Source organism: Pecten maximus, chromosome 4 (assembly GCF_902652985.1).
Source record: "Pecten maximus chromosome 4, xPecMax1.1, whole genome shotgun sequence".
In the NCBI taxonomy this organism is placed as follows: Eukaryota; Metazoa; Mollusca; class Bivalvia; order Pectinida; family Pectinidae; genus Pecten; species Pecten maximus.
This window is the reverse complement of record NC_047018.1, coordinates 45,161,924-45,303,584: the sequence shown is the minus strand read 5'-3', so window position 1 is coordinate 45,303,584 and position 141,661 is coordinate 45,161,924. Positions and strand designations below refer to the sequence as shown.

The following is a 141,661-nucleotide window of genomic DNA, read 5'->3' as shown; positions in this document are numbered from 1 at the left end:
CATTATCGATGATTATTTCTATTTAGATTATTTTATTAATTTATATGTAGGAGGGGAAAACATCAAAAATTAATTTATACGGAGACATGGCTTACGAAAGAATTATCTACAAAATGACTAAGCCTATCCCATCGTTGTCTGGTTTGACTCCTGAATCCAGACTTATATATATATATATATAGCTGAATGGAATAATCTTATTTTTGGATTTTCTTCACAATATTTTCATATTAAAACACATGTAATTATATCATAGCATCATGTTTGGAATATGTTACTTTGTATTGAAGCCATCTTTTAAGTTTTGTACAAAATATTCAATGTCTTATAATTAGTGGCTTTGTGTGTTTCTGAACAAGATAGCAGTGTTAACATGCCAAACAAAATACTTTTTTTCTTTCTTTTTTAATACTTTTAAAACAAATATATTTATATTGTTATTTATTAATTATGTCTTGACATTTTATAATATTTATGATTTACAATTTCATGTTTTAAAGTGGCTGAAATAAATTAATCTTGTTTTGTCGAAATATGTTTCGATTCAACTAATGTAATACTTTAGTTGGGTTTTTTTTGGTTTTTTTGGTGTTTATTTTTTTTTTTTTCATGATGCAAAAATGTCCGAATTGTAACAAGTTTATATCTAGATATAAAAGGAAGGATAAAATATATCACATTTTAAAACTGGAAACTTAACACATGTAAAATATCATGACAACCTTAGATAGAAGAAATCGACATTGACTCGGACGACAATATCAATTTAGACTGGAAATTTGTTTTGACCAGGAAGACGACTATTACTAATATTAAAGAATCCTAAAAATTAAAAAATAATTTGAATAATAAAAAGATCATATTACATGAAATGTGTAAATAAGCATTTATTGATATACAACTGATATAACGAATACATCTGTATGTGTATGAACGATTAGTTGACACGAATTCATTGAAATGTTTTAACATTTTTTACAAATGTAAACATATGCTTACTTTTTGACTATTTTAAGTTTTATTTTTGCGATATTGTTATCTTTTTGGTAATTCTTTTCATATATAGATATGTTACGACTCATGCTAATTTTGTAGCTATTTTCTTACATCTTTGTTACATTACACAATTGTTTATTTCACTTTTCCAGCAAATATTAAAAGGCATTTATTTCTTTCGTCTGTGAATGTTTTGGAAAAAATATAAAGACAACCTGTTATAATCTCGTTTTGTAGATCGAAAGTATTTTAGTACTAAGGGAAATGTGGTGCAGCCATGACAAATATCGATATTACACGTTAAATATTATCTATATTAATCAGGGAAAAATCAATTATATCTTCTGTATAAACTTTAAACTTTTATCATTTTATAGCAATTGGGAAACAAATGTTTTCATCTTACATTCATCACGCCAGGGTGGAGACCAGCGAGGGGTTTTACTGCAGGAGGAAACCGGAGTACCCAATGTAAACCTACGTGGTCGGTGAGGTAACCTCATGACTTTCTACCGGAGTCGAACCAAGATCGCTTAGGTGAAAGACGAGTACGTTACCATTACGACATAGTGTCATCCGAATTATCTGTATGAAATAATGTTACAAAATACAAAGAAAAAATAATATACCACAACATTATCACACAATAACAATATATACAACATTATCACACAATAACAATATATACAACAGTCATCACACAATAACAATATATACAACAGGGTCATCACAATAACAATATATACAACAGGGTCATCACACAATAACAATATATACAACAGTCATCACACAATAACAATATATACAACAGTCATCACACAATAACAATATATACAACAGTGTCATCACACAATAACAATATATACAACAGTGTCATCACACAATAACAATATATACAACAGTCATCACACAATAACAATATATACAACAGTGTCATCACACAATAACAATATATACAACAGGGTCATGACACAATAACAATATATACAACAGTCATCACACAATAACAATATATACAACAACGTCATCACAAAATAACAATATATACAACAGTCATCACACAATAACAATATATACAACAGGTCATCACACAATAACAATATATACAACAGGGTCATCACACAATAACAATATATACAACAGTCATCACACAATAACAATATATACAACAGTGTCATGACACAATAACAATATATACAACAGTCATCACACAATAACAATATATACAACAACGTCATCACAAAATAACAATATATACAACAGTCATCACACAATAACAATATATACAACAGTCATCACACAATAACAATATATACAACAGGGTCATCACACAATAACAATATATACAACAGTCATCACACAATAACAATATATACAACAGTGTCATCACACAATAACAATATATACAACAGTCATCACACAATAACAATATATACAACAGTGTCATCACACAATAACAATATATACAACAGGGTCATCACACCATAACAATATATACAACAGTCATCACACAATAACAATATATACAACAGTCATCACACAATAACAATATATACAACAGTGTCATCACACAATAACAATATATACAACAGTCATCACACAATAACAATAAATACAACAGTCATCACACAATAACAATATATACAACAGTCATCACACAATAACAATAAATACAACAGTCATCACACAATAACAATATATACAACAGTCATCACACAATAACAATATATACAACAGTCATCACACAATAACAATAGATACAACAGTCATCACACAATAACAATATATACAACAGTCATCACACAATAACAATATATACAACAGTCATCACACAATAACAATATATACAACAGTGTCATCACACAATAACAATATATACAACAGTGTCATCACACAATAACAATATATACAACAGGGTCATCACACCATAACAATATATACAACAGTCATCACACAATAACAATATATACAACAGTCATCACACAATAACAATATATACAACAGTCATCACACAATAACAATAGATACAACAGTCATCACACAATAACAATATAGACAACAGTCATCACACAATAACAATATATACAACAGTGTCATCACACAATAACAATATATACAACAGTGTCATCACACAATAACAATATATACAACAGTGTCATCACACAATAACAATATATACAACAGTGTCATCACACAATAACAATATACACAACAGTGTCATCACACAATAACAATATCTACAACAGTGTCATCACACAATAACAATATATACAACAGTCATCACACAATAACAATATATACAACAGTCATCACACAATAACAATATATACAAGTCATCACACAATAACAATATATACAACAGTCATCACAATAACAATATATACAACAGTCATCACACAATAACAATATATACATCAGGGTCATCACAATAACAATATATACAACAGTCATCACACAATAGCAATATATACAACAGTCATCACACAATAACAATATATACAACAGTCATCACACAATAACAATATATACAACAGTGTCATCACACAATAACAATATATACAACAGTGTCATCACACAATAACAATATATACAACAGTGTCATCACACAATAACAATATATATAACAGTGTCATCACACAATAACAATATATACAACAGTCATCACACAATAACAATATATACAACACTCATCACAATAACAATATATACAACAGTGTCATCACACAATAACAATATATACAACAGTCATCACACAATAACAATATATACAACAACGTCATCATACAATAACAATATATACAACAGTGTCATAACACAAAAACAATATATACAACAGTCATCACACAATAACAATATATAGAACAGTCATCACACAATAACAATATATACAACAGTCATCACACAATAACAATATATACAACAGTCATCACACAATAACAATATATACAACAGTCATCACACAATAACAATATATACAAGTCATCACACAGTAACAATATATACAACAGTCATCACACAATAACAATATATACAACAGTCATCACACAATAACAATATATACAAGTCATCACACAGTAACAATATATACAACAGTCATCACACAATAACAATATACACAACAGTCATCACACAATAACAATATATACAGCAGTCATCACACAATAACAATATATACAAGTCATCACACAGTAACAATATATACAACAGTCATCACACAATAACAATATATACAACAGTCATCACACAATAACAATATATACAACAGTCATCACACAATAACAATATATACAACAGTGTCATCACACAATAACAATATATACAACAGTCATCACACAAAAACAATATATACAAGTGTCATCACACAATAACAATAAATACAACAGTCATCACACAATAACAATATATACAACAGTGTCATCACACAATAACAATATATACAACAGTCACCACACAATAACAATATATACAACAGTGTCACCACACAATAACAATATATTCAACAGTCATCACACAATAACAATATATACAACAGTCATCACACAATAACAATATATACAACAGTTTCATCAAACAATAACAATATAAACAACAGTCATCACACAATAACAATATATACAACAGTGTCATCACACAATAACAATATATACAACAGTCACCACACAATAACAATATATACAACAACGTCATCACACAATAACAATATATACAACAACGTCATCACACAATAACAATATATACAACAGTCATCACACAATAACAATATATACAACAGTGTCACCACACAATAACAATATATTCAACAGTCATCACACAATAACAATATATACAACAGTCATCACACAATAACAATATATACAACAGTGTCATCACACAATAACAATATATACAACAGTCACCACACAATAACAATATATACAACAACGTCATCACACAATAACAATATATACAACAACGTCATCACACAATAATAATTTGTTATACCTCAGACTTGTATCACAGCTTCTGATTAGTGAAAACCATGTCACGTGATTAAAAACATTCGTTATGTCACCCTCTCGTGAGCCCTCCAAAATCGTTATGTCACCCTCTCGTGAGCCCCAACTCGGAACTCTCTTCCGTAACGTCTTCAAAAGTAGTCGAATCAGAGAAGTTCCGAGTATTCTGCTTGACAACAACAATGGCTGCCGGCGGACGCTATCGTCTGCCAACAGAGGAGGAATTGGCGAAATTATTGCAAGAAAAGGATTCTAAAAACACCAAAAGGGTCATTAATGTGGCCGTGGATTCCTTTAGACATTTCCTATCTGCAACAGGTAGGCCTAGACCAAAGGATTGTGAAAACTTCGACGTCCATACATTGAAAGTTCAACTGGGAGAATTTTATGCCGGGTCCAGAAAGACGATGGGGTACCTCTTAAAAACTTTTCTTAAAAACTGTTGATAGTAATAAATAAACTTATTGATACCAAAATTAATTCACTTATGTTTTTTTCGGTATAATAAAACAATTACTGCCCTTGTTCCGAGTTGACATGAATATTTGCCCACCCTTGAGGTGTCATGTCACCCTCGGGCTACGCCCTCGGGTGACATGACACCTCTCGGGTGGTCAAATATTCATGTCAACCCGGAACAAGGGCAATAATTGTATAATATACAACAGTCATCACACAATAACAATATATACAACAGCGTCATCACACAATAACAATATATACAACAGTGTCATCACAATAACAATATATACAACAGGGTCATCACACAATAACAATAGATACAACAGTCATCACACAATAACAATATATACAACAGTGTCATCACACAATAACAATATATACAACAGTCATCACACAATAACAATATATACAACAGTCATCACACAATAACAATATATACAACAGTGTCACCACAAAATAACAATATATACAACAGTCATCACAGAATACAATATATACAATAGTCATCACAATAACAATATATACAACAGCGTCATCACAATAACAATATATACAACAGCGTCATCACAATAACAATATATACAACAGTCATCACAGAATACAATATATACAACAGTCATCACAATAACAATATATACAACAGGGTCATCACACAATAACAATATATACAACAGTCATCACACAATAACAATATCTACAACAGTGTCATCACACAATAACAATATATACAACAGTCATCACACAATAACAATATATACAACAGGGTCATCACACAATAACAATATATACAACAGTCATCACACAATAACAATATATACAACAGTGTCATCACACAATAACAATATATACAACAGTCATCACAGAATAACAATATATACAACAGTGTTATCACACAATAACAATATATACAACAGTGTCATCACACAATAACAATATATATAACAGTGTCATCACAATAACAATATCTACAACAGTCATCACACAATAACAATATATACAACAGCGTCATCACAATAACAATATATACAACAGTCATCACACAATAACAATATATACAACAGTCATCACACAATAACAATATATACAACAGGGTCATCACACAATAACAATATATACAACAGTGTCATCACACAATTACAATATATACAACAGTCATCACACAATAACAATATATACAACAGTGTCATCACAATAACAATATATACAACAGCGTCATCACACAATAACAATATATACAACAGTGTCATCACACAATAACAATATATACAACAGTCATCACACAATAACAATATATACAACAGTGTCATCACACAATAACAATATATACAACAGTCATCACACAATAACAATATATACAACAGTCATCACACAATAACAATATATACAACAGTCATCACACAATAACAATATATACAACAGTCACCACACAATAACAATATATACAACAGTGTCACCACACAATAACAATATATACAACAGTCATCACACAATAACTATATATACAACAGTCATCACACAATAACAATATATACAACAGTCATCACACAATAACAATATATACAACAGTGTCATCACACAATAACAATATATACAACAGTCATCACACAATAACAATATATACAACAGTCATCACACAATAACAATATATACAACAGTGTCATCACACAATAACAATATATACAACAGTGTCATCACACAATAACAATATATACAACAGTCATCACACAATAACAATATATACAACAGTGTCATCACACAATAACAATATATACAACAGTGTCATCACACAATAACAATATATACAACAGTGTCATCACACAATAACAATATATACAACAGTCATCACACAATAACAATATATATAACAGACATCACACAATAACAATATATACAACAGTCATCACACAATAACAATATATACAACAGTGTCATTACAATAACAATATATACAACAGTCATCACACAATAACAATATATACAGCAGTCATCACACAATAACAATATATACAACAGTCATAACACAATAACAATATATACAACAGTCATTACACAATAACAATATCTACAACAGTATCATCACACAATAACAACATATACAATAGTCATCACACAATAACAATATATACAACAGGATCACCACACCATAACAATATATACAACAGTCATCACACAATAACAATATATACAACAGTCATCACACAATAACAATATATACAACAGTCATCACATAATAACAATTTATACAACAGTCATCACACATTAACAATATATACAACAGTGTCATCACACAATAACAATATATACAACAGCGTCATCACACAATAACAATATATACAACAGCGTCATCACACAATAACAATATATACAACAGTGTCATCACACAATAACAATATATACAACAGTCATCACAGAATAACAATATATACAACAGTGTCATCACACAATAACAATATATACAACAGTGTCATCACACAATAACAATATATACAACAGTGTCACCACACAATAACAATATATACAACAGTGTCATCACACAATAACAATATATACAACAGTCATCACACAATAACAATATATACAACAGTCATCACACAATAACAATATATACAACAGTGTCATCACACAATAACAATATATACAACAGTCTCATTACAATAACAATATATACAACAGTCATCACACAATAACAATATATACAACAGGGTCATCACAATAATAACAATATATACAACAGTCACCACACAATAACAATATATACAACAGTGTCATCACACAATAACAATATATAAAACAGTGTCATCACACAATAACAATATATACAACAGTCATCACACAATAACAATATACACAACAGTCATCACACAATAACAATATATACAACAGCGTCATCACACAATAACAATATATACAACAGGGCCATCACAATAACAATATATACAACAGTCATCACACAATAACAATATATACAACAGGGCCATCACAATAACAATATATACAACAGTGTCATCACATAATAACAATATATACAACAGTGTCATCACACAATAACAATATATATAACAGTGTCATCACAATAACAATATCTACAACAGTCATCACACAATAACAATATATACAACAGCGTCATCACAATAACAATATATACAACAGTCATCACACAATAACAATATATACAACAGTCATCACACAATAACAATATATACAACAGGGTCATCACACAATAACAATATATACAACAGTGTCATCACACAATTACAATATATACAACAGTGTCATCACACAATAACAATATATACAACAGTGTCATCACACAATAACAATATATTCAACAGTCATCACACAATAACAATATATACAACAGTGTCATCACAATAACAATATATACAACAGCGTCATCACACAATAACAATATATACAACAGTGTCATCACACAATAACAATATATACAACAGTCATCACACAATAACAATATATACCACAGTGTCATCACACAATAACAATATATACAACAGTCATCACACAATAACAATATATACAACAGTCATCACACAATAACAATATATACAACAGTCATCACACAATAACAATATATACAACAGTCACCACACAATAACAATATATACAACAGTGTCACCACACAATAACAATATATTCAACAGTCATCACACAATAACTATATATACAACAGTCATCACACAATAACAATATATACAACAGTCATCACACAATAACTATATATACAACAGTGTCATCACACAATAACAATATATACAACAGTCATCACACAATAACAATATATACAACAGTCATCACACAATAACAATATATACAACAGTGTCATCACACAATAACAATATATACAATAGTGTCATCACACAATAACAATATATACAACAGTCATCACACAATAACAATATATACAACAGTGTCATCACACAATAACAATATATACAACAGTGTCATCACACAATAACAATATATACAACGGTGTCATCACACAATAACAATATATACAACAGTCATCACACAATAACAATATATATAACAGACATCACACAATAACAATATATACAACAGTCATCACACAATAACAATATATACAACAGTGTCATTACAATAACAATATATACAACAGTCATCACACAATAACAATATATACAGCAGTCATCACACAATAACAATATATATAACAGTCATCACATAATAACAATATATACAACAGTCATCACACAATAACAATATATACAACAGTCATAACACAATAACAATATATACAACAGTCATTACACAATAACAATATCTACAACAGTATCATCACACAATAACAACATATACAATAGTCATCACACAATAACAATATATACAACAGGATCACCACACCATAACAATATATACAACAGTCATCACACAATAACAATATATACAACAGTCATCACACAATAACAATATATACAACAGTCATCACATAATAACAATTTATACAACAGTCATCACACATTAACAATATATACAACAGTGTCATCACACAATAACAATATATACAACAGCGTCATCACACAATAACAATATATACAACAGCGTCATCACACAATAACAATATATACAACAGTGTCATCACACAATAACAATATATACAACAGTCATCACACAATAACAATATATACAACAGTGTCATCACACAATAACAATATATACAACAGTGTCATCACACAATAACAATATATACAACAGTGTCACCACACAATAACAATATATACAACAGTGTCATCACACAATAACAATATATACAACAGTCATCACACAATAACAATATATACAACAGTCATCACACAATAACAATATATACAACAGTGTCATCACACAATAACAATATATACAACAGTCTCATTACAATAACAATATATACAACAGTCATCACACAATAACAATATATACAACAGGGTCATCACAATAATAACAATATATACAACAGTCACCACACAATAACAATATATACAACAGTGTCATCACACAATAACAATATATAAAACAGTGTCATCACACAATAACAATATATACAACAGTCATCACACAATAACAATATACACAACAGTCATCACACAATAACAATATATACAACAGCGTCATCACACAATAACAATATATACAACAGGGCCATCACAATAACAATATATACAACAGTCATCACACAATAACAATATATACAACAGGGCCATCACAATAACAATATATACAACAGTGTCATCACATAATAACAATATATACAACAGTGTCATCACACAATAACAATATACACAACAGTCATCACACAATAACAATATATACAACAGTCATCACACAATAACAATATATACAACAGGGCCATCACAATAACAATATATACAACAGTGTCATCACATAATAACAATATATACAACAGTGTCATCACACAATAACAATATATACAACAGTGTCATCACACAATAACAATATATACAACAGTGTCATCACAATAACAATATATACAACAGTCATCACACAATAACAATATATACAACAGTCATCACACAATAACAATATATACAACAGTGTCATCACACAATAACAATATATACAACAGCGTCATCACAATAACAATATATACAACAGGGTCATTACAATAACAATATATACAACAGGGTCATCACAATAACAATATATACAAGTCATCACACAGTAACAATATATACAACAGTCATAACACAATAACAATATATACAACAGTCATTACACAATAACAATATCTACAACAGTATCATCACACGATAACAACATATACAATAGTCATCACACAATAACAATATATACAACAGTGTCATCACACAATAACAATATATACAACAGTCTCATTACAATAACAATATATACAACAGTCATCACACAATAACAATATATACAACAGGGTCATCACAATAATAACAATATATACAACAGTCACCACACAATAACAATATATACAACAGTGTCATCACACAATAACAATATATAAAACAGTGTCATCACACAATAACAATATATACAACAGTCATCACACAATAACAATATACACAACAGTCATCACACAATAACAATATATACAACAGTGTCATCACACAATAACAATATATACAACAGTGTCATCACACAATAACAATATATACAACAGTGTCATCACACAATAACAATATATACAACAGTCATCACACAATAACAATATATACAACAGTCATCACACAATAACAATATATACAACAGTGTCATCACACAATAACAATATATAAAACAGTGTCATCACACAATAACAATATATACAACAGTCATCACACAATAACAATATATACAACAGTCATCACACAATAACAATATATACAACAGTGTCATCACACAATAACAATATATACAACAGTGTCATCACACAATAACAATATATACAACAGTCATCACACAATAACAATATATACAACAGTCATCACACAATAACAATATATATAACAGTCATCACACAATAACAATATATACAACAGTGTCATCACACAATAACAATATATACAACAGTGTCATCACACAATAACAATATATACAACAGTCATCACACAATAACAATATATACAACAGTGTCATCACACAATAACAATATATACAACAGGGTCATCACAATAACAATATATACAACAGAGACATCACACAATAACAATATATACCACAGGGTCATCACACAATAACAATATATACAACAGTGTCATTACAATAACAATATATACAACAGTCATCACACAATAACAATATATACAACACTCGTGAAAAATATCAAAATATTAGCCACACGAGTGAAATATATTTGGTATTACTGAAGACACTGTTAGATATTCTGTTTATTACATTTTTTATCAACGAAAAACCAACCCCGTATGCTAACTAGGCCTACAGCGATAATTTGTAAACAAAAAAAGTAGTTCCCCATGTCCAGGTGCTGACATATATGTCGGGCTTTCTGATTGGTCAATTATTTTGGTATTTTCTAATCATTAATTTGATTGGTCAAATCAGCAAAAGTGATATTTTTCACTAGTGAAAAATATCACGTTTATAGAATGAATAATTTTTGATATTTCACTGGTAAAAATGTAATAAATGCAACAATGTCATCACACAATAACAATATACACAACAGTGTCATCAAACGGTAACAATATAAAAGTTCGTCAACAATATACAATATATACAAGATACTTGAAACACAAAACAAAATCAACATACAAACATAAAACAATGCCATAGCGTCAACACAAGAACATGAGAAGCTATAAACAATATATATATATACAGTTTGGTTGTTAAAAACTACATTACTGTACACTTCTTAATGCTTATATACTCTATATTGTTATGTTGATGATTAAGACTGAATTCACTTTCTCTGATATAAAAGTATTATGAAAATCTAGAGTAAACTTTAATATTATCATTTACTCAAAACAATATCACTTATATAAATCACTGCATATTCCGTATCTCGTATATGCTGTATAAGGACATGTGTGAAATTATCGGGCGGACTTTTTAGAATACTTGTCATATTTGGCGTCATCTAGCTGTATGTTTATAAACTACGTGCAATCTCTCCAATTCCAAAAGGTTAAGGCGTTAATGCTCCAGCTTTCAGTATCATAAAGTTGTGAAATTAACAGTTTGGTGAATTCTATTTCACAAATTTTGAATTTCTTCCTAAAGTCCGGATCACCTCGTTTTGAAAATCTTCGCCTAATGAAACTGAAGTCCAGACAATTGTCTGGTTAGAGTCTATTTATCTGAAAGGTTTTTAACTTTTTCTTTTATTAGTCATTTTTAACTTTTAACAATGGTGTACTCTTTTTCAAAAATCTCGCTAAAACGGTATTATACCTCTTAGCAATTTATAAAGGTGCGACATCTTTGGGTCATCAGAGGACAGAAACTCGACGACATCACCTTAAAAAGGTGCAAATTCTCCCCCCATTCTTCTTTGAGAAAAAGGATCATAGAATCATTCGACATTTTTTAAATGTCTGTACCGTGGTATTTGACATATAACCAGTTCATTTTGTCGGTAATGATATAATTATAATTGGGTACATTCGCTGTAGAGCCCGATGTTCTGCAGGTTTTAGGCAAAATGTAAAAGCATGTAAATTACATTGACGAACTTGCGAGCAATCTAGGAAACTGTGAAACTGGAGGAATCAACCGGAGTAAGTGAGATAGAAGGGGAAGTATGGGGCCTAGTCCAGACTCGGTGTCTCCGGCTGTCAACACATGCCCCGTACATTATGGATTTTTGTGCAAATTGCGTCAGGTCTCTTAAGACTCACAGTAGTCTCCGCCACATCTAAATTAGAGGAGTCACAACCTACCCTTCCAGTAGTTTTTAGATGGATCTATAGGATAATGAATTTAAAGACTTCGATTTTTTTTTCGGGAAAGACAGATTGAGAGACTGAGAGAGACAGAAAGACAAGATTGGCAGATCCAACGCATGTGGACAAATACACACACTTAGGAAGGCACCCCCACACACAACACACATGTAAAAGCATTCATTACTACAACGATTTATGGCACATAAAATAATAATGATGGTGTTGAATAGCTGCGATTGTATTCCCTGATTTATCTTAGACATAGCAAGTATTGGCACATACATTCAATCTATTTAGATAACCGTTATGTAGGGATAAAAAAAAGGATCAAACGAAAGTACAGCTACTTTAAAGCTAATCTGATCGAGTTCCAATTTTAACCCTAGCAATGGCATTGCAACCATTCGCGTCAATGGTACTAAGATTAGAACGAAATAGCATTTTCGGTGTTTACCTTTTGAAATCAGAAGGTTTCCCGTGTTATGACGTCAGAGTATATCTCATGTTGTTTCGTCAGAATGTTTCTCGTGCTGTGACGTCAGAGTGATTCTTATGCTGTTTCGTCAGAGTGTTTCTCATGTTGTCACGACAGAGTGTTTCTTATATTGCCACGTCATACTGTCTCACTTTATGACGTCAGAGTGTTTTCCGTGATGTGAAATCAGAGGCTGCCGAACGTTGCAATGTCAAAGGGTAAAACATGTTGTGACGTCAATTGTTTCTCGTGCTACGGGAACATTTCTCAGCATAATTTAGATAAGTTTCTAATGTATTACGTGTTGTTCACATCAATATATATATTTTATTTTATTAGGGTTTTTTTGTCTTAATTGTTTTTATAAAGAATTACAAATTACTCGGTGATCCAAAATATCAAAAGTAAAAAAATACCGAAAGTGGCAAAAAGATCACCGCGCAGGCGTCACACCAGAAAAGAAACTGAGTGTGGGACGTTTTATTTGCACAAATATGAATTATTTTCTCCTATCTTCCCCAAGCATTTGATAAACCCCGCGTGTCGTATCCTGACAATTGTCCTCATAAGTCAATGTCCGAATATATAGACCAGAAACATATTAACCGAACTGTAAATTTGACTTTTTGAGACACCTGTGTGTCGTAATTAATTGAATGATCTAGTTAATATCAATACACCTAGTCATAACCTATATCCCATTTAGAGACGCCAGGTGAAGGTGCAAGTGACCATAATTGTTACACAATTGTGTTGTTTATTTATTTCATAAACAACACCGATATCAATTATAATTATTGTTTTCAACATGGTATTTTTACTGATTACACTTTCTTTAAGTCACATTTTACGTCCTTTAATGTTGCCATAAACAGCAAGATGACAAGATGACGTAACCGACTACAATGAACGCACCTGGCCGATGGCGACTTGGCTGTTTGACCTTTTACGACTAATTCATGAGACAGCCGATGGCTGGGTCATGTTACTATGTAACTTAAGCCATATTACACCGCGAATTTTCTTTGGAAAGAGATGATGCATCGACAGGCGGAGACAGGGGATGAACAACAGAAGAATGAAACAGATATTTCGTTCCATCATTTTAAAGAAATAGTGTAAAATAAAGAAACAAAAAAGCAAGTACATTGTTTTAGTTATGAAAAATATGTTAATAGAACTTCGTCATAATTCTGCATTCCCAATCACTTTTTTTTCCCAACATAACTCAGTTTCATTTAGCTGTTTGACATTGCTGTGCGTGTGTTCCATATCCAGGACCACGCATAATTTCGGAGATTTGATCTTCTGATGTTCAAACATTTGCATAAAATTTGAAAATTATCTTCTTAAAACAATATTTTACGGGAGTTATACAGTACAAATCACGGATGTACTGTGTATCATGTCGTAAATGTAGTAAAATGTTGTTGTTTTTTTAAATACAAATCAAGATTCAGTTAAAAGTAAACATAAATGTTGTGTATGATAAAGTGTTTTTTTCTGAATAGATATTTTAATTGAATAAATGCTTAATTTCTGTTATGGGATCTAAGCTGTTTAATCTTTTAAGACTGATTTATCACACAGCCGACAACTTTTTTATTCCATTAATATATCATTTTTGCTTTGTTTTGCTCTCAAATGCGAAGTTTTATACAATAGTATTCAATTTTAGACATTTTCACAATACAAATTTGTGCTGGTTGAACAATGTAGCCATATGTGCATTTCTGATCTTAGCCAATAGATTCCTTTGTGCGGATACTTTCCTGTGATATGGCCGGCTTTGGTGGTCAGAAAACATAAACATTAGAAGGTTTCCATGGGAATCTGATGACGTCAGGGAAAGGGTCACACCAACCACACATCGTTTGAACATAATGCTCTTTACTCCGGGACATTTATTTTCAATTTGCCCTGTCGACAAAGTCTTGAACTATGATTTAAAATTCAGCATCAAATATTCTATCTGAAAATTGCTGTGGGTAAAAATGGGATTAGTGGTCATTGGTATTGAAAACTAATTAAAGCTTAAATAGTAACTCGCTATATGTGTCTGTAATATTAACATAGCCAGCAAGTTAGCGACTCAATCATTGATAACCCTTATAGAAGATTCGGCTCAAAACAAAATAACCTTAATCAGTATCTAGTAACTAGTGCTGACGGAAGTCGTCAAAAATCTTCCCCAAAAAGACATTTACTGGCTGTAAAATTGTAATAAAATGTCCTACCAACCCCAAAACATGTCAATCTATCGAACGAGAACGATGAGTTGCTAGGATTAGCTTTGCCCAGTTTACCCATGGACGCCTTGAGAGCTAATCGTTCTTGCTCAAGACCAAAGCAAGCGGTCTGGCGCCGCTCTATTTACGGCTTGCGTCACCAGCTAGCTAATATTGTCTCCGAGAAATAAGATGGGAGATTCGTTTGAATTTGCATCAGGTGCCTTCGTAATTTGAGTGGAAATGTGTTTAAATCAAAATATATTCGTCTTCTGTAATTAGCTGGGATAGGATTGGAGGAAAAAGGAGTTAATTACTGTAGTTCGTTTTCTTTCCCCCTGTTAAATGATTGTGTAACCAATAAATTAATACATTCTCGGAAGATTTAAATTCACGAGACTATTGCCTATCCTACTGTAGGTAACTTCATGATATAAATTCGGTACTAAAAACATATACTTATATAGGAAATGGCAAAGTATGAATTTGGCAAAAGGGTAAACGTTTTTATATTTTTACGTCAATGCCAATATAGAAAAATGTCAAAAATTGTAAACTGACATTAAACGAAACGCCGTTATTTTGACTCGAAACCAATCAAACGAAGTATGGACACAAGAGTATACAGATCTGCATGGAGATCCTTGAAAAAGAAAAACAAACAGACCAGGCGTTCCAGAAAGGTATGCGTCTTGTGCTTACCCGACAACACCCGCCAAAATCCGAGTTAAGTCAAATTATTGAAATGACAGTGTGATGACAATGGAACCACGTGGTATATCAACAAGCATACACCACTTGCTCGACCATAAAACTTTCCCTTGTTCTTCAGACTGCGGAGAATCAACCTGTATTCAATACATGTAACCCTGGTAAATACTAGCCGCAATATACGCTCCGCTGGAGAGATCTTATTTTTAGCTCGATCGGTTGAGCGTAAGACTAGTAAGCCAGAGGTCCTGGGTTCGATCCCCTAGCGGAGGCAGTGATTTAAATTTAATAAATCTTGCGCTCTGTTACATACACATGACAAACTACATGGAGATCGAGACCAGATACTTGTGTAACAACACTGGAGGCATTAATCCTTAACACAGGGAAGCTTAAGGTTGCCTTTAATTTTGTGACGTAATCGTATAGTATTCTGTGACGTCATATCTGGATTACGATACCAATTTCACTAACACTCAATCAAACTTCCTGGATATGTGACGTCATCGAAGATTTTGGATTTTGCTAGTATTCATATCCTGGCGGTGCGTTATTTTTGCGACTTTTTAAATGCCAGTATTCATATTTTAGCGGTACGTTATTTTTGCGACAAATTTAGTGCTATAATTCATATTTTGGCGGTGCATTATTTTGCGACTATTTAAGTAACTAAACAGTACAAGCTAGAACGTTGTTTCGTATTATTCTATGTATATTGAACCTCAAGATACTTAGTTAAGATATCATGGTTTAAACATGTCTTAATACAATATTATATACCTCACCAGCTACATACATGTATATATCCATTGTCTAGTGACCATAATGCACACGTTTGATTCCGCGGCGACATGATGCCCAGTCTGGCACTATCTCCTTGTTCAATCTCCGGAGGGCAGAGTAATTTTCTTTGAATGTGATTTCCTCGTCGTGTTTCGGTGATTACTTGTGAAAGGCACATCGCTGTAATTTAATACTCTTCAGTCAATGACCACTGCGCTTTAGACCCTGAAGTAAAAGCCATAACGATGTTGCTATGTAAACAAAAATTGCATTTTGGGTTCTGACACCTAGCGTTAAATTTCCTTGTACAGTCAATGTAGTGCTTTTCACAGTATCATAACTCCCTTATTCCCGCCGAATGCCATTTTGGAGAGCAATTCACAGTCTATATAGGGGCATTAACAGCAGGATGACCGCCAGATAAAATCTTCCTATGGCTGCACATCAAAAGTGGTACTTCTAAAATGTTTCCATTTAGTTTTGTATAACTCAATATAGCTTGAACATAAATATTTTAATATGTCTATATCAATATTTGCCTAAGAGCGTCATGCTTGTTTTAGCAGAATAATGCCCGATTAATCACGTATTACGTCAGGTTTGTAGACAGACCAATCAGGGACTGGTCTGACCTTGCCATGATACGGCTAACGCTGGACCACATGGTCGTAACTTCCGTGGTTTTGTTCCAAAATAAAAAGTCGAATGGATATTTTTACTTTTGAGAGAGAGAGAGAGAGAGAGAGAGAGAGAGAGAGAGAGAGAGAGAGAGAGAGAACGATAGAATGAGAGAGAGATAAAGAGAGAGTGAGAGAGAAAGATAGAGAGAGCACTCGCAATACCATGCTTATGGGGAGTATAATTAGACATTTGACCAACATTGTGGGGAATAATCGGTTTTATGGGGATTCCTCTGATTCCCCATAAATCCAAGCACTATTTGAAAAGAATCCGGATGCGAAAATGTGTAAGTTGCCGCTAAAAGTTGAAAATGTGCTATTTTTAGAATAACTAGCAAATTTCATTCTCTCACACTGCCATAGAAGTGGGCTTGAAGAATTATGGGTAATATTTCCCACAAGACGACTTTATAGAGAGATAATAGCGACTTCCTCGCAAACTTAAGAGCAGTGATAGTTATTCCCCATAAATAGGCATATTAACAGAGAAACATAAGTCTACATTCATATTCAAGCAAAGAATGAGAATATTTAAATATACCATCCCCCCCCCTCACCCCCTCACCCCCCCCCCCCCCCCCCCACCCCCACCCCCTCCCCCTCCCCCAACGTGAATATGCCGGGCTGCGAGGGGGAGGGGGTCGTTCTCTTCCTTCGAGCAGTGATTTGACCTGAGAACTTGAGAGAGAGAGAGGGGGAGAGAGAGAGACAGAGAGAGGGGGGGGGGGGGGCTCTCTCTCTAGATTTTCATCTAAAAAGTAAAAACGGTCACAGACAGATACGCACATCAACAGAAAAGCAGACAGACGCACAGAAACACAGAAAGGGAGAGTTATTTCCAAGTAGAGTACAAAATGAAAAAAAAAGATGTTTCAGATTTAATCTAGTCATACCCACTCGTGTCATGACTCGTAGCGAAATTTTAGGAAAATATACGGACGACAGAACTGATGCGCAACGCACGCCGCGACATGACAAAATGAAAAAAAAAGATGTTTCAGATTTAATCTAGTCATACCCACTCGTGTCATGACTCGTAGCGAAATTTTAGGAAAAATATACGGACGACAGAATTAAATATTCCCGCGTTTCGTCAGTATAGCGGGAATAATTTGTCTTTAACGACATCGTATTACTCGTGCTAGGCGCACGCTCCGCGGGAGCGGGTACACGTGTACATACTCGGGTACACGTGGTCGTGAGGTCACTTTCTAGCTGCCATCTCAGCAGGGCGGACACAGCTAAATTCGCTCCTATATACATGTACTCTAGAACATCATGGATCCAGGAATTAACAGACATATACAATCTACTGTCGATGAGGCACAATCAGCGTTGTTCTCTCGTTTGGACGTATTAATGTCAGAGAAGTTGGGTGAATTAGAGGCCAAAATCCATGCAAAACAGGTTGACATTTCCAATGTTCAGCGAGCGCAAATACGACAGGATATTATCGGTGTGGACAATCATAAATTCACTAAAAAGAGCTGCGAAGAGCAATTCAAGTTCAACCGGAAGGTCGCTTCTAAGTTACAAGAAGCCGATGAAATATCTCTACACGACCCTCAGGCCACCAAATCCCTTATTGCCGAAGGTATGGACTTGATTAATCATCGGCAGAAGCTTATCAAACTGGCCGACACGTCGGAGGCTGGATGGAAAGCCGTCGAGGAGTATATTTCTAATCCCCTCGCCTCCGACTCGGACGACGAGAAACGGATGGACCGGGCCCGGTCAAGAGCGGACCGTAAAATCAAGGCGGCTAAGCAAAAATCTACTAAATGGAGATCTCGACATTCGCCTTACCAACGTAGTACCTACTCAACCCCAGCTGAACACTCGGGACAATCGGACAAAGTGATCCCCGTCAGGACCCCTAGGCCTGGGGTGTGCTATGGTTGTGGAAGGGCCGGACATTGGAGGTCAGAGTGCCCAGCCATGTCAGCCGGTGGACCCAGCAACGGTCAAAAGATAAGTAGTATTTTTGATACTAAGCATGTTGAGCTTAACGATATTTCTACCGTCTCGGCGGTTAGAGTAAAAAGGGCGATTTCGCCGTTTGGTAGATTGAATAAGTGTTTAGCTTATTGGAAAGGTACTGGCGCTAGCGATAGTGTTTTATCGGTAATAGCCGACGGTTATAAGTTGCCTTTTAAAGAAATCCCTCCAAATGTTCGTTTGAGAAACAATAAGTCTGCTCGTGACAATCTTCAGTTTGTTAACACGGAGGTTGAGAATTTACTGAGCATTGGCTGTATATCTGAGGTCAAAGTTCAGCCACGTGTTGTCAATCCTCTGACAGTAGCGTACAACCGGGCAGGTAAACCGCGTCTTGTCTTAGATTGTCGCCACATAAATGTGTTTCTCCACAAGTTCAAATTTAAATACGAGGATGCGAGGGTTGCTCGAGATTTGTTTCATCAAGGCGATTTTTTGTTCACTTTTGATTTAAAGTCAGCCTATCATCACATTGAAATTTATCCCGAGCATAGGAATTTCTTAGGTTTCGAGGTCGAAATGGGCGGAGTCGGCCGATTCTTTGTATTTAACGTTCTCCCGTTTGGTATCTCTACGGCGGGTTATATATTCACGAAGGTCTTACGACAGGTAGTCAAGCACGTGCGTGGTCAAGGTCACAAACTAGTTATGTTTTTGGACGACGGCATTGGTGGTCATGGTACGGTAGGCGGGGCTAACGTAGCCAGTCAATGCGTAAAGAGATGTTTGAGAGATTACGGTTTCCTTATCGCGGACGAAAAGTGCCAATGGGAGCCATCCCAGGATGTCACGTGGCTCGGGTACACGTGGGCAATGATAGAAGGCGTGCTTAGAGTTTCCACCGACAGGGTTGACAGATTGGTGTCATTGTTGAAACACACTATGTCGTTAGTCTGTAGCAGAGGTCAACTGTTGTTCTCGGCCAGGTATATCGCCAGCATTGTAGGGCTGGTCATATCAATGCACAGTGTAATAGGATCGATGGTTCGATTGCGTACGCGTGAACTTAGCGCAAGTTTGTTGACGAGAGCCAGCTGGAATGCTGGAGTGTTTTTGAGCGCAGAGGCGCTGAACGAAATAGAATTTTGGCTTTCTAATGTTCAAACTTTAAACGACAAAGGGTCGACATTGAGGGAGAGTAACAAATGTTCAAAGGTAATTTGTACCGATGCCTCTGAGGTAGGTTACGGAGGTTTTGTTATCCCCTGTGTGGATCCTCTTATGGAGGGAGATGAAACACTTAGTGCCGAGGACACTGGTTATATGCATGAGGCATTGGCCTTGGCTGAAGGCGACGGTTTTATTCCAAATGTGGAAAGGTTGTACGAGCATGGTGACTGCGTGGTCATAGGAACATGGGACAGTGACGAGCGCGTGCGTAGTTCCACGTGGAGAGAGTTGGAGGCAGCGAAGCGCGTATTGTTTACTACTATAGATAGGGTCAGAGGTCACAATGTCAGGTTATTCATGGATAACAAGGGCGCATGCTCAATCGCTCGGGTCGGTAGCGGTAAAACACACTTACAGAAGGTAGCTATGGACATGCATAGGCTTACGTCCAGTAATAGTGTTAACCTGGTAACACAGTGGTTGCCCAGAAATAGCAATAAAACCGCTGATTTTCTCAGCAGATGTTCTGATTCCGATGATTGGTCTGTTCAGGCTTGGGTGTTTGGTGTTTGTGAGAAGAAGTGGGGACCACATGAAGTTGATCGTTTCGCTTCAGATTACAATAAAAAATGCACTCGTTTTAATTCCCGGTGGTGGTGTCCGGGTACGGAGGCTATTGACGCTTTTACCGTGTTCTGGGGGAGGGTAAACAACTGGTTAGTGCCCCCTCCCCGGCTTGTGTGTAAGATGTTAGACAAAATGAAGGCAGACCAGGCCTATGGGACAGTAGTGGTTCCAGCTTGGCGTTCAGCAGCTTTCTGGCCTGTTTTATGTCAGGGGGACAAATTTGCCAGTTTTGTTAAAGATTACACCTCGTTATCGAAAAACAGGGTAACGATCGGTGGCAGGGGGAACAACGGGATTTTTGAGAAAGGTGTATTATCTTTCAACATGTTTGCACTACGATTAGATTTCCGTCATTGAACATGTTATATTTATGTATTGATTGTTATTCTTAACAGGCATAGGTCTGCGAGGATCTGTTGACAAGGCCGTCAGAGCTGCGGGGGTACCGGCGGAATCAGCGCTACACAATGTATCGCGTAATATGGCGGACAGGCTCCTGGATAGCAAAAGCGACAATACCAACAAGAAATACTTTGACACGTTTCGCAGGTGGGAACATTTTTGCTCTACGCATAGTTGCTGTGCGTTACCTGCTAATCCAGTGCATTTGGCTCTGTATTTGAATTATCTGTTGGACAAGCGTTCCTCATTTTCCGTGATCTCTGCGACTGTGTACGCCATTAAATGGGTACATGATATCAACGGACATTCTGATCCCACGACTAACAGTTTCGTTCGTAATTTGATGGAGTCTTCCAAAAGGACGTCACGCAAGCCAGTCTGCAAAAAGGACCCAATTACTACGGACACTTTGATTCATTTATGTAACATGTTTTCTGATAGTAGGGATTTGCTCGTTATTCGGGACTTGTCAATGATTTTATTGTGTTTTTCTGGTTTTTTACGTTTTAATGAACTTAGCAATCTGCTGTGTTCGGATCTAAAAATATTCGATAGCCATTTCATTTTAGTGATCAGGAAAAGCAAAACCGACCAATACCGTCACGGTAGCGAAGTAGTTATCAGTAAGGGTCAGACATCGGCATGTCCCCACGCCATGATTCTCAAATATATAGAAATCGCGGGGATTGATCTTCAGTCGGATATATTTTTATTCAAGCCTATTTTCCGCTCCGGTTCAACGTGTAAGCTTATTCATAAGAACAAGAGTTTGAGTTACACGGGGGCCCGACAGGCCATTTCGAAGCGTTTGTCTTTAGTTTGTGACGTAAGAAATGTTGGATTGCACAGTTTGCGCGCTGGGGGCGCCACTGTCGCCGCGAATAACGGCGTGAATGACAGGTGCTTTAAGAGGCACGGTCGATGGAAGAGTGAAACTGCTAAGGATGGTTATGTCGCAGACTCGTTACAGGCAAGGTTAAAGGTGACCCAAAAGCTCGGTTTGTAAATATGTTTCATATTCAGTTAATAGGGTACGCGTTTTCAGCTTTTTAGTTAATTGATTAATTCTCGGTCTTCCTTTCCCTTTCTTTGTTATTTCTATTACACGGGCACGCTAGTACGGCAAATTTATATTTGCTTTTGAGTTGTATTTTTGGAAGTAGTGGAGTGAAGACTTAAATATTCCCGCGTTTCGTCAGTATAGCGGGAATAATTTGTCTTTAACGACATCGTATTACTCGTGCTAGGCGCACGCTCCGCGGGAGCGGGTACACGTGTACATACTCGGGTACACGTGGTCGTGAGGTCACTTTCTAGCTGCCATCTCAGCAGGGCGGACACAGCTAAATTTTTCATTTGATTTTTCCTGTTTTTGAAAAATATGGAGTGTACATGTAATACAAATATCAATTGTATATATTTCCTCGATAACGCAGGTCCAGCGTTACCCCTAGGTACACCTGTAAGGGTATAATCGTTTTCCCGCCACCGCGGATACAGGTTTCCGGGGGCTATCTCCGGTTTTTCCTGGGCGCCAGGTGCATACTGATGAGGGGGATATTGTATTTTACTATTCAAATAGTTTTCCAAAGTTTCATGTACATCTGTATCATGTTGTTTCAGAGGAGCGATATCGTTTGAGTACGGAATATTTGTACAAAAGATCGGTGTATATACATTAAACATGCATAATTTTGATTAAACGCCGGCTGCTATTACACGGGCACGCTAGTACGGCAAATTTATATTTGCTTTTGAGTTGTATTTTTGGAAGTAGTGGAGTGAAGACCTGATGCGCAACGCACGCCGCGACATGACGCGTCGTACTGTCAAACCCCACGAATGCGGCAGTGCGACATGGCCGAAATCAGCCACCAAATGTTCGTGTATGCTTGCTTCTGTCAAACTGTTACAGAAAGTACATGTAGATAAATCTTTCTTATTCTAATTTACGTAAATATTTACCGGTACTGGTTTTATGTATAACAACCACAGGGACTTGGTAACCCGTAGTTCGTATACATGGATCGTGGATTGGAAACTTGTGTCAAATCCCTGTGATTGCATTTACACATATCTAGTCAAATGTCGAACTAGGCATCTATATCTATATTTCGTTTCTATTAATTGTGTTAAGTGTATGAGATACAATATACAGATTTTCCTCTTAGTTTGTATTTTCGTTAAAGTTGGATGAGTATCGACTTGCGCCAGTCAGGTAAACAGGTATACAGGTGTGTCGACACACACACGTGCTCTGACACGATCACCACGTGCACCTGCTCGTGTAGTTCACGTTCATGGACTGACGAAAAAACTTCGACGAACATTTTAATACAACACAAATATCCCGGGTTTGAGGAAACTTAAATTTGAACAGGTAAATATTTAAGAATATATTACAAAAGTCGTTCTATCTAAATACTGTATAATATTTCATGATTTGGGATGTGAAGATGATCTAAGCTACCGTGTGTGTGTCAGTGTAAAAAGTGCTGAAAAGGGGAAGGTCATCATGCCGTGCATCCGTATGCCTGTGACATCTAATTTACCTATATAGACATCAGGCAATGCATAACCTTTTAAAACTTCAACAGTTTTAATAATGTGGACTGCTTCTATGAAATTTTTTGATGTTGTAGATGATTCTCAACGGGAAAATAGATTACACGTACATTAATTTCTTTACTCTTTTCAAAGATTAATACAAAAATACGGAAACCAAGACAGAAAGATTAACGTGAGTCTCCCTGCATGTCCCCACTGCCCGACGACGAGATGTGTACATATTTTCGTTACATGTTAAAACTGAAAACAACATAATGGTTTATTTTTTAAACGTTTGCTTCCTAATCGAAGTCTCACCAAATAATATTTTGTTATGAATTTTAACAATCAAGCAAACACAAATCACTTTATCCTTTAGCATTGACGAGTTCGAAAATTACGAAACGTGAGTTAGTTATTGTAAACATATTTTCCCTAGCTGTGATTTCCCACGGGAATCGATATGTTTGTTTACATGTAACAGACACATGTACATATCTCGTTATTGTAGTCTATCTATTCACATCTTTCCTATACTTAGATTTTCTACAATAAAATTGTTTTGATTGATAAAAAGAAGAGAGCTGAAAGGTATGTATGTGTAGGTATTGCCGATTTATATCAACACCTGTACGATTATCATCTATCCTTTATTGTACGGTCCACATCTATTAATAAATATTTATCAAAATCCATGTGTGTGTTGTCTTATTTGGTGAGCGGTATTTTCTGATCATGAAGACGCGGAGAAGATCACAGTAAGTACCCAGCATGCGTCCCACTTCCACTTCCTGTTGTAAATAACACTTCCGGTTCCTGTCATTTATCTACTGTTCGTTATGTTGATTGCTTATACTAATACAAAAACAAAAAGAAAAAAAATGAATAATGAATAATGACGTAGAATTTTACCCTGTATATGCCAATACTGAAAAGGAGGTACTGATCCTGTCAATCATTGTTTCGCTTGGACATGTTTGTGTAACAAACACATGAGAATTTTTCGTTATTTGGTGTAGTGAATTTCAGAAATCTTGTACCGATTTACTGGTAGATGTATGTCCTTATTTACAGGTAGATTCCTGTTCCCATTTACAGGTAAATACATGTTCCCGTTTACAGGTAAATACATGTTCCCGTTTACAGGTAAATACATGTTCCCGTTTACAGGTAAATGCATGTTCCCGTTCACATGTTAATGTCTGTTCCCTTTTACAGGTAAATGTCTGTTCCCACTTACAGGTAGATGCATGTTCCAATTTACAGGTAGATGTTTGTTCCCATTTACAGGTAAATGTCTGTTCCTATGTACAGGTAGATGAATGTTCCCATTTACAGGTAAACGTCTGTTTATATGTACAGGTAGATGGATGTTCCCATTTACAGGTAGATGTCTGTTCCCATTTACAGGTAGATGCATGTTTCCTTTTACAGGTGGATGTCTGTTCCCATTTACAGGTAGATGTCTGTTCCCATTTACAGGTAGATGAATGTTCCCATTTACAGGTAGATGTTTGTTCCCATTTACAGGTAGATGAATGTTCCCATTTACAGGTAGATGCATGTTCCCATTTACAGGTAGATGCCAAAAAGGCACACAGAAACACAGAAAGGGAGTGTTATTCCAAAGTAGAATACAAGATAAAGAAATACTTTGGTTCAAACTTGTTACCGTAGATATATATATATATATGTATATAATTATCATATATAATATAATGATATAAAGTATATAGAATTGATTGTGAAACTTTATATATCTCTACTAGTCCAGGTAGTGTACTTGAAAAGGTCATCATAATGTCTTTTACAATTTGCCGGGCTAATACTGGAGTCTGCGGTAGCCAGTATTAGCCCGGCAAAGATCCAAAGCGGCCGATCATATTTATTTTGAGCAACAATGCAAAATTGAATGAAATGTTTGGCATGGCTGTCGATTATTTAAAATAATTGATTTCTGTTCTGTGTCTTGAATTTTTCTAACGGTTCTTGGCATATAAGAAATCCACTTGTGTATTTGAGACGACTTGTGTTATTTCTCGCATGCGGAAGTGTAATATGAATAACATATTGTTCATGGACAGTAATTTTCGTCAAACTGTTTCACTTCACAACAGTCGCCATATCGAAACTTCCATTAGAAATAGCCAAAGTACGAACGGTGGTATGTCCATTTGGGGAGGTTTTATGGGAATATTTCAGGAGAAATTAGGTCATATGCCTTGAATGTTGAGCCTACAGTATATTCGGCTGATACTTAAGGGATATTTAGATGCTTTCACCCTGAATTACAGCGGATGTAGGTATACTACATGTATATCTCAATTTATTGTCTCCGGAGGGTTTCTGTTGTTCGTGATAGCGTAGAATTTGCATTGTCTCGTCTGTCCTTATTTATGATATTGTATTTATCTTAACTTCAAATTTATTTTACAGTTTAAACTTGACAACTTTATTACAGTTTCGAAATAATCTGGCCAATAAAGTTATTGTTAAATTGTCACGTGTCTTCGTCATACAGATAACACAAAAAGGATACAAGGTATTACCGCTAAGTCTTGAAGCCGAGGTAGTGTCGGAGGAAACTCAACCAAAATGTCAAAGTCTTGAAGGAAAAGTTTCATAATTTAATGAATATATGAACATGAGTTCCAAGCGACATTTGCTAACATCAGAACCCCCCCAAATTCACCGTGTGTTATTTTTGCTCTGTGACGTAATACATTATGAGGATATGGGTGAGGTTTCTAGGAAAGTGCGCCATTTTGATTTTCGTTGCTATGCAGCGAAAATCAACGGCGTCGGCGTCGGCGTCGGCGTCCCATCCCAAGACTTTAAAGTTTTTAGAAAGCTTGTTAGTCCAAAAGTAAACACTTCAAGCCCTTCTAATTTGGTTTGTACATTCATCAGAGGTCTAGGAGTGATGTTATGGCAAAATCATGCAGAAAAAAACTATTTTTTTCCGCATTTGACCATTTTGTGGACTTAATTTTTTCGGCACCAAAACCAACTTTTAAGTTTTTGGGGGTAAGTTTTCAAAATGACATGCTGATACATACATAAACAATGCGTGCATAGTGTGATTGCTGCTGCCGGTGAGCTTTGCAATCATTGATTGCGTTTGTTTATAATATCTCTGCCTTCCCCTACCTGCGGTATGGTTCACACCTGACTTGATTGCCATAATGTCTATCGATTACAGAAAGTCTATCTTACAACACAAGGCTTCGAAAGACGCAATGTGATGGCGACTGGAAACTATGACAAACGTAAACAATTTACACCAATAACATCATAGTATTGTCTGTTTTTGATAAATTTCCACCAATAACATATTGATATTGTCCGTTTTCGATCAATTTCCACCATTTACATCATAATATTGTCCGTTTTCGATCAATTTCCACCATTTACATCATAATATTGTCCGTTTTCGATCAATTTCTACCATTTACATCATAATATTGTCCGTTTTCGATCAATTTCCACCATTTACATCATAATATTGTCAGTTTTCGATCAATTTCCACCATTTACATCATAATATTGTCCGTTTTCGATCAATTTCCACCATTTACATCATAATATTGTCCGTTTTCGATCAATTTCCACCATTTACATCATAATATTGTCTGTTTTGATCAATTTCCACCATTTACATCATAATATTGTCCGTTTTCGATCAATTTCCACCATTTACATCATAATATTGTCCGTTTTCGATCAATTTCCACCATTTACATCATAATATTGTCTGTTTTGATCAATTTCCACCATTTACATCATAATATTGTCCGTTTTCGATCAATTTCCACCATTTACATCATAATATTGTCTGTTTTCGATCATTTTCCACCAATAATAGCATAGTATTGTCTGTTTTGATCAATTTCCACCAATAACATCATAAAATTGTCTGTTTTCGATCAATTTCCACCAATAATAGCATGCATAGTATTGTCTGTTTTGATCAATTTCGACCAATAACATCATAGTATTGTCTGTTTTGATCAATTTCCACCAATAACATCATAATATTGTCTGTTTTGATCAATTTCGACCAATAATATCATAGTATTGTCTGTTTTGATCAATGTCCACCAATAACATCATAGTATTGTCTGTTTTGATCAATTTCGACCAATAATATCATAGTATTGTCTGTTTTGATCAATTTCGACCAATAACATCATAATATTGTCTGTTTTCGATCAATTTCCACCAATAATATCACAATAATGTCCGTATTCGATCAATTTCCTTCAAAAACATCATAGTATTCTGTTTTCGATCAATTTCCTTCAGTTACATCATAACATTGTCTGTTTTGATCAATTTCCACCAATAGCATCATAGCTTTGTCTGTTTTCGATCAATTTCCTTCAATAACATCATGGCATGTCTGAGATAAATTTCCACCAATGCACCATAGTATTGTCCGTTTACGATCAATTTCCACCTATAATATCATAATAATGTCCGTTTTCGATCAATTTCCTTCAATAACATCATAGTATTGCCCGTTTTCGATCAATTTCGACTAAGTATATAATATTGTCTATTTTGATCAATTTTCTTCAATTACATCATAGTATTGTCGCTGTCCGTACTTTGCAAACGTTATTTTGATAGGACCTATATTTTGGTTTACCTGATGGATATCCAAAGAATTATCCAGAACGCTGTGTCCTGTTCTTCCTATTTTCCAATTTCTAAGTAAAATGGAATCTATAGCGAAAAACAAGATGGAATATGTCGAAATAAAATAAATGCTAACACAATTGTGTTGTAAAAATCATTCGTTTTTTATTTTCACATCAATTTCGGCAGACAACTTAAACAGTTATCTTTTTATAATACATATAATTAATCTTATGTACAAACCATGGGCTTGATCTCCTCCAGGAGATAGTTATACTCCCTAAAATACCCAGCGTTATCTGGTTGTTATATAATGATATACACCATTCGGCCATACTCACAACTGTATTACATACATATTACACAGTATAACGTGTTTAAATCAATTCTGTATTAATCTCTTAATTTTTCAATCTCATTCGTTTCTTGCATCTTCCTTAAAAACATATATCCCTCCCTCTCTCTCTCTCTCTCTCTCTCTCTCTCTCTGTATGTCGCACTTGTTCTCTCTTTCTCTCCATTCTCTCTCACTCACACACTCTCTGGTTTACGAATTGTGTATGGTATTGAAAACTCTTATCATATCATATTCATAATAGGAATAAACAAAATTGTATTTCATATATATTTGATAAAAGAATCAACCTAACGCCACAATGGCGGATATTTATGAATGAGAATGGCTTCTAGACGATCTGATCTTTCGTTACAAGTAAAATAAAATAATCAAATTCATCTTCCCAATGAAAATAGGCCATACAAATGTACCCCGATTCACTTCGACGTTAGAAATCATTCTCCTTATCAAAGGATCCAAATCTCCACCAATAATTTCAACTTTCCTCACAGTCTAGACAAGAATGGTCATTAGTGTTAAGCAGAAAACTATTTGTTAATGCAACTGTAAACCAAAATAAATATTCTAAACTGAATATAAAAGAAAAGTTCATAAGTAAACACAGAAAATAAATAAATAAAAGTGATAATCAATACTCCCCAATAATTAATAATGTAATCTACCTGGTACTTTTTTACCAGTAGTTAATTTTATATACACCGGTTGACCTCTTACAGGTCAACCTCGTTTCCATTAATTTTCCTGTTGGTGCTTTTTTATTTAGGTGGTTATTTTGTATTGCATTAACGTTATATTACTGTAATATTGTGTATTAAATTATATTAACTGTGAGGATAGCAGGCATTCATGTAATAACATAACAAATTTTGAGTGATGTAAGTTAATTTGTTTATAAATCCTACATTAGGAACAATGGACCAATAGCAAACAAATCAACAACATTACGGGTTGGTTCATCACCGGCATTATTTAAAGCTAGATTACGTCTCTCATTGACAAAATAAACTATATTTGACTGACAGAGCTCTTTTCAGGTATACTTCCTGATCAGTTTCGTCCTTTTTTCCAGGGAAACATATTAAATTAAAGATTTACATATTGAAATAAAACAACAAACATCCTTTAACATGAAAGTGAAGAGTTATAACTCCACAAGAACTCTTTTTAGAATTCCACCGGATGTCTACTCATAACTTGTAAACATCGATGACATTGCGTCCGTTCTATTTATAGCACACGTCATTCAAACAGGTATCAGATACACGCGAAATTTCATCCACCAGTTTCACAGGTATATATATATATCTATTTATAGAATGAGTATGTACATATATGTCAATTCGTTACGTACATGCGTAGGACTGAATAAAGTATTTATATCACACGCTGTCTTCAAAGCGTCTGATGCAGGCGTTATGAAAATGAAAGAAATGTTATTCACAGATCCAACCTGATGTTGCCTTAATACCTGGCCTGAAGGCAAGGTATCATGGATATGGAAGTGAAATACCCGCTCTCACTTAAATCTATCCACACACTTTCAACGAAACATTTCAGTTCTTCCTTTTAAGAAAGCCCTACAAAATTGCCAGATTTCTGAAAAAAATGATGATTTCGATCAGTTTTTTTTCGTTTCAAGAACAGAATTATCTTTGAAACGATTTGGCATACTTAAGTTGTGTTGTCGAAATATATATGAAAATATTACAAGATAACATGATTATTTTTCTTTCCTTTATGAAATAATATGCAATTGCAATATCTGAATTATCTGATACAGGAAAACAATAGGTCATACGAGGTACATTATCTTAGCACTAAGGCTTCGTGGCCCTGAATTATTTGGAAATGAAGTAGGGGTGTGTTATGTTTTCAAAAGATAGAACGAAGATGAGTCATCATAAGCAAAAATCAATCTCAATTTGGAGAGTATCAATACCATTTGCATGTACGCAAACATTAAAAGCCTCAAACTTGTAGGAATTCTTCGAGGTAAATCCTAGTAAATATAGGACAACTAATAACACTCGATCAGCGAGGTGAGTTCGAATTAGAAGTCGAATACTTCTATTGTGAATCGAACGCACAGCAACATAAAACAAAAAAGTATGCTTCTACATTCTACATTGCAACTTTGGCACAAAAACAAAAACAAATTAACAAAATACGGTATGCGTAAAGATTGCGTCAATAAGCGAATTTTTAAATGGACATTTTTGCTCGTTTTGATAGATACAAATTCGATAATTCCGAATTTCATTCTTTATATGAATTATGACAACAAATAGATTTTTAACGAACTGGATGTTTATGTACTCATATTTCATTGAAAATGGTGATAAGCATATCAAATCAAATTCGAGCATATATATCTACCAAAACTGTTTAGTTAATTGGTCAAAAAACATTAACAAACCCAACTTAATGATGCCTTTAATTAAAATTTTGTTTCTCAGATAGTTGTCGAAATATTTGATCTAATAATACATTTTTAGAAACGTTGGTTTTGATAACAAATACTGTGGATTAGGTATAAAATGCCTTAATATTTTCCCATATAAATGCGCTGGAAAATATTTACGTTGATGTTTCATAAAATTAATATCTTATGTCGCTTATATATATAATAATAGTATTTGAAAAGATATACACACAAAAACCGTAGTCAAATTAAAATCAAAACTTGATTTGAATGAAAATAAATAATAACATATGAATTAGTGTGTTGTACAATTAATTGCTTTTACAAAAGATTAAATACTTCTGACGGTTAAAATTCCTCATAAATATAATTATGGTCGAACAATGTTTTTAAAACATTAATATCTGAATGATTTATTACTAGTTTGGTGACTTGCTTAAAAACTGAAATTTTGGATCACAAATTTAATAAAAAAAAAAATTCTAAATCTTATCATGACTAACAAAAGACACCGCTGTTGATGAAAAAAATAAAGATGTTGTTTCGTCCGAACTTAATTATTTCTGAGAAATTAAAGCCTTAACGACGATCTGAGATCTCACAAACAAACACATGTAGCACCACACATAAAATACAATATATTTAACAAGCTAAGTCGAGTTTACAGGGACTAACATCATAATAATCATGTAGTAGTATTATATCACAATATTGCGGCTACAAGTTGTAGGCAAGATAACCTCCCTTTAAAAGGTGGCGTTAAAATAGTTTCCATACTTAGAAACTCGGAATGTCTTCGAGTTCATCCCTTAGAAGTCAACGGCGTTGTTGCTTACAGAGTCTCACATATGTTTTTGTATACGTTTTGTTTACTCATGAGCTGATTTCGACTTTGATAAGACCATGTACTTCAAATCGAAAGTCATCGTTTCTTAATTCCAGTGTGTATGGATAATAAAAATATGACAGTCCGTTTCTGTCTGCTTTTTCTGACTGTCGTTCACTGATATTAAGGCAGACTTCAGAAAACAAACACATACATATAAATCACACAATATCAGTAATTTCCACACTGCGAATATATTGTTTTCTGATCATGGATCACACGTGAGACGTCTCCATGGAAACCACTATGCACTCGCAGTCACCACAGCTAAGACATACCTCAGACCATGACAGGTTGACATTTGAGGAACTTCTGTGGTAGAGCATTTCCGTGTGAATTCCTTTACTGTGTTCCGTCACATCCGAAAGCTGTTCCAGGAGCCGGACACGTGATACTCACAAAAATAGTATGACCTTGAAACGCACCTTCTGTGATGAAAGTAATCATCGTGTCACGTGATCACTGGCAAGAGAATAGAGTAGCAATCTTCCTGACCACACATACTGTTTGTGTTTGCCAAGCATAACATTACCCTGTTAGCCGTTCGTTCAAAATCTCCTCAATCGCCATTAAATGTCTGAAGACATTACCTTTGCCATCCGATTTGTTGAGCACTTATCGGCAACGTGTCACAATTTTTGTTCTCACTTTTTCACATCTTTTCTTTCTCTTTTTCTCTCTCACTCACTTATTTTTCACTCGCTCTCACAGAGGAGCACCTCTATCACCTCTGGTGGAAAAACGCTAATGTTAAAGTGATCACAAAAAGAATGAGCGAATCACTAGTTCGTGGACTGACCCCACCATTGTCTGCATTGATAACACCATCGGAACGGTCAAGTGGTCTTTTCTCTGTATCACCAGATATAATTTTCCCACTATGTTCCTTATTTTGGCCTTGATCGCCCATTGTCTCAACACGGTGGTCGGGCTGGCCAGAATCGCCTCCCCCTATATTCGGTCTGGGAACTTCGGTCGGTGTTGGAGTGTAAGTGACTTCACGTGGACATTCGTCTGAAAAATAAAAATAAATAAATGTAATTATAAATCTTTTATCAGTGTACCAAACATCTTAATGCTTTGGGTACCTATTCAAGATTCGGGATTTATATCTATATATATATACAATAAAATATTTGCTTTTGTTGTTGTTTTTTTGTTCTTGTCTTTCTTCTTTTTTACCAATTTATAGATATGATTACTCAACAATCCGAAATTCAAATCTATATTGTCACGAAAACTCTTCAGTCCGGTGTTACATTGTAGACGGTGGAAGAGACTTCAGCAAGATACTTGTTATAGCATTATAATTGGTACATTTGACTGTCGAAGGAAACAGGTTTGTTGTCATGACTTTCGACAAGCTAACATTTTTACTGTAGGAAGCTTATATATATATTTCCGTTCGCATAAAAATCAGGCAACCTATCATCAAAAAGCAGAAGCCACAATTTACCAAAGGATTATTTCGCACATAAGCGTAAACGCAGTGTGTTGTTAGAAATGTAAGCAATATTCTTATGAAAGAGAAATTGGAAAATCGATATTTTTTTAACACTATTTTTGGTAACCTTTAAAGTGAAAGCCCAGGCCAGACAGATACAACACCAATTATACGTAATGTAATTATGTATATTTCGACATCCCTTTTATTGTAAAGTCAGTCAAAAATGAAAAAAAAAGATTGGTGTTGTCAATAATTTGACTATTATATGGAGTGAATGCATATTGATGTAAATTATGATTAATATTTTCAATATATAATATTTTGAAGTTTATTCCAAAAGGATTCAAAATCATTATGCTTGAATATCATATATGCACAGCAGTAGACACTGTAAATTGAAGTGTTCTTGAGTCCGCAGCAGTTGCAAGCATCAAGCCAAAACCTGAACCAATATCATATATAAACGTCAGGGTATTGATCTTCGTCATGTTTTCGCGACGAAACTCATTTGGCTGCACCATATGGAGTAACCACGTGACCGACCGCGTGACCCACCACGTGACTTACTGGACGGTTTGAAGAGTACATAGTGAATGGCACTGTTCCTGACAACGCTCCTCTGATCCCCACACTCCGAGTCCTCCTTCACGTCTATTCCTCCTTCAGTGTCACGAAATGCCTGTCAAACAATTGAAAATGATGAAATAATTTCCAAAAGAAAACAACCGAGAACACTACATTAGTTCGAAAAACGACTATGTTCCGGAAGAGTAAGCGTCTTCTGTTTCATCGACAACACCCGCCATACAAATCTAGGTCACGGCGACACCCGCCATACAAATCTAGGTCACGGCGACACCCGCCATGCATGTCAGGTCAGAATATGCTTTGGAAATTTTATGAAACGTTTAATTTCGTTTTAGCTATATATTTTACAAGCATTATCAACCCACTTGTCTTTTCTAGACAACTGAGTTGGAAACATAATTCAGATTTGAGCTTGAAGCCTCGCGAATACTTACCAAGCAGGTTGCACGTTTGTGAATATCGTTTGGTCTCTGCACTATGACAAAATGCGTTCCCTCTTTCTTAAAATCAAGCAGACAGTCCATGAACTCCACTACAAAAGTAAACAACACAAAATCCATAACTTAAGTACGTTTTATTCAAAATATTTCTCACGGGTTGGTGGATATTTAGTCATATGTTTTAGCAGTCATAGTAAAAGAAGGCGTTTGCTTTAAAAAAGCGTAGTAAAAAACATTTGTCTTTTTTAACATTTAAGCCTAATTATTTCACACAGATACAAGCCCTTCTTCCTCTATTTGTGTAAAAAAAAGTAAGTTTGTTTCTGATGTAGGATCTGAACCATTTAACAAGAGATCCCAGAGGGATCTTGGCGCCCACCATTGAATGATCTTCATAGGTTCCATGTCAGATTGATCTTTTCTCTACTTTTCCCTTCATTTTACTAATCTGTGCAAATTGAGACATCCCTCCAGTACTTTTCAAACAAGGGAATCCTAGCTATATAAGAAATTTGAGATTTAAAGATAATGGCTGTTTGTTTGCCAGGTTGTTTTCAGGACAGACTGGTCCAAAAATGCAATACAAGGGACCAAGGGGAACCTACTTATGAAATTTGAGAAAGATCCATTCAGTACTTTGAGAAATAGAGATAACAAACTTCAATTGTCAAAATCCAAGATGGCGGTCTGTCGGCCATATTGTTTTCCAATTGATCTCAAAATGCAATAAGCATAACGAGGCACCAAGGGGAACCTCCATATGAAATTTGAGAAAGATCCCTTCAGTACTTTCTCAGAAATAGCGATAACAAACTTCAATTGTCAAAATCCTAGATGGCTGCCTGTCGGCCATGTTATTTTCAGATTAGTCTCAAAATGCAATATGCATAACTAGGCACCAAGGGAAACTTACATATGAAATTTGAAAAAGATCCCTTCAGTACTTTCTCAGAAATAGTGATAACAAACTTCAATTGTCAAAATCCAAGATGGCTGCCTGTCGGCCATGTTGTTTTCGGATTGGTCTCAAAACGCAATATGCATAACTAGGCACCAAGTGGAACCTTCATATGAAATTTGAGAAAGATCCCTTAAATACTTTCTCAGAAATAGTGATAACAAACTTCAATTGTCAAAATCCAAGATGGCTGCCTGTCGGCCATGTTGTTTTCAGATTGGTCTCAAAACGCAATATGCATAACTAGGCACCAAGGGAAACCTACATATGAAATTTCAGAAAGATCCATTCAGTACATTCTCAGAAATTGTGATAACAAACTTAAATTGTCAAAATCCAAGATGGCTGCCTGTCGGCCATGTTGTTTTCCAATTGGTCTCAAATCGCAATATGCATAACTAGGCACCAAGGGGAACCTACATATGAAATTTGAGAAAGATCCCTTAAGTACTTTCTCAGAAATAGCGATAACAAACTTCAATTGTCAAAATCCAAGATGGCTGCCTGTCGGCCATGTTGTTTTCGGATTGGTCTCAAAACGCAATATGCATAACTAGGCACCAAGGGGAACCATCATATGAAATTTGAGAAAGATCCCTTCAGCACTTTCTCAGAAATAGTGATAACAAACTTCAATTGTCAAAATCCAAGATGGCTGCCTGTCGGCCATGTTGTTTTCCGATTGGTCTCAAAACGCAATATGCATAACTATGCACCAAGGGGAACCTTCATATGAAATTTGAGAAAGATCCCTTCAGTACTTTCTCAGAAATAGCGATAACAATCTTCAATTGTCAAAATCCAAGATGGCTGCCTGTCGGCCATGTTGTTTTCCGATTGGTCTCAAATCGCAATATGCATAACTAGGCACCAAGGGGAACCTTCATATGAAATTTGAGAAAGATCCCTTCAGTACTTTCTCAGAAATAGCGATAACAATTTTCAATTGTCAAAATCCAAGATGGCTGCCTGTCGGCCATGTTGTTTTCCGATTGGTCTCAAATCGCAATATGCATAACTACGCACCAAGGGGAACCTTCATATGAAATTTGAGAAAGATCCCTTCAGCACTTTCTCAGAAATAGCGATAACAAACTTCAATTGTCAAAATCCAAGATGGCTGCCTGTCGGCCATGTTGTTTTCCGATTGGTCTCAAAATGCAATATGCATAACTATGCACCAAGGGGAACCTTCATATGAAATTTGAGAAAGATCCCTTCAGTACTTTCTCAGAAATAGCGATAACAAACTTCAATTGTGAAAATCCAAGATGGCTGCCTGTCGGCCATGTTGTTTTCAGATTGGTCTTAAAACGCAATATGCATAACTAGGCACCAAGGGGAACCTACATATGAAATTTGAGAAAGATCCCTTCAGTACTTTCTGAGAAATAGCGATAACAAGAATTGTTTACGGACGGAGGGACGGACGGAGGGACGGAGGGACGGACGGACGGAGGGACGGACGGACGACGGACCACGGACGCAGGGCGATTTGAATAGCCCACCATCTGATGATGGTGGGCTAAAAATGTTTACAATAAACGTACTTAATGTGGCAATCACCATATAACGAATCTTTGCATCGTTTCAGATGCAAAAAAAATATATAAACCAAAAAAATAAAACAAAGAACAAAAAGCAAAAAATAAATAAATAAAATTAAAAATATTGATGAATTGGAGTATTTGCAATAATGTTATATAAACAAAACAAAAAATCTGTAACTTAGCAATCAAACGGAGCACCATGTTTTAAGTGCGAAAGGCGCTTAAATAAGGCACCATTAAAGATAAACACACAGGCAATCAAAAGGTCTACTGCGTTAAAGAGAAAATAATTAGACTAAAATTTTTCCAAGACTAAATTTTCTCTATGTACAATGTTTGATGTTTGTGATTATTTACTTCATATTAATGCTAATGATTGTATTCTTTTTGCATATGTCTTTTACTTGGAATATAAAAAGTAAAATCTACCAGTGATTATTGCTCTGTTTCAATTGACGTACATAGGATAGTTAGATACATAGTACCTTATAGTAATTACACAGTATTCAACCTATAGCTCGCATTCAACTTACCTGACTGACGATTGAAAGGGCATTTCTTCTCAACCATGATTTCGCTTTTCGATGAGCATCCTATTTTAAATTTACCCGTACAGTCTGTAGTTTTATCAATGAAGCTGAAGTCGCCATCGGTTGGACAATGTGAGGGTTCAAGACCAGCGGCTGTAAGAACAATTAATTTATATAATAGGATTGGAAAATACGAAAAGCCGGATAGATAGGAAAATTAATAAAAAAAAATGTTTGGGTTCAAAAAATACGAAAGTTTATCAAATGATGAGATGAGAACTCAGTCAAAATAACACCTAGATGTGAAGGACAGCAGTGAGTTACAATACAATAGGGGAATATCAAATTCTTGTCTTAAAGAGGCTTACCCGCAGACGGACCGGTAAACGGCATATCTCCGATCACTAAATAAACTTCAGTACACGTTTCTATGTGACAAAATTAGAGGCTTTCCGACTTTATTTCTTGAAAACAATTACAGAATATGTATTTAAAAGACGTTTTAAAACTCAACCTGAGAGGGAAATGTATGGAATATAACGGCAAATCTTCTTTGTAAATCGCCGCTGCCTTTGCAGTTATCACTGTGCGGCACTGTGCACGTGCTTGTTTCTTTGATGTGTCAATCAAATTAGACTTATTGCAGGTTGCGATTAAATAAATAATATTTAAAAATGAGGTTTTAATATCACTTTTCAGCGATTTATAAGGAAAATAAAATGAAAAACTCAACAATTCCAACAATCTGTCATGTGTAAAAAATCTTTTTCTATTAGCCAATTTGTCTGATCTCTCTGCGGGCAAGCCTCTTTAACGAAAGTTAATTAATGTATCACGTGACATCATGGTTACAAATTTTATGGATATTGACTTTTTTAACCCATGGGTATGTTTTATATAAAAGAAAATATAGTGAAAGGCGAGAAAATAAGAAATGTTCTGGTCATTAAAACATTCTTTATATCAAAATATTTTAACACCTTTAGCAACTACAGTTCCCTCCCCTTAACTGTATATTAGAAATATGATTTATGGCATATTTTATCACAATGATTTTGATTAAAAAATTAATGGGCTAATTGATATTTACAATATTCATTACAATTTTTTTCAGTATAAGAAATACTTACGTATCAACACGTGTTTCTCGCCATGTTCAAAACTGGAATCGCTACATGCTTCGTGTCGGCTTCCGAGTTGAGTACCTTTATATGATATTATGTACCATTAAAAGTCATAACTAATAACACCATTAAAAGTCATCATAACTAATGACACCATTAAAAGTCATCATAACTAATGACATTATTAAAAGTCATCATAACTAATGACACCATTAAAAGGCATCATAATTAATGACACCATTAAAAGTCATCATAATTATTAATTATAGCTATATTAATGCCATTTTGAAATATTATGTTATAGTTAATATCACCAGTAACTACCTTCAACTAATCACATGAACGTATAGGCACACAAATTCATACTGTTGGGGGGAAAAGTTACACAAGTCATGCGAGTAATTCGATTGGGGATGATTTCATCTACTTAAATGGAAACCGAAAATGAAATTGAGCTGAATTCAAAAACGAAACCGGAAGTAACTTACTGATATATAATTCCAGTACTTTACGCTCGCGCTTGACCAATCGCAGACACCGATATCCGGAAACGCTGTGAAATAGATAAAGATCATGTAAGTACTGAAAATTAAATAGGTTTTTTTTTTTCAATTAAACGGAAAATTGCTGATATAAACAGTATATATACTAATTATTACAAGATTACAATGAACAAATAAAAGGCATAAACTAAAGTAATCTAAAGAATCCTAATAAGCTGTATCGTGTTTGTAACCTTATTATTACGCATAAAACCATTACACCATAGATTTAATTATATAAATGAAGTGATTTGATATTTATGAACAATACACCAAGATAAACGTCAAATATCCATCGTCTATAGCAGTGTTTATCAAAAACCCAATTAACAGTGTTGGTTTTTTTTATTTAGCGTAATAACAAGCGACATCATAAACCAAACGGGATATTGTCACGCCGATTCATGACAATTTAAATATCTACCGAATCCTATCGGTATATCTATCTGGTGTAGGCGTCCCTCAATCAATGACAACAATACGATATCAATAGCCATTACTGTTCAAATTAAGGAATACACAGATGATATCGGCATGAAACCAAACCCAAGTATCAAGTAAAATGTGGATATTGGCAAAACAATAAAGGCAAGCTGATCAGCTTTATCGACGACAAACGTCATGCAAATCTGTATCTGTGTATACAAACAAAGGATAAAGAATTAAAAAGTCTTGAATTAGTTTGTGTTCAATAATGTCTTCTAGATTTAATTTTTTTAAATTATTTTGGAGGATTTTGTTTGTTAAAATCAAACGTAAATGACAAAGCAAAGTACCAAGAGTCGTCGGTCACGTGGGCCATAAATTCTCTTTCGTGACGATGAGAGCTGTCTACATTATCTATACACCGCACGACCATCTTCATATCAGACCGGTAACTGCCCTCGCTGTAAACGACCATATCCGGTGACGTCACAGTCTTGTCTTTCACTCGGAATATCTGGAGTCCTTCGTCAACCTCTATGACAAAGCGACCAGACATATCCCTCCAATGTTTCCGGCGATGGAAAAATTCAGGAAAACGGCATTGCGGTGAAGGCCATATTGTTCCGTCGAAATCTGAATAGATAAGAAGTGTTAAAAGGTTGAACAAGGATATTTACAGATGCAATTACAGAATATCAAGATTGACTAAACCCGAAAAGTCCAAAACAAAAAGAAACATGGGATATTTATAGATGAAATCACAGATCAAGATTGACTAAACCCGAAAAGTCAAAGACGAAACACGGATATTTACAAATGGAATCACAGATTATCAAGATTGACAAAACACCGAAAAGTCAGACGAAACGCTCCCTTGCATTAAATTGTGATTAAAGCACAACGACAAATTACACACAGTCAAGGCATATGCTGATAAATTTTGAAGACAAAATAACTAATTACAATATATAATATTGTAATATCATTTATTTTAAATGCGTTTAATACATATATATTGATGATACTGACAAGATTTGTGGCTGAAACATAGGTAATACCAATTGCATATGACCTTATATGATCTTCCCATGGTACACGTGTTGCGTAACCAAGGGCTCGGTCTCTGTAACATCAGTAAGGAAGTTGATCTATTTGTCTTTGTTGTCCTTCATTAGGAAGAGGAATGAGGTTTAGGTTTATTTTGTTTAATGTCCTATTAACAGCAAGAGTCATCAAAGGACGTGCCAGGTTTTGGAGGTGGAGGAAATTCGGAGTACCCGGAGAAAAACCACCGGTCTACGGTCAGTACCTAGCAACTGCCCCACGTGGGTTTCGAACTCGCAACCCAGAGGTGGAGGGCTAGTGATAAAGTGTCGGGACACCTTAACCACTCGGCCATTGCGACCCTCCCCTCCCCTCAAAAAGGAATGAAAGTCTAACTATGTCAATAAATTACCATATTATTGAGAAACAATTTGAACAAAGTAAGTTTAGCTGTGTTGATAAAGCGTTTCTTTTAAACAGATAACCATTCTCAATAGCATTTCCTTTAAAATTTAAATGCGTCTTGATGTTGTGTATCTAGTAAGAAATACACGAACTGTATTGAATATACATTAAAAAGTACATTAAATCTGACCTAGAAAGCACTCCTACATGTTTTTTTTCATAGAGTTAATCATTAGTTCAATTTATCCGGTGATTCCTGTGTAAAACAGTCTTCGATCAGCCATTTATATCCGAGTAAATGGGTCATAGTTTATGCAGCAATCATTAATTATGAGAGGAAACCCTTTGAGGAATCATAACAATTTCAACAAAGAATACCGACATACAACTGTATCAACGAAGACCCTTGAAAGACCACGGATGATCTGACCAGGCGTTCCGGAAGGGAATTCAGGCGCCTTCCATTTTATTTAATTTTTCAACACCGGATCAATTATATATTGACCACCTGATAACTGATCTAAATGCCAACTATCAGCTGAGTCAACGCGTTTTAATTAGGTTTCTACATCGTCTTAGTTAGTCTCTTCAACACAAAATCATAATTCTTATCCTCCCCCCCCCCCCCAAAAAAAATAGCTTTCCATACGAAATTTTTCAAAGACGAAATAAAACAAATTATGTGTTTAAAATAAAATAACGAAACATGATCCACAATTTTATCAAATAACATAAATCCATTTTTAAGTAATATTTCGAGTTCATGGAATACGTCAGAGTTATATTGCTGGTTAGTGGTTAAGAGTCGGGCCGCCAACAGGTGTCGCTGTTAAACTAAAAGAGAATCTTTCCAATGCCACGCGCAGTCAGACAAATGTCATTTACGATAAGCGTAACCTGTTCACACAAATTTGAATCCGCGGCAGTAATTATTTTGAGACTAAATCGGAATCGTGTAAGTTGCAACCGAAAAGCAAAGAAACTCATTATACTACGAAGGAAACACATTCTTGCTTTTAACTTTCCACGGAAGTAATCTCTACTAGGTAAATAATTTTTCAAATCACGCGATGGATTTTAACGTGATTCCAGTTTAATGGATTTTCTCTTTGCATAACACCAATTTTTTCTCTGGAATGGCATTTTATCAATTCGGTAGCTTTTACAAGTAGACCAAAGCATAACTATAAAAAATAACGTAAAATGTGATTTTAAGACATAAGAGCTTATTTGTTGGTTCCGGTTTACAGCCGTTTATCGAGCCAAAATTGATGACCCTCTTTGACTAAATGCCAAAATTTGCCATGCGTTGAAGACAGTTTGATGGAATGTCTGGGACTTACCTCTTTGGAGTTTCATTGTTGTGAAGCCAACACTGGGGCTCTGTAGACCCTGGCATGTACCATCAACTGTCATAGACATATCTCCAGTACCGCCATAAAAACTGTGCATCTGTGAATGACAAGATGGCCATTTAGTTTCGTATTTAATTACTGACGTGTTCCATTACCACCAACAAACTGTAGGCATGTAAATGGTTACATTTAGTTTCGCATTATATCATTTAGAGGCACATTGACAGTGCCGCCATAAACAATCTGCGAATGACAATTTGAACATTTAGTTTCGTATTTAATCATCATTATAGTCCACTACCACCATCAGAACTGAAAAATCTGTGAACGACAAAATAGTCACTTAGTATAGTATTATTCCAAACCCTTAGAACTGTAAAACTATAAAATGGTCACTTAAATTCGGGTTTTTTTTTGGGGTTTTTTTTCCTGTTTTTTTTTGAAAAAAAAATCGCCAGTACTGTCATGGAAACTACGTATTTGTAAATGACAAAACGGTCGTTTGGCTTCGGATTTTTCATATATGCTCTGACCCTGTTAAAAATGACATCTAAAAGATATGTTCTAGAAGAAGTGCTATAAGTGATACATGCGATTGGAATGACGCTATTAACAATTCAAATTTCCTGAATATGAATGTTTTTAAATATAGTTTGCCACAACGGCAACTCTCTTCTAATTCAATAAATTACGTGAAATAACAAGAGATCCCAGAGGGATCTTGGCGCCCACCATTGAATGATCTTTATAGGTACCATGTCAGATTGATCTTTTCTCTACTTTTCCCTTCTTCTAAGTCTTACTAATCTGTGTAAATTCAGAAACAGCCCTCTAGATCTAGTACTTTTCAAACAAGGGGAACCTATATATAAAATTTAAGATTTGGCGATAATGGCTGTCTGTCGGCCATGTTGTTTTCCGATTGGTCCCAAAATGCAATACCAGGGACCAAGGGGGACCTACATATGAAATTTGAGAAAGATCCCTTCAGTACCTTCTGTACAATAGCGATAACAAACTTCAATTTTCAAAATACAAGATGGCTGCCTGTCGGCCAGGTTGTTTTCTGACTGGTCTCAAAATCCAATATGTATAACTAGACACAGAGGGCAACCTACAAATGAAATTCAGAAAGATCCTTTCAGCAATTTCTGATAAATAGCGATAACAATCTTCAATTGTCAAAATCCAAGATGGCTGCCTGTCGGCCATGTTGTTTTTCGATTGGTCTCAAAATGCAATATGCATAACTAGGCACCAAGAGGAACCTACATATGAAATTTGAGAAAGATCCCTTCAGTACTTTCTGAGAAATAGCGATAACAAACTTCAATTATCAAAATCCAAGATGACTGCCTGTCGGCCATGTTGTTTTCCGAATAGTCTCAAAATGCAATATGCATAACTAGGCACAGAGGGGAACCTACATATGAAATTTCAGAAAGATCCCTTCAGTACTTTCTGAGAAATAGCGATAACAAACTTCAATTGTCAAAATCCAAGATGGCTGCCTGTCGGCCATGTTGTTTTCAGATTAGTCTCAAAATGCAATATGCATAACTAGGCACCGAGGGAAACCTAAATATGAAATTTCAGAAAGATCCCTTCATAAGTATCTGAGAAATAGCGATAACAAACTTCAATTGTCAAAATCCAAGATGGCTGCCTGTCGGCCATGTTGTTTTCCAATTGGTCTCAAAACGCAATATGCATAACTAGGCACCAAGAGGAACCTTTATATGAAATTTGAGAAAGATCCCTTCATAAGTTTCTGAGAAATAGCGATAACAAACTTAAATTGTCAAAATCCAAGATGGCTGCCTGTCGGCCATGTTGTTTTCCGATTGGTCTCAAAATGCAATATGCATAACTAGGCACCAAGGGGAATCTACATATGAAATTTGAGAAAGATCCCTTTAGTACTTTCTCAGAAATAGCGATAACAAACTTCAATTGTCAAAATCCAAGATGGCTGCCTGTCGGCCATGTTGTTTTTCGATTGGTCTCAAAATGCAATATGCATAACTAGGCACCAAGGGGAATCTACATATGAAATTTGAGAAAGATCCCTTCAGTACTTTCTCAGAAATAGCGATAACAAACTTCAATTGTCAAAATCCAAGATGGCTGCCTGTCGGCCATGTTGTTTTCCGATTGGTCTCAAAATGCAATATGCATAACTAGGCACCAAGGGGAACCTACATATGAAATTTGAGAAAGATCCCTTCAGTACTTTCTCAGAAATAGCAATAACAAACTTCAATTATCAAAATCCAAGATGGCTGCCTGTCGGCCATGTTGTTTTCCGATTGGTCTCAAAATGCAATATGCATAACTAAGCACCAAGGTAAGCCTACATATGAAGTTTGAGAAAGATCCCTTCAGCACTTTCTCAGAAATAGCGATAACAAACTTCAATTATCAAAATCCAAGATGGCTGCCTGTCGGCCATGTTGTTTTCCGATTGGTCTCAAAATGCAATATGCATAACTAGGCACCAAGGGAAGCCTACATATGAAATTTGAGAAAGATCCCTTCAGTACTTTCTCAGAAATAGCGATAACAAACTTCAATTGTCAAAATCCAAGATGGCTGCCTGTCGGCCATGTTGTTTTCCGATTGGTCTCAAAATGCAATATGCATAACTAGGCACCAAGGGGAACCCACATATGAAATTTGGGAAAGATCCCTTCAGTACTCTCTGAGGATTAGCGATAACAAGAATTGTTTACGGACGGACGGACGGAGGGACGGACGGAGGGACGGACGGACGACGGACCACGGACGCAGGGCGATTTGAATAGCCCACCATCTGATGATGGTGGGCTAAAAATATAATACATGTATATATATATGTAGCGGGACTGGACTGGGTCGATCATTGGTGACCAGCTAGCTCAATTGGTAGAGCATTCGGCTAGTGTTCGGAGGTCCCGGGTTCGAAACCCGGTCTGGCCGCTACATTTTCTCCTCTCCTGTTACATATATATATGGGGCAAAGAAGTAATTCAAACAGTGTGAACAATGAGGCTTGTTAAATTTTCGAGGCAATCCGCCCCTTTATCAAAGTCCATTTGAGGTGAAAAGCCGCTCCTTTTATACAGGATTTCAGACCAATTAACCCACAATAGATGTATTTTGAATAATATTCATTCATAATTTGTTACTTTCTGAGAAATAGGAAATATATATAACACTATGTCATAAAATATCAACTTCAGTTAAAAACAAGAGGAACCTATATATGAAATTAAAGATAAAGCGATAATGGCTGTCTGTCGGCCATGTTATTTTCCGATTGGTCCAAAAATGCAATACCAGGGACCAAGGGGAACCTACATATGAAATTTGAGAAAGATCCCTTCAGTACCTTCTGTAAAATAGCGATAACAAACTTCAATTGTCAAAATACAAGATTGCTACCTGTCGGCCATGTTGTTTTCTGACTGTTCTCAAAATCTAATATGCATAACTAGGGACCAAGGGCAGCCTACAAATGAAATTTCAGAAAGATCCTTCCGGCACTTTCTGAGAAATAACGATAACAAACTTCAATTATCAAAATCCAAGATGGCTGCCTGTCGGCCATTTTGATTTTCAATCGATCCCAAAATGCAATATGCATAATAAGAAACCAAGAAGAACCTACAAATGAAATTTGAGAAAGATACCATCATCACTTTCTGAGAAATAGCCATAACAAACTTCAAATGCCAAAATCCAAGATGGCTGTCTGTCGGCCATGTGGTTTTCTGATTGGTCTCAAAATGCAATATGCATAACTAGGCACGAAGGGGAACCTACATATGAAATTTCAGAAAGATCCCTTGAGTACTTTCTGAGAAATAGCGACAACAAACTTCAATTGTCAAAATCCAAGATGGCTGCCTGTCGGCCATGTTGTTTTCCGATCGGTTTCAAAATGCAATATGCATAACAAGGCACCAAGGGGAACCTACATATGAAATTTGAGAAAGATCCCTTCAGTACTTTCTCAGAAATAGCAATAACAAACTTCAATTATCAAAATCCAAGATGGCTGCCTGTCGGCCATGTTGTTTTCCGATTGGTCTCAAAATGCAATATGCATAACTAAGCACCAAGGTAAGCCTACATATGAAGTTTGAGAAAGATCCCTTCAGCACTTTCTCAGAAATAGCGATAACAAACTTCAATTATCAAAATCCAAGATGGCTGCCTGTCGGCCATGTTGTTTTCCGATTGGTCTCAAAATGCAATATGCATAACTAGGCACCAAGGGAAGCCTACATATGAAATTTGAGAAAGATCCCTTCAGTACTTTCTCAGAAATAGCGATAACAAACTTCAATTGTCAAAATCCAAGATGGCTGCCTGTCGGCCATGTTGTTTTCCGATTGGTCTCAAAATGCAATATGCATAACTAGGCACCAAGGGGAACCCACATATGAAATTTGGGAAAGATCCCTTCAGTACTCTCTGAGGATTAGCGATAACAAGAATTGTTTACGGACGGACGGACGGAGGGACGGACGGACGGACGGACGGACCACGGACCACGGACGCAGGGCGATTTGAATAGCCCACCATCTGATGATGGTGGGCTAAAAATATAATACATGTATATATATATGTAGCGGGACTGGACTGGGTCGATCATTGGTGACCAGCTAGCTCAATTGGTAGAGCATTCGGCTAGTGTTCGGAGGTCCCGGGTTCGAAACCCGGTCTGGCCGCTACATTTTCTCCTCTCCTGTTACATATATATATGGGGCAAAGAAGTAATTCAAACAGTGTGAACAATGAGGCTTGTTAAATTTTCGAGGCAATCCGCCCCTTTATCAAAGTCCATTTGAGGTGAAAAGCCGCTCCTTTTATACAGGATTTCAGACCAATTAACCCACAATAGATGTATTTTGAATAATATTCATTCATAATTTGTTACTTTCTGAGAAATAGGAAATATATATAACACTATGTCATAAAATATCAACTTCAGTTAAAAACAAGAGGAACCTATATATGAAATTAAAGATAAAGCGATAATGGCTGTCTGTCGGCCATGTTATTTTCCGATTGGTCCAAAAATGCAATACCAGGGACCAAGGGGAACCTACATATGAAATTTGAGAAAGATCCCTTCAGTACCTTCTGTAAAATAGCGATAACAAACTTCAATTGTCAAAATACAAGATTGCTACCTGTCGGCCATGTTGTTTTCTGACTGTTCTCAAAATCTAATATGCATAACTAGGGACCAAGGGCAGCCTACAAATGAAATTTCAGAAAGATCCTTCCGGCACTTTCTGAGAAATAACGATAACAAACTTCAATTATCAAAATCCAAGATGGCTGCCTGTCGGCCATTTTGATTTTCAATCGATCCCAAAATGCAATATGCATAATAAGAAACCAAGAAGAACCTACAAATGAAATTTGAGAAAGATACCATCATCACTTTCTGAGAAATAGCGATAACAAACTTCAATTGTCAAAATCCAAGATGGCTGCCTGTCGGCCATGTTGTTTTTCGATTGGTCTCAAAATGCAATATGCATAACTAGGCACCAAGGGGAATCTACATATGAAATTTGAGAAAGATCCCTTCAGTACTTTCTCAGAAATAGCGATAACAAACTTCAATTGTCAAAATCCAAGATGGCTGCCTGTCGGCCATGTTGTTTTCCGATTGGTCTCAAAATGCAATATGCATAACTAGGCACCAAGGGGAACCTACATATGAAATTTGAGAAAGATCCCTTCAGTACTTTCTCAGAAATAGCAATAACAAACTTCAATTATCAAAATCCAAGATGGCTGCCTGTCGGCCATGTTGTTTTCCGATTGGTCTCAAAATGCAATATGCATAACTAAGCACCAAGGTAAGCCTACATATGAAGTTTGAGAAAGATCCCTTCAGCACTTTCTCAGAAATAGCGATAACAAACTTCAATTATCAAAATCCAAGATGGCTGCCTGTCGGCCATGTTGTTTTCCGATTGGTCTCAAAATGCAATATGCATAACTAGGCACCAAGGGAAGCCTACATATGAAATTTGAGAAAGATCCCTTCAGTACTTTCTCAGAAATAGCGATAACAAACTTCAATTGTCAAAATCCAAGATGGCTGCCTGTCGGCCATGTTGTTTTCCGATTGGTCTCAAAATGCAATATGCATAACTAGGCACCAAGGGGAACCCACATATGAAATTTGGGAAAGATCCCTTCAGTACTCTCTGAGGATTAGCGATAACAAGAATTGTTTACGGACGGACGGACGGAGGGACGGACGGAGGGACGGACGGACGACGGACCACGGACGCAGGGCGATTTGAATAGCCCACCATCTGATGATGGTGGGCTAAAAATATAATACATGTATATATATATGTAGCGGGACTGGACTGGGTCGATCATTGGTGACCAGCTAGCTCAATTGGTAGAGCATTCGGCTAGTGTTCGGAGGTCCCGGGTTCGAAACCCGGTCTGGCCGCTACATTTTCTCCTCTCCTGTTACATATATATATGGGGCAAAGAAGTAATTCAAACAGTGTGAACAATGAGGCTTGTTAAATTTTCGAGGCAATCCGCCCCTTTATCAAAGTCCATTTGAGGTGAAAAGCCGCTCCTTTTATACAGGATTTCAGACCAATTAACCCACAATAGATGTATTTTGAATAATATTCATTCATAATTTGTTACTTTCTCAGAAATAGGAAATATATATAACACTATGTCATAAAATATCAACTTCAGTTAAAAACAAGAGGAACCTATATATGAAATTAAAGATAAAGCGATAATGGCTGTCTGTCGGCCATGTTATTTTCCGATTGGTCCAAAAATGCAATACCAGGGACCAAGGGGAACCTACATATGAAATTTGAGAAAGATCCCTTCAGTACCTTCTGTAAAATAGCGATAACAAACTTCAATTGTCAAAATACAAGATTGCTACCTGTCGGCCATGTTGTTTTCTGACTGTTCTCAAAATCTAATATGCATAACTAGGGACCAAGGGCAGCCTACAAATGAAATTTCAGAAAGATCCTTCCGGCACTTTCTGAGAAATAACGATAACAAACTTCAATTATCAAAATCCAAGATGGCTGCCTGTCGGCCATTTTGATTTTCAATCGATCCCAAAATGCAATATGCATAATAAGAAACCAAGAAGAACCTACAAATGAAATTTGAGAAAGATACCATCATCACTTTCTGAGAAATAGCGATAACAAACTTCAATTGTCAAAATCCAAGATGGCTGCCTGTCGGCCATGTGGTTTTCTGATTGGTCTCAAAATGCAATATGCATAACTAGGCACCAAGGGGAACCTACATATGAAATTTCAGAAAGATCCCTTGAGTACTTTCTGAGAAATAGCGACAACAAACTTCAATTGTCAAAATCCAAGATGGCTGCCTGTCGGCCATGTTGTTTTCCGATCGGTTTCAAAATGCAATATGCATAACAAGGCACCAAGGGGAACCTACATATGAAATTTGAGAAAGATCCCTTCAGTACTTTCTCAGAAATAGCAATAACAAACTTCAATTATCAAAATCCAAGATGGCTGCCTGTCGGCCATGTTGTTTTCCGATTGGTCTCAAAATGCAATATGCATAACTAAGCACCAAGGTAAGCCTACATATGAAGTTTGAGAAAGATCCCTTCAGCACTTTCTCAGAAATAGCGATAACAAACTTCAATTATCAAAATCCAAGATGGCTGCCTGTCGGCCATGTTGTTTTCCGATTGGTCTCAAAATGCAATATGCATAACTAGGCACCAAGGGAAGCCTACATATGAAATTTGAGAAAGATCCCTTCAGTACTTTCTCAGAAATAGCGATAACAAACTTCAATTGTCAAAATCCAAGATGGCTGCCTGTCGGCCATGTTGTTTTCCGATTGGTCTCAAAATGCAATATGCATAACTAGGCACCAAGGGGAACCCACATATGAAATTTGGGAAAGATCCCTTCAGTACTCTCTGAGGATTAGCGATAACAAGAATTGTTTACGGACGGACGGACGGAGGGACGGACGGACGGACGGACGGACCACGGACCACGGACGCAGGGCGATTTGAATAGCCCACCATCTGATGATGGTGGGCTAAAAATATAATACATGTATATATATATGTAGCGGGACTGGACTGGGTCGATCATTGGTGACCAGCTAGCTCAATTGGTAGAGCATTCGGCTAGTGTTCGGAGGTCCCGGGTTCGAAACCCGGTCTGGCCGCTACATTTTCTCCTCTCCTGTTACATATATATATGGGGCAAAGAAGTAATTCAAACAGTGTGAACAATGAGGCTTGTTAAATTTTCGAGGCAATCCGCCCCTTTATCAAAGTCCATTTGAGGTGAAAAGCCGCTCCTTTTATACAGGATTTCAGACCAATTAACCCACAATAGATGTATTTTGAATAATATTCATTCATAATTTGTTACTTTCTGAGAAATAGGAAATATATATAACACTATGTCATAAAATATCAACTTCAGTTAAAAACAAGAGGAACCTATATATGAAATTAAAGATAAAGCGATAATGGCTGTCTGTCGGCCATGTTATTTTCCGATTGGTCCAAAAATGCAATACCAGGGACCAAGGGGAACCTACATATGAAATTTGAGAAAGATCCCTTCAGTACCTTCTGTAAAATAGCGATAACAAACTTCAATTGTCAAAATACAAGATTGCTACCTGTCGGCCATGTTGTTTTCTGACTGTTCTCAAAATCTAATATGCATAACTAGGGACCAAGGGCAGCCTACAAATGAAATTTCAGAAAGATCCTTCCGGCACTTTCTGAGAAATAACGATAACAAACTTCAATTATCAAAATCCAAGATGGCTGCCTGTCGGCCATTTTGATTTTCAATCGATCCCAAAATGCAATATGCATAATAAGAAACCAAGAAGAACCTACAAATGAAATTTGAGAAAGATACCATCATCACTTTCTGAGAAATAGCGATAACAAACTTCAATTGTCAAAATCCAAGATGGCTGCCTGTCGGCCATGTGGTTTTCTGATTGGTCTCAAAATGCAATATGCATAACTAGGCACCAAGGGGAACCTACATATGAAATTTCAGAAAGATCCCTTGAGTACTTTCTGAGAAATAGCGACAACAAACTTCAATTGTCAAAATCCAAGATGGCTGCCTGTCGGCCATGTTGTTTTCCGATCGGTTTCAAAATGCAATATGCATAACAAGGCACCAAGGGAAACATTCATATGAAATTTCAGAAAGATCCCTTGAGTACTTTCTGAGAAATAGCGATAACAAACTTCAATTGTCAAAATCCAAGATGGCTGCTTGTCGGCCATGTTGTTTTCCGATTGGTCTCAAAATGCAATATGCATAACTAGACACCAAGGGGAACCTACATATGAAATTTGAGAAAGATCCCTTCAGTACTTTCTGAGAAATAGCGATAACAAACTTCAATTGTCAAAATCCAAGATGGCTGCCTGTCGGCCATGTTGTTTTCCGATCGGTTTCAAAATGAAATATGCATAACTAGGCACCAAGGGAAACATTCATATGAAATTTCAGAAAGATCCCTTGAGTACTTTCTGAGAAATAGCGATAACAAACTTCAATTGTCAAAATCCAAGATGGCTGCTTGTCGGCCATGTTGTTTTCCGATTGGTCTCAAAATGCAATATGCATAACTAGACACCAAGGGGAACCTACATATGAAATTTGAGAAAGATCCCTTCAGTACTTTCTGAGGATTAGCGATAACAAGAATTGTTTACGGACGGAGGGACGGACGGACGGAGGGACGGACGGACGACGGACCACGGACGCAGGGCGATTTGAATAGCCCACCATCTGATGATGGTGGGCTAAAAAGCTAGTACATTTACAGAATAGTTTTCACTTTCAATTCCCCTAACTTTCATGTGTTTCAACTTAATGAAAAAGTTCAGTAATCGTAAAAAAAAGTAAACTCAATTTCTGTGACAATAAAATTCAATGGCTCACTTGTTTTAACATAGTTGAACAATATAAGTGTAGTCATTGTATATACATTGTTTAATTCATTGTATGTATGGTTGCCATTCTAAACTGTGCTTTTATTTCTACAGATAATCTGTGTTGTGATAAACCCCCGGAGATGTAAAAACCGAGCGTTCGTCACTATCTGCAATAACCATGCTTCAATTGTAGCGCGAATTCGATCATTTAATGGATCTACATGAGAACCCGTCGGGATAAGTAGCATTATTTTGGCCGGAATTAGCACAAGTTTGATTGTAGAGAATGCTGGGTCATTATCTATAACGTTGTTAGAACTATTAAGTTCTGCCTAGGAATCCGTAGTAATACATGAGCTGAAGCACGGCATTAGCCGAGTATTTAGGAAACTCGTTATCCTCCAAATATTAGCATGCCATTCACTATTCCAGCAACTAAACTAGATATTCGTCTGTACAGTCATACATCCTCTCCTGTAGAATTACATGTATCACGTGATTAGGATTAATCGGATCAGTCACGTGACATGCCTACACATACCCACACGAGGTTAAGTTGTAGGTCAAGGACACCTCAAGCCATCTGAATGAGGGCATTGATGTTCACAATTGTGAAGAGTACGTACGTTCTAATGGGCATATCCAATTTGTTAGTGGACAAATTTCGTTATAAAAAAATCTACAGTCAGTACTTTCATCTGTTGAATAAGTCAAGTTTTCGGGTAACATTTCAAAAGGGGGTAGTTCACATTTCATGTAAGGTGTGAATACCATAGGAATTTAATCATGGTCATATCAGAACTTCTTAAGGACATATATGTCGGTTTACTTATGGTTTTGAGATGATAATACTATGATGAACATTTAGATATACATATCTATTGAAATGCATTATATACATAATTACATTATTATTAATTAATTGTTTTTTCATTTAACTCCATATTTAGGACTCGAACTCATGATCTACGGCGCCGAATACCTAACCGCGGAATATTGCCATATTATTAAATATATTTTATATATGATTTGTACCGATAGAGTTATCGCCCTTTACATCGTTCTCTTTGTTGTCGACGAGAATTTATTTCTTTTATTCAGATATTCCTAACCGGATATTTGCTAGGCCTGCTTAAATATTTGTTAATCACTAAACCAAACCTTTGGGTACAGAACTTTTTGAGCAGCTCAGAAATCGATTATAAGTGGCCTCAGACCATACGTATCTATCTATATGTTCCTACCACAAGAATATAACAGATGGCAGGCTTTTTTTTTTATTTTGTAGAAAAAAAATCTAGTTGACATTTTATTTGTACAACTACAGTAAGCTAAAAATCACCTCATGGCTATCACTGAATACAGACTTTCTTGTCACTATCTAAATAAAATCTATTATGGTATGAGAAAATCCGAAAAATGACAAACCAACATGGTAACTTTGTCAAAACTAAACTCTATCACAAGAGTACCACATATTTATATGTTCTTGATTACAATAGGTAAGGCAGGACATTCATAATGCACTACATTTGTACACAACAACCCGGAAGTAAAATTTTGGTCTGAGGTCACGTGTTGCACCTGTCAGAATCTTACACTGCGATTCACGTTTACTAAAAAAAATAATGTTTTGAAAAGCATATCATTCTGAAGCAATTCCCCCCAAATGGAATAGACATGGTTGCATTTCCTCAGGTTTGACATTATATATCTCTTTATATCAATAAGCTGAATATATTTTACCGATTCTACATTAGTAAAATACACTCAAAACTAAAAAACAAAAATTAAAAAAAAAAATAAAAAAAAAATAAGCAATAATAACCAAACCTGATATTGATATGTATATTTGAAAATGTCTTTTAAAAAAAGCAATTTTTCACAAACAGACGAACATCACATATCATACGAACTGTCAAAGAATGAATCATTTATACTTACAAAGCAACGATATTGTGGTATATCTGGTTGATAGGGATGTGTAAACTTTCCATATAAGTACTTGTCTCCATTAACCCAAGTAGCTAAACACTGAAAGTCCAACTCTGTATAAAAAAAAATGAAAAAAAAAGCATTAGTGACGTCATACATATTTTTTTCAAAATATGTAAACTTTAAACCTTGTCATCCTTCTCGAAGTCAATAATATCGAATGATATACCAGATGAAGACGTATAAGCGCCAATGTCAATTACAAATACATATCATGTTCTCTTTTTCCGTGACAAAGATGTATTTGAATATTCACTAAATAGGTTGTCATTGGACAATTTTTGGATCATTTTCTGCAGAAAGGAATTCAAATTTCTCCATTAGGGTCCATTACAGTTGAGATGGGCCCCAGCTAAGAGATTGATTCCGTCTGGACCGACTGGACATTTAGAAATGCAGAATGAATATCTAGTCAATTTCTAATTTGCCGATGTACATTTCAAGGCAAACCAATTTTGATTTCACAATAGGCAGCATTTTAGATCGATCACGAGCTAATTCATACCTAGGTTAGCTAAGAATGATGAATGGATTTGCTACTACGATGAGAAGGCGTGTTGTGATGAGAAGTACCACAGGGACACACTGTTGCTATAATTACTTTTCACGCACAAAATAATTATACTTACAATCGCCTTGAAATAACATTATATTGGAAAAGCATTGATTTCAATAAAGTCTAGGAAACAGGATGTTGTCGTTATGAAATATACATCAGTTACCTCCAGTACGCATGCGCTACCTCGCAACAGAAACTTTTGGGATTCATCTATTTATAGACATCTTTAATTATAATTTTTTTCACAACAAAAAACAACATTTTGATCTTTTCATACTATCCACTAACGCAGTGAATTAGGCTGGGACATTTCGTATAAATTATATATCGAAAAAATATATATTGCATTAAGGAAAGATCTAGTAATGCAAAGCTTATTCTTTTAATCTGTGTTACTAATGTAAATTTAAAAAAAATGTAAATTCAAATAACTCACCTCGATCATATGTCTCCGACATGCCATTACAATGTTTGTAGATAAATTTAAATTTTGAATCGTCAGCGCATGCGTGTATTTGTGAGATTGGCCATTTGCAGTGGTTGTTGGTCGTCGTACTGTTAGAGTAGGAGAATTCGTGGTAACCTTGAAAAGGACATGGTACTGGTACACTGGGCACTGAAAGCGTAGAAAAGACATCACGTGATTATTACATCACATCCGGTCCAGGCAAACAGTGAAACGTATCATATTATGATTGTGCAATCATATCCGGTACTTGCAAATAGTGAAATATATCACGTGATTATTACATGAAAGAAAACATTGTAGATCAGTTTAACAGGGTTTGTTTGCCTTTCTTTCTATTTCTCTCTTCTTTCTCTTGATCTCACTCTTTTTAATCAAAGTAGATTAATTTATTTACATTTAAAACAGCATCAGTAACTACAATAAACTTGTAATGAGTTAAATTATATACTGGAAATATAATCCAGCTGGTTTAGTCGTTAATGAATACCGATATATATATTTATCTACTGAGGTTACCAATCTGTACTCTATTGGCGCATTCACAGCCAATGATTGGTCTGATAACTATATGACTGTCCCGCACAGACTGTTATGTACAAAGACAGATGACCACCAGGTGTCGCCCTATACGACCAGCTACATGTACAAAACACTTACCGCGGACTATTGTATGTAGTGTAGCGTCCCCATTGATTTTCTCACAGACAGATTCGATGGAATTGCCCGCGAAGCATAAACCTGAAATCAAGACAAACGGAAAGACCTTTAGTTTCATGATGTTTTACACCTACACAATACGCATTGTTAGCTGGAATACATATAAGGCATCGTTATGACAATGTCAAAAAATATTGATTTTAGTCACAACATGATTTTCTGTGATTCCATGCAACTGTAAGATATATTTGAAATGGCATTGACTTTAATGACTTTACACCTAATAGTTTTAAGCCAGGGGTCCCCGATCGCAATCCCTAGTGGAGGCAGTAAAATAAATATAATAAATTATGACTTCTGTTCAAATAAAATATGTATAATAACTTAATAAAGTAAAATTCCCGAACTATACATAACCCTGTACAATGAATATAAATTCATCAAAACATATTTCAGGATATAATACAGCTGTTTTGTTTTTCTAGGGCCCCCATGCCATGCTAAGTGCCTAAAGTGTTGATCATGCGTCAAAAATATCAAAAACTGGATGGTTGGTAAAAAGACCCTTAATTCAATAAATTTCATAATTTTCGATATTTGATATCAAAGTTAGAGCCGGGCACAAGATGGCGGCGAAGTTGTAAATCCATCTCTTTATATTTGACACATAAACTGAATAAAAAGCCTTCTCTTGTCTTAAAAACTTATCACTTTTCTGCTAATCGTTTTTAGAACTGTGCGCGTGCAAGCCGAGCGCGTGATTTGGGCAAACATATGAAAATTAATAAAAACCAGAAAAAATACCTTTAAATCATTATTGTGTGTAAATTGCACGTTTTGCGTCGCTAGTACTTTAACGAGTTTTAAATGAGCCACCATGTTTTATTCCTAACCTAAAACAAAAGCATGCAGGCAGTCGTTATCTGATAACATCCTTCCATTGTTTTATATCTCTTTAATGTGGAAATCATAACGTGTTCCCCCCTGAAAGCACTTTAGTTCAATTGGCTGCTGCCTGATGGAGTTGTCAATACCGCTCTCCGAGTTATCTTCCATTCTGATGCAAAAGCATTGACAATTTTTTTTTGTTTTTTGATGTAAACTTTTGCTTTTGCTTGGCTGTATTTCTGCTTGGCTTCTGCTTCTATTTTTAATATGTAATCGCCGTTGACGTTTTCTAATTATTTTCATCTTTTCTATTTATTGTTACATGAGTATAACTCTATATCAATGATATGCTCCTAACAAAGCTCACTGGTAATACAAGTCACAAACCGTTTAAAAACTTTATATCATATATCAAGTATATTAGAAAGTACACACCTGTCATAAGTGACTTTCCAAGGGAAGTTATAGAAAGGTCACATGTGACAGGTGGTTTCTTAATCCTGGTTCAGGTACATGTAACTAGCATAGCAAATAACATTTTGTGGGGGAAAACGGTCATGTATGAGAGGTGCCGCCTTATACAGGTTTGAAAATAGTGTGTATATAGGGATGTGGTAGTAGTTGGAATGTGGGAAAAATTTTTGCCTTTTTGACTTAAGATACAATTTAGAATATTATCAAGATGCAATAATTACTGTACAACGCCACCAGGAATAACATTAAAATCACAAGGCCTACATTCCTTATTTACTATGTATTTCAAGTCAACCAGGATAACTTAATTATCAAAAGAACAAAGGCGCACTTGTAGCGCGTTCAATGCAACACCCCAAAGCGAAACAAGCGTTTTAAAGACGCAGACGTTCAAACTTTCTCAAAAGGATGAACGCAAAAACCTATTAAATAGATTTACCACGAGGTTACAGAATATGCATATAATCTTGCTTGTAACAAGCATTTTCATTGGCTTAAAATCTATGTTATTAGCCTATAATGTAAAAATTATGTCGCCGTTTGTAACGTCACTTTTCATTGGTTGATACAGCGGCGTAATAATTTCAGGAGAAAATAGTTCGTTAATAAAAGTAGATTTCCACAGGGATTGTGTATAATAAATTAAATCATAAGGATTAAGTTTCGCAGTTTAGTTAAGAGAACGCTCAGTTTTTTTCATATCTCCCTATCATAAAGCTATATTCAATTTAACCCCTAAAGGTAATTCTGATCTGATGTTCACCTACTTTGTGATGTGTTTTATTACATTAAATCATATTGCATTATGGTAATTTTATTGTGCCTCCCAACGCTCGAAATCAGAGGAAGAAAAAAATCTAATACTACAACTTTTATGAAAAATTCCGACAAAGATTAACCTAACCTAACTCAAACATTAATGTTTTCGAGAAAAAAGCCTAAACCTACCACTGTGTGCCTTTGATGTGATAAAGGGCAAACAAAGGAAGTGGTTACTCCCTTGAGAGGGTTCGCTTGGTATATCCCACCCTTAACAATAGAACAGGCCGACGTACACGAGCGAGTCAGATTATATATTCACGCCCCAAGTCTCATAAGAATTCGACTGCATTTCTACATGGAAAGACCATTTCCGTGATCAAATAGACGATTTTATAAATCATATTTGGGATATTTATACAGTATTTGTTCCATTCAACGGGACATCCCGCTTGTCATAATCCCTTTAAAATAACCTTATTCAGAATGGGAGACATCCCGTAAAATGATTCAGAATCATAGCGAAACACATGCCGCGTGTACCATACAGGAGATTTATCAAATTCGCCGACAACATACTTTGATTCCATATACAAGAAAATCCACTAATCTGTCGTGCGGCTTCTGCTCCTGGGATAACCTAATAGGAGGCATGCATCAGTACTAATATCTCATATTGCAGATCAACAAACTTTTGTTGTGGTTTTGATATCGTTCAAAAAGAAAAAAAGATTGAACAAAAGACACATAAAAGGAAATGTCGCCTTTGAATATGAATTTAGCAATAAATTAAGTATTTGCCAGTTTATGAACATAAAGCTGTTGCTTGCCTATGATCATGATGGCAAGGTTCAAAGTCCATCAATGAAGTTATGACAATCATTATGGCCGGGATGTATCAATACAAATCTCTAGCTTCTTCATAGTACAATAAGCATATATATATATTTATTTTTATTCATTTATTTATATATTTCATTTATTAATTTAATTTAGATTTATCATTATTTATTTAGATTTATCATTATTTATTTATCAATTTTCTTTCTTGGAGGAGCAGAATTAATCATTACCATACAATTGCTTACTTTGAGTTAATACTAGTTTTAGGTTTAGATCTTCCTTTAATTTCTAGAATATTTAGATACATCGACTGCATTGTTCATTGTGAAAATGAACTCTCTTAGTTAGACTGTCTATGATGTATATCTTGACCTCATGTCATATCAGATACAGCACTCATACTGTCAAAGGTATACACCGGTGTATCATAAATACGAAACTATGGCCAATTTGGCGAGAATGGCACCAGTCGGTGCGTATGGGAGCATTGCAGCAAGTAAACTTCACATCCTTCCAAGTGGTAACTATAGCAACCCTTGGCTATCTATGGATTTCCTGGCTTTTTTTTCTGGAAACTTTGTCATAAAAGCACAGCATAATTACATCAGTGAAATTATAGCAAACAAAATCAAATACATACTCTCCTATCAATAGCCGAGGCATTAGCACTCGCGGTCTTGTAGACGGCCATGCTATTGGGTCGTACTATCACACACGCCATTTTGTATCATAGAGTCTCCGTCATGATTACAGCACAATACATTTTGAGCACAATATGATATTATTGGAAAAGATTTGATCAGCTCAGATCAGAAACCCCAAGTCTCTGTTGGGTATTTATTGCGATTTATCGATTTTGGCCGACAAATTAGGCTGCATGTCTTCAGAAGTAATAGTCGGAATTCTTTAATGTCGGTACATCATTAAGAAGACATCTATCTATCTCGCTATAGGGACACTTTTCCGATACACCTCACCCTACGCTTTTTATTATTTTTATTCTGTGAAACCCTGGGGAAATCGGAAACGTTTTCCTTCAAATTCGTGATGCTCCTCTCATGATACATATCTTTCAATCAGCATATGTTCCTAAGGTTGACCTCCGTGCTATTGGCACCAGTTTGATTTGATCTAAGAACGAAATCAATCTAGCAAACCTCCGGTCTCTTAAGCCTATATAAGTGTGACATGCGATAAAGAAAACAAAACAAAAGTGTTCATCGGCTTTAAATATAGATATCCCAAATTTAATCAGCTAAGGGGTAAGTATACATCCGTGCTATATACCGTTTAAGCCCCTTTTAATTTTCGAAATAATATTTCCTTAATTTGACTACTTTCGGTCCTTGGCATATCTGGTAAGTCCTACAAAAACGTGACAGAAGTTTGGTTTTTGCATAACTCGCTTTATCCATTAGTAAAATTGAATCTAAATATGATCTTCAATTTTTTTCATTCCATTGATTCCCTTCATAAACAGCATTGCCTTATTTCAATTGGGAGATAAGAACATATGGCTTCAAAATGACCGTCTATTGTGTTTAATGTTGCTAGATGATTGTATTATTATACAATATTTTTGTAGTTATACAATGTTTGGTGATCAAATCATACAAAATTTTATTACATTACTATACAACATTACATCTACAACGTGTCATATCTTGAAGTCTATCGAAGGGTAACCAAACAATACTACATACCACAACGACCTTACACAGTGGTTTCAGAGGCTGGACAACATGCAGTCGAGCCAAGTATATGAATATCATCTTAGTTTTAACTGTATGACGCAGTTTAATTTATCATTTGTCACATGCGGTATCTTTTATTACATTCTGTTATTCATTTATGCGAGTTTTTGTGAAATTATTTTGGAGTTTCCCTTTTCAAGGTTTATATAGTGCTTGTCAGTTTCACTTACTTTCCTTATACTGTAAGATGTTCTCTGCCCATGCGCTGATGACCATACACCGGTAGCACGTGCTGGACCTTGAAAAACAGATAAAAGACAATTAAATTTTATGTTCAAAACAACAGAAACCGAGAAATCAAATGTTCAAAATAACTTCCCGAACCTCGAAACCCCTTGCCGTAGACAAACACATATCCAGAAAAATAATTTCAAATAGTATAAATGACTATTCACCTTCAACCGGAAGTCCCTCTGGACTATTTTTATCGTTTTGCATTGATTCCAGATCCTTCCGCACGGTATGAGGGTAAGTTCAAGGGTTAACATTGATACTTTATTACCATGCATTATTTTTTCAATCCAGAACGCATGTTTCCCCATCGTAGTAACGTCCATTTGATAGTTTTCTTAATATTGTATCAGTCCTTCACAAGTATCGCTTTGTTTAGTATATATTATCGATCACATTGTCGCATAGCACAACATATCTTAGGCCAAACAAATGATGTTTTGTGTTTCCAGGTTATACGACAGGGTAGATGCGTGTTGATGAAATAAACAGTGTCGCATTGGTGCAATAAAATTGACATCAACACAACAATTTCTCATTTAACTCCATAATACACACCAACACCATAATAAAACGAAAAACCAGAATCGTGGGCTCTTGCCATATTTCTTCAAACTTATTGAAACGTTGCAGGCAGTTATTCTATTGTTTATAAATTTTATATTGAAATTTAATTAAACCTTATATTTTATGTTACGTTTTCAATTCACATAATAATATATAGTCTATAAGCTTCATGATTTTTTTTTTAAATCACATCGGTGCCTTTTGAATTATTCTCAAATAAAGCCAAAGAATTGGACTGCACGATATCTGCCAATTCCGTCTGATGTTTGTGTTTGTAAGTCCATCAGCCTCTTGGCGGCTTAATTCTTTATTACAAATTTGCATGCTGAGAGCTCGTACGTTCCCCGATACAAACTCCAGTTGGTTGTGGAACCATAAACAACAGCAATGGATGCTGTGGTAGTGTGGCTACCTAGGGTAGTAAATTACTAGGTCCAGTCTCGGAATCTGTAGATTAGTGTATCGAATTCCAGATAAGACCGGTCAGTAAATATTGATGGATTTCTAAGATAATGACTTGTAACTCATACCTTGGAGAATTCCACTAATTAATAAATAATTAAGGTCTGTTATGTGGGTAAACCAAGGACAACAGGTGCCAGGATGTATCGTATGTTATATGAACTAGCCAGCTTTGATCTGAGCCTCCGCATTATTGGACAAACCTACCTTTATTGAGTAAAATAATACAAGGGCTACAATGTTAAAATTTGTTGTATAATAGAATCTAATTGAAGATGAATCAATAAATATAATTTGATCGTATACAAGCATAAAGGAAAGTCATTAGTGTATAACCGATTGATTTTTGAGATAATGAGGATTTGGTTGAAGCTGTTCTCGCAAATTCATTACTTTTTTTGTATTCTCTATAAATCCATTAAGCTGTGTACTATCTTCCCAAGATAAAAAAGGGGTAGGTTTAGGTTTCGAAACATCAAGCATTTCTGAAAGCATTACGTTAGCTTAAATATTCAGTATATCGTTAATATTACAAAGACATGTACGGTTATAGTTCGATAAATGTTTTTGATCCTCTGATAAAAGACATCACTAGGTATAACCACTTGTAGCCGGATCGTCGATCGAGAAAGTAGACGGGAGAAGTCTAGTAAAGAAATGTTGTATTGTAAGTAGTACGAATTTGCTGGTAGAAGATTGAAATAAAACAGAACTTTAACTTCAAATTTTATCTTCCAATAACAACTGTCAGTGTTTCATTTGAGGTATTGTGTAGCTAAAATTGTTACGATGCTGGTTATGCTGTCTACATATAGTGTATTTAGAACAAGCTCGAGCTTTAGAATATTTTTTTTTTTATTTCCCTGAGAATTTGCGTCAGCTCCATCTGTAAAGGAAGCGTTAGATCGACTCAGATTGTTTATGTCTTTGTTACATATCTTCCAAGCGTGTAGGCGACTATGAGTACTGCTGTCAGCTTCATATTCCTGCCCAATCCATACACATCAAATGTCACTTTTCTGAAACTAGGGATCCCTGAGCAAAGGATTTTTTTTCTCGGGATTAGCTTGCCACAAATGTCAACGGTATACCTTAGATTGTCGGCTTAATCAGTAACACATATCTATTTGTTTCCACGTATCTGGTAAATATTGATTTGGTATAGCTTCCAAACGAACCAATCTGCTTAGATTTGCCAGTGCCCGCTAAGACTGCTGATGATCCGTACTCAAATCCGTCCCTGTATCACAGTATATCGCGAACACACACGAAGATGTGCCTTCTAGCCCCAGGAGATTTTGGCGTTTTTTATGCAACAATTGATTGTAATTTCATATAATTAAACATTGTATCGCTATATTATCCACAGTTCAATGTAAGAATTTCAAAATACGAATATCGTGTTAGTACAATGTACTACAGCATAGGTGTTTTGGTTTTGTTTTTATTTTTGTTTATTGTAAAAAAAAAACTTAAAAAGATGTAAACTTCATTGGCGAAACAAGTTGTGTATCAATCGCTCTTTTTTGTTCGGATGGAAACTCGCGAGGGGTCTTACTGTCGGAGGAAACCGCAGTACCCGGAGAAAACCCCGAGGAGTCCCGATACCTTTTCACGCCCGGTCGGGGAATCGAACCACGGCCGCCTAGTTGAAAGGCAAGTATGTTACCACTGTTTTGTTGTGTTTTTATGCAAATTCTGATACCAGGTAGGACAGAAACGGTAACTAAGGACGAAACAACGGTTATGAAAAGGTAACACGCCTTTCAAACGACAACTACCTCGAATCTTCGGAACTGTACATTTAAATACAAAACAGTTTCAAAACAATATGTTAAAACCGAGACAAAAACATTTCCGTTGCAATGTTAATAGTGTTGTACCTTATCAAAATCAGACAATACTTTTCATTAAAAGTTGTTTTCCTCAAGAACGGCAATATCGATATGTTGACGTCTAAAATGCGTCAAATCTCCCAATTTCTAAATCATGTATGCAAAATATCATTTCAATTATAAAACCAACAAAAACTTCAAGACGAGTGTCATCTGCATAAATAATTGTACTTCCGGTTTTTAATTTAAATATACTCTAAATGTATTTACATAAAAATATTCGAAACGGAAGTGACATGTATGTATTTAAATAGTAGACAATCATTCAGAACTTTTTAGCCGTTATCAAATTAAAGTAATAATCAAATTGAGAATAAAAGGAAGCCATGAGTAATAGTTTTCATCATAATTCCGGAATTTACAATAAAGATCCGGAAGAACAGTTTCCCTTCCGTGTCTACCGAATATTACTATAGTACTCCCATATACATAACGCTTGAAATATAGTCCTGTAGAAGCATATTATCATGTTTTTCGGACAGAATAAAAAGTTTGGGTAGAGAATGCAAAATCGATATTTTGTATTGTCGGAGATCTGTCTGAGTTGGGTAAGCATGAACGCCTTGTAAATCACGGCGTGATTCTCATCAAACATGGCGGCCATTGTAGTGTTCTGATAATCCGGGCACTAATGCGATGTCCTCATGCAACGTGTGTAGTATGCAGTTAGAGAGGGATGCAAGACTCAACAGTGTTCCCGTCTTAGCGACAACAGAGCGTGCACTCCAACTCACACATGAAAACATGTGTCTATATTTTTACGTAACAAATTTGTCGATATACACGCATGGAATTTGTTTGTTTGTTTGTAACTTTATGTTGTACGTTTATTTATCTCTTCGCTTGTTATTTGTTTGTTTAGTGTGTACTCAAATCTTACACTTACATGAAAGCTTTGTTGATGTATACGCTTGGTATTTGTTTGTTTGTTTATTTGTTTATGCGTTATCGCAATCGCAAAACTAAATGTAACTCTTTATATTACGGTGTGAAATGATGCGATATGCAGACCAACTTGATGTGAACTTTTATATTTCGGTATTTAAATTTCTATTTTGGGCTATTTCATTCATGCTAGGTTATAGAAACAGGCTTCATGTTTAATGCCTGTGGAACTCTTACGCTTTGGTATTGGTCAGAAATGAGCTGTCAGTCATTGTGATGTGCTTAATTACTGCATGACATATACCTTGTATGTACTTGCTTGTCTTAAATAAGGAACATTAATGAAATGTTATATAAGCTTTAGGCAATTTGGCTTGTGTACTTAACTGAAGGTAATATGTATTTAAATATATGTTGCTAAATTCCACCACGCTGACGAATATTTAGAATGCATTCAGACGGATCAGGTTTTTGACCCACGAGGTAACGCCCAGTACACTGGTGTAACCTCTCTAGGAAATTGTAGGTGCATGTCGCCTTTATGTATTGTTATTCTGTGAACAACTCCAATGAGCATCATCTGAACTTCCTAATCGTTATACCTCGTATTCATCGCATAAACTAAACTCATCAAATCACTACCAGTAAGCCGGGCACCTAATTTTTAATATAAGAAGCGCGTGCTTGTAGGTGAAAAGGTCACAAACTAAACGGATCACTCAATCAAATTATGCGTTTAATTATAATTTCCTTAAAGCAGACGTGATTTCTCGGATTTTTTTTTTTTTTTTCTAATTCATTCAAAATTTAAAATATATGTTTATCTCCGTTTAACGTGGTAACTGTAATACAAATGAATCACATATTTTCTTCTATCATGAAATTTACATGTTTCTATGTAAAAGTCTATAAGAACAATTGAAAAACTTGAAATTCGTTATAAATTTGCAATGAAAATTCCAATCAAAGGAGACGAACTGAAATTGCAGAATTGTTCTATATATCAATTTGTCCTTAGCTTGTCGTCAGAGTTCCACAGTGTATATCCGTGTGGCACCGATCGGTTTGTCGGTACCATCAGAGGAGACTTGTCGAATCAAGTTTTCAATTGTAACAGCAATATTAACGTCATTTTAACGCATCTCAGATCCCCTTGTCACATGCAATTGATTCGCACGTGAGTTTAAGTGAGATAACTTTTATACGCAATTAACTTAAATGCCTGTTATTTCAAGGGTAAAGCATAATCACGTGACTTTTCTCTTTTCTAAACGAGGACGAAAATTAAAGCCGATTCAATTTCTGAGATATTCCAAGCACACAAACCGTGTCAATAACAATCCATCTCCTATAGTGAGGGAACTGGTGCTCACATCACTAAGGCAAGGTTCTTCGACGAACGTGCCTTTTTGAAAGTGATTTAAAATCCTAGAGAGAGTGAGGGTGTCTGTATGATTAGTTAATCAATTGAAATTAATTAAATGACTAGTTGAACGTTTCAAAACTTGAAAAGGACTTTTTGAGTGATAGTAAGGGGAAAATGAGTCTAGGGAGTTGGGGTAGGGCAGGATATAAATCACATCATAAACCATTGTTTCTGTTTTAAAGGACAGTGGCACCAAACATGGATCTGCAACAGTTCTTTCTCCATTTCAATTTATTCTCAATTGAATTTTTTTTTTTATTATTTATTCATTTTTATCCAGTTATCTATTTTGATTTTAGGGGAGATGAAAAGGGAGAAGAGGGCGGCGGGTTGAAAGCTACAAGACAAGAGACCAGGTGTCCCGGAAGTGAAAGCGTCTTCTGTTTCAGTGGATAAAGCCGTCATGTATATACATGTATATGTCAAATCAAGTTAGATGCACATGTCGATTACAAGTCAACATTTCTTTGTATGTACCAGGATAGCGCGCTTAATATGTTACGATGATTATTTGTTCCACCTAAAAACAAACAGATAAATATATTGTCGCTATATTTACCTGTCAGCAATGAGGTATTTATCTCCGTCTTTTTTCGAACATGATCCTTTTCGTGATATTTGCCGATCCGTAATTTCTAGTTCCCCATATGTGTCCTGGTACCATCGTCCACGCCACTCCACCGGAAACACACAGGAGGATGCTGGGAAAAGAAAGGAACAGACGTCAATTGAAGCACAATAAAACAAGCAAAATGCAAATAATTAAATCTATATAAACTGTGCAATGTTTTCATGTAAAATGTGAATATTTCTTTTGCAAATGTACTTTCGTGGTAGAATAATTTTTATCGCCCAAACCTATCTATGTATCATCGTTAAAGAATGTCTCGTAATTGCGTGAACTCTCGTTGCAGCCATCCGCTTTTTCCAAGTGTTAAAAATAGATTTGTTTAAAGAACATGAATCAATTTGATTCCCGGAACCACGCGGGACGATGTAGACCGTATGTATCATGTTAGAAAGTCGTTGGAGATTACATCCGCCATTTGCCCGTCGCGAGATGGGTATCGCGCCGTTTAGCGTCGGTTGAAGCTCGAAGGCGCATGGCGTTGGGCCGTTTATCAAGGGAAACCGCCTAGGCTCGAACAATTGCCAGGTATTTCGTGTTAAGAGTTTATTTGACAAAAAAGAGTTCTACTGATGGAAGATAATATACAGCGCCCACAGAACTCTTCTGTGTCGGAGATAAAGATGTCAAGACGTACGTTGGATTACGGGATTGTGAACTGTGGAGACTCAGCTTCTGTTTTACCACGTAAACACACACACACACACACGAACAAGATTCTCAATGGCAATGCTGGCGAATAACGTATCGTCTTCACACTGGGTCGAAATCAGACGTTTCCAGAGCTTAATGTGAAATACAGTAAAGGAATCATTTCTGCTATTTAAATGCTTTACTGCAAATCTGAGATGTAGAAGATCTCGACGGGCCGTAAAGGGGTCTTAAAATGCTACTAAAAGTGACAGGGTGTGAAAACAAGTGATACGGGTCTGGCACTGACACGGAAACCTAAGCCGGGTGTTCTAGACTAATATAAACATTGCCAGCATACCGAAATTACTCTAAAATGTCAACTATCTGTATTATTACGTCCGTGCCGAAATTACTCGAAAAAGCTCCCTGCCCGCACCTAAACTGCTCTTAATGTCACCTGTCTGTACCGAAATTACTGTAAAATGTCACCTGTCTGTACCGAAATTACTGTAAAATGTCACCTGTCTGTACCGAAATTACTGTAAAATGTCACCTGTCTGTACCGAAATTACTGTAAAATGTCAACGTCCTTACCGACATTACTCTAAAATGGCACCTGTCTGTACCAAAATTACTCTAAAATATCGTCCTCTATACAGGGTTAGCATAAAACAGCAGTCGATTTTACATTAAACATCATCTTATGACTCTAAATGTCATCGATTGTAATGAAATTCACAAGGACACTAAAATATTTCAAACAACATCCTAAGAGCTGTTAACATCCATTAGAACTATACAAAACAAGAGATCCCAAAGGGATCTTGGCGCCCACCATTGAATGATCTTTATAGGTTCCATGTCAGATTGATCTTTTCTATACTTTTCCCTACCTCTAAGTCTTACTAATCTGTGTAAATTCAGAAACAGCCCTCTAGTACTTTTCAAACAAAGGGAACCTATATAACAAATTTAAGATTTAGGGATAATGGCTGTCTGTTGGCCATTTTGTTTTCCGATCAGTCTTAAAATGCAATATGCATAACTAGGCACCGAGAAGAACCTACATATGGAATTTGAGAAAGATCCCTTCAATACTTTCTGAGAAATAGCGATAACAAACTTCAATTGTCAAAATCCAAGATGGCTGCCTGTCGACCATGCTGTTTTCCGATTGGTCTCAAAATGCAATATGCATAACTAGGCACCAAGAGGAACCTACATGTGAAATTTGAGAAAGATCCCTTGGGTGCTTTCTGAGAAATAGCGATAACAAACTTCAATTGCCAAAATCCAAGATGGCTGCCTGTCTGCCATGTTGTTTTCCGATCGGTCTCAAAATGCAATATGCATAACTAGGCACAGAGGGGAACCTACATGTGAAATTTGAGAAAGATCCCTTCAATACTTTCTGAGAAATAGCGATAACAAACTTCAATTGTCAAAATCCAAGATGGCTGCCTGTCGACCATGTTGTTTTCCGATTGGTCTCAAAATGCAATATGCATAACTAGGCACCAAGAGGAACCTACATGTGAAATTTGAGAAAGATCCCTTGGGTGCTTTCTGAGAAATAGCGATAACAAACTTCAATTGCCAAAATCCAAGATGGCTGCCTGTCTGCCATGTTGTTTTCCGATCGGTCTCAAAATGCAATATGCATAACTAGGCACCAAGAGGAAACTACATGTGAAATTTGAGAAAGATCCCTTCAGCACTTTCCGAGAAATAGCGATAACAAGAATTGTTTACGGACGGAGGGACGGAGGGACGGACGGACCACAGACGCAGGGCGATTTGAATAGCCCACCATCTGATGATGGTGGGCTAAAAAATCTTATAAATCGCCCCATCTTAGTTTTCACCAAAGCACGTCAAACATCATTTTCCCTTAAAAATGGTCTTGATATATTTTCACACCAAAAATCATCTCGGGCAATAATTGTAAAGGTCAGAATGTATACGTATCTGTAATACACCGCTAGTTCGTGGTGTAATTTTCGAGAGACGCAAAAAATACCGTGAAAATAATATAATATAACCACAAACAATTAAAGTCTAATTCATAATTTCTGCGAAAAAAATCATATTTGTGCTTCAAATTTTGACAAATCCGCGAAAATGTTAATCATCGAAAATACTTTCAAATAACGTGAAGCTTTTGAATAGTTAAGCCCGAAATGAGAACACCTGCGAACCATCATCCAGTGCTCGTTATTTTGTTCCTTTTAATGAAAACTAGCGGGGAAATGAATTCGCGGAGGGTCTGAGATAAATAGATCGGATTTGACTTATAAACTGCGGGAAGTCGATAAACTATGTAACAATTTAACTACCCCCATATGACGCCACGAAAAAAAAAGTTGTGTATTTTTTACTGGATCATACACATATCATAAATCTCTCCAAACGATAAACAATTTGACATTTAACGTTTTCCATATGATAGGAACCCCATGTGTGAAAATCGGGGAAATATGGCGGCTGTTCTTTTTATATCATGTAAGTTACATAACTGGAAGGCGTGGCTCTGACGGCGAAAGACAAATATATTTTTCTGTCGGGACTTCTAACGCTATGCATTTGTTACATTTTATGACGAATAGAAGAAAACATATCGCATGCGTTCAGCCCGTTCTATGAAAATAATGTAGATCCGTCGTAAACATGGTAATACATTTCATAACGACTCATAAACATGCCGGATGGAATTGTTCTCAAGACGAGCTGGCAATTACATTGATAGCATGGAATTAGTATCGCTCGTCGTCCTGTGAAATACGGAGTCACATCTACCGTAATATCTACAGACGACTATGGTCCATGGTTACCATGGAGATCAGAATGAGGTGTACCTTCTTTTACACCGGTAATGAATCAAATATTATTACACCAGTTGTACTTATAATTTGAGTAATTACACTGATGTGACGCCTCGCGTAATGACATTGGTTACACTGCTGTGGAGTCTGATGTAATTACACGGTCATGTTTGGCCATAATTACGCTGATGACGTCACACTATGTAAGCTAATTACGTGGATGACGTAACAGGCAGTTACACCGATCACATGTGTGTATTACGTACACTCAAGTTATCTACATCCCAGGTCAGGGTCTTTTAATCAAAAGTCATGGTCACTAAATTCAAAGGTCATGGTCACTAATCCAAAGGTCATGGTCAATACATCAAGGGTCATGGTCAATATATCAAAGGTCATGGTCAATACATCAAGGTAATGGTCAATACATCAAGGTCATGGTCAATACATCAAAGGTCATGGTCAATACATCAAGGGTAATGGTCAATACATCAAAGGTCATGGCCAGTACACCAAGGTCATGGTCAATATATCAAAGGTCAAGGTCAATACATTAAGGGTAATGGTCAAAACATCAAAGGTCATGGTCAATTCATCAACGACCATGGGCAACAATGACGATGGCTGAATATATTGCTGTGTATCATACCATTGTAATAGTATTGTTCTTTTTTAAGTGTTATACTATGAACAGTGTATGGTATGATAGTATGAGCAGCAAAATGTGGTGTCTTTATCATTGTATGCTTGTATGATAAGATGTTGGCTTTACTGTATATTACTGAACTTCATATTGACCTCTTGTTGTACATAAGGCATAATTGATACACAAAGGGTCATTGTTACTGAAACATCATTGTTACTATATCAAAGATTATGTTCACTTCATCAAGGAGGATAGTTACTCTATCAAAGATCACGATCCTGACGTCATAGGTCATATTTTTACATCAAGGGTCATGGTCAAGGTCAAGGCTAACTAAATAAGGATTTATGGGTAATAGAGACAAAGAGATCAGATCATGTGCACATGCGCAAACATTCGCGCGCCCAATGCGAAAAAAAGCTCAAAGTTAATATAGCTGTACTCTGGTAAACAAGAAAAAACTCTGGCTTATGAAATAAGACAGGTACAAACCAATAAAATAAACGCATGCGCAGTAAGTTAGAAATGAGGCAATATCTGAAAATGTCATATTGAATTACGAGAAATAACCACAATAATTAAATATACGTATAGCTAGATATGACAATAAATCGACCCAACGCTATTGTGTAGTTTAACACCGACTGTAAGGTGTAAATACAATATCGGGCGCGAGGGATTTCCGTCTATATATATATATATATATGTTACATATCCGTGTCGGCTTTTACGGTTCTTTATACTAGGACTAGTTACCGTTACCAAAGTTTACCTGGACTCAAAACACAATATTTTACCTGTAGTTTTTACCAGCACAGGATTATAGAAAATTACCTGTAGTTAACAAACTTGGATAAGAATATAAGAATTTACCTATAATTACTTAATTTATTCAACTTGAGGCATTGTTGGATGATAAAGATGTTACTTTTTATCAATGTACGAGATGATATCGTTTTACCTGAAATTAAGATACCTTAATGAGATGACAGAATTTTACCTGTAATTAAGACACCTGTATCAGATGCCAGAATTTTATCTGTAATTAAGACACCTTTATCAGATGACAGAATTTTATCTGTAATTAAGACATCTGTATGAGATGACAGAACTCCATTGTAATTAAGACACATTTATTTAATGACAGAATTTTATCTGTAACCAAGACACTAAGATTAGATAATTTTATGTTTTTATCATCGAACAGAAATTCACAATCAACGAGATATATTCTTCCGCAGAAATGTTTTTATTCACCTCACAATATTACGTCATAATTACATTTGCCAGCTTAATAAATCCGGAGACATCCGAATGTTAATTATGTCTAATAAAGCACGGGATAGCGTTAATAATTAACGCGAAAGGTGTGTATAACATCATCTATATTTAACCTGTTAGATATTGAGTCATGATCGCGTACCAGTGAGTAAAGTGAATGAATTCATAGACACACAAGCAGTACTATGAGATAGCGTGACCAAAATTGTAAAAATTCCATAAAACCGGAAGTGAAATTAGAATTAGGTTTATTTGAATCATTTACATATGAGCGTAAAGTTTAATATCTATATAACAGTAGTTATCAAAAGTAACATTTTCACAGAGAATTACTAAATATAATTCAAATAATTGTCTGCTACAGTGCACTTTAATAGATTCGAGTTAAGAAGAGTATTCCAGATAACCGATATAAATTATATTGAATAAATTGCCACGTGACAACAGAAATATCCAGATAAAAAGACTATTCCGGATAACTGATATAAATTATATCGAATAAATAAACTACCACATTACAACAAAAATATCGAGATAAGAGACTATTCCGGATAACTAATACAAATTATATTGAATAAATTACCTCGTGACAACAAAAATATCGAGATAAGAAGACTATTCTGGATATCAGATATATATTATATTGAATAAATAAATATATAAGAAAAGTATATATCCAATATAACACATTTTGAAATAAACTATCGTGTAGAACGAGAAACTATTGCGATAAGAAAAGTATTCGAGATATACAAAAACGAAAAAGAAAAAACAAATGAAATAAAATATCACGTGACAATAACGTATCGAGATTAAAGTACAGTATTCCACACATTTGTGAACACGTTAAATAGTGACGGATATTTCGAGAAATCCAAATGCGTTCTGAGGATTTCTAGTTGTCTATTCCATGATTCAGAAGCACATTTGTGCTGTGTTTGACTCTCAGAGGGTATTTTTTTTCATCCTAGTGGTATTATTCAAAGTAAACAAGCGCATACAACGCCAGTATCGAAATTGATTTAGAAAATATTTACAACAAGCCGACGAGATTTGAGCCCGCGGCTCGCCAATGGAGGCCATGTTGTTGTGGACTAGACAGAAATTATTACATAAACATACCCTAGTTTCACAGTCTGTCTAGAACAAGACTTGTTAGGATAGGTCAACACACACACAATATTATATAAACAAAGTCCACTTTCATCTTCACGGTAAAAATCGACATTCATTGTATCCAATTTCTTACTTGTTTACATATAACGAATTCATATCGAGATTACGCATGTCAGATTCGCGGGCGATCGCGTGTGTTAGAGTGCCCTGGTCACAAAGTATGTTTAGTAAGGGAACATGGCTGAACGTGCACTGAAATGCACGCACGTGTATTTGTATAATCTCTGCAATAACGTGCTTTGTCGTGCAAACATAACACGTTTTCCCCTCTGATTTAAGCCGTGAATGTGAACCTGTAAACAAATAGTTCTGTTTTAAGTCCACATATCTATAAAGTACCGTTATCGTATCAGAATAAGATAACGATCTACTTTATTTATTTACTAAATATAATTTTGAGTATCGCTATTAAAACCTAAAAAAGCTCCCAAGCGTTAAAGGAAAGTGTCTTTACTTTCATATAGACGGGTTTTATCTTCTATACGGCAGAAATTACCCCCACTTAAAATTGTTTCAATTCAGGGTTTATTATGCTAGTAAGCCTCCCAGCTGATTTACACAGCGGTAGAACGTTGTATATAAGCAAGTTTCTTTACGCCCGATATGTTTTTCTTCTTGCTGTTCCAAACTTCCCCCCTTGTCTTAACCTGATTAGAACCATGTGGCTCGCACCTAACACAAATAAGCCGTCATTCTACAGCTGGGATCAGTTGTGATATTCTGAAGTGAAACATTCTCTAGATAGACGGACCATTCTAGTCACAGGAACCAATCATCGTAGTCAATTTCGTTATAGAGTTTATATTGTTCTGTGGACAGCCGAATAGCCCAATGTGTACTTAGAGAATTAAGACTGACCAGGGTTTGACGTAACTTGTCTGTTAAAGCTGACTTATATTTAATCTTAAAACGAACGAAAACAAGCAGGGGGCCCTGTAATTAAACCAACATGTCCTTAAATTTCACACCAAGTTGAGAACATTTTAAATATTAAGATATAAAGCATTAACTTTATTTCATGATTACATCCCCAGGATATTTAATCTCAAAAATAAAAAGGAAGCAAATTCCTCTCAATTGGTCTTTCACAAACGGAAAAAAGGCAAAATGGTTATCAGCAGGGCGCGTTCTCAGGAGTATGGGTTTTCTAAATTACGCTGTGACTTTTAATGTCAAACATGCTAATGAACTTAAATATAAACGCTATATAAATGTCACGTGTTGTCGCTATTAATAGCAATATGGGGTGTAAATAGTGCAACTGACAAGGCTCTTATTGATAGAGACCGAACAATTTGTCCACCGTAGTTTGGTTTGTTTTTGTTTAACGTTCTATTAACAGCCAGGGTCATTTAAGGACGTGCCAGGTTTTGGAGGTGGAGGAAAGCCGGAGTACCCGGAGAATAACCACCGACCTACGGTCAGTACCTGGCAACTGCCCCACGTAGGTTTCGAACTCGCAACCCAGAGGTTGTCCACCGTAGCTGTGGGAAGGTCCGACCAAATCGTCTCCAGTAGCCAAGGACAGGTACATACTGTACTAGTCGTGTCCAGTGTCCGTAAAAAGGTCCCAGCCTTTGCTAGTAGTCACTAAAAAGGGTCCGTTCGCCTCCAGTAGCCAAACACGTTTTTTTCCTTTGCTAGCTATAACTAAAAAGGACTCTGTCGTCTCCAGTAGCCGTGAAAGGATCCCAAGTTTTGTTAGAGGTCACTAAAAGAACCCAGCCGTAAAATTGTGCTCAACCATTCCTTGTAGTCGTGAAAAGGTTCGACCATTGATCTCAGTATCAATGAAAAGAACTACGTTCTCCATCGCAGCAAAGAAAAGGGACCCAGACGTTTCAAGTTGCAAAGAATTTGTAGAGTCCAGAGAAAATTGGAGGAACTGGTCGTAGGATTTCCAAAAATAAGAAGCATTTTTTTTTATCATATCCCAAACTTCTGTGATGATTCAGATTAATTTACTAATGCTTTGTTTGTCTTCCATATAATGAAATGTTACTCCAGAAAAATCTAATTTGTTTAAATTTAACACCCAAATTCCATTTCCATTATGAAAAGGAAACGTTTATAAAATAATGTTATTTCTATTGTCAACGATATTTTAGACAAGAGATACATAAACATATTCAGTGACCATCAGAAACTGCATGTACTTGATAATCTAACATATAGCACTCCTTTAAGAAAATATTTCGTACACAAAATGATACTAATTCTCCGTGTTTTTCGTTATTTTCCCATTTTCCCCATTTTTTGTTTTACAGTTATGGCATAAAGGATAACATCAACTCCAAAACACAGCACGACAGGGTTTGTTCTACAAAAAAAGTGAATCTGCTTAGAGCAACAAAAAATGCACATTTAGCAGATAAAACAATTTTAGTGATTTGGATGCCTATCTACCAAATTAGCAACTAATTTACAGCGATGTCAGTTAAGTAACTTCACAGTCCCATATTATGCGCGAGATAACAGTTCCATTAGCTGTCTGAACGCACGAGACAACAACACGTGCATCGCCGCATGCACTAAATACATAGTATGCCAGCAATTTGCTTCTTTCGAGATATTCAGTTTGCACATTGAAACGAAAAGATAGATGTTTTATCTTTGAATCAGTAATTATTGTACACTAAATATCTATTAAACATAAGGTGTAATCGGACGGAGGTTTTGATTTTTGGTTTATAGAAGAAAAAATTCGTGTCGGTTTTAATTGTCAAACCTGGACTTTAAAACTTCTGAACCAAATTTTGAGGCATGGATTTTCTTGTAGTAGTTGGTGACTACCTCACTGAACAATATACAGGAGCCACGTCCCATGCCACCCAGAGCAATTAGGGTAAAGTGTCTAAGGACACAGCCACGACAACACAGACCGGTCCCGTTTCTCAGCTTCCCGAGAAGCAAAAACCGACTCGGGTAGGGAGAGTCGAACCACGTACCTCGGATCTTAAAGTAAAACCGATGTATGATACAGTTTACTTCATTAACCGACATATACATGGACTGCATATTACTGAATTTATGTCTAATGATGTAATATCGTGTATATAATTCATTGGAATGTATTCAAAATACAAAGTAATTACATAAGATTGCGTTGTCCAATCAAAATTCGTTACAATCAATCTGCATTAATGAGAAATTTCTAGAATTGATTTATATCAATTACGTAATAACTAACATTCTGGATATCGGGTCTTTCTAATAGTTGCGGATGTTAGGTTTCCACACTAAGACATAATAATCTTCTCGCTTCGTGGCGAGATACTCCGCATACATATCAGCCTATCGCTACAGTTTACTATTAGATACGCCCTTAGAGTTTACTAGTACGCCACAGGAAACTCGTGGTGTGAGAAACTATCACTCTTTTGGATCCGAGTATGAAACTGATTTTCCTGCTGGGAGAAATATCACCAACTGCCGCTCAAAAACCGATTCCGTTAAAGATTTTGAATAGCAAACGTTCGGCAACGTAATCAAATAATTCTAAAAAGTAATTTTCATTATGTACCTACAAGCACTCGCTTTCAAGAACATAAATCCGGTATATGGCTGTAGCCTTCAGCTGAATATATCTATATAAATTTATCAAACAGACCCGTATCTGGTGAAGAACTATCGGAATTTGGTTGAGTTGTATCTTTTAAAGGGTTCACACGTAGGCCAAACAGAGTGAATGATATCCTTTCACCATCGTACATTAACAAGGACATCAGTCAATGTCGAAAACGTTTGGACCACAAATTAAAGTAAACATCCTCTACAATAAAAATTCGCATTCAGCTACATAAGCGACAAAGCGTTTGTTTAACCAAGATCAGCAGAGTTAAAGCGTTAGATGGAATATGATCTAGAGAGCAAATTATTAAGTTTATAAACAAAAAGTCCTTTCAAAAGAAACCTTTTAAATGCTTCAAATGCATTCAATTATCGCATTACATCACACAAGTATTGTGCGCCATTAAATGATTCAGAACCCGAGATTCATCAGTTGGAAAACGGTTTTCTGCCAATTAGCCGGAGAACATTCGACACATTACCGCACCGCCGTGCATTGGTATTGACAGTTAGGGAGTAGCGCATGAAAGACTGCCATCTTATACACACAAATCTTGCTTTTATCAAAGGTAGTCATTTCCGACATTTACTCCAAGAGAAGCTGTCAAATACACTCGTAAAATAATTATTCGATTTGACGGCATGCGTTCAAGCCTCGCTACACTATTTTGCCAGCTTGTCAGGATAGAAGCGCTGTTTACCGCCCTCATCCTATCAAACTTCAGCCGAAAAAATGATGAATTGCAAAATGAATTTCTGTTGACTTGGAAATTGAGTACACATTCCAGGCGAAGCCGATATTGAAACATCGAAGCTGGAAGGAACGTAGATCACGTCAAGTGTAGGGTAAAATTTAATTTAATCTGAGTTGTCAGAGACTATACCAGTGTGCGCGCTTCCTAGCATTTCATTGGACAATAATTGTATTATGTGGTAGTTATATAATCGAGTTTGAAATGTATATGCATACATATTTATGTTTATTTATATTAGAATTATTGGACAAAAGACACACAAGACAAATTAACAGTTACATTCAGTACAGCTATCTCGTCCTTCAATGACTCGCCAGTGATGATAAATGTCTAAAGTGTTTATATAAAGGAGACCAAAAAACTCGAAAGGGGTCGAAAGAAATGTCAAAATCAAAAGATCAATAATTCAATAATTTCCAAAATGATGAATCCTATTTACAAAATCACTTTTATGAATACTAGATCATTAAAAGTACATGCTTTGAACTGTTTCAAGAGGCTTCGTGTACATATATTGTTTGTTTGTAGTTTAATCTTCCTTTATTTTTAGTTCGAAGTACAAAGGTATTGTGTTGCTTCTTAAAATTATATATAAACAATATTCATATTAATGTAACATTCATTTTCGGAAACAATTAAAAATGTTTATACGTGTACAACAAATACAGCTATGGAAATGTTCCAATGTTCTTCACTATTGCCATATCTTAATTTGAAAAAAAATGTCAAATTCATTTCATCTATAACAAAATATATTCCAAAATCCCCTCAAAAGTACTAATATGTTGCCATGACGATGCATAAAAACCAACGATGTTATACATTTCATGTACATGCACGGAACATACACGTACATTCATCGCCAAAGTGCATAGTTGTAGTAGCAACGAATTATTGTAATTTTTTCCCTTGGTGAAAGGCTCAAGAAAATCAAGATAAAGAAAACAGCAAAACGGCCTGTTTACATAGTAAGCCCAGTCTTTGTGTAATATTCACGGGAATGACATCCGACCAGGGAAGGCCTCTCGGAATATCAGCTTGGCTTGGATATTGGAGTCGGAGCTTGAGTGCGTGCCTTTCCTGTTGGAGGTTCATACATTTTTCATGGACAGAAGATGTTTGATGGAGCGACAGCGCTTCTCGCGTACGTTGATACATATATCGATTGTCTGTCACCTCATACATACAGTATAACAATAGTTATATATATAGAGAGAGAGATGGATATATCCATGTATATCCCTGTAATATTAGACAGTACTAAGACATGGGATAAAAACTATCATTTCCCCAATCATCTTTAAAGGCGCTTAATACAGGGATCAGTGCAGAGTGGAAAGATATTGGGGATAGCAAATGAAGGTGGGCGTTTTTTTCTTAAGATTATAGGGCGGGATTGTGGGAAATGGGCGAGTCAGACGGAAGTTCAGGGTGGAGAATTAGAAGAGCTGGTGAGAAGGTTCGGAGCCCCTCGGTCCCCTTCATCCATAACTGTGGTATTAATAATAATTTCAGCTCTCTAACGTCAAAACGTGTTCAGTCACCTCTCTCTTCTCCAGCTATCGTCCTCGCAAATACGCTGACAACAGAGCCGGTTACATCGCCAGCAGATCTACACTTGCTGATGCGAGAGACTGTTCTCGATTGTGTGTTCTGCACTCGAATCAAGTATATGCAATCACTGCTATCCACTCGAGATGGGCGATAAATTGGTGGTCTTGTTTTTGAGTTCAAGTATACCGTTGTGAGCAGGCCTTTCTGGTTGATACGGAGGCTGGCAGATAGCATCGTGTTCATTTGTCAATCAGTCAAAAACGGTGAAGTGCACAACACGTATATGTAGCGACTGAAGAGTGTTATAAATGATGAACCTAACTCACGTATTTTCTCACGGTTGCCAATTAATTTTATGTAGCAGCCCTTGTCCAATTAGTGGATAGGCACATCCGGGAGTTAGTGGTCATTTTGGCTAAGGCCAATCGGTGTCCAGGTGGTCAATGACCACAATGATAGCCTTAGAGTCGAACATTGCCAGAATTCCTATTAGCTGGTGTATCTCTGGGATATTTTCTTTGCAAGTCAACACATTTCAACGCATGTTGTATCAGTGATGACGTATGAGAAAATCACGTCATCACAATATGTAGTTAAGATCGCCACGTGACAACTGTACATAGGACTGAGATGGGCTGATCTTGATCTACATCCCACAACTATAAAGCCTCTCTGATGTTGTACTTCCTTAACAGTTTTTATTCGTGATATCTTTACTTTAAAGCGACTGTAACGGTAAAATTCACTGTCGGCAAATGTTATCAGACGTAATGCTTAAAAATATATAGCTAAGAGTGTCCACAACCTCTGTTTTGTAAATAGTTAGTCAGTGCGAAACATTCACACCTAATTTTGGTTTTATCCGCGAAGCTTTCTTTACAAACATCAGCAATGTTATGAAACTCGTAAATCGCCGAATGGTAACTACATCTGAAATAGACACATTTATTTCAAATTATAATATTTAACCATTTTTTTTACTTCAGACAAATATCTAACTTTAACATTGTCACACCTGTGTTTTAACATTAGATATTAGCTATTCAATCAAACTAAAAACATACCAGACACGAGTTACCTCAATTTGTAATCATGTCTATTTCTCGTCCTTCTCTCATTCCCCTATATCTTCTTGTCATCTTCACCTTCTCTCGTTCCTCTATTTGTCATCTTTCCCTCCTCTCGTTCCTCTATTTGTCATCCTTACGTTCTTTCGTTCCCCTTTTTGTCATCTTTACCTCCTCTCGTTCCTCTATTTGTCATCTTTACCTCCTCTCGTTCCTCTATTTGTCATATTTACCTTCTCTCGTTCCTCTATGTCATCTTAACCTTCTTTCGTTCCCCTTTTTGTCATCTTAACCTTTTTTGTCATCTTAACCTTTTTTGTCACTTTTTACCTTCTCTCGTTCCTCAATATTGTCTTCTTTACCTCCTCTCGTTCCTCTATTTTTCATCTTAACCTTCTTTCGTTCCCCTTTTTTGTCATTTTAACCTTCTTTCGTTCCTCTATTTGTCATCTTAACCTTCTCCCTTCCCCCTTTTTTCATCTTTATCTTCTCTCTTTTGTCATCAACGACATATTGTCAATGACAGGAAACCAATGAAAAGAAGTTTTCATCTGTTTCGTAACTTTCACGAATTCGAGGCAAGCTATTACCAGTGTGAACAAGTACTCCGATTTCTTTGTCGGTAGTCAGTAACGTATGCATGGTTGATATATGTAAGGGCAAACGACCACACAAACTGCGATTCATATTCATTTGAACGAAGTAGGTAATCTAATGCGGCCGAGACTCGAACCTGTTAATATTTTTTTTAATTTTAAAAGTGTCGCGTACGTTTGAACCTTCGATCAGCACTCCATAGTGGTAACATTACACCTTTTTCTGGGTTCCGACATTAGGAACGAAATAACGAAACATATGGCCGCCACTATCTGCTGACGTCATCAGTGAGGGTTTACACAGGAGATCGACATCAAAGGTGTTTTGATCAGTTAGTTGGCTAGAAATACAATATAGGGGTTTGACGACTGTTAAAACTCTCGTTGCATTATATTTCAGTCATTGTTAATACTAGACTATCACCAAATGCAAATGAAAAAAAAAAAAAAAAAAAAAATGTACCCGGCCATTTCCGTGATTACTATTTGAAGTCCAAAGCCCGATTCATATGCCGGAACGCAAACCTATACGCCATGCGTAAATGTGTAAAATGCTGGTCACTGCTAATAACCTGATTCCTGCACTGTATGAGATCCCTTGCGTGTCTATATACCAGCAGACGCACACACAGCGCGTGCACAGCGCGTGAGGATCGAACTCATACGTACAGAAACTACTTCCGCTACTTTATGCGAAAATACATGAAACCACAGAGCCAGTCAGTGTAGAGGGCGCTGATCCGGACTAATTTCACCGGTTTACATCCCGCTTTGCCTATACCTATAATTACACGTGCATCCAACGTCATTTCTCCAAATGAATAAATCATGTCAGAAGCATCAGTGCACGTTATTGTTGGATCAATGTCTCTGAAAATATTTCATTTACGGAAGCTTTCCTACCCTTTCAGTAATACACACGTTACAATAAATCTGCATCGCTAATGTAAAACTGGTGTAGAACACTCGAACGGTCTTTGAGCGGAAATACTTCTGATTGGTCAGCCAATAGGGATCCAGCAGAGCAAACAAGACTGCAAAGTGCACATGCGTTAATTCTATTTCCGGCGATTTTTTTTAAAACAAGTATTATGTGAATTGATATAATTCCTCAAAGAAATGCAACAAGATGTTTAATGAATCGTTGTGTCTATTTGAACGGAAATTACAGTTTGAAATCCCAAGGGACAAATATAAAAATAGCCATTATTTAACAAGTGTTTCAGCGCTGTTGTTTTGTACACCAAACTCGTGACATCACGAAGAGGTGGTGATTGAGACACACAAATCTCCATGACGTCAAAGTAATATGCAAATTAGCCTATTGTATCCTCACGATAGTTTACAACGTCTTGTACAAATAGAAAGATATAAAATGTGACGTCTCAGTAATATGCAAATTAGCCTATTGTAACCTCACGATTCAGTTATGTATCACGTCTACAACGTCTTGTACAAATATAGATGTAAAATAGTTACAGGAAAAAGTTTGATTAAATAATCTATGACAGTAAGTAGTATCTGCTGAATTGATGCACAATGATTCCGGGTTAATTACACACATATAGTTTAAATACATTTTAATTTGTCATTAAACAAAACTGATCGGAGACAAAAGTTAATCGTATAATCGTCGTCGCCAAAATAAAATCATTATCTTAAAGTCATACATACACTTGCTACTCCATTAGCGTGTCAAACTAATTGCAATTTACCGTTGGATCTCTATTTTGCGGTAATTTGCGCGAAATTGTTGATTTCGAATTTCAGAACCAGCGTACTCACATAACTGAGCATTGCTACCTTTCGCCTTTCCCCGTAGTCAGGTAGACTAGCGAAATCGTGGAAGTGGTTGTTATAACAGAACAGAGAAAACCCTTGGTATACATTAGTGTACCTGCAATATGCTCAATGTATCCCAGCATGCAACGTACTGAACTAATGTTACCCCGGTCAGTTTATATCCTATACTGTCGCCGCAACATAAAACCTTTTCCCTAAAGCGCCGTAAAGGGTCACGTGCACTCTAAAATGGCGGGAAATTGATGTAAACCTCCCCTCAAAATTACATTACAAACGCGTATAGAACCTATAATGATGCTAATATCCAACCCTTATATAGACCGATGGAATATAGTCGCACGCGCTCTGAAAGGAACACGGCGAAGGATTTCGAGGAGAGAGGGTTCCATCATCGATTTCAAGAAGAGTTTTGGAACAACCCTTAGGCACGAACGCTCGCGGAAGTAAAACTCCATAAAGTTGGAACTGAAACGAATTCAAGCATTTTGTTTTTACTTTATGGAGATCAATAAACACTCCCTAAATTAGAAAACAAAGCGAACTCGCTGTCTACTGTGTACTTTAGTTCAATTGAAAGCAGTTATTTCCATAATTGTTAAAAATGCAAATAATTTCAGTTTCAAACCTTTTTTATTCGCCTACAAATCTTTTACAATTAAGCTGGTTTATAGTAAATTTCTTATACAAACGCATATTCCATGCAAATCAAAAATAAAAAGGGACATAATAGCTTACTTCCATTTTAAAACTTAATATTCCTGTATAAGCTGAACTTTTACAACAATATAATTTTGAAATAAAATTCACCTAAATTCATTTCATGTATATGTAACATTTAGTGTTGAATATTGCATACACATTGCTTTACCTGCAGGGCGGATTGAGCGAAACGTATGAGGCGACTAAATTTGTAATATTTTACATTTCTTCATCCTAATTTATTCATTGACACTACCTCGCCTTTCGTTAAGCCTTCGCCCTTTGTGAGGAAGGATTTGGGTCATTTCCCCTGGCAAAGACATACTATAATCTATAAAATGGTAGTTGCTCATCGTTTTTGAAGTGGGACATGTGACTGGGTGGAGTGTCCTGCTGGCTGTCTTCGGCAGTTTGATTCAGTGAGGTCGCACTGTAAAGCTAATATCAGTTCTGCCCTCGCACTGTAAAGCTAATATCAGTTCTGCCCTATCACAAAGAGACAAACACGAATATACCACAGCCTCCCAACACACAATCGTACATTATACGCGAGCATCTCGCACACACGGGATAGATGCTTCCTTACATGATCAAAGCTGTTGACAGGACTTTAAACAATAAAAACCCGACCAAACCAAACAATATTACGTCATATATCTAAACTCTGACATTTCACATACAATACTTGACATTATGCATGACCATGCTCTTTCAAAGTAGTCAAGATTGAAATTGCGACCTTTTAAGGATAAACTGCACAATATCCTTGATGACCATAAAAGAAAAGGATAAGAAATAGCAAGCCTGGTATATGTCTTTTTGAAATGTTCCAATATCACAGAAATAATTACACGTAAGTGGTGACGCTGACTCAACTTTGCCATATTCCCAGTCAAGTAAACAAGATACTCACCATCTACCATATCGGAATCCTGAGGATTCAAGAAGGCAACGCAACGTGCTTAAATATCAAAGCTGGGCAATCAGAACTTATTTACATTTTAAGTTCAAACTTAAAATGAAATTTCAAGAATGTCACAAATTTTATGTGAACTTAACCTTCAATTTCACGAAGAATGTCTTTGGTGGAGATCCTGAGTCCTTCAAGTCTAGATATGTTGCTTGACGTACACATCAGATTTTTATAAAGTCTCTGTCCTAAAACTAGCCTGAATTTAAGTGTTTGGGCTCCAGAATTCTCCCTCCGTCTGGTTTATGATACCTTTGCTAAAACATGTTGTTTTATTTCAGTGAAAAGCCCATGGCTCTTTGTAACAGTCTGATATACTTATGTTTTTTATAAATTCTGACCAAATCCAAAATTATATGGTAATTCGGGCTTTCATTTATTAATAAGAAAACAGTGATATTATTTCAGATTTAAAGAAAACAACAACAACAAAATAATTGTAAACAAATCTATTGTTACGGAATTCTGATTTGTCTTCGTGCCATGATCAAAATGATTTATCCAAGGTCCTATAATATTTTTTAAATCATTTTTACAACTAACATTTAGTTTAAAGATAACATGTGTTACAATCATACATGTACAAGTACGCAACAATTTTTGGCCAAATTTCGGGTAGGGCTTTTTTGTAAAATAAATGACGATCAGTGTAAAATTTTAGAATAAGCATACACGTAATTGATCAGAAACCGCCTTGCCCGAGCAGTTAAAGACTGTCAGCTCATTCTAGTACCGGATGGACACTGATGATTTTCTTACTGATTGTCAGAAGGATATATAAGTTATTTTCCCTTATTATGATCCAGCGAGGGTCGAACCAACGAGTTTTATTTTCAAAGCGGAGGCGCTCCCGCTTTTATTCACCGGGGTGGAGCGGTTTGATGTCAAAATGTCCTCTGTTGTTATTGTGAGTTAAACCACATGTCCTGAAATACATTTTAATAACTTCCTGTCATCGAGAATAGATCTACTGCGTAGGTTTCATAAGTAACGGACAGAAATAGCAGCAGTTTCCTGGGAAGTGCTAACCCGGATATGACGTTTGACTTCCGGCGTTTACGGGAATGATGGGAACTTTAATACCCATTAGAGTTCTCGTGAAATGCATCCTATGATTATCAACGGTGTCACTACTATCGGCTGCTTCTCTCGGCCGTAATTAAAACGATCGTATTTTAGAGACCCAATGACTATTCTCCGCATTTTTTCCACCAAATTTAACTTGGTTTTGCTTTCGAAAAATTGTTGCAAGTTTAATGAAAACCAATATGGACGTGCAAATAAAGACAGCGAAAATTAGAAACGAATTTCTGTGACACACATTACCAATGTTTGCTAGGTTTTACGAAGCAGACGTGGCCGAGCGCACCAAACGCGTCCGTCTCCAGAGATGTATAATAAACACGGGGATAAAAATGGTTTTGGATCGCCATTACTTCAGCCAACGTGTCAACAGTTGATAGCAAACTAAAAACTACACATGTCTGATTTCCTGTGCGAGGTCGATAGCAAATTACATTTTATTAAGAAGATGGAAGCCGAATTTATTTAATGTAAGGCAATAACAGTTTAATTTATTTGTATCGACCCGAAAACTGAACATGCTGTTGTCTAAACATAAAAACAAAGAGGAGGAGGAGGAGGGGGAGGGGAGGAGATTTGGTGACTATGTACCGAGTAGATGAGAAGAATATTTTTTCTTACCTGTGTATATTGTTGATTGAAGATATTAATATTGAAATCTTTGATGAGTTATTGCGTTAAAATTATATTATACATTATCATTTTTTTCATTAAACCTTTCCATGGTTGTTAAATGTCCTATTCTTGGGAGAAGGACGTAGTCTTCAAAAGAATATATGGAAATTTAATGAGTCTATTTCAAGGTCAATAACTTTTCCTGAAAGCCTTTAACTTAAGAAAAAAATAATTACAAACATTTCTGGTTGAATGCAATCATGACTCTGAACAGGAAGTATAATTTACTCTTTTGAGGATGATTGACACCATGAATTTATTTCAACGGTTGAATTCTTAGTCTTCACGCGTCGTAAACGTTTGCGTATTTCAAAAGAAAGCTAGCAGGAAAACGTACATACATTCTGTTGTATGTTTTGGTATATAGATGGTAAGGCGCCTCTCTCCGTGGGGCCATCTACCAAACATAACGTCTTCCGAAATGTGTTTCTCACTCAAATTAAAAATGTAGTTTATCTATTGACATTTCTGTATTGTATTTGACTTTGAGGACCAATGATTTGAACCCATTAGTGAAAATTACAATAAGATTCCTGATATAATGACCACAACATGTTTATGTTAAACAGTATGGATTTTAAATGTTTGGTGAAACAACACTGTTGAAATATACAACTTTCATAAAATAATGTCAATCACTTCATTTACAAGATTGAAATGGAAAAGAAGAATTGATTTGAGAATTCCTGACCTATATACAAATGTACATGTATATACGATAAATATTCATAGATCATTTTGATTCATGAAATATTACTTTGACAAATCAAATGAAAAGAATATACATATGTAATATATCATTCAGTTTAGTAATGATTTATATTATCAATAAATAAATTATTTGAAGAAATAATCTGGTCCTTGACCTAAGCTATTTGTTCTCTTGGACCAGATGACAAATTTTGACCAGGAAATGAATGGGCATTTCGCCAATTGGCTCGGTATCTAAAACATCTAAACGCCAAATCGACAAATAAATAACATCTTGAAATCAGAAACTACCCGACTGATTACCATACGCTATAAATAGATTCACGATAGCAGGCAATAAACTACGATGTTAATTTCAAAGGGATTTTGAAGCGTCAAATTTGACACATAATAAACTCCAGCTTCCTCCTCTCTCACTCTTCAATACACTCATTAACGCTAAAGGTGACAGGTTCATCAAATCCAATAATGACGGCGGTACACAAAGAAATGAGGATTTACATGTACAGCACCAATACTAGCGGTCAAACCAATGATTTCTGGATTTCATTTAAGCTTCTTTCAAAAGGGAGGGTCAGTTTGAATGTCCAATGTCGGACCTATATTCACATTTAGCCACAACTTAACACATAAACAGCCCTTTCATTGCTACCATTAATTATCCATCCAATTGCATATGGATCTTGGGAACAGATTTTGTACGGTTCTAGGATAAAGCGTTTATTGCCATCTGCGGGAATTACTCATGCGGTGTATTGGGGCCATTCACGGGGGCTGTAACAAGTCACGCGGAACAGCGGTCGCCAAGTGATGCTGTACAACGGGGAAGCATTGCACGAGACGTCTAAATTTAGAATGGAATCCCTAAAGCTCCTTCATATCTCCACGCCGCCAGATGGCGCGCAAATTGCACTTGAAAGGGACCAATTCGCCGGAGCTGAAATCTGTTTCGTATTCTTTATAAATCAAAGGTCGATTAAATAATACCGACCTTAAGTCGGAATAAAGTGCATTCTACAAGACCCATCGGAAACAAAATTAACATTGATGTCAAAGAAATTCTGAACTGTTCACAGGCTTTGTCAAAATTGTGTTAGATGTCTTTATCGAGAAACAAGTGCTTCATTGATGAAACGCACAATTCTACTCGAAAATGGTTCAAAGCACATGGCCACTTTTAATTTCGTTAATTTGAGTTGTTTTCGCTTTAATCTACGTCACATGTATTGTTTGAATTCTTTTAATTTTTTTAATTTCCTATTCATTTTCTTTCACTTTTTTGTTTATTAGTTTTGTCATATTTTTTTTTTTTGTACTCTTTTTGCGTTTTATCTATTCCTAACGAATATAATTAATACGCGAACTAATTAGTTTACTTCATTCTGAAAAAAAAAATAATCAAAAGCTATCTCTTTCTCCAAAAGTAATTAATAATCCCTTTGAACGTTTTCTATTTGTTATCCTAATCCTATCCGATGGAAGTTCCATCTCCTTTTTTTTTAACGTGACCATATCTGGTACATGAATTTAACTTTCGCCTTCTTCTGGAACCCAAGAATTTTTATCTTTTATCTAGCAAGTTATTTTCATCCAATTCATTCTACAACACAAAAAGGACGTGCCCAGTCTTTCACGGTTTATTTAAGAAGAGCTGAGAACCAGACAGAAACTATGTTAGATCTATTAGCGTTTTCATGGGGTATTAAAACCAACGTTCTATTTCACTCGTGTGTTTAAGACATAAAATATTCCTAATCTGGGAAAAAACATGATTGATTTCGCTGACACGGAACAAGAAGATGTCATAGATTTCCCCCGATCACACACGAACAGCTTTTCTTGGATTGCGTGAGTGTTTTTGTGGCGGAGAAACTCCGCGAGGAAGTAGCTAAGATTTCGACGGAGTATCTGAATGTCATCATCGACTGTCACTAACAGATCTTTTGATAAATCCGTCTTTGTTGTTTCGCCGTCAAAACATGTCATTTCCATGTCTATATATTCAATTTTGATGTAAAATGCACAATAATTTGTATTTCGGCTTTTTTCTCTCTCTCTCTCTCTCTCTCTCTCTCTCTCTCTCTCTCTCTCTCTCTCTCTCTCTCTTATTCATCCCCCCCCCCCCCAGATGAATGGAGGGGGGGGGGGGAGGGGGAGGGGAGGAATGAGCGAGAGAAAGAGTCAGAGGGAAAGAAGATATAGCGAATGTCGAAAACTTCTGTATCGATCAAGGAGGATTTCTTTGGAATTTAATGCTACATTTAGGATTGTTCCAGCAGTTTTGACGTGAATGACACTTGTGTAAAAACCCAGAGCAGTATCGATCAAGCCAGAATTGTAAAACTTGTACGATGTGACAGCGCGAGGCCGCTAACTTCAGCTGTGTGCGCGCGAGACATGCTCATGTGTGATGTGTTCTGCACGTGTGTATACCTACGTGAAGATGTGTGTGATATCTGTGATGTGTACTTGAACAATGCGTGTTAGATAACAATGAATGGTGAACCTCACTAGCAATGACCTTGTAGTAATTACGATAACATTAAGACACAAAATCATTAATCAATAAACAACATAGGTCATTTCAGAGGCCGGCAAATCACGATGTATCCATCACCAAACGGAAACTTATCCCTTGATTTATGGTGTTATTATTATTGACGTTGTATAGAGGTTGCCTGTCAATAACATCTGGCATTATATAGAGCTTATCTGTCAATAACAACTGACATTATATAGACGTTTCCTGTCACTAACATTTGACATTATATAGAGGTTTCCTATCAATAATATCTGACGCTATATAGACGTTTCCTGTCACTAAATCTGACATTATACAGTGGTCTCCTGTCAATAACATCTGACATTATATAGAGCTTGTCTGTCAATAACATCTGACATTATATAGTGGTTTCCTGTCAATAACATCTGACATTATATAGCGGTTTCCTGTCAATAACATCTGACATTATATAGACGTTTCCTGTCAATAACATCTGACATTATATAGAGCTTGTCTGTCAATAACATCTGACATTATATAGCGGTTTCCTGTCACTAACATCTGACATTATATAGAGCTTGTCTGTCAATAACATCTGACATTATATAGACGTTCCCTGTCACTAACATCTGACATTATATAGAGCTTGTCTGTCAATAACATCTGACATTATATAGACGTTCCCTGTCACTATCATCTGACATTATATAGACGTTTCCTGTCAATAACACCTGACGTTATATAGTGGTCTCCTGTCAATAACATCTGACATTATATAGAGGTTTTCTGTCAATAACATCTGACATTATATAGTGGTCTCCTGTCAATAGCATCTGACAGTATAAAGAGGTTTTCTGTCAATAACATCTGACATTATATAGAGATTTCCTGTCAATAACATCTGACATTATATAGTGGTCTCCTGTCAATAACATCATACATTATATAGAGGTTGCCTGTCAATAACATCATACATTATATAGAGGTCTCCTGTCAATAACATCATACATTATATAGAGCTTGTCTGTCAATAACATCTGACATTATATAGTGGTCTCCTGTCAATAACATCTGACAGTATATAGAGGTTTTCTGTCACTAACATCTGACAGTATATAGTGGTCTCCTGTCAATAGCATCTGACAGTATAAAGAGGTTTTCTGTCAATAACATCTGAAATTATATATAGGTTTTCTGTCAATAACATCTGACAGTATAAAGAGGTTTTCTGTCAATAGCATCTGACAGTATAAAGAGGTTTTCTGTCAATAACATCTGACATTATATATATAGGTTTTCTGTCGGTGCTCTGAAAAAAATGGACTAATGACGGAGATCTAACGAGAGACATAAAATGGAGGTCACGTTTGATACATGTGTTAATTGCTTCTATTTGAACTGCGTTGCAGTAAATGTCAGAGTTCGCCTCGCTAGATTCCAACAAATGACTATATATATGTGACTGTGTAATTTGTTTTTGAGAAGGCCATTAATCATATTTGATGTTCGAATGCAAGCGACTGTAGATCACAGCCGAACACAGATAACCTTTTTCCTCAAATTGAAACACAATTAAATAAGTTATTTTTACATTGCTACTATCAGCCTCTGTATCTATCGCCTGAGCCGGGCGGAGAGCGCGGGAAACACGTGCATCTAATGGATGATGTAGATGAACCCTGCTTCGTCAACCCTTCCGAGGATACAAGGTCCTAGGTTTTTATTCTCGTTGTATTTGATCCTTAAGGGTTCCGCATGCATGTGCAACAGCACGAGAACTATGGCTCATCAGGAACTAACGATCCCGTCCTTACGTTAAGAAACTTGATATTGCAGAGAACGAAGCAATCAGTCTCGACAATGCATTTGTACGGCAAGATCATAATCTTTTTGCCCTTTCTATAATTTTTTTTTCAAAGTGAGTCATTCGAAACAAATATTAGAGCATTTGATTCTTATCTAGATGATTAGGAATTATTTTTTTTCGATATTTGTCATGACATTTTCTGAATATTTGTTTGGTAACTCCCTCAACAGCTCTGTGACAAGCCAGGGGAAATATCCGGGTACAATCATGTACAATATTACTGTGACGCCTACTTCATTCTGAGTAACACCGGTTCCTGTTTACATTTAGTCCCCCCAAGAAAATCTTCATTAAAGATGGTCGTAATAATATTGAAATGAAAGTATTACGATAGATTCGCGACCAAGTAAAGAACGCCGATTTCGCACCATACATGGACATGTTCCTGGCCTGCTTTCGTTTTGAATTCAGCATTCACACTATTTCCAGTCCGGTATCGTTTTCAGTAAAACGTGAAATGGAATTCGTAATCAGAGACCAAACTCATTAAATCTATCTAGAGAAGCTAGGATAATGTATCCATGTTGATTATCGCTTTTGAAATACGACATTAGATATTTGAATATAATTCCCATGTTAGTGACAATACAGGCTCCGACTCATCTACATACGTGTTAGGCTGTGTACGTCACTAGAGTGACATTTATCGTAAACGTTTGAAATAAGATGACAAAAGTGAACCTTCTACTGGCAATATTTAGATATCGGAGACGGTCGATTCTGTCACAATGTCAGACTGACAACTTGATGGATTTTTTTCCGTCTTTTCCATGTTATATGTATGTGTCCATCTCGAACGTCATATAACCCGGATGTTATGACGTCATGATAATCTCATTTTCATCATTCAAGGTGAAAACATACAAAATGTATTTCCAAAATACTAGATTGTTTTCAGCCAAAGTAATAAAATAATAATAATGAAAAATGATAAAAATATCAATGTACACGTGTACACGCGATAAAAGAATCAAATCGTGTGTTTCATTGAAAGTCTACACATAATTTTATTATTATGCCATAAAATGTTCATGTTACGAAATCTGCAAGCATATGAAAAAATTGCTATGACACCTCATACAGAATATGCCGGCTTCATTTCGGCAGTCTGCGTTAGACGTGTTTTCACCAGAGACATGTTTGATAAAGAAAACCTTCGCACCAAACGTCGTTCTCATACAACTCTCCATGGCTGGTCCTGGCTTTTAAAAGCACGTTTAACAAAATAAACAAAACCAAATTCTCAACGGATGACATCCGACATGTGATAGAACAGATAGCGATGGCGAAATAATAACTTATACATACATATATGTTATACTGCTTCTCCAACGTCACATCTCAGTTTGTTGCCAGCGAAGTGCACTTCTTCGTTTCATTTAATAGCGAGTCAACAAGTGCAGACTCACTAGGTCACTCAATATCCGTTGTTTAAAATACGGTCAATATAATTAGGTCATTCTAAGTAGGTCAACCATATTAGCTATTATAGGTCACATGTAAAGCGTGACATTGTTCATGTAGACACATGCAAGTCCAGAAAACCTGCTTATTTTGAAACCAAGTTCATCCAAGTTCATCCGAAACCGTAACCATCCGGAACCCTGGACATTCGGGATTGCGGGTTTCGTGAACACCCAAAGAACAAAGCATTTGATTTTTGATTTCTATACTTTATCTACCTACCTACTCTATTGCACAAACAATGATAGGGAAAATATTTTTCTTCGCTTGACACATTTCTATAAATCCGGAGTCCGAAATCAGAGAGTCTTGTTCAACCAAAATATGGAACACACCAATTAATTTTATAAGCTGTATTCCCATATGGTGGGAATCTTCTGCCACAGCCGTAATACTGAAATGTAACATTGTAGTTATAAAGATCTTAGACCTGTCGAAATATGCCAAGTATAGAGTGAGCAAAATTGAAGAGCGAAGGCAATTAGGTACAAGTAGATTCGCACAATAATTGGTCTTTAGCTTATTGCCTTGAAATGGTATTCTTCATAATCCTCGGAAATCGATGTATTGATACCGGCCTGTCTGTTATTGTTAATGCCAGCTAGGCACGGTGTGGCAACATAAAGCTTGGCTTCATACCAAGTCAGGTCCTTTTCTCTTGATAACCTGTATATCGATATGGAGTGTTCTCCACAGGACAACTCGACGATTAGACAACATGTATTGTCTATGATGTATTGTCTATGTACGTAAATGTCATTTATTGTTCTTGAAACATACAATCATTCTTCTAAATATAGACATCATGACCATATATGGTGTTTTTAATGTCGCGTGCGTTTGTGTGTCTAGGCGGTCACCAAAACAAATATATTCCTGTTCGCACTACAGGACATAAAACACTCTGGCTACACATAACCAATACTTGACCCTAATTACCGATATGATCGGCGTCATACAGACATATTTCCATGTTAATATATCAAACTCTGTTCTTGCATTATCAGGCATCAGAATCTGCCGAACTGTTGCCGATCTGCTGTCGTGTTCATCATTCACGGCTCGGTGGAGAGTCGGCATCCCACCGGGCTTCCAGCCGATCGTCTCCTCTCGGGTATATGCCGAACTGTTGTATATTGTCAGCTGGCCTAATTAGCTAATTGTTTATTCTACAGTAAAGAAAAAAAAACTTCCTTCTCAACTGGATATCTCAGCGTCCTGTGCCACGCGGACGTGCGAACGTAACAAGGGTAAATCTGATTGGCTGCCCACAATATGTCATATCATGATTACACGCAGAGCGAATTCAGCTGTCAAATTCGACATATTTGTACAAGGAGTACGTCTTGTAAAACAAACTGACCACCGGGAACTTCATCAGAAAATGTGTTCTTGTCAGTTTCAAAATGTATCTTGTAAACAATCAATAATTACACACACTTATTAGCTGTCAACCTCCTGCACGAGGATTTGCTTTGTAAGCTAAACATCTTCAGATGCCTACTGTAATTTAATTAAGAATCATTTGCCACTAAATAGTCCCCGTTACGATGTAATTTGTCTAGTAAACAAGCTTTGATTGTAAACAAACGTCGGCTGCTGTCAACAATAATTGTTTACAGAAAATTATCTACACAAGTCACCCAGTTTCTAACGGAATTTGCCTCGTAATCCAAACAAATATTTAGACTGATAATTTCAGCACGACCCTCCAAATCTAATGGAAGAGTTTCCCACAACAGCTGATATTGATGTAACTTATTTTGAGTGAGTACACCCAGATCAGATGATCAAGTTTCATTACCTTTCGAAACATCTGCACTTTCGTAGGAAAGATTATTTCAAACCGGCGCTATGTTTACGAATCATTGTACCGATTACTTACTCCATCAAGGCGGGAGCGTGTCCTTAATTAGTCCAAACAGTAGACCAGATCAACCACAGGCCCCAACTGGTACAAATACCAAGGACGGGCAAATGATCAGATACCTTGTTCATCATTAGCACCATTTGACATCAATACTGTACCAAAGACAGTTGTTGAGATATCTGGTGTGGCAGTAGGACCACCCACAGTAACATCCAACTTCAACTAGAGATTTGTGGGGATATCTGGGTCAGCCTGAGCTACGCTCGGACTAACGAGTTGTGGGGATATCTGGGTCAGCCTGAGCTACGTTTGGACTAACGAGTTGTGGGGATATCCGGGTCAGCCTGAGCTACGTTTGGACTAACGAGTTGTGGGGATATCTGGGTCAGCCTGAGCTACGCTCGGACTAACGAGTTGTGGGGATATCTGGGTCAGCCTGAGCTCCGTTCGGACTAACGAGTTGTGGGGATATCCAGGTCATAGTGGGTTCCGTTCAGACTGAAGACAAGGGTAAAGAGAGTTGTGGAGCTATATGGATCAGTCTGAGCTCTGTTCGGATTAACACTAGACCAGAGAGAGTTGTTCAGATATCTGGGTCAGTTTGATCAGTTTGTGATCCGTTTGGATTAAAACTGAACCAGAGAGAGTTGTTCAGATGGTCAGTTTGTGATCCGTTCGGAATAAAACTGAACCAGATAGGGTTGTTCAGATATCTGGGTCAATTTGTGATCCGTATACTCGCCTCTCGTTCACTAAAGCATAAGTTAAGTAAGAAAGCTAGATGCTCCCTAACCATGTCGGTTAGTGTTTCTCAAGAAGCTGAGAAACCGGCCGGTCTGTGCTGTTTTGGTTGTGGATGGCATGCGATGGGCCCCCCGTATATTGTTCAGTGAGGTAGTCACCAACTACTACAAAGACACTTCGCCTCAGAATGAACCCGGCTGTTCAAGGGGAGATAAACCCACAAAGAAAAAAAATAACCAAAGTAAGCGAGATGTCTCGGGTTCGATCCCTCACGAAGGCATTGAAAAGATACGTCTTTCTATTACGTTGCCAACATTAAAAAAGATACAAGCAACCTGTTTAGATCTCCACCAAAGTATACACTAATACATTATCGGTAGCCTAGTGAACGTTTTGCTGACAGAGATACTTGGGCTACATTATGACGATGTATTGTGTAAACTACGCTGACAGCCTGAGCGTTTTTATCTTTCTATCGTAAACTTAAACAAAATGGCGGCCAAGCCCCGTGACGACTCTGCACCCGCCTAACAGAGAGATGAAATGCGTTATTTCATCATTATGACACTAATACCCAAGATGCACGTCCTTTACGTGAAAGTGCATGAAGCCAGTGTTTAAAGTCATGCTTAATTGGAAACTCATTAGATCCAACATCCAAACACTTAAAAACCCCTTTTGATGTCACCGGATCGACAAGTACAAAATTTGAATAATTAATTAGCGTTAGTGCCAACAGAGGCACTTGTGCCATCGCAAAGTGTGACAAGATATTTCAGATAAGCTGGTATCTATTCGAGAAATTCTCTTGTGACTCTGCTTCCATAAAATATCTATGTATTTGTTTTCATGACACTGATGTGTGCTCAAGCATCAAAGAGGCCGACCTGCTAACTCGCTACATCCTGGAGAGTCTGTAGCACTAGTTTTGTTTAGCCACTGACAAAAATCAAACTCATTTCTACTCGCCTTTCATGCGAGTTGTATTCCGTTTGATCAGAGAAACGTTTGTTCTTTACCTTCAAAGTGATTAATTAACCTTTTTGTTTGTGTTATAGAATAATCTTCACAGCGCTTAACATAGTTCTTTTGTATATGTGTAATCTTTTCTGCCACTCTAGCTCTTCCCTTACTTACATGAATCCCACCCCTTCTCCCCGGCCTATTCTGCCACTCCCTCCCTAACTGTTATCATTACCAAACCTATACAAACAATTACCGATCCATTTTACAATACTTCAAAGAAATGACGCAATCAAACAGCGGTCGTTTAGATATTAAGGAAACCTAATTATACGATTGATAAATAATTAGAAAAGCACGATGGTGCTTTGAACTGCCTTTAATCTGTTTGATAATATTCAAACTTTATCATATCAATCAGAAAAAATCAAGATATGGTATGTTGAAAAAAAACTCGAGTTCATTTGAGGACAAGGACAAGTACCATTTTTGAAATGCATTGAAGTTAGTAGATTAATTTCATTCGATGGACGTGGATGCAGCCCCCGAGTGGTTTCGTATGATGGATTATCTGCAAAAAAAACTGCAGCATATTTTTTACAGATAGTGACCAAGAAAGCAATAGACACATCACTCCCAAATCGTTTCCTTGTTCGAAGTGAAGTGTGTCCTTCATTCTGATTGCCAAGGCCCCGTCTCGCGGATGTGGAGTCCGTCAACATTCGACAAACGGTTCCCGATGGAACTAAATTCTATTAGAAATCTCATTTTTCATCAAGGTCTCTTTGTACGGTGGGTTAATAAGTTAATAATGATCAGAGTAATTTTGGGATTAATCAGTGAAACGACTGGCTAGGCATCATAGGGTTTTCAACAACTTAATCAAGGTCCAACCTATTGACAATCGTTGCCTTTTCAACCAGTTCAGCTCTTTTGAAAATGACCAGTCATTCTTACATGTGCAGGATTAATTTCCAAACCCGATTTGTAAACAATACTGAAAGAAGTTGTCATCTACCGATAAAGCGCCCGGCTGACAAAGACAGTCGGGTGACGCGCCCCGATAACATTGATTTTGTTAGCTCGCGACTATTATATTTTATTACTTCTTTCTTCCATATTTCTGCGCCTGCGCAGACGGCTGATTGTTTGAGACATCTCAAGATATTTCTGATCATGAAAACTTTATACCGTGACATGAGACAAGTATCTTTTCCATCATTTTTGACTTCTTAGTACTTGAATAAGTTTATTTCAAATTTTCTTTTAAGGTGGTATATAACATAAAGTTTACGAATTTAATCCAAATATATAAACATGTATATGGTCAAATACAGCATTTGCTAAGAAAACAGACAGATCGTCAATTCATAGAAAAAAAAAACATAAATAATTATAAACTAGGTTCTGCTTCATAAGTTAATGCTGCTATGAAAATGGGTGACATTCGTTTGAGATGGAACATGGTTTATGGTGTGAAAGAAATGGCGCTTTGAAGGTTGGGGAAGGAAACGTTTGTTTTTGTCATTAAACCTTATAAGATCTATCACAGTCGGCAAACATGGTCGGTGAGAAGCTTGTCTCGAGAGAGCTAGCTCATACAACGTAATGTATTATAACATTGTTTCGTAATTGAGAAGAGCAAAGGAAGTTCATTTCTAAAGTCAATAGCATTAGATGCGAATGACCACCTCATCGCCTCGCATTCAGAATGAATCATTGGCTAAGCATCGAGTAATCGATAGAATGACATCTACTACTGAATACATAGACGGTGACTTATTGGAGCTTCCCGCTAGGGTGTCCGCGAGCAGTGGCGATGGCGAAGTAATTCAAGCCTCTAACAGGTAATAGTTCCGAAACATTTTAATTCTAGTCTAATTATAGCAAACCTGTAAACTAGATACCTCCCATGTACCTAGTAATTATCGTTCCGTGTTTCAATTTCTGAAAGCACCAGGGGTTCGTGGTTTTGCCTTGGCAATTCAAACAAAACCATTCTTGCCCTTATGATAGGACCCAACAGCTCACGACTCGAAGAAATGAGATATTTTTAATTGGGAAAAGAGGTTTTCTGGATTAACGATAACAAAAAATGTCTAACTACACGGTTAGAATAAACAGAGATGTTGAATTAAACAAAACGCAACATTTACTCGAAATTGGAAATTTTAATAATCTCTTTCACACACCAGTATTTCTATAAACAATTCAATCTGGAGCCATTCCAGCCTCTCGCGTGGGAAAACCCGCGTTATTTGTACAAAGGAAGTAGGACTACAACTCAAAGCTTAAAATGGCTGTTGTGTAACGTCTGACGAGATTGAAATGTGGATTATTTCTCTTCACAATTCAAAGGCAATTTAAGTATCTGATATACATATCTATCGATTTTGTCATGGAAACGACTTTGTTGTCAGTGACATCTGTCGGCGCGTATAGAATTCTCTCAATTAATCGAATGCCACCTGCAGTTTTGTGCATCCGCGATGTCAAATAGTTCCTGATGCCCTAAGCGAAAAAGGGGTGGACCTGGGCTCCATTAAAAGCACAGGGTCGTCGACAGCCCTTGATTTAGCACGTGAACTTTGCCAACATGAAGAGCTCTAATCAAGCGCGATAATTTGTCCGCGTGCGGTGAAGGACGATGAGCCATAACTCCCAAATCCTTATTAAGGGGAGTTAATTAAAATAGTTAGTTGCTGTACTTGAATGAGTGTTTGATGTACCCTGGTACGCTTTAGTCCCAAATGACTTTTATTTTAATGCTTGTCGAGAACTCTTAAAGAAACCCGTTCGTCCACGCCATTTTCTCGCTTAGTCATGACCGACTAATAAGTATAGATGTCATTTTGATACCATCCTTAATTAACTTCGTTAAAAGAAAAAAGACTACAAATGGATCCCCTCGTTTATTTTGCTATTCTATCAATCTAAAATGTAATTCTGTAATGTAAGGTTGCTTTCATTTAAATTCGGTACGGTCTTTACAAACATGACATCAAAGAGCAGAGTGCTTAGAATGGTTCTCGTAAAACTCAAAATATATTTTCAGTAAACAAATAGTAATGAAAACATGGACCATTACCAAACAACGGCATGAAATATATTTAACTTAAGATAATTTTATACAACACATCAATCAGTTTTATTGATTTTTTATGATATCATATTTAAAGGAATATATCAAATGAAAAATAATCCCGGTGCGGTTTGATTTGCCTGGAGTTAGACAAGCGAAGATATGACAGCTGGTTACCGGCATAAATATACAAAAAAAAAAAAAAAAAATTTTATAATTTTGGCTTATTTAATATAACAGTGCAATGGCCATCAGGGAGTGTTTACCAGAAATACTAAAATATGAAACCGAAGAGAAATTACATAAGAGTGGAATTTCGGATGTAATTTTAATAGGTTGTAATTTATTCTTTTAGTCCCAATTAATCCTCCTCCCCAAGTTTCTTCATAACGATACAGCAAGCTGCAATGTTCAGGGGTTATTTGAGTGTGTTAAGAGTGTCTCAATATCAGAAACGGAGACGGGCGCGAGATTCCGAAAAATGGATGCGAAATGATTCACTGGGAGCAATTAGGTACAATAAAATTGAGAACAACAATTAATATGGTACAGATGAGCTAATCCGGTTCGCGGTGGATTTTTTTATTTGGGAACAGTCTGCAGATGTTCTATCGTGTCGATTTCATTTCCCTCCCATTTCTCTTTGTACAAAATTTTATGTTATTAGATTTAGTCAGAAGACATTCTAAATTATTAAAACCGAAATGTTAAAATGCATATGTGCTACGATCTTTTGACTAAATACGGTTAGGCCTTTAATATCCTTCGTGACAAAATATCGACACTTCTGCTGAAGCCTTTGATTGCTGAAAGGTAGCATTGTTCGCAATGGCGATATGGATACTTCCCAATTTGTCTCAAGGTCATCAAACTGAATTAATTCATTTCAATTTCCTAAAGGCGTTACCATACACCATCAAGATGAAATGTTCAATTTGAAGCCGAGTTTTATCTCCAAACAATGTCAACTATTTAAAACAAGCGTTTTTTCAACTCAATTGACAAGCATTTACATTAAAAATTCGATGTTTAAAATACTCTGGCCAGTATTCCAATCATTATCTCCGTTTTCATTGAAGGTCAGAAAATTTCATATTTATATATTGATGACAGGTTTCAAAGCTGTTTGTTTGTAAATATAAATACATATCATGGGCTTCAAAATGATTCCCTGGAGTCTTGCAATGTGAGAATAATTATACTTTCTGATTATTGTGAATTGTTTTGTTTTTTTAAACCCAGACTTAATAATACTTCAAACAAAAGTATACTTTTGAAAAATACTGTTTTATTTACAAACAATTAAGTGTAAGCCTACCAAAGTCTACCTTAACAGACTTTGAATTGCCGTTAGGGAGCTTCCGTTTCTAGGATCGTTTTCAAAAATATCACTTTTATGGCCTTGTGCTAATCAGGGTAATTTCCTAAGAGAAATCTGATGGTTGATTACTTTTGTCGATAGTAATATGCCAGCGTCAGTAGTAAGTCATCCAGAAAAAATCGATATGACAAAGGCGACAAAGGAACAAACAATTAGCATCGTTTTCTTCATACGAGAGTCAAGCTTTAAGTTCAATCGGGGGAAAATAACATATTTTCCTAATGTTAATATTTGGCGACTTTGCATCCTACATCCAGGATGACTCAGGGCGGTGCATATGGCACGCATGGGAAAATGATAAGCTATATGCCGAAATATGAATATAAAACTGCATCATATACAGCTGTTTCTATAGGACTCGTAATTGATGCCAGCGGCCAAAAGAATGGAAGTCAGGGAAATCAAATTGTGCGTAAACAAATGTTAAAATAAAGAATAGATACGAATCAAGGCTATAAATGGATATTCGATAAGTTTTTAAAGAATAAAGAATAAGAGTGAATTTGTCGTGGCGTGCAGGGAGTCGTCTGATGAACCACTGCTTATGTTCGATATAAAATCATAATCAATCTTCCAACAGTTTGTGATAAGCCCTGTTTTGGCTTTCATTTTATGTTTTTTGTTGCTGGAAGTGTTCTCTAAAGCATACCAAGCATCGCGCATGCTCCCATAAATAAAGTGACGTCACTTCCGGTGTTAAATTGAGCTATTATATATGAAGTAAATTAGTGTGTCAGCGTCAATTGTACAATGGCAATCAATCTTCATTATCTTAATTAGCATCATAGATATTTTTTTTTGTCCAATGGCGATTAAGATCAAGCGTGTTCTCTACAAATGCTCACTGGACGTGACTTCATCGAAAATCAAAAACATATATTCTCCACAAATGATTAATATGTGTATAAAGAGGGAAAATTTGAGAAAGTATTTGTTTCCATTTTGCTTCGAATTATTTTGAAAAAAATAACCGTAAATCAAGTTTTATAATCAAGAATTTAAGAGAACAACACACGCGGCATTGTTTATGACCAGAGACCATCACTCGTCCGCGATAACACAGCGTCAAAGCAAATGAGAAAAAGATATGGTTTGGACTTCCATCTTAATGGCTAAATTCTCTACACAATAATTAAATTTCCACAACAATCTAAATACAAATCAAAAGAACATGCAGTCTTGAAACCATAAACTATAAATATTGTAGTTCAAGTTTAAAACCATATTCTTGGGATTATTACTGTGGAGGAACAAAAATCTACTAAATTTGTATATTAAAACAAATATTTTGATAGCATATTAAAGAAAGGTGCTCGAATAAAAACAATAATCCAGAACGAGAACCCTCTTCATCCTTAATTCAGTCTAACCTTTCAAAAAAACTATTAAACCTCGTGCGTCTGCCGCCTCCATTTTCGTATCACGTGACTTCAAGTCTATTCAATGAAAAATATCATTTCAGGATATCGTCCATCAGTTTGTTACCCGAACATGAAGTTATAACTTAATACGGGTGTGATGTTTAGGAGCTGGTGCCCTGATATTAGATCTCAGACCCCATTGGCTGTTCGAGTGATGCAATGCTCTTTTTGCAAACGAATATCTAATAATGAAATTTAAACAGTGTCATTATCGCCTGCCTTTCGCTGGTCTTCTGTGGTCGCCTTTGTTTGCTGTCAAGACTTGGCAAGCAATTCCGCTCCATTAGGACTATAATTTTTCAAAATGTACAGCGTTGAGATGGAACTATTTGTAGGGACATCCCTGTACCGCACTCAGTGACAGTATGATCCATGGCCGCGGCCACCTTTGGTGATTCAAAACGTTTCTACATCTGACGAACGACCGGTAAATGATGGCTCCGCCCCCTGGCAATCTATTTCATATCCAAACTAATACCTTATTGTACACCACAAATATCTATACAGTACGTCAAGTTGCATTTGTGGCGACATCTGTCGGATCAACAATACAAAACGAAAGCAAACCTCTTTCAGACATGCGTTTCAAAAAATGCTTTCTTGTACAATTAAAGTGATTGACAGAAATGAACACTGATTCCGGTGAAAAATGTTCCGTTGAGAACACAAATGACGTATGAATGAGGATATGCATGTTAGGAGGTTATCTTTACCTATATACCAGTACGAAGGTATATGCAGACCTGTCAATCACAAACAAACTGACCCAACACGTGATATGATTGGCCATGTTGAATTCTAATCCACATGCCAATTCCAATCACCGCATATCAATGAAATGTCCCGGATGTTTATAATCCTCCCGGATTGAAAGTTTATCAGCGGTTTGATATTCTGGATGGCTAGATATCACATGATTGTCTTGATTTTTATTATTATTATTATCATTATTTATTTTCAGAACAAACAACTGGAATATCATGCGCCCACTTTTCTTTCAAATTAATTGATCAGATTAAAATACTTCATGATCACATAATCGTGTACTTTTCCATAATGAACGGACAGAGAATCGACTCGTCTGTCAAACCCATTATCTAACAGGGGCGTCTCTCACGGGAAGTCTTGATTAAACCCTAATATGGGGCGAAAGACTAGTCGTTTGGTTTCGAAACGGCGTTAAATGCAATGGAAACCCAAGTCTGCAACAATTACACTGGAACAGCCTATCATTCAATCATGTGACAAAAATCACATTAATATTCATGATAGCGCATGTACCAGCATTACGCGATGATCGTCTTTCCTCATTCAATGCTATCCCGTTGTCGCCATGTAAACCCGTTACGAAAACGAGGCTAATCGTATCACCATGACAACTATTTAAGTTTATATACAATTTACATAAACAAACATGTCGTTCAATCTACGACGGGACAATGTGAATAAATTGAATTAAGTTCATGAATATTCATAAATGGATAAGGCTGTAGAAGGTTATGAAGAAAGACATGACATTTTCTCGTATCGTGCACGTGTTTAAAGCCATGTACAGCTACTAGTATCTGACACCTGTGTTTCAACTTTAAGTAGTTCGACATTGTTTTTAAACAACTGATCGGTTAGAATGTCATGTGATCGATACTCAATTCTGATTGGATAACATGGTCAATGGCAGGAGCTAATATTAGATTATCGTCATAAAAGGGAAATAGGGAACCTAATTCAACTATCTAATCCACATTTTGATATTCACTAATACTTAAAGCCAGTGTTACCAATATAGTTTCTATTTTTTTTTATACTTTTAATTTAAGTTATACGCCAACCTTTGCATAATCATCAAAATGTTCATTTCATCGACACATTAATAAATTTCATGTCGAAATAGATTCAGTATAAATATTTAAAATTTACCTGATGATAGAACATAATCGTCAGTCTATTAGAATTGAAGACATTTTGTTTTATAGAACACAAGAGTATGAGAATTTACAACATTATTTTTCCCTTCGTAATATAAATGTTTCGGTAAGACCCAGCGAAGATCGAAGTGGAAATCCTTGATGACATTACAGAAAATCATTGAAGTAAAACGGCGCCTTGAAAACTGCCCACAAATTCATATTAAGTCTGCCAGTGTATCAGATTTTACAACGTTGACTGGGTTGACAGGGCCCTGCACATTTAACAGTTAAACCAATGTTGTATTTATCGACCGCTTTTATAATGCAATTGAAATATTAAGCATTCATTATCTTCTCACGTTCACATATCTATTCAGGAATGAATGCATTTGCAAAAATTATACCAATAAAAACGTCAAATGTTCAGACAGATGTGTCAGTGGATTTAGTAGTTCGACTTCTGTATACAGTCTCCTCGCAGACACCAAAATTACCACAATACACGTCACATATTGCGATAGGGATGTTTCAATTAATTTCTGAATTAGTAATGAGCTGTCACGTGTATCCGTGTATGACAAGCTATCTCTTACTTTAAGTGTGATGCATATGTGATCTGACATAAAGATGGTTTATAGATATGCCGACAAAAATGTCAGTTGATGAATATTAAGTGATCAAAGCAGCTGAATGACAATGATTCAAATCGGCGCGTTTGAATGTTTGTTCTAGCTTGTCAAACAGGCAACTGATTCCAGCTGTCCAAAACTCGATTGACTTTTTAAGTAAAGAAAATACATCAGTTACGATTTAATAAAATAATGTAAATTCACAAATTTGTCAGTTTTTCGAAAACGAAGGTATACCACATAACCAATACACAATGAATAATAATTTCAAAATCAAAACGCACCGAAAATCAAAATAGAAATAATCGCCATAATTGATACACCTAATTCAATCAGAACTAAGTTCCATTGATTCTTTGAATACGAATGGTTAAGACCGACAAAGAACTTAAAGAAAGTGTCTCCGCTCGGATTAGTTTCCCAATTGCATGTAAAAAGGACGAAGCATTTTAATCTGTATAATAACAACTTCAGGAGCGTTCGCTTCAGTCATTTCCCTCTCCTTATCCACTGCATAGTCTGAATATTGCGAGAGGAACTAATCCTGGAAAAACATGACGATGAGATCACGCGAGAAACTGCGAGAGTCACCCCAACAATGGCCACGTCGCAACCCGTGCTAAAATAACTCAATTAGATTGATATCAAACTGCCGGCTATTTTGAAATCATAATCCTTCGCTATCCATAGCTTTTAGATTTTGTCATTCTTTTGATTCAGGAAGAACCGTTCCGAATTACGGTGATGGATTATATCGTAAGAGAAATTTAACGACAATATAGGAATTGATTTTCGGCTTGCTTCCGCTTGTTTGTATAAATGAGCGTTATTAGGCGATAGAAGTTCTAAATATTTTGCTAACTGCCTGACACGCTAAGAAAACTGTATTTGGATTTGGTAATCGATTATGTATCAAAGCTTGTAGAGATATTTTCTTGGAAAAAAACGTTTCTGGTGAAATATTCGATTAGTTCTTTACGAGATTACAATTTGATCCTTATATCCTATACAAATCGTGTTGCCTGTGTCTGCTTTAGTTTTCATTCTATTTTTTTCATTACTAAACTTCAAATTGAATAAAAGTACTGAAAAGAAGTTGGCATGTGATAAAAATGATGAATGTCTGTTCTTTTCAATTTTAAAGCTGCTTTTTAATAAAGTCTCCGTTCGCTGCTTGACGCCTCCTTATGACACAAAACGACCCAAGATTACTTGGCTCATGATTCAGCCTGATAAATATCGCCTTTCATTTTAACTCTTTATAGAATATATTTGTGGATGTAATATATTTTGCTTGACTACATCCTTTATGGGGATATCTACTGATATAATACTCATTGTATAAATTATTTTTAAAAGATTTTATCTTTTTCATTAGAATTTTCCTAGATGCTGATCAAAGTATCTTTTTTTTTTTTTTACAGTTTTTGTTATCACGAACTTCAGAAGAAATTATATACTGGTGGTTTTAATCAGCGTTGGGTCCGGGAGAGATGGGGATAAGTCTTATAATTATTTTGATAAAACCGTGCAAATCTCGACAGCTTTGTGTTATTTTTTATAAACAGATTAAATCTCTTTGCTGTGAGTTTCAGTGGCGTCTTCTCATATATATCTGAAGATTTTGTCAAAAAGCAAGACATACCGTAATTGAAATGCCTTTACAGGGAAAATCCAGCTGCTCCTAATCCGAGAAATACATAGCAATATACATTATGATCAGACAGACTCGAGAAAACGCACCTGCTTTCGGTACCCAAATCCGTCATTGATTTCCATCAGATATCAGTATATTTGAATTATAATTGTCATGTTGTCACCAAAAAAGTCAGACTTGGGGGGAAAATCATTCTTCTTTTTTTTCAAAATAGTTTGTTTTATAGTTTATATTCCGATTCCCGGCTGAACAAAAATGGCTGAAAGCACATTTGCGGATGTAATCCCGTGAAGAACATATCTTTTGATTAATGTTTATTTTGTAGTGAATAAAAAACAGGACTCGATAAAAATGGTCCCCTTCATCAAAACAGATGAAGATTTAAGTAATAAATTCTTGATTTATCTAGTCAATCCGACCCTTATCTTGACATAAATATACCAGAAATAATGAATTTTGCATGATTTTAATGTGTTAATGGGGCATTTCTTATCCAAATAATGATGGATTTTATTTTCCTCTTTTTTTTAATTTTGTAATGTCTTTCCTCATAAACTTTTATTTTAGTATTTTAGTATTTTACCCTTTCATCTTTTTCTAAAATCGAAAAAAAAAACAAGACTAACCGTTAACAGCAATACTTTATTAAATTAAAAATTACAATATTGGACTCATTATCATTTAGGAAAAGGCTTTTTCCTTTATATTTAAATAGTCTGTGTCGTTGGTTACTTGTTCAGAAAATTAATTTTAAGCTGTTATTATAGAAGAGCAGAAAACCTTTAATGTGTTCAATTCAAAGTAGCTATACATAAATGTATTTACCCTTCGTTCATACATTATTGGTTTATTTATGTAAATAATTTTGACCATTTTAATTCAGGCTTGAATAATTAATTATATCAGATACACAAGTACCTTACAAAATATTTTGTAGAAAAGTGGTTTAATTTTCCTCAAAATGTAATGTATTTCTATTAGCCCAGAGAGAAAAGCACCCAAGTTGTCAATATCCAGATTGATGGGGTTACCTGACAACAGATTGCCATGGTAACAGGTATGTGATAATTAGCTCATATAAGACTATATATATATCTGATTTATGTGTGCATTGCTACCAGTATTTCCTGTTACGGCTATTGCGAAGCTTTATAAAACTGACGCTGCTTTCAGTTGGAAGTTATGGGCTGATGCATGCCAACTGGACAAAGGCAAATTTAATGAAGCGCGCTTCATGTTGAATTTGCCTTTGTCCAGTTGGCATTCATCAGCCCATAACTTCCAACTAAAAGCAGTTCAGTGCTTATATTTACATTTGACAACGATTTTAAAAAACTATATCCAGGAATTTTGCTCCGACGATGAATGAACTAATTATTGTCGTCAAAGACGAGGCAGCCTTTTCAACAGCCATCTTTCGTTATCGCCGACGTGACAATTATGAGGTCACTATATTAATGACGTCATAATAAAGATTTGGAAGTTATGGACTCATAACTTCCAAGTGAGCTTGGTAAAGTTATATAGTGGGGCTGCAGTGTAAATGTAAATATAACGAAATATACAGTTACTTCTTTAAGCAGTCATAATATTCATGTATAAGCGAATATGTTGACAACTAGATATTTACACCAAGGTGTATGTGTGACATTTCTATATCAAAAATCAATAGAAAATGTAGATTTACCCCGGCATATAGACTGATGTAGATTGATTAAACACCATCACAGTAAAATATTATATTTCAGATCCTAAACAATGAAGGAATATATAATTTATTTCCGTTTAAATTGAATTGAAATAAATTAAAAATTGCTTAAACAGGTAAATCAAAATTTGCATCAATTTATCTGATTGCTCTATTATGTGTTTTTTTTATATACTGGACAGTTGCATGTGAATATCTATAAGTCACAAACTGTTGTGAGCTGACTTTAATTTTTTTACATACTGAGAAATTTTTACATATCATTTTATTACGCCCAGAAAGGTGAGAACGAAGATATTCGACAATAATTGTTATTTTTTTTTTAGCTTTTTCCATTTTTTTTTATTCAATCATTAATATTTTTTCTTTATGAATAATTATTAAACCAAGACAATGCATAATTATTTACAGTTAAAATATCACGTGAATATATATATAGATATGTATCTACCTGTATGTATCTGGGATTCGAGATACATTATACCTATCCTGTATGTATCTTGGACGTATAACTCTCTACACAGGTAAGAAATGAAATGTCATTTTTAATTCGAATGATGTCAAAGAGTCCTTGTTTGTGATTCATTACTCTACGGATGTCTCGTGAAGCACGAGATTATGATATAACACACACGTGATACAATCACAGCGCGTGAGATCAATGTCCCCCCTAACACAGGTCTGCTGCACTGCTGGCTCATGCGTACTTTCATAAATCATCTATACATCGGAGGATACTTTATCAATCTAAATTACGTGTATTGAAATATTAAATCGAAAATTTCCTTTGATTATCATTAAAAAGGTGAATTATAAATTGTATTTGCTGCCATTTTATGGGAAGTTCGTATGGGTGAAGGAGAAAGGGGGGGGGGGGGGGGGGGTCGAGGGAGGAGGTCGTACCGGGGTCTTCCCCGGTGAGGGTGGAAAACAGACTAGGAATTTTTGGAGGCAGAGATGTTTCTTGAGGTTCGTGTGCATCGATCGATACACTCGGAGGTCATTCGGTGCAGGTCACGGACAGGTCACTCCTTGGTCAACGCACGTGGACTAATTTGATATATGGCATTAATTGATAAGATAATTTCATTAACTAAAGACAAACATCAGATATGATGGTGTGGTATTACAAAGTATGAAAGCGAAAGTCTTTCATAGCTAAAAAGGTATTGTGTGGAAAATCAGCATGTGAAACGATGTTTTATACCATATTCATAGTGTTTTCATGGTCAAATGTTTGTTGCTTTCGTTTGGTATGTTCATATAAAGAATCAACACTAAGAATGTAAATATATGTGAATGAGCAGAGCTCGATTTTTCTTTCTTTCTTCTTTTTTTTAAACATGCGTTATTTTAACATTTCGAGGACGAATATGTAAAAATGAACAAGTGGTTATAAGTGTATTGTCCATATCAAAGATCGCATTGGCTCAGATCTTTAAAAGAAACGAAAACATCGTCAAATAAAGGAAACGTTAACGAAAAAATGACGTTACCATAATATACAATTATTTTCGCGTCAGAAATCAAAAAGTTGCAAATGAACATATATGCAAATTAGGCAAATAGCAACAATAACATGGTTTTCCACATGGACACCGAATTCCTTCGCAAATGTCTTGAATTTGCATAAAAGATGGCCACGGCTTCAAGCCTGGTGTACCGGGAAATTGAATAGGGGATAATTCGTATTGAATCAAATAGAATTTACATTAACATGACCGTCTAGTGCACAAAGAAAATCTGATGGGGACAAGCATGGAGCCCAGTAACGCCAAGTCAATTGAATTTTCTGATAATAAGCGCATATACATACATTATGCCGTACCGAAGCTTACATTTCATGGAACACGCGTGGTTTTGAAATAATTAAGTTTATAGTTGAAAGAATTTTATAAAGATCTCTTGATAAAACAATGGAAGGAGCTTGTATCAGACAATTTGCACTTTTGAAAACAAGTTTTGTTATAATTTTATTCATGTTTCCCGCAGAATCAGACCCCTGTGTATCTACCTCACAACATGTTTCCCCCAGGTCCCTGTGCATCTCACTGCTAAACAGGTTTCAATCAAACCCCTGGGTATTATTCACTACGTGTTTCTCTCAGGCCCCTGTGCTGTGTTTCACTGTGTATTATTCACTACGTGTTTCTCTCGGGGCCCCTGTGCTGTGTTTCACTATACGTTAATATAATCCACATGGAAATCGGAGACATCATTGAGAAAACATTGCAAAAATGATAATAAAAATTTGTGGCAAGTGTAGCTTCTCCTGCTATGTCTCAAACATACTCAAAACTCGGCTACAGAATATATTACATGTAATGAAATCAGAACCTATGTCAGTTTCACGTTTTGTAATCTGATTTGTCCAGTAGAACAACGAATGACGCACTTCTCTTTGGGCATGTCACCAAGGTTCGATTCGTCCACCGTTGTAAATGTATGAGAGTGCATTTGTCCACGTCACATGGGGACAAAATCACAATACATTTGTACATGTAGGCCTGAATCCTGACGTATGGTTATTGTCATGTATTGATAGATAGATAAATAAATAAATAAATAAATAAATAAGTAGTGTTTTATAACTTGTGTTAAATGCATCGGTTGGAAGATGCATATTTTATCCCTGTTATAGGCATGCCTAAAAATTAAATTGCCACATCGACAATGATTCTTGCTTTCAATACCAAACTCATTCTGAAAGCAAGTACACAAGTGCTGGTTTGAAATATTCAACAAACACATGACACTTCTATTTTTTGGGAAAGAGACATTTAAATAATTACTTGATGTATAAAAAATCTTCTTTTGCAAAATGAAACCAGAAAAAAATAAATTAACATACATTGACACTTTAAGTAGTATTCCCAACCTATGGATGTGCATTTTATGTGACGAAAATGACTCATAAATTAGCCAGTCACATTAAGATATACCGATAATTTAATTGTGTGGGTTTTTTTTTCTTTAAAATTGAGTCTTAATGCACATCAATGAGATTTGTCGAGATAACACACGCGTTATGGATCTATAAATTTCAGTTTTAAGATATATTTCCTTGAAAAATTACCGTGGTCGTGTGGCCTACTACAACACATTTTAGAAGCTCTTGTGCATGCTTTGTGGAATTTGACAAAGAAATGTGCATTTATATAGTATAAATGGTATATATATTTATACTCATAAATAAAGTCTAGAGATGAAGTGTTAAATCATAAACTCATGGAGCCATTGAGCTAATCTCAATTTCAACTATTATATTCAAGTCCCACATGTATTTTTTTTTTTATAAAACTAAAAAATATCTATTTTTTTTAAATTTTTTCCCACATGTCATAACTTTCCGTTTTAACTGTAGGTGTACTTTTTGAACTCTTTTTGAAGCTGTCAAACATTTTGCGATGTTACAAGAAAGTTGTTACCAGCAAAAATCATTTTCGAGCTTGAATCAATCTTCTACACAAACAAAAATTATTTGACTTTTTTTTTCTTTAAAAAAAGATAAATGATGACAAATCATATGTAAGGAACGCTACAAAACTAGATACTGCAAAGTTTGCGTTCCTTCTACATAAACTGAATATTCATTTCTTCCAAACTCGTAGATGAAGCAATTTCTCGAACCAGAAAAGCACCCCTCTGCCTGGCCCCTATAACATTTTTCTCCATTGCTAGCACTGCACGCTCGCGAGGGGACAGAACAAAACTTATTATAAATAAAGATGTAATGAAGGTTGGAGTGACAAAAAACTGATTGCTATTTTTTAGGGTTCTGTGTGTTTAATAGCGGGACCATTAAATATTGACACTTATGAGGGGTGGGAAGGGAAGGGGCGACAGGCCCAGCACTCGTAAACTACTCCCTAGTTCATTCACGGCACAAATAAATCCTTATTAAGGATATTAAGGATTCGATGTCTGCTTTCCTTAGCTCGATCTTTAAGCCACGCTAATTGTCGCTGAGTACTAAACACTTTTCTTGGACAAAATTGCGTCATATTTTTTCATTCCGTAATCCGGTAAAATTACCATTAACGCTGATCTCTTCCTGTTTTCTCTTCACCCGCATATACGACAGATTTAAAGTTCTATGACAACACAAACTCGGCTAAATCGAATCACAGTTTGGTGTCCAGTTACACAGCTGTGTCGCAAAATTTGCAGAACAAAAGGCTTGGTAAAGATGCCACGAGAGACCGGTAAATCAAGGTAGTATTATGGCAGGAGTGGATGAGATCCCCTTTCTCGAAGGACAAGCCCCTGGAACCAGAGTGCATCCCTTAATGAATCTATACTCCTTTAATTCAATCAGAATGCTTTATTGCCACCAACGGTTCTTGTTTAGATTGAGAAGAGGCGAACAAGGGGACGGACCCGACCCAATCTCGTTCTAATGGGAATATTATGGGATGCCTGCTGTAAAAGCATGGTATCTTTGATTGACAGACAGACAGCAGAAATTGACGATACAAGAAACAAAGATGGCGGATGATCCACCGCGTCCTCTGGCGGTCATGCCCCACAACGTTTCTTCATTAAAAAAGAATTACGAAGGATTTACCGACCAGGTATTATATCGGTCCGGATTCTTCTGCCCTTTCCGGCTTTCTAATCTGAACAATAGGATGGCCCTGAATAAGCTCGAATCAATACTCTTTAGAGAGACACGTGCAGCTTTTCCCCTTAAGAGGTTGATGGTCAGAAATGGTTCTGACGCTTCAAATTTTATATACATTCTCTGCCATGCCAAAACCTCGCCATACCAAAAGCTTGTCGCTCGCCTGGTGCCGCGCTTCACTGGGACAATAATAGTTGTAAGCATTTATGGACTAGCCAAGAAAAATCGATAAGTAGACATTGTGTTGTTTTTTTATCCGAGGAGATACTAAACGAACATCAATTTTGACCTCCTGTTTCAAAGTCTTTTATATGCTTCATTTCTCTCGATACAGTAAACGCGGTACAACTCCGCACACACATACAACATGGTTAGACAGCGGAGAGAGACATTTGACAAGGCTGCCCTTGCCATTGTGAATCTAGATCAACTTCAACGTGTCGATGCAGACGCTGGTTTCCATTCTACTTGAACAACTGTATATTTAAATAAAATAAAACACACCCAATTGATCGAGGTTTTATCGCAGGTCTATAAAACAACAATAACAGTGTCCCTTATCATTAAAAACACGGATCTCCTGAGAGTCTACGCCGCCGATTGGATTTTTTTATCGCTTCGCATTATACCCAGGTGATTTCTGAAAACAACAGTGTCAACACTGTTTTTTCAAATAGCTTCTGCATTTACAGAAACGTATAGGGATAATTGGAAACTTCTAAGTGCGATGTAATACTTTTAGTTTATCTCAGAATATATATCATACAGGTAAAATTAACACATTTATTTCGACTTTCCATATTTTTACGGTTCGGAGAACATATTCGATCTGAAACGGTCGGATTTTGAAAAAACAAGGCCGGAGAAATACGATATTGCAATTTAGTTTCAAGGTTTGGGTGATTTTTTAAACGATTTCAGAATCAATTCATATGGTAATATATATATGCAAAAATCACGCGAAGCATCATTCCATTTAATCAAGGACAGGTGTGACCCATCCTGCGAGATTTGTCATGTAATATGTCCACAACCAAACACAGCAAACAAACACATTGTTTAATATGCATAAAATATCCGCAGTGTTATACCTATGATATGAGATAGGATTTCAAAATTTACATACAAATGCGATTTTATTTTGATTTCAACACGGAAAGCATATACAATTTCACCAACTTAGCGCTTTAAATTCTGACATTTTATATTTTTTGTTTACAAATTTCAGACGTAAAAAAAACTTCAATGAAAAACTTTTGTCTATCAATCACGTGATTCACATAAACAACATGGCCGGATATCGGAAGGATAGACATTTCTCTCTCCTATGCGTACAATATTTACATAAAGACCTCACGCAGGAAGTCGTAAATCTTAGAGATGCATCCCTTTGTAAAATAAGAAAAAGGATTCCTAGCACGTGTTACCTTCATCATGCACATAACATAGCATGAGAGCACGTGCGGTTGGTACACAGCTTAAATATACATCACTCTGAAATAATTTCATCTCGGCGAGATATAATAGTGCTTGGCATAAATTCGCTGTACTTTTAAACAAGGTTAAATTTCCATAATTACTGTAATTTAAAGAAAATAATAAATTTCATTAATCATTGTAAATAACACGTGCGTTTCCTTTACCTGAGTTTTGTTACCATGGTTGCTCTGTATGTAAAAGATATATTATATAGTACACACGTGCATCCAATCATACAATATTTTACCGAGATATTGATTAGCTACTGATGTATTTCCGTATATCATTTCAATATCTTCTAGAAAGCAATGGAAATCTGCATTGCTTTAATACGGTTTCATCATCGCCCGGAATGTATTGCGAACTGTTGTTGTTTTAGCGTAGGGTCGTCAATATCACCCAGAATGCCTTACGAATCTCCATCGATGTACAGTCACTTTCTCTCAGAATACATTTTGATCACAAGTGTACAACAATGAATTGCTTTCTATAACGCAGTAAATTACCTTGAATTACTGTAAATTGTATCAAATGAAACAAAAACATGATACCTAACAAGATCAGATCAGAAGTACTGAATAGACATCCTTGGAAGATGGATATTTTTTATTCATCTCGCCACGTTTCCCGTCTAGTTCGGACCTGCGCTGTGACAGATCCGTCTAGCCAGTTACAACCGGATGTGAGCGGCTTGGGCCGACAAAAAAACCCTTACCAGAAATGTATGAAATAAATTTAAAAAAAAACACTTGAAAGACAAGTAATTCCATTTTCTATTGTTTTTGTTTTGAATATCACGTTATGTCCATAAAAAATGTCGGAATGCATGCAAATGATAACGTTGTCATTGTCAGTCTGGGACACGTAGGGGGAGGGGAGGGGGTGGGGGTGGGGTGGGTGGGTTTGTAAATGATAAATAGTCTAATTATGTAGTGGGTTTTTTTCATGAACACGTGTTGAGCATGTCGACCTGCGCTTACGTGTGCAAAGATACATTTTCACATTATCAGTCACACTGGGTCATTGTTTTACTACACGGGGCTTTGATCTTGACTCTGAAATGTTGGAGAGCTAAGATTCAATTTTCCTGCTATCTATGTGAACGTGTTGTCTCTGTCATTGCCACTTACTGTATCTGTCTCTCAAATCCCTGTGCTATATTTGTAACGAGTTGCGAAGCATTCCATCGGAACTGTTTACATTCAAGTTCGGCCGCTTTTATTAAAATACGTAATTATATTGCCAAAAAATATAATTAAAATCTCTTTTTTTTCATTATACAATGTATCTTGGACGTTTAAAATATTCTGAAAGAAATACACTTCTGTGCAGTTTCATGATGTTAAGAACAACCTTCGGAAGTTAAGGTAAAAAAATAGTAATTTGTATTTAAACATAACTATAGATTTTTCGAAATCCCTTCACGGCAACAAACACAATCTACTATGACCTTATCTGTTCGAAAAGACATCATACTAAAAGTTTCACGAAACCCTTGTCATTATCATGCTATAAAATATATTATATATTCCAATGCACAGGAACCTCCTCGACTCTAGTTACCTAACTCCGGAATCAGATGGCGCTTTTGTGACTGGATTTAAAGTCATTTGATGAGAAGTGTTGAGATACCTAACGCATACTTATATGTAGTTAGTATATAAAACGAAATCTAATTGCCTAACTCTGGTATAATTCACGTTGGCGAACGGAAACTGCTGCAGCCTTGAAAAGAACGCTCAGGAGTGCCAGGTTCGAATGTACGCACGCGCACGCCCTGCATGTCATACTATCGTTAGGTAGGAGCATAGAGACAAAACATGCCATTCACGTTGTCAGTTAACTCCGTCGAACAAAAACGTCGCGAAGCGCTACGGCATTGCTCTAAGCATTAGAGAATACACCAGCCAAATTTATTGACAGAGAAACGGCGAGGCGGTATGTACATGTATGTATACCGAAGTTGAAATGGTTCGCTTTGGTAGTGGAATTGACGAGGGAAATATGGCACTCGTAGACAATGTATGTGGCCTGGTTTTGGTGGTAAATTTACGATAAGTGAAAAGGACAATAACTTGACGTGATAACTAATTTGATCGATGGGGAGGATTTCCATCCCTTGTGCACAGTTCCAGACAAAATATTACCCGATGTCCCAACACTCGTTTGTCATGGAGAAAGTTTTCTGATATATACACACATATATATACAGACGAAAGTCCCATGGCGAGATTTGTCGCAGACTGAGACAAAAACGTGATGTTTGTTGTTTCAGCGAGAGCTCCTGACAGATAAATATATATATTATGTAGCACCAGTAAGAATGTATGTCCCTCCATATACAAAAACAAAACAAATCCTCTTCAAACCAAAGGCAAAATAAATCACTCCATATATAAAGTCAGAATAAGTCCTTGTCATACCAGAGACAAAAATATATCATTTGCTGTGACAAAGACAAAATATATTATCTTCTAAAACCGCTACACGTGTCAAAAACAAAATAGTCGTTTTCTGTGTAACAATGGTTTGTTTTACAAGATTGACATTTCTGATGTGTTATGGAAAAATATAAAAACGTGCTTGATGTTGTATCCAATCTATGACCTGTTTAGGAGTACTGATTGGTCCTTGCGATTCAAGCGCGTGCCTAACTACCCCTGTACCCGTAGCGGAATAAATGTCTAGTCAAATCTGTTCCATCAAGTCAAAAATACCTGAAATCTTTTGAAACTTCAGACTTACAAAGACGAAAAACAAACACAAATTGATTTTAGTGGCGTGATCCCTAAAGTAGTTCTACAAACATGGATTGATCCTTATTGCCTACAAATAACAATTCTATTGCACGTGCAAATAAAAATTATGATGTCATGATTACGTCATCAGTGTCACCAGAAACATTTAAATCTTTGGAATGTCTATCAAACAGGTCAACAAGTCCAAGAAAAATACGTCGCCTTAAGGCCATATATTGTGAGCGATAAAACCTCGGGGATTAGCAAGGACTCGCGAGGATTTAAACATTTAGATCTCATTCGATATCTCTGACCATTGTCCAAGGAATGCACTAATGGGCCACCTGCTGGTCTGGATAATGAGGGATCGTTGATCGGGACTGACCATTACAATGACCGTTAGTCTGACCATCATTGTCTAATCATCTATGGTATCACACAACAAGAGAATTAGGACCCGATGTAAATAGCCTAGAGATTCCGTGATCTCGTTCACACCTCCACCACCTACATAATATAGGTTTTGACATGCAGTGATGTGTCATCAGCTCAGATAGAAATGCGTCTTAGAACCCCTCCTATTCTTCGCATTATGGCTAACCTAAATTTAAAGCCTTCTTCGAAGTTCAAGGGTCCAGACTTTACTGTTAATACCAGGAATGGCAAAACCCTTGGATCGCAAAGATGCCCAACACTACGACCAATTTTAGCTCTAAATGATTCCTTCTACTGTTAAACTTCCCATTTGTCTTCCTCGCTACATATAATATCAAGTATGGAATCCGGATTAAGGAATCCGGAATTCTGCAATATACTGCCAGGATTTGCCAGAAGTGCATTGTACAATACCCCCAATGGGACGCGTGTTCACGATGACAACAATTTTACCATGAACCCTAAGGACACAGACGAGACTAATCGGGCAGAAAATGACCATCGCTGACCACTTCTGGACAGACTGGACACTGTCGTGTAGAGAAGACTGGTCATTAATTATGACGAAAGTCCGGCGACACTTCAACAGCAGTAGGCATAATCCTGTATTTACTGGGCAATGGAAATCGGACATAAAAAAGGCTTACACATTACGTAGATTCGGACATTTCGACGTGTACTCTTATTTATTCTTAAATATCGTGTCTGCCAGTAGGAAATGTAGTTTAGTTATTCAATGAATGTTAACAAAAACATTTTCATCAGATAAATTCCAATCAAAGCGACTCGCCATCTTGGTTCCAGTAGCGCATGATTTAGCCCTTCTTTCCAGGAGAGCTCGTTTCCGTTTCGGTGCCAATGCGGCTTATGATAGTAATCGTAATGCAGGTCCGTATTTCAGCATTGTAGAAATCTACATTTTACATGTAACAGCCAAAAATAAAATTGTTTCGTCAAATTATTTATTTCCTCTCTAATCTTTGAAAAGTCTCCACCGGCGATTTTAACTTTTCAATTGATATACTCAATTTGTTTTTATTTGAGTTCTTTCAAGGATTTTTGCAACAGCGAAATATATTGATGATTTGTCTTGTGATCAGACTTTGCCCTGTGATCGTTTTCGGTGTCATGTGACTAGGTTTGGTGTCGTGTGACCACGAGTTGTATCATGTGACTAGGTTTGGTGTCGTGTGACCATGAGTTGTGTCATGTGACTAGGTTTGGTGTCGTGTTCACATCAGTAACCCTATTATGAAATATTTAGTGAGGCAATACTTCATATTCTGAGAACAGTCAGTACGATATATTGTCTTTTTTAAAGCACGTACGATATACAAATCGTGTGAATCATAGGGACGTCATGAATACTCTAAAGAAAACACAGGGGCAGGAGGAGAACGGCCAATAGAAACCACAGGGGCAGGAGGAAAACGGCCAATAGAAACCACAGGGGCAGGAGGAGAACGGCCAACAGAAACCACAGGGGCAGGAGGACGATTTATAGAAATCACAGGGGCAGAGGGAGGAGAACTCAGGGGATTCACTAGGGCAGGATGAAGACAAACCTAGGAAATGTAAAGCCTCATGGATATGAGGGACAACTCATTGACTTATAAAAAAACGTTTAACAAAAGTGTACTCGCAATCATCTCAAGTAAACCGCGAACACCTGTTTGGCCTTTGCCGAGGACAAACCGGCGGACATACACACACGAAATTCCATACCAGACATCTGTACGAGTAGGGCCTTAACCGCCGTAATTAAATGTAGCCAGCCATAAAATTCGCATATTGGATCTAGGTGTTGCAGGCTGTTTAATGTTGGAGGGCTCACGTGTAACTAGGATCAACTCGTCACCATGGAGTATAGATAAACCACAAGAGGCTGAGCGTCCTCTTCCACATCGACTACAGTGCAATCATGGCGGGGACACATTCATATTGTTTTTCTTGTTTGAAGTTGAAAAAACATTGGCATTGAAACAAGGACAAATAGTTATTCTGAATCAAGAATCTATTATCTGTAGTAATTAAATATAAGACTCAAAAAATCAATTCTACGTTAAATGATCATGGATATATTTAAAGAACTGTGGAAGACGGGCCTGCTCACTTTGAATGTATTCCATCAGCGTTGCATTGTTTCCTTAGTATTGTCTGTTATGAGTTTTAACCAATTAAATCACTACTGTAATTATAATTACGATAATTAAGATGAATTAATTTGAATATATACCTTTTGGATTTTTATATTAAACATCACATTCTATTTTGTTTAAAATTCATTCGTCTTTATGAAAACGTTTGATGTCTAAAATAATTCTTATTAAACATTCACATTACTCTATATTCTTTTGTTTTACAATTGATGTGGGCGATTCTCGGATAATTATCTGATATATGAACCCTTCGTGCATGATATATAACTGTGATTGTTTTTTTTTGTTTCGCCGACAACCTACTGGTCGAGACTGGCGTTTTGGTGACCCGTCTATTCCCTGTGCGCCTGGCGTTCGCCGAGGAGTATAAATAAATCATGGCCGTATATATTAGTATTGATGTATATCCGATCAAGAAATGTAACGTGCGACAGCGAAAGATAAAGCCAACACAATAGATAACCCATCAGGCCGGCTGACTACTCCGGCCCACCCTGGATCTCTAGAAATAAAATAATCATACAACGGGAGAGCCCTGATACAAAACGTATAATTACGGTTTGTATACCCCGTGTTTGCCATAAATCATGATTTTTAGCTTCGATAAATCTATCCACACTCCGCCGACACACTGCCAAGGCTCCGCCGTCATATAGCACAGAATCTTATGGCCCGCTCAGCGGCTCTGAAACTTCACACGTTTTGAACGAGCAGACGTTGAAATGAATATAACGCTTCATTGCGGTACTTAAGTTTATTTATTTCCCTCCTGTTTGAACCATCAACTTCCGTGTTGTGTAATGATGTCAAATATACGAATGTTTGACGTTATCAACGAAATTTCTTTATTTTGAATTCAGGCCAAGACTTTCATTATTGCTTTCAAATGACATGGTTTCTGTACCCGTCCGTCCGTCCAAAATTTAGTCATGCACATCTGGTGGAAATGTTCCATCGAGCAATATAATATGGACCCCAAAAATGTAATTTGTATTTTGAATTCGATGTTGATTATAGGTGTAGTTCGATCCTTGTCCTGTCAGACTGACAGACTGACCCTCCTCCGGCCATCTCACTGACCACTACAGCCGTGCTACTGTAATTACACTCTCTTGACCAGTGCGTCTTAAAGCAGCACAAAACCTATTCCCCGTAGTCGAGTTGTTGTGTTTTCATTATCTACAAACCATTGATTACCATGTGTCCGGAGGCAGCCAACTGACCAATTACCTAGTACGTATTTGCTTGTATTTACATTGGATAATATATCGGTACTGTATTGACCGCTCGAGTGACCAGACAAGTTGTCTTGGAACTGGACATAACTTCGGACAATTGTGTGCTACAAGATGTTTATCAAACGTGTCAAGAAAATTGGTTTAATTGACAGGAAAATTAAACTAATTCTAAGTGTGAAAATTCCATCACTGACTTTTGTAAAAGGACCAACAGGCCATTTGTCCGTAGTGACGGACACTGGTTAGACGGACCGGAAGGTGTCAGCTCGTCTCGACGGGGTGTGACCACAAGGGTCACCATCTGTCCGGGGTCACCCATCTCCGAACAGCCGGACCAGACAGTTGCGAGTTGGAGGACACTTGTCAATATCTTGCACCCAGAGACGTATATATCTGTATGACATATTTTACCCCACGGTGTCTGTAATATATATTGGGTGTATTGACAGACGGAGCGAGCATATATTGGGTGTATTGACAGACGAGGCGAATATCTTCATTGTGGTGTCTGTAAATAGCTGGACTATATTTTTTACTGAAAACCGTCATATCTTCTGACTCAAATTACGGAGACATATACCTCTTTATCAGAAACCCCCTCCTGATAACCCCAGTCGCCAAGCCATCCCCCCTATACGCCCTCTTCACCCAAATAACCTACACAACCTACATCTTCGCGTCATAAAATTCTGTCCATACGTTCCCGTCCCGCAATCGACTGCCTCACAAACCCTTCTCAGTGCCTCTCGGATAGCCTTCACCACCCTAAACCATAATAATATCTCCTCCTCATCCAATATCCGAACTCAACCAACCCTCTCAAGCCCCGATTCCATACAGTTTTTCCCCTCAGAAATATTATTTCATTTTCCTCCTTTTGAATAAAACCACAGAAATTCTCGGAATGAAATTCGTGATACTTAGACAGTGTTTCTCTTCAATCTTTTGTGTGTCTGGATAATCTGCTCACAAATGAGCGCTGACAGATCTCTCCCTATGCCGGAGCCATCTTGGGAGAAGGTCGACGCGTAGCCCCAGGGATTCCTTTCTTAACATCATGAAGATATGTTGAACTATTAAGTTCATAACAGTGATGTAAACTTTTGTCTCAAACTTGTGTATATTTACAATAAAAACACAAAAAAAAACGTCTTTGCATCGAGAAGTACCAGAGCTAGTGATAAAAAACCGGAAGTGAGGTCACATTTCACAAACGAAATGTATATTCATACACAAGGAAACTTACACCAAACGAGTGGTGATCTTTTTCGACCCTAAGATACTTATTTCTGCTTTGTCGAATTTTGATTAGCATTGCTAAGATATAATTTTCGGTGGATAATGCCTGGAATTTGATTTGATTCGCTCCAGTCAGTTTTGAACATACATTATAAAATATGTCAAGCATGTAGTCGTTATTACATTATATTTACCTTGAGTCCAAAAATAAATTTTGAGCCATATTGTCAGCCTCGCCATTATAAAATACTGAGCAAATCGGAGCAAATTAATTACACACGCACTGAACCTTATAGAAATAAAAACCAATATAATGATTAAGATGCGTTTTGACATTTTCAATACGTCATATAAAAACTTATTGTCAAACGATGACTGACAAGATATCACAAAAAATGAAAAGTCATCTCCCGACACATAAACTTCAGCCATTTAACGTGAATATAAACTGAAAACAGGTTCCGTAATTTAATAACACGTGGCTATAGAAATTCCACCCCGTTGAAATATGCACTGATAAAATCTATGCGTACGGCGAGTGTTAAAATCTTTGTAGGAAACGTACCCGATAAACCTGAGTCTTTATAAATTAACAATGTATGGTAATATCCAGATCTGAAATGTGTCGTTTTCTCCTCATAATTTACTAAAATTAACGGATATAAAGAAAACTGGCAGTCGTGGAAGTTTTGGTTCTCAAAACAAAAAATCAATCTTTTCCTTCACTTCTTCAAGAAGAAGATGATGATCTACAAATAAAATTGGGCCCACACAATTAGCACAAATGTCAATTTTGTTTAACTGGAAATATAACATGACCTTGGAATGCCTTAAAATGATCAAATGAAATTGATGACATGTCAATTTCTTTCGTCCGCGAACAAACACCGATCATTCATGCAATTTATTCCATCTAATAGACTGATGGGGGTAAAATCCCACATGTGTCATTTATATCAGAAATAACATTTCATAATTGTCAGTACAATTAATACAGGGACTCCAATTTAGCGTACAGTATTACCGAAACAGCAGCTGTCACGTTCGGGGGTAAACTAGACATACAATCTCTGTGTCAGCGTTCTTATTTCTCTAATGGACCTCTAAATACCTTTTTTCATATCCATCTGATGTTTGTTTTCTTTTTAAGCGAAATTATAATTGATATGAAGTTTTAATCTAAAATAAAATCTAGAAGCAATATCGCCTCATCGCCAGCATGCTGCTGATTGCATTGAAACCGACCCAATTCGTTCTAATCTATTAAAACTCTCGTTTTAATTATAAATTAAATTCTTGACTAAAACGAGTGTTTGATTTTGTGTATTTTGTTTGATGAGCCTTATTTCGAGCAAAAATTAAACATGATTTATTAAATGAAATAAAAAAAATCAATAAGGGAGAGAGTACGAGTTTTGATATTGAATTATTTCACACCAGGTTCAAGAATAAAGATAAAACTCCCCATAAGGGATGTTTCAGTACTTGGTTGATTCCACTTGGCAACCGACATGGTGGCCGTTCGACAAAAAAAAAACTCTCTGCGTCATTCTCAAAACAACATTGACATCGATTTCGCTAGGAAGAGATATAAACTTATCCCACAGATACTATTCACAACAGTCGAGAAAACCAGCGATTTCTTAATCAAAACCAACACGAGACCTCTCGAGCCAATCAACGACGACGCTCTGATCCCAAGGTGTCGCTTCGCTCCGAAAAATATACACGTATGTAGTTTTCATTGACAAACACCGCTAGAAAAAAGCTGACAGTCCTTAGGGAAGTTAACAGTTATTGAGGACATTTTAAAGACAAGTCCAGCTGTGTTTCTTTATATACATAGTCAAACCCTACATTTGTTTCCGTCGGGAAGTTTAAATGTTTTTTCCCTATTTGAAACTTTTTTTTATATTGACAGAAATACACTAGAGAAAATGAATAAAAACTTCAGTAAAATAGTCGCTTTTGTCTCAACTTTTGCGGTTATTTGATGAATTATGACAACAAGTTTCGAATTCTCAGAGTGCAGTATTTTAAAACTGATCAAACGCTGTCCTTACAATAATAACAATTGCATATATCTTCTGATCTTTAAACTTGTTCCAGTAGAATAAACATTTCATTGTTCAGAGAAAACCGTTCATGAGATTTTCGCACACAATCAAACTAGTGTTTCCTCATTCTCACAGAGAATATACAAACTCTGGGATGAGTTTGGAGCGCGCTCGATCGAGACTTTTTAGTGGTTGATTTCGCCCCTCGTCACAATAGAATAATACATTTCAGATTGACGGCAGATCGTCAGCGGCTTGAGCAAACATAGCCTCTCTGTGCAAATATTGAATCGGAGGTAATGTTATTGTAGCCCTCAATAGCCTACAACAGTTATAGTAGTCTAAGAGTATTATACCAAACAGATTATTGAATATTACTATAAAATAGTGGCATTATCTTAATAGAATTATAAATCTGTTTTCTCGCCTACTTCTGACACCAGATTATGGAGTTATTTGTTATATAAGGCACTTGCTTTAATACCAACAAATATTTCAAGAGTTGCACAATTTACAGGAGTAGGGTGTGTATTCATTTTCGAAATAAACCATACAATATACTATTTAAATTGTAAACTATATCATGGATATTACATTGCTTTTAATATTGAGAAGCATCAAGTTAAATGTCTACGTTAAAGATTTTGTAAAAGTGATAAATATTTATAATTATTTGTTTACTTTGTACAAATTTGAGACTTTTCAGTCACGTTTGCCTGGTCATGGGAGCAGGTGTCCAAATTTGACTAACAAACCACAGCACAGGTGTTTATAACACATCATGTAATGTAACATTAATAGTTAAAGTCCCAAATCAATGTTGTTAATAGATATCCATATCCACCTCAGATGAAGTCAACACATGTACTAATGTATTATGTAACCTAATTGTGTTATTACCAATATCTATTTTCCCGTTTTTCTATGAAGTTAATGAATATGCATATCCACCTCAAATAAAGTCAATATTAATGTATTATGTGGCATCAAATGTGGCATCATTGCTAATTTTCAAATATTAATTTTCTCTGTTTACCATTGTTAATTAAGATTTATATTCATAGAACGTATATTGGTTTATACCATCGTTATTACTTACTAGACCCTACATAGAACGTATATAGTATATAGTCAGTATTTTTGTTATCCATTTTCTCGGTTATTATTTTTCAGCTGATGTACTTAAGTAATCATATCCACCTCGAAAGAAGACAATAATTGTATACCGTCACTCTGAATATTACATGTCAAGTAAACATGTAATATTATGTAATACATATAATTCATGTACACTTTTTTAAACGCTGGGGACTCATTGCTAGAATATCTGGTAAGGACTATGGTCTGCGAATTCGGCGTGTTTTCAATGTATCACCTATATAGTTACAGAGAATAATGCATAATATTTTCAGTATGCCAAAGACATATTTACTAGATGGATGAAAATTCTTCCCAGTGATGATAGTCGGGTTCTGCCAACTCTGTACAAAGTGCTGATGCCCTGTAATTATAGCCAGACTTCTCCCGGCGTGAGACTCCATATGTCAAAATGAGATAGATTTTCTTTTATATTGTTTATTCTATGTAAATTGCACCTGTGGAAACACGAAATAAATTTCCATTGATCAGACAATATATTTTGTTTGTGTAAAATTTCACATATATTTCTAAAATAATTTTCACCCTACTGTATATAAAATATAAACTACAGAATTCCATGCAAGTATTTTAACAAGCGTTTAAGATATAGGTTTTGGGAATTATCGGGAAAACAGGAATTAAAGCATCGAGCTATTTTAGGAATCTGAAACAAAATTGGATGATCAGTTTCAAGTTTAGCTATACACACGTGCTGAACATACTCTCTAACGGGGAGGGGGAGGGGAGAATTGGAAGGGGGCGTGGTCTGCGTATCGTAAAGTACGAAGGTCTGGAAGTACTTGTAGTAAACTATCCTGATCGCTTTCCGTAAACGCCTGTATATTTATTAGTGTATGTTGTGAAAACCTATGTGTATCGGTCTACTGCTATTTGTAAATATTTTTATACCGGGCGTCTGGCTCAAGATATTCATTACATGAAACCATAGACAGGAAATATCTAAACCTTGAAAAATCCAAAACATTCCCACATCTTCCCGACCTCCCCATGCTTCTCCGCTTCACACACAGAGAAAAAAAATCTCCTCATCAATGTAATAAATGATATTGTCCCCTCATCAAATGCTATTTGAACTTTGACAATAAAAAAAATATTAAAAATGATTTAATTTACATCCGGGGTATTCGGTACTTTTTACTACCAATCTTAATTTTTTGTCACCACCTCATTTATAATGGTATAAAATATCTCTTTCAGCTGATGTTTTTGTTTAAAATGTCCTCGGTATGGTCCAGGATACCGTAAATATCACAATCAAAATACCCAGAATTTCTATTTCCAGAAGGTTACAAAAACATATTATCGACAAAAGACGTTATTTTATAAGCAATATGTGTTGTTCATGATCTTATTGAACTTATTTCGCAAGCACATCTTCACACACACACACACACCCACACACACACACACACGGCTTTCACACAAACTGTTGTCATCCAGATAAAATAGAACATCTATACTCCGATGGTGTCCGCGGATGTGAAATTTACATTGAACACGAAATATAACATCGCGTTGTAAATGTCATCGCTGGATGGGGTTAAACTTTACGGTATTTCGATAAGGATATAAATAAAATGCTGTCAATTACACGATCGGTAGTTTTGTCAGGGTTTCCGGGGGCACATAACATTTTATATTCCATTATTCAGCATCCACATGGGATTATTAATGTACTTGATCGAGCGTTTCCGAAGCAGCAATGTCACTGAAAGAGGAATGTATCATATGTGTGTATGTACATACTATATGTCTGATGTATGTTTTAAACACTCACCTGTCACAACTGTGATCAGCGAACTTGTCAGTATAATCCATTCACTTATATCCATACTGCAGAGTTAATTTAATACTTATATAAATCCCTCTTGAGTGACGAAAATTTCATTAATCCACTATTACGTCTTGAAATAACCATACACAATATTTTTTGCTGTGGTTTAACTGAAGTCCCTAGTACATCCGTGAACTGAGCCGGAGACTCTGACAGGCCGTATACTTTGTACCTGGTATTTAAGGCTGATCTCAATCACAGTTTCGTACAAAAGACTCGTCAGGGTTGAATTCACACCACGACCACGGACCTAAACACAATATTCAAAATAGAGCTATGACTAAGGAATAGTGTATTTTACCGACAAAACTCCGGGTATCTCTTCTTTCCAAAGCACATTGTTCGTGAAAAGGATTTGTCGAACTTCACGCGACAAAGCAAGTGACCGTCTCGTGCGGACCACGAGAAAAACCCGTGTTAATAGTGGGCTATCCGCCCCCACCCCCGGGCGCTACCATAGAACCGACACAAATTAACGCTGAAGTTTCTACAACTGATTTGTCCACGGATAAAGAAATATAAACAGTTCACCATTGTGAAAAGCCGAACTGATGGAGATTTCGTCCTCCTTCCTATACACAGTGTTATTGTACGTGTAGATGCTATTACGTCCGCGGTCTGGTGGTATCCGTAGTAAACACCATCATATGTACCAACACTGCGTCAGTTCTGTTTCAAAGATGTTACTACTCAGAAATAGCTAAAGCATGTAATTACCACACAAACCATTAAGAGTGCTCACAAATTTATCCGTTTCCACTGTAACAGTTCCTATAGAAGCTGCAGTGTGTAGAGAGAAAAAAAACCTCCTCAGTGGCTGTGTGTATGTAGTGAGGCAAGACAACTCGGCTAGCAATTGTACCAGCGCAGTTACTGTAGTACGGAGGATGGAATTGAGTCGCGTTGACACTCGGATCTCCTCGGCACACAGCGTTTCGTGCAATCCTTACACACGACGATTCCCGTCTGTCAATAATATTCTGGTGCCGGTGTATGTTCGGTCGACAATGACGGGATTATGAATCACGCTCGGCCACGGAGTAAGACACAGAGCTACACCAGCCCAATCAGCGAGCCTCATAGACAGTCAGGGTACTGACTGGCATGCTCTTTGACTGCAGAGGCTGGGAGTCGTGCTGTGGCGCGCGAGAGGACGGACTTACGCATGCTCTATGTAATATCTACATCACCTGTAATGTCGCCGCTAAGCTGCAGGTGTATGGGCGTTAACGTAGCTATAAGAGGACAATGTGTGTGGCGGCCAGGATATTATGTATGTGTGGCGATGAAGCTGGCTATCAGGGGAGGGTTTTGAATATGTACATGTTTCTTATGGTTGTTTGTGTGTGTGTGTGAAAGTGATGTTGCGTTTGTGTACAGGTATTATGACATACACGTTTGTGTAGCGGGAAGTGTATTACATTGTATGTGTTTGGGGTTGAGTGTATTACATTGTATGTGTTTGAGGGTGAGTGTATTACATTGTACGTGTTTGAGGTTGGGTGTATTACATTGTATGTGTTTGAGGGTGAGTGTATGGCATTGTATGTGTTTGAGGTTGAGTGTATTACATTGTATGTGTTTGAGGTTGAGTGTATTACATTGTATGTGTTTGACAGGAGTGTAAACATGGTATGTGTTTGACAGGAGTGTAAACATTGTATGTGTTTGACAGGAATGTAATACATTGTATGTGTTTGACAGAGGTGTATTACATTGTATGTGTTTGAGGTTGAGTGTATTACATTGTATGTGTTTGACAGGAGTGTAAAACATTGTATGTGTTTGGGGGTGAGTGTATTACATTGTACGTATTTGAGGGTAGTGTATTACATTGTATATGTTTGACAGGGAACGTGTTACAATGTACGTGTGTGGTGGAGAGTACATTGCATTTGTGTGGCGGGAAATGTATTACGGTGTATGTCTTATATATATATGTATTGTATCTGTGTACAAGAATAGTGACGAGGCCCTTCCCATTCCTATGCCTGTTAGCCTTGCTTTGTCGTGGTTGTCACAACCGTTTAACTGTCAGTACCCGTGAAACTAGACTGCTGATGGACTTTAAAGATATTATCAATCGCTACCTATCTATATTTATTTACCTTTTAAACTTGGCAACACTTTCAAAAGCAACTACCGTACCTCATTCAACGATCAAAATGACTTCAGATCTTAGTAATTGGTTTGACACCAATTTTGTACATTTCGATATCAGTGAACGGCGATAGGGAGCCAGAAGTGATGGATAGCTCGCGCAGAGCTGGTGACGTATATAGGTATCGGAAACTTAATTAGTAAGAGACTGTGTTTGATCAAATCAATCCAAGTGTCATAATTAATTTATGCATAGTCTATTATCTTATCGTGTCTGTTGTCAAAATCATCGCACTTTGAATTCACACGGTACTGTTTCGGGCCGTCAGATTGTAAGGTGACTGGCCAGTCGTCCAGTATAGAACGCATGCGCATGCTCTCCCGGGGCTGACAGGCCGGAGGGGGGAGGGGGGGGGGGTACATACATTTAGATAAGTCGAGGAGGGGCGGGGATTTGACATGTAGTCCCGGGTCATAAGAAACCGGAGGAACCATTAGAAGAAAGGGGGAAAAGGATGGATCCAAAAATCAAGGGGGAGACGGTTGAGGGTCTTGAGTTCCTCATAAAAGCGCACTTGCAACGAGGCAGACTTCCATAAATATAAGCATCGTGATATCTGTAGCGGGTTATCTCAGATTTAAGGAAATGAGAATAAATCACTCTATAATACAAGGTTTATCCACGCCAAATATTGATAAAGGCTGGAGAACACGGGAACTTGGAATCCTATCCGTCAAAAATGAATTATTTACCGCGATCATAGATTAGATAGTTACGCAATCATGTCGATAACATGCATTTGAAATTCTTCAAAACAAAGCAAAACAAAAATAAACAAAAAACACCCCCACCGCGGTACAAATAAAAGACACGATCTACTTTGGGTGTTCGTCTAGGTAGGATTTTGCAGCAATTCTTTTTCTTCTTTTTTTTTTTTTTGTATTTTTATACAAAGCACGCTTTGTGTTATTTTTGTTGGCCTATTGTTGTTACTCCTGCCTAAACTTTAAAGATCCGAGACATCACATCATTGTCTGTTTTGTAACAAGGCTGTGAACGCAAAGATCACAAACAAAGAATGTTTGGTTGACTTCCAGACGGTGTTGGAAAGAAATGACCCATGAAATAAGTCAATCGTCCGCTGAAAAGGTCTAGTTAGGGATATGATATACTGTATATACTATGTCGCCATATTGTTCACAGGGGCCTGAAGCAAATAAACGGGCACTTTATTAGTAAATGATTCAAACATATATAGACCTACTGCACTCAAGCCCATAATTATGAAGAGTGAATTAAATAAAGCTATTATTTGCATTGTTTTTTATTGAATGGCTATTTACTAAGTGTGGGGTTTTCTTGGGATTTTTTTTTATATATGATAAAAAGTGTACCATTTTATAAGCTGAAACCAGGTACCTGTGCGCGGAGTATAGGCTAACATGATAAAAAAAATTATATACGTGTGTTATGTCGCACAAAAAGTACACATACCTAAATGCTTAACTTATTATTTTACGTCCCTGACCCGACTCGTATTTCACAGCCTACAGGTGCTATGTAGTATAGGGTTATTAATAAAGCTGGCGTGATAATTTTCGTGACAAACAATACTGTAGTCGTCCTGCTGTACTTACTGAAGTAATAATTTGTAACATGCCTATTATTATAATACATAGATTTCATAACGAACCACAGGTACATTAGACCATCACCACCCCTCCCCTGTCCTCCCCTGTCCTCCCCTCCCCCACCCCTCTCTCCCCTCTCCGTCTTCCCTCTTCCCCACCTCCCCTCTCTCCCCACCTTCTCTCTATCTCTTCCCTCTCCCCATCCTCCATTCACTCTCCCTTTTCCCCTCCCTTCCGTCCCCTCCCCCTCCCCACCCTCCACATCCCTCCCTCTCCAAACCTCCTTCTCCTCGCCCCTTCCCTGTCCACTTCCCTCTCCCCATCCTCCATTCACTCTCCCTTTTCCCCTCCCTTCCGTCCCCTCCCCACCCTCCACATCACTCCCTCTCCAAACCTCCTTCTCCTCGCCCCTTCCCTGTCCACTTCCCTCTCCCCACCCTCCACATCCCTCCCTCTCCAAACCTCCTTCTCCTCGCCCCTTCCCTGTCCCCTCCCCCTCCCCACCCTCCACATCCCTCCCTCTCCAAACCTCCTTCTCCCCGCCCCTTCCCTGTCCACTTCCCCCTCCCCACCCTCCACATCCCTCCCTCTCCAAACCTCCTTCTCCCCGCCCCTTCCCTGTCCACTTCCCTCTCCCCATCCTCCATTCACTCTCCCTTTTCCCCTCCCTTCCGTCCCCTCCCCACCCTCCACATCCCTCCCTCTCCAAACCTCCTTCTCCTCGCCCCTTCCCTGTCCACTTCCCTCTCCCCATCCTCCATTCACTCTCCCTTTTCCCCTCCCTTCCGTCCCCTCCCCACCCTCCACATCCCTCCCTCTCCAAACCTCCTTCTCCCCGCCCCTTCCCTGTCCACTTCCCTCTCCCCCACTTCCCCGTCTTCCCCTCCGTTCCTATTCCCTCTCCACTTCCCCCTTCCTTCCCTTTCTCCTTCCTCCTTCCTCCCCAAACCTCCCTCTCCCCTCCCCACCTCTCCACTTCCCTATTCCTTCCCTTTCTCCTCCCCCTTCCTCCTCAAACCTCCGCCCCTAACCCTCCCCTCCCTTCCCTCTCCACTTCCCCCTCCCCTGCCTTTCCCTGTCTCCTCCCTTCCGCCCCTCTTCTCCCCTCCCCTCCCCTTCCGAGAGGTGTATAGTGTTTTACTGGTTTACACGTTTTAAGGTTCAGATAAGTTTTAAACATTTTATTTCGTCCATTGTTTACATCACAGCATGTTATAAACTATGCCAAGTCCCTAAATGGGCAATGATTAACAATAGGTCCTTCTTTTACATAATAATAACAATAGTTGTTCAGAATACTATGGATTCCTGACTCGCCTGAATTTCTGAATTGTAAGGATTAGCATAGACTGGCCATTATCTGCAAGTTTTTTTGTAAAGAATTTCTCAGCTGAATTTTAAAATCTAGATCATCTACCTCTGGTTTCAAACTTAGGGTCTACAGAATCAGGCATACCAAACAATCACCACACGTGATAAAATAACCTCTTTTTTTTTTTTAAGAAAGACAGTTCATAAATCATCTTTTGTTTATCATATTGTTGAATATTTGTACATATCATCATGTGACCACTGTATATTATCATATGTCATTTATGCGGGAAAGGTCATCAATAAGTTGGCAAAACTTACCGACCAATCCCTTTGTCATTTTATGTCAATAAAATATGTTTAAACTAAACCACACGTGTTTTGAAATACACAGGGACTTTTTTTCGCAGCAACATGGTCCCTAGGTGTGTAATATAAGTTCTTGGACTTGATACACATTTCCCTAAACTTTCAGTATCTGTATGTGGGTCCACTCTTGTGAATCATTGTATACGGACCCTTGGGATAAGAAAAAGTCCATTTGGTAGCAGAAATCATACCTGTACCTAAACAGATATTTTCTCATATCTATCAAAACATGACTTTAAAAACAATATATATATAATAATACATGTATTGTTTTTAAATGTAAATGTAGGCATAGTAATTTATGGTAATATGGTCATTGGGGGGGGGGGGGGGGGGGGTTAAACTATCCCCTGCCAGAGTCAAACTAAAAGATTTTTTGGGGAAAAAAACATTTTTCAAATTTTTGGATTGAGTTTTCGGTGCAAGTGTTGAAAGGTATTAATACACCACTTTATAATTATATTAGATATATAATAATACATGTATTTTTTAAATGTTAATAAATATACTGTATTTTTTCTTTATCTTCGTTTTAACCTTTACTAAATTATGACCTAACTAATTATACGTGAATCATTAACGTTCTTCTTGGAGACATTGTCAATTAATCAAAGGCGTAGATCATTAGAATTGTCCATTAAATACGTATCGGGCTATTGTTAACATGTTAAGCATGACCTGTTTTGATTGAAACAAAACATCTGTGAGACAAAACAAGATTTGATAACGAAATATCGTCGTTTAAATATATGGAGAAATGGGGAGATGTGTGTATGACGTGGACGAGAGAGGGGGGTGGGGTAAATATATTGTACAGACAGGATTTCCTGCATAAAGCTTTAATATTTTTCACCTGATTTTGATTTCTGAACGTAATATGGTATTTAGTTCAACTGAAACCACACAACCAGAATCAAGATGCGCCACAGAAATTGTGGCTTAAAAGTGTGCCGAATCCGAGTATTCATATAGAAATTATGCATGTTTTCACTTTAATGAACATTTTCTACATGTAAATATTTACTAAGAAAAGGTGTTGAAAAGTTGAAATAACTTGTGCTTACTTCCTTGTTTGACAATAAATATGTATTAAATCAAATAAAAACACATGGATTTCGGTAAAAATATATTTCGCTTAAGAATTACTGTTTTGATACCATGAGTGTTGTATTGTGTGGCCAATCCATCAGAAATTGTCATGGTTATAATGACGTCATAATTGCCAAAGTCAATTGCTGGTTTGCATTTGCAATTTGCATCATGCTATTTTTGATTGATCAATTAAGCGATAAATAAGATAAAACAAAATGTCAACTTCATTCTCAGTGAAAACACTTATTACTACAAATCAGAAGGGAATATCTAGCGTATGGTATGGAGGTATGACGTCATTGTGACGTAATATTCTTGGTTTTATTTCGACCCTCTAATTCTCCCGGCCTAATTATCTGCCTCTCCCTCACCCAGGCTCCCAAATATGACACCTTTATCTTGTATTACGGCAGCTCTAGTGCCTAATATGCCCTAAAGAGAAATATGATTAAATAAATTAGTAGCTAGAATCGAGAAAATCTAGCGTCAATGCCTTGTCTGTAGATTGTTTCGAACGTTACACACTTTTCCCGACCCTTCGCAGTGCCCGGATAACTAGCAAACTCGAATGAAATCTGATACAAATTAATAACACGGTATCGCCAACAAAAGGCCGGTAATTGGACCCGAAAACGAGTCCTGTTCCCCCCAACAACGCTTCGTTGACATCACCCTACAAAAACACACCACATCATGCCCATATCACGGAAAAACCCGGACCCCTAGGGTCCTTTGATGGACCTGGGGACGGCCAGTTCCTCCCCTCCCCCAACAGCTCCTCCTCCTCCGGCTTTCTCCACAACGGGTCATCAATGTGTCGCCTAACTGCTGTTGACAGCCGGCTGATAATGACACGCCAGGATTTGACAGTGAAAGTGTTATAATTTTAGGACTGACCAGTGGGAGATTTGTTGCTGATAACAAGTGAATCTGTCTAGTTAGCGTCAAAACCGGCTCGATAGTCTTTGTAATACACATATTAACTAGTATCGAGGTGGATGTCGTACATATATGAACCTTCTGGTTGCTATTATGAAAAAAATGCCTGATAGTCTTATTATAAAACTTACTAACATGTGTCCAGGATGATTACGTATATTTATGAACCTTCTTATAATTAGCTTTAAAAACGGCCTGAAAGTCTTTATAATTCACATATTGACATGTAACGAGGTGGATTGTGTATATTTATTAACCGTTTTGTTGTTGTATTAACCGATGATTGTGACAATCTATTAAACATAATAATGACAGATTCTGGAGCTTGGCCGTAGTCTAAACAGAAGTAATGACGCAATCCATTGGGTCATATGGATAGAGGTATTACTTCGAGATTTTAAAGCCATTTACTTTTTTACGACATTTTATTGAACCTGTTTTGAAGCGAGGTCTCGTTTTATATTACCCCAGTCTAACAAGGTACAATGTATCACCTTATCTGTATTTAGCAGAGATGACGTCACTGTATGTGTATTTGGCCGAACTGTCTATGTGTCACCACGGACTTGGATCTCAGTCCGTGATGTCACAATGTGTATTTGGATCGGGCGTACAATATATATTATATCGCAATATCTCTATATGATTTGGTTAAACTGTTGAAGCGTTGTCTATTTGGCAAGACATTAAGTCACTTTGCCAAACTGTGGTACTATTCATGCTGTTTATTTGGCCGAACTGTTGAAGTGTCCATGTATTTGGCCGAATTAATTGTCATCCATGTCAAATCGTACCAGTTTTATGATCTGTTTAGAAAATATCTTTTAAACATACAAAATAAAGGTTTTATACGAATCGGCTCGACATCCACGGTCGATAGTATTGGGTTCGAGTAGTATATACGGCCGAAGTGAAACGAAGGGAAGTAACTCTGAAAGATAATTATGTTGGGGTCACTCATCCCGGCCGACTGTATACAATGTGGGTTCGGTCCCCGGTCGGGAGTTGGTTGGGTTCGAATACACTCGTATCATAGGGACATTATACTCGGTCCAGTGTCCATCATGCTTAACAACATTATCGGTCTATGACGTCACAAGGAAGGCCGATTTGAGTACAGAGTCTGGATTGAGGGAATAACGTTTAATCCCGAATAAGATTTAGCACGTTTATTCAAAGGACTCCAAATCTTTTTTCTTCGGTTCATTCAAGGCGATAGCATATTTGGCATATTTTTACAACTACAATGAAATATGGCGGGTTAACAAGGGGAGATAAATTTGAGATTTTGTCTGACGAGGACGGAAACTGGTGGTCCTGACGGGAATGGGGGAAAATCAATATCTTTGTTATTCAAACGTCCATTTGGTTTGTATTTTTGTTTTTGTTAGTTTATTTTTTTTCTCTTCTTTTATTTTTCGATTGGAATTTGATTCACACGCTGTACTTGAATATATGTACTTTAACGTACACTGTGCTTGACACGGAGATCTGAATCAAGTGTTTATAATTGTCTCGAGTAGCATGTCATGGTATAAATATTTATGATATAATTTGAGGGTAATATCTGTCATAGTTTTTATTCATTAATATATACAGTTATTTATCAGCACGTGCGTGTGTAGAAATAGCAACTTTTATTTATAATTATGGTTATCGTTCTTCGTATCGCCTACAGATCGTGTTCATTTAAATAATGAATAATTAGACGCTCCTCATTATCTGGCACCAAATACGTTAACACAGAATTATTATCGAAACGATCAGGTACTGTCAGAGGGGTGTCTCGCACGCAACCAGGTATATATCCAAATCCATATATAGAAGTGACATCATTATGTACCGAAGGTATGTTATTCCGAACGCTCGTTGTACCGAAGGCCTGTTATTCCGAACGCTCGTTATTCCGAAGGCCTGTTATTCCGAACGCTCGTTGTTCCGAAGGTCTGTTATTCCGAACGCTCGTTGAACCGAAGGCGGCCAACCAAACGTATACTTAAAGAGCACAGGAACTTGACAAATTCCAAGCCTACGGTCTATATATGAATTTCTGTTTATGTGGACCGTTTAATTGGAATGTATTTCCTTCCAAGTATCGGACTGGTGGAACATTTAACCTTCGGACTATTGGCAATTTAGAATAATCGAACTTCGAAATAAAATGCGATCACTCCGACCGGTCTCTTGTGTGCAAGTAGGCTTGAATCTGTTACAAATTTTTTTAATATTCCTTTTGTTAAAAGAAAGCTTGTTTTTTTATGGGTCGTTATCGTTTTATCATCGCGATAGCTGTAAAACGATCGAAAAGGTTAAGTAACGTGAAATATACATCACTGGTGTTCTGATGCGTAACGAGACGACGTTATTACCTGACATTTATTAAAAGTATGCTGACCTCTCAGTTTTTAATCGACGTATTTATCACACATGAAAGAAACTATGAATGAAATACATTTCTGTAATAGAATCATACACCGTGGATGTCAATTTCCATAGTCTCGTCACCATGTCACGCCACTCAGCACTCGGTTCCGCGTCAAAGAGCCGAACTGTGTGCCGGCCTTTTGCCGAACTGATATTCCTAACTGATAAGTTTTAGATTGTACAAAATGTACTTTTATTATTAAAATGTTTACAAAGCTTTTCTAAAAGTCATTTCAGGAAATATTAATAAAGTTCAGTGTTAAAAAATGAACGGTCTGCGAACACTTAAATTGAAAGCCGATAAGATATTTTTTGAACTAATGGGGGAAATTTGAATATTAAGCCGTAACACAAACACAAATTCAAATATTTATTGCGTAATTCTTATCATTAAAAAGTTTGATGACAATACATTCAAAGATACATTATCATAAAGGACATTTATAGAAAAAGCGCATTTCGTTTTCAACAACATTGCCGGTTTTACAGACGCCTAGGTACTTAGGTTTCGATCACGAGCTTGTTCCATGTAACATTTTGGAGTTAACTATCAAAATGAAAATGTATTCTTCAAATAAAACCGTAGTAATTAATTAAATATTACAAACATATGAAGAGGTTACACGTGACATTTGAGTTCACCCGCTGATGGAGCTTTTCTCGCGGGATACTACAGTCTGAGGGTTACTTGACCAATGCTATTTCCCAGTCGGAAATCTTTAAGGAAACGGACATGTCCAAATCAAACACTAATGAGTGTCTCCAGTTCTAAATAGTTTTCCCGATTTTAAGGTTATCATGCATTCCTCCGGTCCCATTAGACAAAAAAAAAACATTGTTTTGAGCCATAATTAGAGCACAGACATCGGCTAGCTCGTCATGATTACAGATGTTCACAGATAATCTAAACAAATTCATTTCTCAGCAGATTCAAACTACATTTCCGGACGTATACCCGTAGTGCAGTTAAACATTCCTTATCATTTGACCCTCATCTAAAACAGATTGTGGCCAAATTAATGACCTGTCAGTCACCTCGATGATAACATCACGTGAGTGGAGGGTGTTACCATGGTCACCGAGGAGAACTCTTGATTATCAAGCGTTACTGCGATCATGATCATGTCATTTAGTCACGTCATCTTAATGTTTTAAATGCAAGAGATATTAATTTGTTCTATTATCGAATAGTAATATTTAAACGACATTCATTTTGAATGTCTCGTTAATCGGAATTTTATGAGTTATTCCATTCCAAAATACCGATCATTCTTTATGGGAAGATAAATACAAATTCTAGTTTATCATCCGTGTATAATTTAGCCATGTGATGTTTCATGCTGTTGAGAAACAAAGGCTGGATTCTCTCTCTAAATCGATACTAGAAAATCTGGTGTTCAGTAATCAGCTGTCAAGCTTTATTTAAATCAACATTATTGGAAGCAAGTTACATATCGTTAATTTCATATATATTACTTGTATCTGCAAATTAGATTTGATTAACTTCCATCATAACCGAATATTCATTCAAATATATTTTAATTCCTTTTTTCTCCTTATTTATCGGTATTTTGAGAAATATATATATATGTGTGTGTAAATTTGTGTGTGTTTAGTAAATCTTTTACGATGCCGATGGCAAAATAGAAACGGATAGCCAGATGGCAAAAAAGCGAACGGAGAAAGCAAACCATGGCACAGGATGTGATGAACTTTAGAATCAGCAGAGTGTTTTGTAAAGCGAAAAGTGCAAACTTCTATCGTTTATTCAGTTGCTAATCTATAATCATAAATGAATATTTTTTATTTATATTATTTTTTTTCTCATGAATGTAATAAGATACAATAAATTATGTTTAAATCAAAATACCGAGTATTTCCATTAAAAACTATGAAGTTATTTTGTTCTATCTGAAACACACAAAAAACGATGATAATAATAATGTGTATTGTATATATGAATGAGTTCAAAGGTCAAAGGTCAAAGATCAGATCAAGATAAAAAGAAAAGTAAATTAATAAAAGCCTACATTCTCGACTTCCGGTCTGTAATTGACAATTGGTCTGACACTGATCCATGAGCCGATTTAGACCAATCACGTGACCTGACCAATCTGGTCAAGGGATTACTACAATGGACTAAGACCACAATTAAGTACTTCCGGGTTCAGGCCCCACGAATGAAGTCCCCTCAAAAATGTATGTATCTCAGGAAAACCAATCAAATGCCTCTTTGAACTTGATTTCTGTTGATGAATTTAATGTGGATTTATAGCAGAGATGTCAATCTATGTTTTGTGATGTAAAATAATAATATTGATCATTTATTATGTGCTCCAGGACCCTGTGTGATGAGTCCTGATTTGACCTCTACCCCTGACCCGGATGTATATAATCCACGTTGGTGACACATTTTGACAGCTATCTCCAGAAAATGCCCAACATGCTGGGTTGAAACTTTTATATTTTGCTTCTCAGATGTTGGTCTTGGCCAGGTGAGATGGAAAGTTGCATATGAGATGTTGGGAATTTATTATGAATTTTAATGTTACAATGAAACATATAGCGAAGCTAATTGTGGTCTTAGTCCTAATATGATAGGCCCTGAAATACATGTTTTTATTTGACAAATCCACATTTTTTGGCCGATTCTCTTAAAATTTGACATACTTATTGACAGTTATATTTGTGATTAGTTAGGAAAGCTATTTTTCAAATTTAACATGAATTTAACTTCAAATTAAATTTTAAAATGATTTTTTATGTTATTTTTTTAGAATTTTTTTATTATTTTTGTATTGTTTTTTATTTAAATATTTCACATGGTCATGTATTCTATAGGGACTGATTGTTAGATTTGAAAATTTAAAACATATTTATTTTAATTTTTTTAATTGATTTGAGGGTATTAGCTATTGTATCCAGAGACACAACATTCCCGACCACCGCCACGGGGAGGCTCCCTCTTTAGGTAGTCATATGTATTTGTATATGTA

The 141,661-nt window shown here is 36.3% G+C and overlaps 1 protein-coding gene across 1 annotated transcript; it reads right to left on the bottom strand.

The window, feature by feature from the left end:
- Nucleotides 1–30,191: 30,191 nt before the first annotated feature.
- LOC117326228 lies at nt 30,192–129,852 on the bottom strand. The gene is made up of 14 exons (XM_033882892.1): nt 128,742–129,852; nt 68,529–68,670; nt 62,674–62,741; nt 57,786–57,866; nt 57,096–57,275; nt 56,050–56,153; nt 44,112–44,220; nt 41,670–41,952; nt 40,840–40,904; nt 40,358–40,432; nt 39,231–39,380; nt 36,184–36,281; nt 35,729–35,840; nt 30,192–34,728 (listed from the first exon to the last, which is right to left on the bottom strand). Exons 1-14 carry the CDS (start codon nt 128,794–128,796, stop codon nt 34,439–34,441), a joined length of 1,812 nt encoding a protein of 603 aa, XP_033738783.1. The 5' UTR covers nt 128,797–129,852; the 3' UTR covers nt 30,192–34,438.
- Between the last annotated feature and the right edge of the window lie 11,809 nt (nt 129,853–141,661).

Bases quoted from the DNA above. Each gene is read 5' to 3' on its own strand.
- LOC117326228 (XM_033882892.1), bottom strand. From the start codon at position 128,796: ATGGATATAAGTGAATGGATTATACTGACAAGTTCGCTGATCACAGTT. The intron at 68,671-128,741 runs GTGAGTGTTTAA...TTCTTTTCCCAG, and splicing joins GCTGATCACAGTTGTGACAG to CATCCTCCTGTGTGTTTCCG. The intron at 57,276-57,785 runs GTAAGTGTTTTG...CTACGCTTTCAG, and splicing joins ACTACATACAATAGTCCGCG to TGCCCAGTGTACCAGTACCA.